General features: G+C 46.3%; 8 protein-coding genes and 3 non-coding genes across 25 annotated transcripts; 7 read left to right on the forward strand and 4 right to left on the reverse strand.

Annotated features, from left to right (window-relative positions):
• The first annotated feature begins 27,241 nt into the window (after positions 1–27,241).
• On the forward strand, positions 27,242–47,982 carry LOC108160032 (RING-box protein 2). Of its 2 annotated transcripts, none has more exons than XM_017293771.2 (2): positions 27,242–27,401; positions 47,692–47,982. In XM_017293771.2, the coding sequence occupies exons 1-2, from the start codon at positions 27,242–27,244 to the stop codon at positions 47,871–47,873; spliced, it is 342 nt and encodes a 113-aa protein (XP_017149260.1). In that variant the 3' UTR covers positions 47,874–47,982. The 2 variants fall into 2 exon arrangements, with proteins under 2 accessions (XP_017149260.1, XP_033246925.1); XM_033391034.1 differs by lacking the exon at positions 27,242–27,401 and adding an exon at positions 27,425–27,672 and having other exon boundaries at positions 47,692–47,776.
• Positions 28,496–37,023, reverse strand: LOC108160030 (facilitated trehalose transporter Tret1). Of its 2 annotated transcripts, XM_017293769.2 has the most exons (8): positions 36,937–37,023; positions 34,238–34,490; positions 32,593–33,566; positions 32,018–32,168; positions 30,699–30,824; positions 29,636–30,421; positions 29,281–29,566; positions 28,496–29,212 (listed from the first exon to the last, which is right to left on the reverse strand). In XM_017293769.2, the coding sequence occupies exons 2-8, from the start codon at positions 34,343–34,345 to the stop codon at positions 29,025–29,027; spliced, it is 2,619 nt and encodes an 872-aa protein (XP_017149258.1). In that variant the 5' UTR covers positions 34,346–34,490; positions 36,937–37,023; the 3' UTR covers positions 28,496–29,024. The 2 variants fall into 2 exon arrangements, with proteins under 2 accessions (XP_017149258.1, XP_017149259.1); XM_017293770.2 differs by lacking the exons at positions 32,018–32,168; positions 32,593–33,566; positions 34,238–34,490; positions 36,937–37,023 and adding an exon at positions 30,910–31,150.
• Trnam-cau lies at positions 41,408–41,480 on the forward strand. The gene has a single exon. It is a non-coding gene; the product is annotated as a tRNA-Met (tRNA).
• LOC108160034 lies at positions 45,218–45,810 on the reverse strand. The gene is made up of 2 exons (XM_017293775.2): positions 45,421–45,810; positions 45,218–45,364 (listed from the first exon to the last, which is right to left on the reverse strand). The coding sequence occupies exons 1-2, from the start codon at positions 45,787–45,789 to the stop codon at positions 45,218–45,220; spliced, it is 516 nt and encodes a 171-aa protein (XP_017149264.1). The 5' UTR covers positions 45,790–45,810.
• A 69-nt stretch (positions 47,983–48,051) lies between the features above and the next one.
• On the reverse strand, positions 48,052–48,124 carry Trnam-cau. Its single transcript has one exon. It is a non-coding gene; the product is annotated as a tRNA-Met (tRNA).
• A 211-nt stretch (positions 48,125–48,335) lies between these two features.
• Positions 48,336–48,408, forward strand: Trnar-ucu. Its single transcript has one exon. It is a non-coding gene; the product is annotated as a tRNA-Arg (tRNA).
• Positions 48,409–48,441: 33 nt separating this feature from the next.
• On the reverse strand, positions 48,442–48,935 carry LOC108160033 (small integral membrane protein 12-A). Its single transcript, XM_017293773.2, has 2 exons — positions 48,697–48,935; positions 48,442–48,634 (listed from the first exon to the last, which is right to left on the reverse strand). The coding sequence occupies exons 1-2, from the start codon at positions 48,824–48,826 to the stop codon at positions 48,498–48,500; spliced, it is 267 nt and encodes an 88-aa protein (XP_017149262.1). The 5' UTR covers positions 48,827–48,935; the 3' UTR covers positions 48,442–48,497.
• Positions 48,936–49,725: 790 nt separating this feature from the next.
• LOC108160093 (F-box/LRR-repeat protein 20) lies at positions 49,726–59,565 on the forward strand. 3 transcript variants are annotated; one of them, XM_033391130.1, is made up of 10 exons: positions 49,726–50,550; positions 54,668–55,683; positions 56,130–56,246; positions 56,352–56,435; positions 56,512–56,606; positions 56,669–56,846; positions 56,918–57,106; positions 57,173–57,466; positions 57,538–57,750; positions 57,812–59,565. In XM_033391130.1, exons 2-10 carry the CDS (start codon positions 55,075–55,077, stop codon positions 57,917–57,919), a joined length of 1,887 nt encoding a protein of 628 aa, XP_033247021.1. In that variant the 5' UTR covers positions 49,726–50,550; positions 54,668–55,074; the 3' UTR covers positions 57,920–59,565. The 3 variants fall into 3 exon arrangements, with proteins under 3 accessions (XP_033247021.1, XP_017149362.1, XP_017149363.1); XM_017293873.2 differs by lacking the exon at positions 54,668–55,683 and having other exon boundaries at positions 49,732–50,550; XM_017293874.2 differs by lacking the exons at positions 49,726–50,550; positions 54,668–55,683 and adding an exon at positions 52,211–52,498.
• A 770-nt stretch (positions 59,566–60,335) lies between these two features.
• On the forward strand, positions 60,336–80,087 carry LOC108159692 (protein FAM214A). 2 transcript variants are annotated; one of them, XM_017293201.2, is made up of 8 exons: positions 60,336–61,191; positions 70,521–70,558; positions 74,023–75,302; positions 75,374–75,510; positions 75,569–76,985; positions 77,051–77,923; positions 77,991–78,334; positions 78,411–80,087. In XM_017293201.2, the coding sequence occupies exons 3-8, from the start codon at positions 74,136–74,138 to the stop codon at positions 78,604–78,606; spliced, it is 4,134 nt and encodes a 1,377-aa protein (XP_017148690.1). In that variant the 5' UTR covers positions 60,336–61,191; positions 70,521–70,558; positions 74,023–74,135; the 3' UTR covers positions 78,607–80,087. The 2 variants fall into 2 exon arrangements, with proteins under 2 accessions (XP_017148690.1, XP_017148691.1); XM_017293202.2 differs by lacking the exon at positions 60,336–61,191 and adding an exon at positions 67,499–68,293.
• A 1,416-nt stretch (positions 80,088–81,503) lies between these two features.
• LOC108160566 (complex I assembly factor ACAD9, mitochondrial) lies at positions 81,504–83,697 on the forward strand. Its single transcript, XM_017294649.2, has 3 exons — positions 81,504–82,648; positions 82,721–83,045; positions 83,111–83,697. The coding sequence occupies exons 1-3, from the start codon at positions 81,552–81,554 to the stop codon at positions 83,633–83,635; spliced, it is 1,947 nt and encodes a 648-aa protein (XP_017150138.1). The 5' UTR covers positions 81,504–81,551; the 3' UTR covers positions 83,636–83,697.
• Positions 83,698–84,689: 992 nt separating this feature from the next.
• On the forward strand, positions 84,690–120,165 carry LOC108159002 (bromodomain adjacent to zinc finger domain protein 2B). Of its 10 annotated transcripts, XM_033391968.1 has the most exons (18): positions 84,690–85,242; positions 106,116–106,345; positions 106,424–106,669; positions 107,060–107,562; positions 107,623–108,335; positions 108,400–108,503; positions 108,702–109,759; positions 109,830–110,102; positions 110,223–110,579; positions 110,643–110,708; positions 110,793–110,837; positions 111,085–111,126; positions 111,191–115,627; positions 116,630–117,198; positions 117,516–117,950; positions 118,035–118,695; positions 118,773–118,894; positions 118,973–120,165. In XM_033391968.1, exons 2-18 carry the CDS (start codon positions 106,195–106,197, stop codon positions 119,127–119,129), a joined length of 9,939 nt encoding a protein of 3,312 aa, XP_033247859.1. In that variant the 5' UTR covers positions 84,690–85,242; positions 106,116–106,194; the 3' UTR covers positions 119,130–120,165. The 10 variants fall into 10 exon arrangements, with proteins under 10 accessions (XP_033247859.1, XP_017147357.1, XP_017147355.1 ...); XM_017291868.2 differs by having other exon boundaries at positions 84,690–85,247; positions 108,400–109,759; XM_017291866.2 differs by having other exon boundaries at positions 108,400–109,759.
• Positions 120,166–128,664: the final 8,499 nt, after the last annotated feature.

The following is a 128,664-nucleotide window of genomic DNA, read 5'->3' on the forward strand; positions in this document are numbered from 1 at the left end:
TAATCTGCAGTCCTTCCGTGGTAGGTGCAGCAGGTAGTGGCTGAGTTTGTCATTGCGTTCCTTGCACATGATTTTCGAGGTTCTGCAGGCGGTGGTACTCCTCCACCTACATTCGGTTTGTGATCCGGCCTGCTTTTCTAGATCGCTTTGCAGCGTTCTGAGGGAGACAGGCACGTTCTCGGTTCTCGTATTCGCCAGCCCGACGCCTTCCTTAGCTAGTACGTCCGCCGTCTCGTTCCCTTCGATGCCCTGGTGGCTGGGAATCCAGTAGATCCGCACTGACTTTGTCGTGCTTAGGGTATCTAGTGCCTCCCTGCTCGCCAAGACATTTCTGGAACTGACTGCGGACGACTGCATGGATCTTATCGCCGCTTGGCTGTCGACGAATAGGTTGACCGCATCGTGTGCTCTTTCAGTGAGAAGAGCGACTTCTGCTGCTTTCCTGATGGCAAAAACCTCTGCCTGGAATATGCTACAATGGTCCGGTAGCTTATATGACAGCCTTATCTCAGGGTCTGTACAGTATAGGCCCGCTCCTACTCCTCCGTCCAGCTTGGAGCCGACCGTATATATATTGAGGTGCTCCGTTTGGTCTCCTTCGATTTTCCAGTCTTCAGGTCCCAAGGATGCAGTTGTTTTTACGTCGAGGCATGTTTGGGGGGTCATGTAATCAGTTGATCTGTTCATTTCCCTTTCAATTGAACTATGCCCGTATTCTTGTGGCGACATATTTCCTGAAGCGATGAGGCGTTGTGCTGCCTTTCCTGCAGTCAGACGGGCGTGTATGTCTAGGGGTTCGATTCCAAGTAGGGTTTCGAGTGCTTTTGTTGGGGTTGACCTCAGCGCCCCTGTTATACAGAGCAAAGCCTGTCGCTGAGTCCTTTCCATAAGCTTATGATACGTTTTCTTTCCAGTAGCTTGCCACCACACTAAGACTCCATACAGCAGAGTTGGTCGCACCACCGAGATGTAAATCCAATGCATCAGAGCCGGAGATAGGCCCCATGTGCTGCTGAGCATCTTCTTGGATGCATAAAGCGCAATGGTGGCCTTCTTCACCCTTTCCAATACATTGGGTTTCCATGCCAGTTTACTATCCAGTACTGTGCCCAGGTATTTCACTTGTGTTTTTGGGGTTAGCCTAGTTTGATTGATCTTCGGGGGGGTCCATATCGGTACCTTGTACCTCTTGGTAAAGAGGATGAGGTCCGTCTTGTCCGCGTTGATACTGAGTCCTACTTCTTCCGCCCACTCGCGTATCTCCCTGAGTGTTCGTTGCATTAGTGAGCTGAGGGTCGATGGGCAAACACCCGTAATAAGTATGCTTATGTCGTCCGCATAAGCTGTTATTATTGGGGCCTTCCTTTCGTATCTCTTGATGAGGTCGTCGACCACCAGATTCCACAGGAGGGGCGACAGGACTCCACCCTGGGGTGTGCCTCTGTGTGCCTCTTTCACCATGGAATCGGTGCCCCACTCTGATTGCACCCGTCTGCAACCTAGGAGGTTACTTATCCACAGGTTGATTGCTGGGTGTGTATTAGTTGCTACCAGGCAATTTGTTATTGCTTCCGTAGCCACGTTGTTGAATGCTCCGGAGATGTCCACGAATACTCCCAATGCATACTTTTTATTGTGAAGGGCTTTCTCAATGGTAGCTACTACCGAATGTAGTGCGGTCTCCACCGATTTCCCTTTAGTATAGGCATGCTGGTTGGTTGACATCAGTCCCCCTACCTCATTCCTGATGTGTAAGTCCAGCAGCTTTTCTAGCGTTTTTAATATAAAGGAGGTAAGGCTTATCGGTCTATAGTCCTTGGGACTCGCATGGCTGAACTTTCCTGCCTTTGGGAGGAAGACAACTCTCGAGGTTCTCCATTGGATAGGGATATAGCCAGTACTTATACAAGCTGTGAATATTGCGGAGAGCCATGGGGTAATCGCCTCTTTGGTCACCTGCATCATGGCTGGGAATATCCCGTCAAGTCCTGGTGCTTTTGTGCCCGCAAAGGAGTCTATTGCCCAGTGGATTCGCTTGGTGGTTAACAAATCTGTTGGGGGGTGTTGTTCCTCGGTTGCTAGGTCCTGATGCTCTTTGGCATCAGCGACCTCGGTGCAACCAGGGAAATGTTCCTCCATTAGTGCTGTTAGGGCTTCGTCACTGCCCTCTGTCCACTGTCCGTCATCTAGCTTTAATTGGCTTTGTATGGTAGGCTGCTTAGAGAGCAGCTTCCGTAGCCGTGCGGTTTCTGGTACTTTCTCGATGTTGGAGCAGAAGGTCCTCCACGAGTTCCGTTGTGCTTTACGTATTTCCTTATTGTAGCTCCTGAGTAGGAGTCTGTATTCCTCATAGACGATCCCTTCGTTCGCTTGTTTGGCGATCTTAAAGAATTCCTTGAGGTTGTCCCTTTGAAGAGAGAGATCCCGGCTCCACCAGAGTGGCTTGGACCTCTTCTTCGTCCTCGAGGGTTTGCACGATGTGTGGTAGGCGTCCAGCAACGCGTTGGATAGGGTCTCTAGAGACTTCTCTATGTCCTCCGCGGATTTCAATGTGCCCGGACTCGCGAGCTTCGAAGTAACTGTCTTTTTAAACTTTTCCCAGTTTGTATTCCGGGGGTTTCTATAGACTATTACCTTCGAAGAATGTTTGAAGTCGCACTTAAACTGAATGTACTTGTGATCTGAGAAGGAGGGTCTTTCAAGGACCCTCCAGCTAGATACCGTAGTACTGTTTCCCGTTGCTAGTGTTAGGTCTAGCACGTTGGATGAAGTCGGACCCACGAAGGTGTGCTCCTCCCCGACGTTTGCTATATATAGATTAGTATAAAGTATAAAGTCTAAGAGTGACTCACCTCTATCATTGATGTCGGTGCTTCCCCACACATTGTGGTGGGCATTGGCATCCGTCCCGATGACGAGTTGATAGTTTTTGGTGCCGGCTTCTGTCACCAGGCTCCTGAGTTCGTCGGGTGGTGCGGGTCTGTCGTGAGCCATGTAGCAGGAAGCCACCAGAAGGCGCTTTTCCTCGCTTTCCAGCATCACAACCGTCAGGTCATCCGTGCTGTAATGAGACATAAGGTAAGCATGGATTCCCTTTCGTACGAGTACGACGGTTCTGTTCCTGCTTACCGATGTTGCGTAGAACAGGTTGTGATTTGAGGACTTTAGTCCGGCCACTGAATTGCCTGTCGCAATCCAGGGCTCCTGGACTAGAGCTATGTCGGCGAGCCCTTGCTCCATGGCGATGAGGAGCTCCGCCGACGCTACCTTGCTTTTATGCAAGTTTAGCTGCAGCACACTCAGCATGGGTGGCTGGCTCACTTGCATCCGACGGGTTGACTACTAACGTCAGGTCACCGTCTTCCTCGTCTTCGTCCTCAAGCGCAAGACCCTGGGCGGCCTCCACGATGGACTCGAGACCTAAGTCCTTTTCCACCTCGCCTACCTGCAGGGTATGCGCGTCCTTGTCCTCAGGGTGGCGCTTTTTGAGGCGCAGGTAGACGCTACCCATGCCCCACGCCATCTTCCCGAACTTGGGATACAGCAGATCCTCTGCCTCCTTGTTTATTTGGAGGATCACACATTGGCCCCCCTCGTTGGGTAGTGGGCTACCAATGTGTAGGATCCTCCAATCGGTCGTTGGCACGTCCGCGTTTTGCCGCTGAAGGAGCTTCAGCGCTCGGTCTCCCTGGATTGTGATGGGGAAGAGTACCTTCGCCTTAGGCTTGGACGGGATAAGCTCCCGGTCCACAACCTCCAGCTTGGCCCCCTCCCACATCGCCTCCAGTTGGCAGACCGTACGCGTCAGCCACCTTAGGGTTGGATCGTCGTTGCACTTTAGGATCTTAACCCCATTTAGCCACCCAGCACCATCGAACGTGGGCATAGGGGCCGCGGGGTCTTCTTCCATGTGTGCAAACAGTGCGTCGACGAGACGCGCGTGCACAAGCTTCCACTGTGCCGCTGACATCTTGCCGTTTTCCTCGCTCCGGTCGATGAGTGCCACGATCAAATGTCGTTTGGTCACATCGCTGACCTTCGCGTTCGATTTCGACGGCTTCTTGGCCACTTTCGGTGGAGGGGCTGCACTCTTGGGCCCGCGTTGCCGCTTGCTCGCCGGAGTGTCTTTAATGGCACTCTCAGTCGAGCGTTGCCTCTTGGTGGCCATCATCTCCTCCACCTTATTGGCATATTCGCCATTCGACGCCCTCATCTGTGGCATCTGGGCGTAATGTAGTCGGCCCTCCTCTACTCGCTGCTCGGCCCAGGCTAGCTTGACCTTCTCCTCCTGGGAGATGTCTACTTTACCTTGCAGCCGGCTTTTGATATTGAGGGCCGCTTTGTATTGTGCTTTGGCCTTCATCCCCTCCTTGGAACGCTTCGGCCCTTCCCTACGCAGGGAGCTGGTGCCTGGTTCCGGTGAGCGGAGAAGGCTCTCTTCCTCCGTCCTGCTCATAGAGAGCACGCTCTCCAGATCCGTGTCTGTGTCGACTACGGCATCTGTGCGGCTCAACTTGCAGGCTGCGGAGTGAGTTGTTTTTGTTGTTGTTGTTGTGGCAGTAGCTTTACAACTGACTTGGCCTGCTCCCGCCAAGTCTGAGGTGTGACCGCTGGCGACACGCAGAGAGGATTGCTCCTCCCCGTGCCCGCCGGTGGTAGCAGTCACGCTTCCCACCGACGTTTGGGTTGACATCCCAACCCGTGCTTTATCCTTCTTCGCCTCCATATTTGGCCCGAGGGTCCATACTGGTTAATATTTTTCGGGGGGACCACCCCCTAGCGTTTTAGGCCTGACCGCCAGGCACCTCTAGCCATGGCCCTGGTTCGGTTCCCCCGACTTTGAATCGGGAAGACGCCGGACCATAGCCTTAGCTAGACACTGCATTACCCCGGACAGAGCAAGCGACAGTGCATTACCCTTGTCCCGGGTAATGCAGTGTCCATTGCCCAGCCGGCACCCTCGTGGAGGGTTCAGCTAGAGGATTTTCGCCAGCCAAAAAAAAAGTGAAGTTAAGTTTGTGAAGAAATGTTTAATTTTAATTTTCATTGCGGCCCCCAGAGCCAAAATATTGGATGGCCCGGTAACTGCAGAGCACTGTGCTCTGCTGAGCCTATACAGCTCGGCTGAGCGCTTCTTCGATCGATATGGCCATATCAATCTTGAGATTTTACAGGAAACGGTTTGCTGCCATCTCCTATTGGCATTTTGCTCGAACAATTCGTGCGTGAGGAGCCTGCACGTAGCCAGAGGCATCGCTACCTGCTCCCTCTCCATAAGGAGAGGAATTGTAGTACCCTGCCTTGCTAGCTCGTCGGCGGCGTCGTTCCCCTCGATGTCCCTGTGGCCTGGGACCCATATAAGGAAAAGGTCTAACTGATCTGCGATCTCGTGCAGAGACCTGCGGCAGTCATTTACAGTCGCTGAGTTCGACGATATTGAGCCTAGAGCTTTAATAGCTGCTTGGCTGTCCGAGAAAACGCACACTAAGTGCGTGTCTAGAAGTAGTTTGGAGACGATGGAAATGGCCTCCTTGATGGCTACAACCTCCGCTTGGAACACACTGCAGTGGTCCGGGAGCCTGAAGCAATGACTGATGTTCAGCTCGCTGCAGTAGACTCCGCCTCCCACGCGGCCGTCTAACTTTGAGCCATCAGTGTAGAAGTGAACCGCATTTGCGGGTCCTGGTTCGCCCATCTCCCAGTCCTCCCTAAGTGGGATTGATACCTGAAAAGGCGTCGAGAGGTGATCACTAGGGACACAATAATCTGTCCTGTCTGGTAATTGCGGGTGTCTCGTCAGGATTCCCGAGTGCCCAACCGCGGACGCTTTCCACAGTCTGGCTTCTCTCATTCTGAGTGCGGAAAGTGTTGCCACTTTCTTTCCCATGAGATCTATGGGGAGGAGGTCCAGCACAGTATCCAGGGCTTCCCCTGGAGTAGTGCGTAGCCCGCCAGTTATGCATAGCTCTGCCATGCGTTGAACTCTGCTGAGTTTATTGAGGCATGTCCTTTTGTCTAAGGCTGGCCACCATACTACCGCTCCATAGAGCATGATCGGTCGTATGATGGTGGTGTAAAGCCACCGAACTATATAGGGGGTCATTCCCCATCTTAGTCCGATGGCTTTCCTGCAAGTATAGAGGGCTACTGTGGCCTTCTTTACTCTATCCTCTATGCTCAATTTCCAATCGAGCTTTCTATCGAGTATTAGACCAAGATACTTGGCGTTGTTGCTGAATCAGTGCCGGAACTTTGTACTTCCTAGTGAAGAGCACCAGTTCCGTTTTAGACGGGTTGACGCCTAGACCGCATTTGTCTGCCCATTTTGACATCTTCATGAGAGTGCTTGTCAGGCACTCACACAGCGTCTGCGGGAATTTACCCGAGAATGCTATGGCAACATCGTCCGCATACGCCACCACGCGGCAGCCACCCCCCTCTATCTCCCGCAACAGTTCGTTCACTGCCACGTTCCATAGGAGGGGCGAGAGGACTCCGCCCTGCGGGGTGCCTCTACTGACAAATCTGGTGGACGTTGACTTCTCCAGTGATGCCTCAACCGTCCTGCATTGTAGCATCTGATCGATCAGGCTCACCGTCCGGGAGTCAACCCCCAGGTCCGTCAGTGCACCCGTGATGGCGGTCGGGAGGATGTTATTAAAGGCGCCTTCTATGTCGAGGAAGGCTACCAGGGTGTACTCCTTACAGTTGAGGGACGCTTCTATGATCGATGTGATCGTGTGTAGGGCCGTTTCGGTGGATCTTCCTTTCCGATAGGCATGCTGGGAGTCTGAGAATAGACTAGGCGGAATATTTACCGTGAGATGCATCCCCAAAAGCCGTTCCATCGTGTTCAGAAGGAAGGACGATAGACTTATGGGTCTGAAATCTTTGGGGGCAGTGTGCGAGGGCTTGCCTGCCTTGGGGATGAAGACGACTTTGGTGTGAAGCCAGGTTTCCGGGATATATCCATGGGAGAAGATTCCCTCGTATATCCTTTTGAGCCAATTAGTGGCTTTTTGTCCAGCGTGAATCAGTTGGGCAGGGATGATGCCATCTGGTCCCGCGGATTTGTATGGTTTGAAGCTTTTTATTGCCCAGGAAATGTTCTCCTGGCTTAACAGGTTCATGATAACACTTGAGGCAACGGAGGGAGCCGCGATGTAGTGTGGTCTGTTTTCATCGCAGCCGGGAAAGTGGGTGTTAAGGAGAAGATTTAGCGACTCATTGCTGGACGTTGTCCATGATTGGTCGGCGTTCTTCAGGTAGCCCAGAGTGGGTGTACTCTTCGAGAGAACTTTGCGCAAGCGCGAGGCTTCCGAGTTATTCTCAATGTCGCTACAGAACTTACGCCATGAGGCGCGTTTGGCTTTCCTCAGTTCTTTATTGTAAACTGACAGACTGGCCTTGTAATCGGCACAGTTCTGCTAAGCGTTTTCAGCCTTAGCTTAATTGAAGAGTCTTCGGGAGGCTTTCCGGAGTTCCCTCAGTTTCGGATTCTACCATTCAGGTTTCTTCCGGCCTCTGCTCTTGCTAGAGGGGCAGGATTTATCGAGCGCCTCATTGCAGGCGTCGGTAAATAGTTTAACAAGATGAGTCGTGGCTTCCCTGGAGATCTCCTCCTCAGGTGGAGTCTCAGGGAGAACACGACAGAGGTGGTCTGAGTACCGAGCCCAGTTTGTCCGCCTAAGGTTCCGAAATTGAGCTGGTCTCGGTAGTGAAAAAGAGAATACGGTTTCCACGTACCTGTGGTCCGAGAAGGAGTGCTCTTCCAGGACCCTCCAGGATACGATGTTCCCGTGTAACTCATGAGAGGCAAGTGTGAGGTCCAGGACCTCCTTGCGGTTTTTAATAATGAAGGTGGGATCACTCCCCTATTTAAAAGGACCATCTGAGTGGTCAGTAAATAGTTGAAAAGGTACTCACCCCTTTCGTTGGTGTCAGTGCTTCCCCACTGGCAGTGGTGTGCATTGGCGTCGCACCCTGCGATTAGGCCGGTGTCCTTGGCCTCGCAGTCTGTGATTAGCGCCCTGAGCGCCTGTGGTCGTGACCCATGTACGTGGAGCAGATTCTCAGTGAGCACCCCTGGCCTTCGAGGCTCACTGCTGTTTGGTCTTCATTGCTGAAATTTGGGAGAAAAAATAAGTGCAAATCTCTTTTTGCAAGGATGCAGGTGCGAGTTTTACCTGCGGAGTCAGCTACTTATAGCTAATAGTCAGGAGTCCTCAGACCAGAGACCCTGTTTCCGAGGATCCAGGGCTCCTGAATGAGGACTATGTCGGCTCCACCCTTGGCTAGGTGGAGCAGGAGAGCAGCGCATGCTGCCTTACAATGGTGGAGGTTTATCTGCAGGAGTATCAGTGAAATTCCTGAGGTTCACCTCCACCATTGTCCTGTCGTGGTCGCTCTCCGAAGAGTCCAGCTCCTCCGCGACCCCGATGTGCTTGAGATCCCTAGTGAGATCGCTCACGTCTGACACGTAACCATCTAGGATGTCATACGACACCACTGATGCCACGTCTGACACCGCAGGCTTGATCTCCATACTAGGGATCTCCGGGGGCTCCAGGTCTGGCTCGACCGTCGGTTGCATGCCTTTGGAGTCGGACTTGTACGGTACTACGACTACCTTCTTGTAGCCGTAGTCCACAGCGCCCTCCGTGTCGTGGAGAAGTCTGACCGACTCCTCGTTCAGGACGAGGATGATTTGGCGCCTCTGCCCGTTGCTCTCCTCTACCTTGGCCACCTTCCAATCGGCTGTGGGAAGGTGGGGGTTGCAGACCTGCAGAATCCGGAGAATCTTATCCGGCTCTGCAGGCTTCGCCGAGACCCACGCTCTGGCCCTCGGCTTGCTGGGGATGTCCTCCCACTTCACGACCTCCAGCTGGGCTCCTGGGTAGACCTCCTTGAGCGACGCTACCGCCTTCGCGTAGAGGGCCGCCGAGCGAGCATCTTGGCAGGCGATGGCTTTCACCCTGCCTTGGTGCCACCCGGCGTCCTCACACTTGGGCGGAGGTCCTCCATTCTCCTCCAACTCCTGGAGGAAACGGTCTTGGAGCTCGTTTTCCACGAGGTGCCACTTGTCCCTAGGTATCTGCCCGTCTTTAGAGCCCCTGTCTAGGACTCCAATCAGGGTTTTTCCCCTCGCCACCTCGGCAAACGAGCGGTTGCTCAGTGTCTTCGTCCTCTTGGCCTGTTGGACTTGTGTGGCGGTGTCCTCCGCCGAGCGTTGCCGCTTGCTTGGGGCCTTGGCTGTGGCCTTGCCAGCTTTGGCTGGCTGGTAGTCGGGCAGGACTGTCTTGGCCCATCGCCGCGATTCGATTCCCTGGGCAGACGCCAGGAACACCGGGTCGTCGTTGCCCAGGATGAAGGCCGCACGTCTTTTGTCCTGGAACTTGGGCCTATCTTTCGAGGCAGAGGCGCCGCCTGCCGGGGTTGTCAAGGGGTTCCCGGTCCCAAGGGGTCCGCCAGCCGCAATATCGCTCTGCATGGTCGCCCCCCCGGTAACCGGGTCGCCCTTGGGGCCCCCCGACGTGGATTGGCCCGATTGGCTTTTCGGTCCTCTCCTCACAGCGCCTGCTGCCTCGAGACGGTGGACCGACTTAGTCTCCTTCCCCGTCTTTTTGGGCACTGGTTTCCCAGATGCGTTTGTAGAGGGATGGTCTTTTCCCTCCGGCACTTTAGGAGGAGTGCCGTGCTCCTTTGCGGTGTTTTTTGTTTTTAGATTTAAATTTGGCATATTGATCCCACGAGTAGGCGGGAAGGGGTTAGTCGCCCGGGGCATAGCCCGCGTGCCCCGGGAAGCCTTATTTAAAACTGGAGGTCGGCAGGCATCCAGAGTCCGCATATAAGCGACCGAGCACCCCCTCGGCCATGCATCCCTCGGCATATGACAGTGTCACCTTGGATTGGGGTTATTTCACTGAGAGTTTTCTTCTCTCCGCCCGACTACAATTAGCCAGCATCCTGGCAGAGACATGACCGTACCAGGACCTGTTTCCAGCCGCCCTCACGGGGAGAGTATAGTCGCACTTCCGCCGGTGTTTACAGTTACGGCGGGTGCCGGTTCGCTCGTGCCCACCTGTATCCTATGACGCGGAGCACAGTCGCCTTGGATCCAGGGCAAGCCATGAACCCGAGGCGCCTGTGCCCCGTTCCGAGTCTACAGTTGTGAGCTCCCCAGGTGGCGCCACCTATCGGTGATAATGTGAACTAACTTCGATCTCAATCCTCCTTCTCAACCATGTAAAATCCTCTCAAATCGATCCTTCACTCATTTATATTCTCTCTCCTCCCTCTTACGGTCAATGAACCTGTTTTTACGATTGGTCCCGTGTTGCGATTCAAACAACCCTCAAACAGGTAGGTCATCCCTTTGCAATGAATCTAATGTGATAGTTTAGAGGTATTTTTTAAGTGTTTCCTGAAAAACGGTTTCGATGCCCTTGAACCTTTCTACTTTCTCTATAATTTATATTCCTCCTTTGTGTACCTAACACTGTCCCATAGCAAAGTGCCTATATAATAACTACTCACAGCTAACAGCTAGTACATAAACTAGTAATCTTTCAACAACGATGGATGACCTCGAAATCATTTTTATCGATTCCCAACCGGAATCAACCATAAATCTGGACTCTCAGCCGAGCTCCGTAGACCTGTCCTTGATTTTTGGGATTAAGACCCAAACCTATCTCGAGAGCAACTTGACCTGGTTAAGTGACATTAAATGGGATGATGACGACGATGACCCAAGGAATGCAACGCCTAATAATGATAATCCATCATACATTTTCCCGGGTGATGACAACATTTTCGATTAAGTAGATAATCAGGATGATGATAAAAGATCTCAACTCCAGGAACTACTTCGGGATGAAGATGATGATGACTTAATTGCTGCGGTAAAATTAGCTGAGGCGAAATTTTAATAATACGAATACATATTTATATAATAAGAATATTTTATGTATTTTTCTAAAAATAATATATACATATGTATATAATAAATATAACACATTTAACCACTATTTATTTTAAATGTTTGCTGTTTTACTTTTGATTGGTTGAATTTCACTTCCTCTTATTACAAGAGAATCATAGGATTCGTTTGAAACAGGTTTCTTCCAAGTGAGGATTACACAAAAAGAATAAGTGGATTTCAGGTAGAATAGAGGTTGTAACCTTTCCCTCATATTATTAGATTGACCCAGTAGGAATCGTTTGAAACAGGTTTGTGAGCAGGTACTGTTTGTTTTGGATATAAAAGATTAAGAAGGTGTTTGGGGGGCCTAAAAAGATACCATTTAAAAAGGAAACCCTTAGTCCTATTTCAATAGTGAAAGTGGTTAGTTCGATACAAAAAAAAAAAAAAAAAAAAACTTAAAATGGCATCAAAAGTTAAGTGCAACATGTGTGATAAGTCCGTTGACTTTTCAGAGTTTCAATCTCATTATGAGAGATGCTCTGATTATCGTAATAATGTGGCGTGTGACCTTTGCTCTAAGCCCATCGACTTAATAGAGTTTGATAGTCATTATGAAGCATGCTTGGGACCTAGAAATGCTTTTGAGATTCTTATGAGCAAAGGATCTAATTCAAGTGATCTTCAAGGTCCTTCAACGTCAGGAGCTTCAAAACGGCCTCGATTGGATACTCCGATGGAACTAAGGATTATTGACTGTTCAATTTGCGGTGAAAGTTACCCTTCGTCTAGGGAAAGACGCCATATGATGTCGGACAAACATAAGAATGCAAGAGCAGCTCAACTAGAGGAAAATGAAAGCGTTATTTTAATTTCAACGGAGTCGCGATTTCCTTTAAAATCATATCGTGTTCACTCAAATAAAAGTGAACAGATTGATTTAAAAGAGGTTTTTCATGATTGCAAAAATGATATTATCAATTTATTGCGTCACTGCATGAGTGAGTACAGATCCATAAAATACAATTTAAAAGTATATGGATTATACGTTAAAAACACTGATGATGAAAGCTTAACAGAAACAATGAAGCATTTCATTACTCCATACAAGTAGTTATTATATAGGCACTTTGCTATGGGACAGTGTTAGGTACACAAAGGAGGAATATAAATTATAGAGAAAGTAGAAAGGTTCAAGGGCATCGAAACCGTTTTTCAGGAAACACTTAAAAAATACCTCTAAACTATCACATTAGATTCATTGCAAAGGGATGACCTACCTGTTTGAGGGTTGTTTGAATCGCAACACGGGACCAATCGTAAAAACAGGTTCATTGACAGTAAGAGGGAGGAGAGAGAATATAAATGAGTGAAGGATCGATTTGAGAGGATTTTACATGGTTGAGAAGGAGGATTGAGATCAAAGTTAGTTCACATTATCACCGATAGGTGGCGCCACCAAGTAGCAAGGATAAGGGACGCTCGCATTTTATACTGAATTACCAAATTCGCAACATGTTGCAGCAACATGTGCTTAAGCATGTGCAGCTTGGCAACATGTTGAATGTAAGTGTGCATCATATTGCTATGTTATTACGTGATCATGTTAAATAAATACTTATAAGATATTTTATTAACATTGAATTGGGAAACAATTTCTGCTATGTTATTAACTGGTCAAGTTAAATAAATACTTATAGGATATTTTATAAACATTGAATTGAGAAAACGAATGTGTGAAGTTTCTGAAATTTACATCCTATAGAAAAACATAGGTTGGAAAACTGGGTTTCTAGATGTCCGTATAGAGGGTTGAATGGTAAGAGAACACAAATTAATGGAGATATATACAGGAGCACACAAAGAATAAAATTATAATAGGAAGACATAAAAATTAATTAAAGCTACTTATAGTAAATATACGGCCGTCCCTTATCCTTACTACTTGGTGGCGCCACCTATCGGTGATAATGTGAACTAACTTCGATCTCAAACCTCCTTCTCAACCATGTAAAATCCTCTCAAATCGATACTTCGCTCATTTATATTTTCTCTCCTCCCTCTTACTGTCAATGAACCTGTTTTTACGATTGTAATTGCTAAAGATTATAACACTGACTATAACGTAAAAAAGGTTAAAGGCGTAAAAAAGTCAGTAGTGAAACGATTAACTCATACTCATTATATTGAATGCATTAAACATAAAAAAACTTATTATGGACAACAGAGAGTTATTAGAAGTAGAGGTCATAAAATTTATACTGAAATTGTAAATAAGATAAAAACTTCGGTTGTCCAGTTTGGATCATAGCCCTTTGTAAAAATACCTTTATATTTACTTATTCTAACAGGATCACCAATGGAAAACTTGTGTTTAGGAAATACCTTACAAATATTATAAGCTGTTTTCAAAATAAACTCTTCATTTTGTTTGTTTACATCTATAGGCCTCATTTTTATAGTACGGTGATATGAACTATTACAATCTTTTAGTAAGTCATGCAAGGTATAAATCCACGTATGATTACCCTGCATACTAAAGATTTTCCACATACGATTTTTTAATGTTCTATTAAAACGTTCACAAATAGATGCCTTAAGGTGTGTATATGTGTGGTAATGGTTAATGTTATTCTTGTTCATTAACTCTCCGAAGGCTACATTAAAAAACTCCTTTCCTTGATCAGACTGAATATTTTTAGGTTTATGTTTAGATATTTTTAATATTTTCTTCAATGCTGATAAAACATCTAAAGCTGTTTTAGACTTAACGGGAACTGCATATGCATACTTCGAGAACGTGTCAATTACTGTCAGCAAGTACCTATATCCTTTGTTTTCCTTATAAAAGGGTATCATTTCAACTAAATCGATTTGCCACGTGTCATTAATTCCCTTTTGTACGAATTTACGACGAATGAAATTTCTTCTAGCAGGCTTATTTATTTCATTAACAACTTGTTGCTTACTCATTTTTAATATAATTTTTATTTTCTATTGTTATGTTGGGATGATTGCTTATTTAAAAGTGTTTGCTTATACTCAAGAACATCGCGTTTTATTTGATTACACATTTTTTTGGAAATTTCAAAGCATAAACGGGTTAAATCTATTTGCACATTTCTATCATAAGTACCGTCTAAATCAGCTAGTTGAACATCAAATTTTTGTAAGGCTGCACACTTATGAATAATATTATTATAGTAGAGGTATATAATTTGTTGCTTAAGTATCGTATTCCAACATAAAAATGTGGTAAAAAAATGCCTAATCTTAAAAACGATCTACAGGACTCACTATCAAATTCAATTTTATTTCCAAACTGATTTATTATAAACACATACTGCTTATCTGATTTTCGAAATCTAAAATTGCACTTAATTGTGGACAATAATGGATGGTCTATAATTGTATCAGGCATCAAAAAATCATACTGATCAAGTTTCAATTGGATATACTCCTTGTATGTAACCAATTGCATCCATTCATCTTTATCTAAACCGACGAAATTGTTTTTGCTTTGCTGCATCCATATCATTGGAGTGAATTTTCTTGTAGTTGAAAAACCGCATTTAAGTTTTAAATTATGTACTACATAATATTCGAGACCGAAAATGACTTCGTGATCCTGCTTCTTTCTAGTGGACCTAATTCTTTTTGATTGAAGCGTGTCCATTTGGGTTGAATGCTTTTGTTAAACTAAGAACTCTTACTGAATTGGGCTGTATATAAAGGAGATAGGAATCAACGACTCATTCAGTTTATTACAAAAACTCAAACCAACATGAACACAATCTACAGGAATTCAAGCGTTATAGTTGATTTTCAATATCTCTTTGGAAATAATAAACAACTTTTTATTAAGGAATTGGCGTTTATGCAAACCGGAACAGTAACACCAAACTTTTTTTCATTTCAAACCACCATATCATCTGAATGAATTGGATAATGAAATGATTAAACAACAAAATATTAATCGTCAAACCATAAATGGTTTGGAATGGTCAGATGGTGAAATATCATATTTAAGTTTAGGTGAAATACTTTCACCACTAAATAGATTTAGCACCGTTATTGTACGTGGTGAAATTAAAAAAAAAGTTTAACAAATAATATTATTGATATCGATATAGGAAAAAGTCTCACATTTTATCCAAATTTTTTTACAAACTGTAGAATCCACAAAAAAATTCCTCTTAGATGTGCTCTAAATAATTTATTTAAGCTATTTGTTATCTTGGAAAATTCTAACTACGCTATCTATCACTTAGAAAAAAACTGCCCCAAAAAGCGCGATCAGGAGACGCGTAATTAGAATATCTAAGATGTTAGAAAACATTTATAAAATATTAATAAATAAAACAAAACCAAAAAATGTTTAAGCAATTTATACATCCTTTTACAATGCTTATTTGCGGACCTTCAGGATCTGGTAAGACAACGTTTTTAGAAAATTTAATAAACAAAAGGAATGATTTGCTGAGCATTTCAATTAATCGAATAATTTGGTGTTATGGAGAGGAGCATGCTTAGCCAAATTTTAATACCATCGAATACTATAAAGGAGTTCCCGAAACAATTGAAAATGAAAATCATGAGCCTATTCTTTTAATACTAGATGACTTAATGATGGGTGCATTTAATAAAAATGTCTGTGAGCTATTTACAAAAGGATCACACCACAGGAATTTATCCGTATAGTGGTCACACAAAATATATTTCATAAATCATCACATACTCGAGATATTTCACTAAACACAAAATACATCGTTGCGTTCAAAAATCCTAGAGATAAGCTACAATTTCAATGCTTAGCAAGACAAATTTATCCTGAAAATTCTCAAGAGCTCTTCAGAATATATAAGGAGGTGACAGATGAACCACATGGTTATTTACTTATTGATCTTACTCAGGGAATAAATGATCTCCTTAGATTTCGTACACATATTTTTAATTCTGAGTATACAGTTTGCTTTTCAGATGAAAATGGTTTACAAAAAGAATCTAAATCGACTGAAAGCGAACAAACATTTATTGTATGTGCTCAAAAGGGCAAATAATAAACTTCGAAATGCAATTATAAATAATTGTGACATTGAGTTAGTAAAAGCATTAGTGGAGATAGTGTTGAATACTCTACGAGGAAATCATAAGATATCAAAAAAGCAACTACATATATGCTCTAAAAAAGTATAAAAATGCATTACGTCTTATTTCATGTCCAAAACGGTCAATAAATTCTAAGAGAAAAGTTCTCATCCAAAAAGGAGGATTTTTACCTGTTTTAATAAGTTCATTGCTTTCGGGAATTTTTGGAAAAATATTGAACAATGCTTAAAAATAAGCATCAATTAACCAAAGTTATTTTAATGCATCCGAATGCATATCAAAAATTGGTAAATAATTCCCAGAAAATCGATTTAATAAATATAACGTTTTTGCCTATTTTAAATGATAAAAAAAACTAGTGACTTTAATAAATGGATTAAAATACGTCAAGAATTGTGTTACTATCAAAATAAAAAAATAAATAAGACAATGGATATACGAACTACGCAGATCAAACCACTTTCACCACCTCAAAGCATTGGTATACAAACACAAGACGAGTCAGTTTGGTTAGATGTAAAACCTAACACTTCTATGCTTAACAATACAAATAATGGGTCCTCAAAAAAGGAACTCTCTATCACAAATGAGTTCTCTGATTTACCTAACGACATCGAGGATGAAGATTTTCTGACCGAAAAATCTTTCAACTCAAAAGCTAATAAGCGTAAAGTTGAGGATACTTCATTTTTAGACACTCAAGCATCAAAAAAATCAGCATTGACTAAAGTGAAGCTTACTGATAAACAGCGAAAGCTAAGAGTAAAACTTAAGACGTATAAAAGTGAACCAAATCCATTTCAAGACTTGAAATACGTATGTGGACGAGAAAAGTTGATGAGGGCTGTTAGAAACAGTAAGGCCGTGCAAATTGGAAAAAACAAAATTAATTGGTTTTCCTATAATTAATAAACTGCAAAGAACGTAGAACTAAAAATGGTAAATGTAACAGAGTTTTTCGTGACATTACTTAGTAATGATTCGTTAAATGTATATCATGATAATGCACACTTAGCATTTACAAACATTGTAAATATTCCTGAAAACATGAACGATGACTGGGAAGTAGGAATTACAGACTTATATCTAAATAAATGTATAAAAAGCAGGCCTGAGAATACCTCAATCGTATCTGAAGAAACAACAGAATTCGTTATTAGCTTAGTAAATGGAGAAACATTTCGATATGAAAATGAGTCAATAGAGTCTGAACAGTTTCAAAATGGGTTGATTTTTGTTTACACTGACATTATCAAACCAAGATGTGTTGGAAATAAAAGACCTCGATGTCTTCGAGTATTACATTATAATGGAAAAGAGCAACTTATACAATTCAACAATATTGAATATTATCCCATTGAAATATGGTCTCCAAAAGAAATTTCGATCTTAATTACCGATTCCAAAGGGTATAAAGTACCATTTGAATCTTCAGCAATTCCAATTTTTGTTACCCTTCACTTTAAAAAACGAAAAGAAATGCTATAAATAATACTGTAAAGATGGAAATTTATTCAGAGTAGAAATAACCACCATGACGAAATCTTATCAACAATATTATTTAAATCAGTGTGGAGGAGGGTTGAATCATATAGGAAGTCTTTATGTTTCACCCAGAGTTATCCAACAAGGTAGAGGAATTGGGAATTTTTTTAGTGGTCTTTTTAATTACATAAAACCACTATTCCTTTCGGGGATAAACGCTATTAAAAACCAAGCTTCTGAGACTGGAAAGGCAGTAATAAATGAGTTTGGTCGAAAACCTTTAAGAACTATTATCCAAGAACAAAGTAAAATTGCTTTGCAAAACCTGTCAAATAAAGCCATTAATAAGTTAACCCGATTCCAGAATGGGGCAGGTAAAAAGAATAAAAAGAGAAGGTCTAGGAAAAAACTATCTCATTTATCATCTAAAGAAGGAAGCAAATATACGCAGTCGAGACCCAAAAAAAAAAATCAACAAAGAAATTAACTATAAGAGACATTTTTTCTAAATCAAAATGACCACCCATATTGAATGTATGAAAAGCGAATTGGATCTCTTTGAGCCACATCCTACACAAAGCTCTATTCTGAGAACAGAAGAAGTTTCATATAACCCCATAGCTTCGTTGGACTGTGCTTCTTCAATTGAATTCGTTTGCTTAGGAAATGGGGAAACATATCGAGACCTATGAAGTGTTTACTTAAGACTTGTTGTGCAACTAAGAAAAAGTGATAATACCAACATTGAAGGAAACGATGTTGGAGTAGTGAATAATATTTTGCATTCAATGTTTAGAAGTTCGTCCGTATATTTAAATAATATTTTGGTTTCTCAGAGTGATAATAACTATCATTATAGATCGTATTTGCAAACGATTTTAAACTATGGTAGTGATGCCAGTGAAAGTCACTTAGCCACTCAAGGTTATTATCCTAAGTATGGTAAATTATTATCTGGTAGATACGTTAACACCGATGGATCCATTATGCTCAAAAATATTTTTCAAAACAGTAATAAGGTTGAACTATTCGGAAAAGTTCATGGAGATATATTTAATCAACCAAAACTGCTTATAAATAATGTAGATTTGAGGATTACTTTTAACATTGAAAAAACAGCATTTTATTTACTGGAATCTGAAACTGAATCAAATCTTAAAATATTGAAGGCCCAACTATTCATGAACCACATAACTATTAATCCGAGCATTTTATTGGCTCATCATCATGTTTTACAAACTAAAAATGCCATTTATCCATACAGCAAAGTTCAAGTAAAATCATTTACAATATATCCAGGAAATAATACATTATCAATTGACAATGCAGTTATTGGACAGCTTCCCAATTTTTTGGCTTTTTGCATGGTAAAAAACAAATCATATTCTGGAAATCGGGCATTAAACCCCTTCCATTTTGATCATTTTAAAATTCAACGCTTTAATCTATTGGTTAATGGAGTACAAGTACCATCGCAGGCACTTGAGTTTGAGCTCAAAGCTCTAGAGGATATAATATGCTATTCAGATCAAGTGGAATAAAACATTATGATCGAGGCTTACAAATTACAAAGGAAATGTTTGATAAGAATAGTTTTATATTAGCATTTGACCTAACTGCAGACCATCACAATTCAACTGTATGCTCAAATTTAATATCACAAGGAGCCATCCGAATTGAAGGACGATTTTCGGAGCCTCTTACAGAAGCAGTTACTTGTCTGGTATACTGTGAATATGACTCAATGATTGATATTGATAAACATAGAAATATTCGTGTTCTATTGTAAAAATGAATACATTGCAAATCGATAAGTTGCTTTCCAAGCATTCAAAAATAAAAACAATTTTTAAAGGAGTTTATCCCTCTGATCAGCTGCCTCAAGTAATTTCGAAATATCCTGCTTTAATAATAGCAAACACAGATTCTTCAAGCCATTCAGGAACTCATTGGGTTGCTTTTTACTTTGAAAACAAATATTCAGCTGAATTGTTTGATTCATATGGTCAATATCCTCAAAATAAAGAATTTTTAAAAATATTAAAGAAAAATTCCATAAAGTTTACATTTAATAAACAACCACTGCAAGGCTATTTTTCAAATACATGCGGTCATTACTGTATCCTATATGGAATATTTAAAAGCAGCAAAAAAACATTAAATTGTTTTTTAAAACAATTTAAGAAAAATGATTTTAACTATAATGATAAGTTAATAATACAAATGTTTAAGAAAATTCGTTTAAAATAAAACACAATATTATTTCAGAGACATTTAAGATGTTTATTAAATTTTTGAGCTGGGATACATTCTTTTATTTAAGTTCTAGTACTTTAACATTAGGTCTATAGCTTCTGCTTTCTTATTTGGTAGGGTATGACACAGGCATGTGTCAGGTCCGTCCGTTGCATCGTCATCACTCCAGGGGCATAGCTTATAATGAAAGCCAAACTTGGAGTACTGAAGCTCCTTTTCCTCCAGATCTTCCAAAATGCTCATCAAATTTTCAAGAATTTGTACGTGCTCCTCGAAGATCATCTCCTCGAATTGCATTAAAAAAAGTTTTATTTGTTTGGCATGCATCTTGCAGCTGACTTCTTGAATCTATTACTGATAATATTTCAAAGAGCAGGACTCTTTGCTCTGTTTCCCTTATATTTTTCTTTACCCATGTATTAGAAATGATAAGTACTATATCTAGCCATCTCTTTTTTACATATGTATATTCTTAACCTTTTTGTTTATTTTTGTCTTTACATGTATAGTTGTCTCTTCTTCTCTTACATATATATATAATGGGAAATCTTTATTTACTCTTTACATATAAATTGGAAATGGGCAGTGCTATATCTATTCATCTCTTTTCCTTTATATATAAGATGTGAGATTCCATGCTCCTTCAACATCTTAAAGGGTGTTTTTGTGGAAAATGTGGTCACATAACTTTTAGGTAAAAATATCCAAAGCGGTTCGTTGTCCTTATCAGTTAAATAAAGGACTACTTTATTTCCAAATGATGTTTTTTTGATTTTATATCCATTGATCTTGTACTCAAATCCTATGCACAGGTCCTCAACCTTGGTGTATCCAACCGCCGGCTTTGTCTCGTTAAGTAATTCTAGGAAAGCCTAGGTATATATTTGATTAAGTGCTTATCATTTTCTATATAGAGATTTAAATATTCTTACATACCATTATAGTAATAGAAACTATTCAACCTACTAACGATTTTATACTAAATTATTTAAAAGATTGCATGATCTTTTTTACTCTCATTAATTCAATTTTATACAAATGTGATCTGAGCAGATTGGTAGTTGAGTGATAATAAGTAAATGGTTTTAAAGCTGTAATGGCCAGATGTCTTAAGTCTGATTGGTGGTTGAGTAATAAGGGATGAACTATGGATACACTGCTGTATATTGGTTCAAATATTATATTTACATTTTTGGTCTTATATAACAGTCAACATGAAAAAATTATAAAACAGAACAAAATGCATAGAATTTTTGTTTATATGCTGATCACTTCCTATATAAGAACTGCAAGTTACTGAGATAGGTTAGTTCACTTTTACTTCGAAATGAGGACATTTCATTGCGAGTTGTGCAAAAACATCTTTTAGTTCCCGCAATGAACTGAAAAAACACACCTTAAAAATCCACAACTTTAGTTATTCAAAATCATCATTTTATCGATGTTACTTATGTCCAGGAACTGAACTGTTTTGGTTGAGAATTGACTTCAATATGCATATTTTATTTAAGCATAACATGGAATTAAAGCGAAAAATATAAAATAAATATTCAAAAATGAAATAATCTGTGCGTTTTTAAATATAAATACCTTTACATAAATTTACCAACTAAGTATAATATGATGTAAAAATGACTCAATAAATTCATTGAAAAGCATCAGTATTCTACCTGAAATCCACTTATTCTTTTTGTGTAATCCTCACTTGGAAGAAACCTGTTTCAAACGAATCCTATGATTCTCTTGTAATAAGAGGAAGTGAAATTCAACCAATCAAAAGTAAAACAGCAAACATTTAAAATAAATAGTGGTTAAATGTGTTATATTTATTATCTACATATGTATATATTATTTTTAGAAAAATACATAAAATATTCTTATTATATAAATATGTATTCGTATTATTAAAATTTCGCCTCAGCTAATTTTACCGCAGCAATTAAGTCATCATCATCTTCATCCCGAAGTAGTTCCTGGAGTTGAGATCTTTTATCATCATCCTGATTATCTACTAAATCGAAAATGTTGTCATCATCCGGGAAAATGTATGATGGATTATCATTATTAGGCGTTGCATTCCTTGGGTCATCGTCGTCATCATCCCATTTAATGTCACTTAACCAGGTCAAGTTGCTCTCGAGATAGGTTTGGGTCTTAATCCCAAAAATTAAGGACAGGTCTACGGAGCTCGGCTGAGAGTCCAGATTTATGGTTGATTCCGGTTGGGAATCGATAAAAATGATTTCGAGGTCATCCATCGTTGTTGAAAGATTGCTAGTTTATGTAATAGCTGTTAGCTGTGAGTAGTTATTATATAGGCACTTTGCTATGGGACAGTGTTAGGTACACAAAGGAGGAATATAAATTATAGAGAAAGTAGAAAGGTTCAAGGGCATCGAAACCGCTTTTCAGGAAACACTTAAAAAATACCTCTAAACTATCACATTAGATTCATTGCAAAGGGATGACCTACCTGTTTGAGGGTTGTTTGAATCGCAACACGGGACCAATCGTAAAAACAGGTTCATTGACAGTAAGAGGGAGGAGAGAAAATATAAATGAGCGAAGGATCGATTTGAGAGGATTTTACATGGTTGAGAAGGAGGTTTGAGATCGAAGTTAGTTCACATTATCACCGATAGGTGACGCCACAAAGTAGTAAGGATAAGGGACGGCCGTATATTTACTATAAGTAGCTTTAATTAATTTTTATGTCTTCCTATTATAATTTTATTCTTTGTGTGCTCCTGTATATATCTCCATTAATTTGTGTTCTCTTACCATTCAACCCTTTATACGGACATCTAGAAACCCAGTTTTCCAACCTATGTTTTTCTATAGGATGTAAATTTCAGAAACTTCCCACATTTGTTTTCCCAATTCAATGTTTATAAAATATCCTATAAGTATTTATTTAACTTGACCAGTTAATAACAGCAGAAATTGTTTCCCAATTCAATGTTAATAAAATATCTTATAAGTATTTATTTAACATGATCACGTAATAACATAGCAATATGATGCACACTTACAGTCAACATGTTGCCAAGCTGCACATGCTTAAGCACATGTTGCTGCAACATGTTGCGAATTTGGTAATTCAGTATAAAATGCGAGCGTCCCTTATCCTTACTACTTGGTGGCGCCACCTATCGGTGATAATGTGAACTAACTTTGATCTCAATCCTCCTTCTCAACCATGTAAAATCCTCTCAAATCGATCCTTCACTCATTTATATTCTCTCTCCTCCCTCTTACTGTCAATGAACCTGTTTTTACGATTGGTCCCGTGTTGCGATTCAAACAACCCTCAAACAGGTAGGTCATCCCTTTGCAATGAATCTAATGTGATAGTTTAGAGGTATTTTTTAAGTGTTTCCTGAAAAACGGTTTCGATGCCCTTGAACCTTTCTACTTTCTCTATAATTTATATTCCTCCTTTGTGTACCTAACACTGTCCCATAGCAAAGTGCCTATATAATAACTACTGGTGCCCTGCTGGATGCGTTGAACGTACGTGCAGAAGGCGTGATCAATTAAGAAACGGTCCAATAGCTGTTGGCCATACAGGACCGAGACATAGAATCCACGTTTTTACAACTAGTTATCCCTTAAATGTTGAACCTTGCAAACAATGTATAACTATATAATCGATTTGATCTTGAGTTTTGTATTTAAATATGATTTTATTACTCGTGTACTTTGCTATTATGATTTTCAATAAAGTTTTCCCATAAATGCGTTCGTTCATAAGCTCTAATTCTAATCCAAGATCTATCATATCATATTGGTCAATTCTACTCTAAGCCAACGAGGAAAGCCTCAAATATACTCGGTTCCGAAGATTGTTTGCTCATCATATCCTTAATGGGATCTGGATGGCTTATTATTTGTTGATCTCTTTTCCCACAGCGTAGGGGAAAAGCAGTGGCGACACTGTCTGACTTGGCTTTCTTGCCTTTCCTTTCTGCTCGGACACTGTTTTTATGACAATTATATAGTTTCTGCGCCCAATTTTCAGACTCCAAGGGAAAAACTCTCTTCATGTTTCGCCCTAAGTCTCTGCTGTCTTCCGCCGTCATTTTAATGTTGTTCTTCATAAAATATTTCGCTACAAGAGAAATCTCTCTTGGGCTTATCATCTCCTGCTTGCGTTGCTTTATCAGCAAGCGCTCGCCTGCACTGCCGCTCTGCAGCAGGATCCCGTATACATTGACGACTGTTGTCACCGACGATGCGGCAGACACCGAGGACGCGTCGGATAAATGGCCGGAAAATTCTCCACTGTCCGTAGATAAGTCAAAGTCATCAGTGTCGCTTCTGAAGTAGTAGAAATAAAGTTGTGTGGGCTGCGCGTAGTCGTGATCCCGTAGGTGATCCGGTCGGTGCGTCAGTGTCCGATTCCGCGTCGGTTTCCGTTTTTTTCCGCTTTGCTCCATTAAATTCTAACTAGACACTTTTAATTTAAATTCCGTCCGTCCGTGGTCACCATTTTTTTCTGCATTTTTCCGCGGCGACGCCAAAACATAACGGATCTTTTGCCTAGGGCTGCAGAATCGTTGGCAGAATCGATTCAATTGTATCGAAAGAATATTTTTATAAAATATATATATATTATATATAATATTAATAATAATCAATTAATTGATTAATATAATTTATAATACTATAGTACGTTCTTATGGGGTACGTTATAGTAGATAATACTCTCCATAGTACGTTCTCGTCTGTTTTTAAAACAGTCGATAGGTGCGTGTCGTGTCGTGACTTGACTAGGGCTGCAAAACCAAATTAAATTTCAACTTTCAACTGTCCGATTGTGTGGTTGCGCTGGTAACACACTTTTAATTTATTTTTCTTGGTAGGATTATATTCCAATAACCGCACAATATTTTTTCTTAGCTGCATTCAGCTGTCAAGATTTTTCCTCGGTTTTTTCTTGATACGTGGACTGCCCAAACATAGCACGTCTGCCTTCGCCAACAGTTTTTCTTTCAAGAGACTGAGGCTAGATCTGAACAGTCTGAGACCCCCAGTACAGCGTTTAAATCGACAGTCCTCCATTTTCGAATGGACGCCGTAATTATTTTACAAGGTTCAACCTAAAAACAAAAAAAAAACCTCTCCTTCGTTTACCTTTTGACTTGAATTGCGGCGGCATTTGAGTAACATACAACGGAGAACAATATCCCTTTTTGGTACTTTTCTAACTGTTCCCTTTTGTGCATCCCAGTATTTATAACTATTTATATACGTTACTATTTCAAAACCACTTCACAGCACAGCAGCAGACGGCCACGGTGAAGCGCAATATTGAACAGCAGCCGCTGGCCAAGTGGCCGCTGCCAATTGCCATTTGGTACCCCCCGACAAGCTCAACATCATCAGCAACAAGTGTGTATTTAATGCAGTTCTTTGCTAGGAGCAAGGATATTTATCTTGGTTTCTTTTCCTTATTTTAGCATTCGGAGACAATGGCTATGTAGTCACTCTCGAGCACTGCTACCACAAGCAGCAACGACCGCTGGGTATACCAGATGCAGTGTCCAGGCCTCCTGCTGCGGCATCGCCAACAAGGAAATGCAGTACCAACAACCAGTTAGCGCAGACTCCTGTGCCGGCAAAGCGTGGGAGGAGGAAGCTAACATCTAACGTTGCTGTTGCTGCTGCTCCACCCCCCCCCCCCACCACCACTTCTGCCCAATATTCTATCTTTTAAAACATTCCAAAAAGTGCCATTTGTGGATGACCAGTTAAGAAAATGTATTGTATTAACTATTTAAAGCGGCAGGAAATGTTGGAGGGAAAAATTAACTTCGTGTCTCACTTGACATATTTCAAGAAGGAACCTTTTTTCATCATGATAAATGAGTATCATATCTCTCATATGGTAAGTGTTCGACTCAACCGTCTCCACTTCCTGATCCAGCTGCTTCGGCAAATTATAATTAATAACTATATATTTACAGACATTTCTTCCGATACCGAAGTGGAAAGTGCTGGCGATAGCTGCAAGCAACGTGTCAGCTACGGCATTCAAATATTTGTACATTCGCGTGGTAAGTTATTATCCTTATACATAACAACATTATATTTTCGAATACTTCAACAGGTTCCAGTCACAGACCAGTCGCACCTAGGCTCGCGAAAAATATGGTCGGATCTTGATGATGTTCTAAGCAAGATTATCAAAACAGGTTAAGAGAACAACCTGCTGGCGGTGGTGACTGACCATTGCCAGGCCAATCTAGACAATTTCCCATTTTCCCCATTTTATGGGATAAAAAACATATGGTTAATAACATGGCGATGAATCTCATAACAGACAATATGTTGAACTATTTATATGGCCAAACGTATACCCACACGAATTGGGAATTAAAATTAAGAAATGTTCCAGAGTTGGATAACTCGATGGACGATGTTTTACGCTTAAGTTACCAGAACGAAGTGCTCATGTTCAGCAAAATGCTGCAACGCTATTTTAGCAATTCCAAGGATCCTTTGAAAGCCCATAAAATAAGTAGCGACAGACTGGAGTCCTTGGGCACAGCCCTTGGGCCAAACATGTTTGAAATAATGGTGTATGCTGCGAATCTGCACCCACAAGAGGAGCTTCGGCGGTGCCCTCTATACTACTTGGCCCGTGTGGTGGGGATAATAATTTTACTGACCACTCCCAAACCATGAATGATTTAAGCGACGAAATGGACAGCAGCGTGGACAAGGAGTGCACAGAGGAAAGGTAATACGAAAGACCGGATACAAAGGTGGAGGAATCATACCAGTCTTTGGTCGGCAAAGGTAAGTACTCGCTGAAATAGCAACTTTGGTTGAAAGTGAACAGTACTAGTACTAAAAACTACAATAATTCATTATATTTATTAACATGGTCATTTAATACATGGCAAAGCGCAGACTTAAGTGCAAGTCGTGAATATCAATTTAACGTCGCAGTGACAGAGATGTTTTAGAAAAAATAGATTGCATTTAAATCCTTTTCGCTCATTAACTTTCAAACAATTTCTATTTGGCGCGCACCACTTGTATCCAGTCGATAGTATCGATAACCGAACTTGAACTGGTTGACAGACCATTTTCGCTAAAACCTCTTTTTACGTAAAAGGCAATAAAAGCAAGTGTTTGAAATAAACCAGCCAAGTAGAAAATTGATTTATTAATCGTATAAAATTATGTGGGCATGGCTAAATGTTCAATATAGCTGAGAATATTCCACGGAAAATCAAAAACGAGGAATATGTAAAATAGAACTTGAATTTGTCAGTATATTTACGGTATATTTTTTAAATGAGACGGTATACTTAGGTATATTTCTGAGGTTCAGACGGGTCTATTTTATCGACTTTATCGATGTCTCCTTGCAATAATTGTTTGTTTTGTTTGTAATTTTCAATTAATACGATTCAATTAATTTTCAATTTCAACGAGGTGATTGACTCGCCAAACATGGCCGACGACCCAGAGAGCTCAATGGACCGACCCACGGATGACAGCGACACCAACAAACCGGAGAATATGTTCACCCTGAAAAAATGGAACGCGGTGGCTATGTGGAGCTGGGATGTGGAGTGCGACATTTGCGCGATTTGTCGTGTGCAAGTAATGGGTAAGTACAAGTAATGAATATGTACACAGCTCACCACATCTCGAAAAGTCAAGGCGATCAGTGAATACAGCAGATTCGGTTGAAACCAAAGAGCCAATGAAACAAAGGGAAAGGAATGACTGATGGAATGAGTAACAAGATTCCACTTGAAGCTATTGCCAAGGGAAATGATTGGTATCAAGATGTGTACATGTGTCCATCTTGGATAACCTTCTATGATCCTATTCATTCTATCATTTCCAACTGGCTCGAGCTGTTGCTTGGAGTGGAGGTCAGTGGTATCCCTGTACAGGCTTCATAGTTCCACCCATCTTAAACTCCACTCTGTATTGAATTGTAACTTGCCCTCAAGCTTGACTCCACTCCGGGTGTGGGTAGATGCTGCAATAGATATTAAATTGTATACTAAATCGTTAGGGATTGTAGAGCAACTCCATTGTGCGTGACTGCCCCCATTACCAGTTCAATCCAGGCAAATTAAACAACAGATTACACAGGCAATCAGAGATTCGAATTGAGGCAACAAATTCTAGATCTGTCTAGAATCAGTCAGGCATCGGGCGAATGCACCGCTTTCAGTCCCTGTACTAATGGGAATCCGATAAGGAACGAACCCCGAATCGAACCGAGGCCCATGTAATGCTCTGCCTTATCTGCATCACTATCACTCCGTTGCAGCGTCAGCAGCCAAATGTCTCTACAAATATTAAATGCAATTGTCAATTATACAATACGAAATGCTGTTTCCAGTGCCACTGGACGGGGCGGACGTAAATGCGTTTCTATTTTTGCAGTTCATGTGCATCTGGAATGGCCATCCGTTTGGCTGTATTTAGCCTAGACTCTGGCGGGGCATATTTCCAATGAAACTCACGTATTTTGAGGCGCTGACATTGTTCCAACTGTAAACTGCACCCTGAAGGTCGTATGGTAGTTTGTGCATTTGGCTTCGGTTTCCACTTGACCCAGAGAGGGGCGTGACTGACTGGCTAGGGAAATTCCAGCAGCAGCAGCAGCAACATCAGGAGAAAATGCACTTCAATTTGGTTTGATTGTATTTTAAATTAGTTTTTAAATATAGATACGCTTAGGACTTAGGTACAGTATACAATTATATATTCGATATTTGTATATATATATATATAGCCAATTGGTGTATTTTGTAAGGGAGATTGTGTCGGGGGGGTTTTGTGTGTCCTTAGATTTAGATCTACGTGTTTATGTCATTTTTTACACCGATAAATTAAAGCTGATCGATCTGTGGTTGGTCTGGGAGCAATCATCCTCGCCAGATATCTATCAACAAAAAAACTAGTGGCTAAAATCATCATAATTTACATACATAATAAAACTATGCACTTAATGGCTATAAATAATAGTAACAATTATGTGTGTAGAAAGGAAATTCTTTTGCTAAGCATTACACGATAGCTAGGACTAACAATATCAGGCCCCAAATCCTTCTCGTCCTCGTCTTGGTGTCGCCTGACCGGGTTCTCCTACTTCTATCCATTGCGCTGTTACACAACTTAAGCACTAAAGGCACTAGTCTAATATTTGGTTTGATCGCATTCAGATCCTTGATTATGGCCATGGACTGTGTGGACTCTCGACTCCACATGATTACATGTTGAAGGCCAACGGCTTCATGTTCGCCACCGACGACATGCGGCGCACGCGGCCCATCATCTTGCGCTCGATATCCTCCAGCGTCTTGCCCTGCGTCTCGGGCACGTACAATATTACAAAGAACAGGCCAATGAAGCAGATGGATCCAAACAGCCAGAAGGCTCCATGGGCGCCCATGAAATCTAAAGAGGAACAAGGAACATTCATTAGCAACCTCTTCTTTTGGGACTCTCTCTTTTTGGCTACTCACCAATCATATCCTGGAACGTCTTGGTCACCACGAAAGTGCAGGACCAGTTGAAGGCGGTGGCCACAGAGGCAGCTGAGCCACGAATCTTCGACGGCAGAATTTCGCCCATCATCAGCCAGGGAATGGGGCCGAAGCCCAGCGAGAAGCCCAGAATGTAGATGACGAAACAGCTCAGCGGCAGCCAACCCAGCTGGCTCACGTCTTGTCCATGCGACTTGCAGTAGAAGAAGCCGCCCAGCACAAACAGGGTGATGGTCATGGCTATGTTGGACACGTACAGCAGGATCTGCCAGAAAACGGGAAGCGTCAGTAAAGAGGGACAATAATCTCGAGGCTTTGGCCATTCGGAACTCACCTTGCGTCCGGCGCGATCAATCAGGAGGGTGGCTATGAAGGTGGCCATGAAATTGACGATACCCACAATGATGGTGCAGAGATTGCCGTCGATGGTCGAGCCGGCATCCTTGAAAATGGACACAGTGTAGAAGATGACGGCATTGATACCGCTCAGCTGCTGGAAGAACATCAGACCCAGGGAGATGGACAACGGCTTCAGGTTGTTGCGCTTCAGCAGCTCCATCATCTTGTTCTGGGTGGCCTGGCGATCGGCGTCGGCCTGCGACCGCATCAGTCCCTTCAGCTCCGGCTCCACATCAGCCTCTTTGCCGCGCAGCCATGAGAGTGCCTTGCGGGCCTTCTCCTCCCGACCACGGCTCACAAACCAGCGCGGCGTCTCCGGGATGAGGAACATCAGGATGAGAAACGGCACTGGCAATGCCGCCCCCAGGAAGGCCAGCATTGACCAGTCCATGTACGTTCCGGCTACAAAGCACAACAGTATGCCAATATTACCAAAGGCCGTCGGCAGCAGTCCGAGAGTGCCGCGCACCTCCGGCTGGACCGTCTCGCCCAGATAAACGGGCAGCGACAGCGAGGCGATGCCCACACAGAATCCAGCCAGGAAGCGTCCTGCCAGCACCATGGCCACATTCACGGCACAGGCAATCAGCAGCGAGGACACAATGAAGGGTATGGCCGTGGCCAGGATGGTGTTGCGCCTGCCCAAATACTCGATGAAGGGTCCGCCAGCAATGCCGCCGGCTAGACCAGCCAAGGGCATGATGCCGCCCACCCAAGAGGCCTGCAAGTTGAGAAGAAAATTCGATTGAAGGAAATTTAATGGGAATTCAATTGGGAACATAGTATTCTGGGAAAATGTGGAAGATTTTGCAGCAGATAAAGCAGAAAGGATCGAAAGGAGATTCTTGCTGAACCAAATCCAATGGCAACACCATTTTTAAAACGAGGCCAAAGCCATCATCTTGCTTGTGCTGTTTTCACTTGAAGAAATTCCACATTTCTGATACCCCCACAGAGATTCGATTGCTGGATTTTTCTGCTTGCTACTTGCTACTTACCGCTTGCGGAGTGACCTCAAACGAAGTTATATTTCTGTTGGTCATTGACACCAAGGCCGGGGAGGTGTAGGCGCTGACAAAGCCCACCACGAGAGAGCCCAGAGACACGCTCATAGCAGCCAAGACCTGTAAAACAACAAGGAATATAATATTTAATTAAAAGTCAAACACTTTCAAAGATCTATAGAGATCAAGGACAATGGAAATCCACCTGAGAGAAGGTGCAAATGGCCTTGGGCTCCTCCACGGGCACGGCGAAGGACACATGGGTGTCCGCACGCATCAAGATCTTCATGATCAGTGCTTTGTATTTAGCGGATTTATGGATAGATCTGTTTCGATCCGAATGCAAACAAGGTTGCGGCTGGGGGCTGCCTTTCACTTTAAGCCTTGCACTCCTGAATGCTTTCAGCACGTTTGCCGTTCGCCCGACGAAACTCAACTGAAACTTGTCATTTTGCAGTTGCAGTTTTTGGAGAATCGAACCGTTTGGCGATCTATTTGTTAGGCTTAGGCACGTACATACATAAGCGCGGGCAGGCACACATGAACGACGAAAACATATATGTAAAGACGGTTATGTAGATGCAGTTTTGCGGCTTATCACTTATTGACTGCACTGCTGCTGCACAGCAGCGTACTCAATCGATTATGCGCGATGCCTTTAGTGGCAGCGCGGCATCTTATCACGCTATTTACGTGTGAGAGAGACACTCGGATTGATAAGCATCCCCAAAGCGGGCACGAAGAAGCTGCTGTTGTTTCTGCTTGAGTCTGGGCCTGGGCTTGGAAATCGCGGGAGTCCGGCAGCGGCAGCGAGCGAACGCGTGGCAAACGTCTCTGGCGAGGACGAAGCAAAGTGCAACTGCCGGACCCACACACAGGAGAGGCCCTTAGCCCCTAAGGGAGCATTGCATTCGACTCGTATCCAATACGATCCATCAGATACAAGTATTTTTAGTCTGGCCATAACTAAATACGTTAATTTCAATTAAAGTGAACGGCAGTGCGAGTGCCAGCGCCAGCGAATTATAATTCAAGGCGTGCGAAAATAGCTCTCGACACGCATGCCCCGCTCTGACCCACAATCTGGGGCTGCGGCTGCTTCTTGGGCTTTAAATTGGCTCAAAGAATGCTTTATGATGGCATTAATGCCCATTCATAATCCATAACTATATCCAGCCCGTGGCGGCGCCAACAAGCTTAACGAGCTGACAATAGCCGCACGGTGTGTCCTCGGGGGATAGGGATAGGTCTCATGGATGGACTGAGACCAGTAATAGCCATTGCACACTCTGACTCTGTAGTGTTCGACCTACCTGTGTCCATATATAGATGGGATTCGTGGTGGGCCTGTAGACCTCCAGCTTGGGTTTTCCATCTTCGGTTATCTGGCGCACAAAGGGCACTGCATGACGGATGTTCTCGCCCCGCTTGTTCCCCATTTCATCCATCTCGTACAGGCGACGGCTGAAATTGCGTTTCAATGTTGGATTAGAAGGTGACTAACCGTCATTATACTATCAAAATACTATTCGTCTTCCACTTAAGCGGACAGACACTTCAATTAGCCTGAACATAAACGTGCTACGCATTAAGTTTCGGGCAACGTCTTGGGGTTCATCTGAGGTTCCCTGCTTATTTCTGTATATTTTTAACAATTTTTAACTGTATTCTTCAGTAAACCATTCACTTTTCATTCCACTTTAGACTATCGATTTTCCATATTGCCTTGCTATATCTATTATATATCATTGTTCTGTGTGTGGGTTCCCCTAATGCCTACCCTGGCGTCTAACACACGTTTTCGAATTACCCGCTCGACAGCTGGCAGAACAGAACTGATAGATCCCCTAGCGACAGATCCAGATAATGCCTTGACCCCGGGACTCACCTTTTGCGGGAATCTGTGCTGATGGAGCGCTGCTGCTGGAAGTGCTGTCGCGACGTATGGAAGTCCTCGTCGCTTCCGCTCTCCAAATCCTTGAGGTCGATAATGAGCGGCTTGGTGATGTCCTTGGGCCGGTGGATGAGGCGCTTGTGCTCGGGGTCGTCGCCCTCCTCGTCGCTGTCGGTGCTGGAGCCCTGTAATACTTTGTCTAGCTTGAAGGTGACACGCGGATCGAGGCTCTGGTGCTTGCGGCCCTGGAACTCGCGGCGCGTCTTGTGGAACTCCTCCTCCGAGGACGACTCCTTGAGTAGGTCCTGCAGGAAGCGAGTTCCCTTCACGTCCAGCGACACGTGCTTCTTGGCCTGGAACTGGCGCCGATTGTCGTTGGCCAAAATGTGCTTCAGGTCCTTCAATATGCCCTTGTGGTCCACGCTGGTGGCCTTCTGTTGCTGGAACCCGATCCGCTTGTCCTCAAAGCTGTCCTCGTCGCTGCTCTCCGCCTGTGCGGGTGGCTTGCTGCTGGCGTTGTTCTTCTCGAAGGACACGCGGGAGCCCTTCAGCGATTGCTTGCTCTTCTGCAGATCCTCCACGGGCACGGGCACGCTGCGCTGCTGTCGGTCGCGATGTTCGCGTATCTCCTGTGACGTGGGTGGTGGGGGTAGTGGTGTCAGCTCCAAGCTTCCGCTGGCCCGCAGTGGTGTGCGCTGCTGCTGTTGCTGAAAGGGCTGTGTGGGTGGCTCGTTGATGTCGTCGTCCTCGAGCAGTGGCCGAAACGACAGAGGTGGTTCGTCCTCGAGCAGGCGCAGCTGCTGGCGCTGCTGCTGCTGCTGTTGCTGTTGCTGTGGTCGGGGCTGTGGATGCCTCTGGGGCGCCGCTTGGGGGAAGAGAAACGGATCCTCCGGTAGTATTGTGTCCAAACTGGTGGCCGTATTCGATGTGGACAGATTGCTCTCCACACGATGATAGCCCTGGTCGTCCTGCAGAATATTTAAGCGTTCGAATTAAATTAATCTCTGTTCGCAGCAGACAATCGCGAATTAATGAATATCGCCATCGGCTTGGCAGCAATTATAACGAACCCACCACACCCAATCCCCCATCCAATCAAATCCGCTTCAATCCGAAACATTTTCAAGATCGTCCACAAAATATATTTGCGATTATGCTCATCTTAAAAGCCGAACCACAAAGGTTCATCTTGGGGTTCAGTTCAGCCATCTAGCATTGGACGTACGATCGGTCCTTATCGGTCATGTGTCTATGCCATGTTGTTCTTTTTCAGTTGTGAAACGGGTGTCCCATGGCTGTACTCCCATACCATATAGTACTTTTTGTTAAATTCTAATGACAATGAATTGTATGGATCCGTTATTCACGGATCTCTAAGAGCCCGCGATTAAGTTCTTGAAGTTCTGAAGAATTTAAATGGAAAATTTTGGAAAATAGGTATATGAATATGTACCAAATCCAATGATTCGTCATCTTTTATACCGATTGGGGTTGTACAGTATTCCATTACAATTCTGGTGCTTAAACAGCCCCCTTAATGTTCCAACGGATGTAACAACCGATTTTTGTGTGTGCGTTTCGCCTTGACCCCCCATTTGGGTCACATCAACATTGATCTCATGCGTAGAATAGTACTTACACCTGCTCTGGTTAGTTTCTCCTTGAGTTTGCCCATGGCGCTGCTCAGGGGCTGGTGACCGCCACCGCCACCGCCGCCGCCGGCGCCTCGGTTGTCGCGTCCGCTCATCTTATCAGCTGTATGATTGAACTTGAACTAGTCGCTCGTCCTTCTGGGGGGAGTCTTAGTATTGTGACTTAGTTTTGCTTTCCCTTTTTCCTTTTTGCTTTAGTAAACAGTGTCTTCTTCTGGATGGTAATCCTCTTTGTCTTTGCTGTAAAACAATAAAAATAGCGAAAGAATGCACAAATTAGAATACAGTACTTGTAGATATGTAGATAGATAGATAGGTAGATAGGTAGATGTGATTATTAGCTACTAGTACTTGTACTTTTACTGTCTGGAATTACCCTGATGTCTGGAGCTCTTATCAAAGGAAATTTATGCATGTGTTTGCTCTTTGATAGCGCATTCACGCCCCTTGGGCTCCAAGTACACACCCACTTTCCACTTTCAACGGGAAATCGAGTGTCCTTGGCACAGTGGATCGGAACAGTGAAATATTTCCCCGACGCGAAAATACGTATTTGTTGATATTTTGTTGTACTCTTTTCCTTTTTGGCACCCACTGTAAGCGTTTTGTCTTTCACTGAATTTATTTATGATCTTTATTCTTGGCATGCGGCTACTCGTAGATGTGTACGAAACTGTATATGTATGTATTTTAAAAAACTTTCCACCCGCTAATTAATGAACGCGCACCGCGCGCAAAAAAAAAAGAAGCGAAATATTTTCATTTGTTTGGTTTTTGTCAAGCATTTTCTTGGCGTTAGTTTTTCTTTTTTCCGCTTTTCCCTCTTTTCCTGCGTCATGTGACTGCTGGCAGCGACTCTGTGTGGGCGTCATGACGTCGTCTCTGGACGCTCCGCCGCTCAATCATAACCCTGCCCTCTCACTACCTCCTCCTTCGCCGCCTTTGCGGAATGTGGGCAGTGGTTTTTGACTGTTTTCTCTGTTTTTTTTTTTTTCAGAATTCTGCGCGAATATCAACCGGCAAATGACATAACGATTAGCAATCTAATGGGGCACGGGGGCGTGGTGAACAAAGTTTGATAAGCAAAGTTCAATTGCAATGATTGCCATTTATAATAGTAGTGTGTCGTGTGTTCGCCGACTGAAACGCAATTACAAATAATAATTTGCAGATCCGAAAATTCCCATTAACCTTGAAACTATATCAGGTCTATATTTGGGGCTGTGTGGAGTGGGGTGTGTATGGGTGAATCATGACGGATATCTAGTTTTCGGGGGCCTAGCTATCTAGAGCTAACCGATTGATCTTTTCCAACACGAGCCCCCCAATCATTGACTTACACGCTCGCACACGCACACACACACGCTCGAGCAAAGCGTGCTGTGACACTCTCTTAAACCGCGCTCAAAGCTAATCTCTCTTTGACTGGCTGGCTCGCGCTCTCTTACAAATCGACTCACGTGCCGAATGAACCCGGTTCTCTTTGGGCCACACACACACACACACACACACACAGGTGTGACTGACTGCTCTCATTTGTCAACAGTGCAACGTTGCGATTTTTCTGTTGTTGTTGTTGTTGCTGTGTCATGATCTCTTGGCATTTTATTTTTAAAAAACGTTTTCGTGCTGACAAAAATACTCGGTAGTACGCAAACTTTTTGCTTGAGCAGCGCTGAAATTAACAAAAGACTGCCGACAATTTCCATATTTAGTTGCAGATTATAATTAATTTCGAGTAAATTAGACATCGCCCACACTCAGACTCTGGGCGTGTGCGACTTAAGGATGACTTTTCGCATTGGACTTTGTTTTCACTTTTTGCGCGCTTCCGAAATATTTCGCATATCGCATTTGTTATTGTATTTATTTCATCTTGTTTTTCGCAAGGAATTTCTAGCGCCCCACTGGGGCGTGCACACACACACACACATGTCGAAATTGTGGTCTAAATTTAAGAATATTCGCGGTCGCCGCCGCACTCTCCCTCTGGCCCCGCATCGCTCAACAGTTTTCTCGACATTTCTTCTCAGCAAATTTGCAGTTTTACCCTTGGCACATCATTTGGGTGGTTTTCGCGTCGTCTTACAGCATTTTCCGTTTTTCATTTTCTTTCTTTAGTTTTTTGTTTTTTTTTTTTTTTTGCACAGAGCCATCACACATTACGTAAAGTGGTATTGCAGGCAAAAATTCGGGACTGCAAAGACAAGTGTACAAGTGTCGTCCAGTTCAGTCCAGTCCATCCGACGCAGGTCCAGTAAAAGTGTATAATTGTTCGAACGGTTTATGGGAACCTTTTCCCCTCTCTTTTTGGCATTTGACGTAGTGTGCAAAAAATGCGCATAAATTTCCAATAAAATAAACATTTTTCTTGACGCCAGACAGACCAGAGACTTGCTGCTTCGCTCTGTTGTAGTTTTATTTTATTTTTCGCTTTTTTTCTGCATAAATTTCTTGAGAACCGCGCCAAGTAAAAACGTGATAAGGTTACGGACCGACCGGAACTGGTTGGGCAGAAATACATAACTAACTAACAAGAGTTTACACTTTTCGGTACATCGGTAATTAAATTTTTATTTTTAAAATTTTAATCGAAATTCAGTCTTCAGTTGTTTGTAAAATTGATAGTTTTCACTGTTTATATCTTTGAGCGAATTGCTCGGGAGACGAGAGCGCCCATTATTACCTTTTGAACAAACTACTAAATGTATCCACTAGTGTGGCACTGAAGTACGAGATTCGAATGCGCAACGCTTATATAGCGCACACCGATTCCGCAGAAGCAGAAGCAGCAGCAACAACAACAACTCGTTTGAGCTTTTGTGCACACTGTGTTGTTCCCCAACGGTAAAACAGGCCGCCAGAGAGTCTCTCTCTCTCTCTCTCTCTTTGCACGTGTGTGAGTGAGCGAGCGTTTGAGTGAGAGAATGAGCGGTGAACAGTCAGCAGACTGCAGAGAGTGAGCCGCGGAACGAAGGTCGAAAAGAAGGCATGAATGAATGGGGGTCGCCCGTGTTTTGACTTTGGCTCTGCCTCTCTGTCCCCCGTCTCTACGCTTGTGGGAGTCGGACGGACGCCTCCTATTTGGAGGTGTATAACTGTTGTTGTGTCTTGGAAGCTGGGTGGGCGATTAGGCGTTCGGCGTAGTAGTTTTAGGATAAAAGAGAGAGCGCCAACGGCGACCCAGTGGCACCATCAAAAACATGTACATATACCCTACAAGGAAGCGAGGTCTCTAGGCTATCACACAGACCAGGGGGTTTTCTGGTAGTGAAGGGCTTGGAAGGATGAGATCGGTGCAGTTCCAGTGGCTTTCCAATGGCTAAAACTTTCCCATTTTAGGTTGGAAATCAAAGATAGGATAAATCCCAGTTCGCTGTGATGAAATTCCGTTTAGTTTATATTTTTATTGATTTGTTTTGGCCGCTGTTCAGTTATGGTTATGCATGGTCCACTGGATGCTGTGGCGGATGTGTTTGTGTGAGTGGCTATCAATTGATTTTTATTTACACCCATATTTTCAATTGAATATTATTGAGTTGACTTTGAGGCTCGCGCAAATTTGTGGAAGCCTTGAGGAGCATTTCACTCTTGTCCCTTTGCTGATTTTCGGGGGCCTGACGCAATGGTGATGGATGATGAAAAAATACAAGACGAATAATTTCTACAGAACTCACGCCATGGCTGCTGTTTAATTGCCTTATTTATTTCGCTGCAAAAGCCAAACGCGCCTCCAAAAGCGGGGGCTCGTCTTTCCCTATTTCACAACGTGGCATAAACATGAAGCCCAATGAGACCGCCACCAATTCCAAGTATCAGTGTGTTTATTTGTAGAAACAGATATGAATACTAAAAGCAGACAGAGGCCACTCAGATCTAAACATTCGGACAGGGATATACAAAAGTTTCCATGACTGATGAAATTTTACCAAAGATTCAAATAAAACTCTCGACCTCTGAGCTTGGCTTTACCCTCGAAAGAAGGGGTTAGGCCCCCCCACGGGTCTGTGCCCCTGTCTCTAGAGTGGAGCGAACAATTATCGCCAAGTTTTTAATCACGATTCTGCAAAACATGCGTTCAGTATTTGCCCTCGACTCGGCGGAGATTTGATCGAATCTGCGTTTGCCATGACTCAAGGTTCCCCTCCGCTCAGCCAGAAGTCGAGCAAACGTTAGCACAAAGCCTCTGCAATTCGTTGGATTTAGTTTTGGTTTTCAATTCGAAACTTGATTGACAGGGGACGGAGCAAAAGAGAGAGAAAGATAGAGAGAGAGAGGGGGTTGCAAAAAAGCTTGTGAAACGTGAATTTGAAGTAAGTGCAATGAACTCTCTTGAAACAATGCAGGAACTACTGGAGGACGAAAAAGTGCAGAACTTAAGGAAGGGGGTTTAGTGGTGCCCTTTCAGAGATTATTGAAAATGTGATTCAAGGCAAACCGCTACCATATCTCCGACTAGATAGCAATATCAGTTCTGTTCCATACATGACGTAAGGAGCATAGAGCTTTCTCGTAATTACTGTACTTGTACTGTACCCTGCCTCTTAGATCGCTGCCAAAGCAGTCGCTCACTCGAACACTTCCTCTTTGGCTATTTTTAGAGCGTAGCACAGCCAAAAACAGAAGAGTAGAAACCGCACTCGCCACCAACAAAACAGAAACAACATCTAAATGGCAAAGAGACGAGCCCCCATCGGCTGCACGTACCCAGAAGAGAGTCGGTGTTCGGTGGCCGCTTTGGTCGCTTGACAACAGCGATAGAGGGGGGGAAGAGCTCTCTCGAGCATGACGCTCGCATTGCAGCCAGCTAGTGAAAGATGCACTTTTGCAAAATGGAAGCATTCCCCAAGACAGCTCTTAAAACTTGCCAATGCATCCAGCCTATGGACAGAGCAGAGTCAAAGCCGAGGCCTGCGCAGGCGCACGTATGGACTTGTGGCTATAATTGGCTGATGCAAGTGCGCATTTATTGCGTCAGAAAATATCTCTTTTTCGCTCCATGCTGCTCATGGACCAGAATACAGACATAAATATTGTCTTGCGTGTGCGTAAAAATTTTCCATACGCTAATTAAAGAACTCCCTGCCCGGCAATCCTTTCGAATTGCGACCAAATTGAAATAAATTACGAAAATCCATTAAAAGGTTATTTATCTAATTGGTGTTGGAGTCACATCAATACGCCAAACGACGCGAATATATTCTCCCTCTTCGCTCGCTCTCATCACAGAGAGGAAAGTTTCACGCACACTGTGACGCGGCGGCTCTCGTGATCTGCTTTACGCTCTCATGCTCCCCGGCTCTCTTTTTGTGCCAAAATGCTAAAATTAGCATTCAGACGAAGAATAAGAACAGATATCAAAAGAAAATAGCATATAAATTAAATACGAAAAATAAAATTAAGCATGTGATGCCGTGGGCTGCCGCCTCTTACCCGCCCCGCTTTTCTCTCTGTCTCTCTTAGTGTCTCATCACGCGCCCACAGCAGAGTACCTACATATATGTATGTGTAGATTTGCCTTTGGCATGTACATATGTATGTATGTACAGCTATGCATATGTAGTACTGGTGACGTTGTTGCTTTTGGCAAGACCCAGACGAGCCTCCGAACTAATACAGAGAAAATTGCACACGAGAACAAATAAACGCAAGTTTCCACTGTATACGCCATAAATAAAATAATATTTATTACCCAACACACTCACCTAAATCCACTATCAGTGGAAATTCCACCTCCGAAGAACTTTTACAATATCATTTGCCGATTAGAGATTCATGACGAACATTGTGATTTGCAGAATTCCTGTGCTCTAATCGATGCACGTCTGTACTTTAAACTTTCCAGTCATTGACCAAATCTGAACTGATCGCTGCCCCCAGCCGAAAGCTCAGAGCGAGAAAGCTTATTGGGCAGAGCAACATTGTTTTCACTTTGCATGAGGGTATGATGACTCAAAACAGACGTTTGCAATGCAAACGTTTATACATAAGAGCGATCGGTTGAGAGCCACACATACATATGTACTTTCATATGCTTCTTGAGGTAATATGGCAATTATAATAACGATCGATCTGCAAAAGTGTATCAAAACCTTCGGCCTTTTTCTCTTTTGTACTAACTAATCATTAGAATTTGACTTTTGCTTTCTATTTATATATATTGCTGTTGCTTTTGTTGCTGCTCTTGAGTTGGCTGATTTTTCAATGGGAAGTGCTTACCTAGTACAACAGCAAACACGTGTGCACATGAGACCTGTTCTCAGAGAGAGAGACAGAGAGGTAGAGTGAGAGAGTGTGCGTGTACGATTGTCTGCCTATATTCGTGTGTATTGTACAGGTAACAGCAATTATGGCTAAATGGCAAACCAGTGCCCTTCATTCAAGGTTAAGCCGACTCCCCGCCGTCGATCAGCGAAAATTTGCAAAGTTTCTGACGTTAAAACAAGCTTAAACTCTACGTAGTTCGCCGACTAACATTGACTAATTAGTCATACCCACTAGACCCACACAAGCATACATCCAGTCTGCGAATAGCTATAGAAATATCCGAACACGGTCTCCATCAGGTTTCGGTAGCTTTAATTGATTACGAGCAAGACAAGATATGTATTTTTAAACGGCCTCATGAATATGCACATTCCTGAAATGGTAAAAAAAGAATTCGATAGATGGGGGGGGACCATGTATTAGGTCAGATTTGGTCAGAGTTGTATAACCGTCTGGAAGTCTGTATATTAATTAACATGCTGCTGTGAAAGCACCACGAGGCTCGTAAAATACCTTTCCATCCAAAGAAATTCCATATAAAAACAAAGATTATCCATTCTGATCCTTTAGTCTAGTATTCAAATCAATTTGTAAAAAACAATCGTTTGTGACAATATTCCACAACGCAATCCCAATTAAACACAAAACATTTCGACGCAACCTTTTATTTTACAATTAATGCACAAATATTGAAAGAATATGCGAGAAATAATATTATTCCACAACCTTGATTTACGTGCAAAAATGTTCGGCGAAGGGCGAGTAATTTCGATATCATATCATTGTTCTGGGCAACAACAAAAAGTCCATGCGAAATGCAGTCCCAGTACTCCAGCCATACGCCACGTGGCCTAGTGTCATGTAGGCACTTGGCCGACGTCAAGAACATGGCCTCGGTGGCGCAGTTGGCAGCGCGTAAGTCTCATAATCTTAAGGTCGTGAGTTCGAGCCTCACCCGGGGCATGTAACTTTTTTGCTCCTTTTCTTCTTTTTTTTTCTCTTCTTTGTTACTAGGCTCTGACTTTTTAGTATTTAAACGAGTTTAGTAGTGCCAGTAAATCTTTCTTATGTGTTTAAAACCCTAAAAGAGCAACAAAAACGCAAACAGGTAATGCCATAAATTCTAAAATGAAATTACACTATCGTGCGGACAGGGATTACGAGTATTACGATTACAAAAGGCTGGCAGGCAGGCAGCAGTTAGAGCTGCAGTTAACTGGGCTATTACACGGCCATTACGAGTGACATTACCTCCCAGATGCCAAATGGGCAGCCGCCTTCACGCTTCCAGCTAGCAACGAGACAAAGCAAACAAACCCAGCCAACAGGCGGTGCGATGATCAGGGCAAGTGCAAGTGCATCAAGAGGCGTGGATCAAAAATTCTGGCCCATGTCACGCGCTCCCTGGGGAGCACAGCCGGAAAGTAGTTCCAACCAGATGGGATTTGCTATAATAAAACGTATATAATAGTAGTCGTACAATGTATTGCCATAGGTCGGACTTTAATTTGCAATTTAACGTTGGAATGTCTTCAGTTTCGAGTGAGAAACATGAAATTTCAAGCAGTTATTAGCTGAATATTAGCTGGGCCTTTCTCCTTCTGAAGTGCACCTGTATGCCACCATTTTGGCGCTCCACTGCTTATGTAAAGCGTGCCAAAAGAAAAAAATTTATCCAAGGTCAACGAGATCGGGTAGGAATCGCTGCAGAAAGCGAAACAACTTTCGCTACCCACGACAAACGACAATGCACTCGAATGTGGTCCCCCCCTGGAGGTGGAGGCGCCTGTTGGTGGATCCTATATTTAGGACAAATGGAAAATTTTATGGAAATGTACCAGGCCAGACCACTGACACGCACACACAGAATTCCGAGGGGACGGAGTCCAAAACATTCAAGAAACGACTCAAAAGCAGAATACAACAAAAAAATCAACCAATCACAAAATTTTCCGTTCACTTTGTGGGGCGCCGCAACGGCCACATGATTCACTCTCTTCGCCTCTCTTCTGGGTCCTATCGATGACGCCATACTATTGCACATACTTCAAGTTTGCACAGTACAAATTCCACCGTCTGTGTCTCTCTTCTTCGTTCGCTGATCTTCGCGAATGGTCTGGGTGAAGGGTATGAAGGGTATGCAGGGTTCTACCACTACCAGTAGCCACAAAATGCATCGGTGTATGAGGCGTTCGTTATCTGCGCAATTTTACAGCGAACGTTGCAGAAATGTTCCCGAGATCGAGATCGAGATCTCCACGTGATGCGACAGATGCGGCCAAGTTGGTCACTGGGTTAGCTGCACTTGGACAACCTTGAAAATATTGAGAGATCTTTGATGAGAAAAAAAAGGTAGACGGGTTGCCATTCCGATCAATGCTCAAATATGTTTAAATCTTTGAAACATTCCCGCTAATACTCATAAAGAGTAAGTGCTTTTGATCATTATAAAATATCTGATCACTCACTTCTAGGATGATCGAATCACATTGGGGATTATCTACACATGTTAACTACTTGTATTGTAATACTTAGACTTCCATTGTATTACCCCATCATCTACAGCTCGTTAATTTGTTCCCAGTCCTTTCTCCCGACTTCCCGCCATTGTGGAGCGTGACTTTAACAGTTGCCTACTAACATTCACACCTCAATCTTGGTCACATGTGCGACTTTCCACAGAAATACGGTGTCAACTAAAAAATCTCCCGCACTTTTAAAATTTCCACGAGCAGAGTACATTTCCATGCAGCCGCCGATGCAGGCACCCCCACCTTAAAGAAATGCACCTTGGGCTCACAGACACCATCACAGAGATCGATTCGGTCTCTTTCTCTGCCTACGGCTGAGGATGCATGCATTTAAGAGAGCGCCCGCTTGGCGCAGCAGCGCCAAAGAGCGAGCAGCGCAGCTGGTTTTAGGGGGCACGTTCGTTTCGCTGTTTGTTGGCCGCCTGATGGCGGCTGCTGGGGCGACAAGCCCCCGTGCGTGACGTCACGTAAGCGAGACGGTTACAGCCACACAGCCCCACAGCCGAACACGATAAAACGAGTTGTGTGCTGGAGAGAGGGGATCGACGGTGGGGGCAGCAGCAGATAAGTAACCAGAACGAATCGTGCAACGTGATACTTGAAACGAGGCACTGCCCGCCCGTCAGGCCAAAGAGAAGACCAAGAAAACATGTGACGCGAGGGGCGATAGATAAGACACAGATACAAATTATCGACTCGATATTGCCATTGGGGTGTCATCGACCACCCCCCTGCCGCACGCCGTGCGCCGATTGGGGCGCGAGAAATCTGGTCACATGTGCGAGATCTGGCGAGAACTTGCGAGGCTAAATTTAGTTCCCGATCCCAGACAGACATCCGTTGCAACCGCTAACCTTGAACTTACACTTGCATTCCACAGACACAGACGGCCCTGAGAGGCACGGCATTTGCATACCCAGCGCCAGACTTCATTAGATCCGAATCACTTATCCACAGATATATCCACAGACGGCGTCCGGTCTGGTCAGGTGCAGCAAACTGGAATTTAAACGTACTAAGGAATGAATAACCACAAACTGTCGGAATGTATCGGCCGAATATACCAATAACCGTCGAACAGGTTAACCAGACAGACGACAGCTGTGGTCGGGTATATGGATTACTTGGACTGCGAATTTCCTGGTAATACCATCAAGAATCAAAGGAAAACATCCTATCCCTCTTCTATTTCGTAAAATCTTTGTACTCCAAAGTCTCAGACTCTTTGAGAAGGTATTTTTCAGTTATTTGATTGTGTAATAATGCCTTACACCTGAGAGTCCCTTGAGCAGGGGTTGGGTGGTAAGGGGGCTAGGGGTTGGGGTTGGGGTTGGGGTTCGGCGTCATTGTCACGTTTCGTTTGTCTGCGCTTCGTGTGATCTGACAGTAAACATTTTCTAATTAACCCGTGTTGGGGCTCAACTGTCGTCTGGCTGTCGTTTTGCATATACGTAGTATAGTATGTATCTTCCTTATAGTATAAATACCAATTCCCATGACACACCCCCTGGAGGCAGGCCCTACTACTACGATCTGAACGATCGCAATTGGAAAAGAGTCGAATGAATAAATCAATTCCGAAGATTTCCAACGACGCAGTAGAGGTTCTTGTCCCTGCCTGTACTGTGGGCGTTTCCCACGAATTTATATGATTCATTTTTAATATATATTTATGTACGTGAATATATAAACTGTGAAATTAAGGATAGTTTTTTTTCTTAGAAATATTTACACCACTTTGCCCGTTCTTTGGACCCAACTTTGTTCCACTGTTCCTGGAACAGGCGAGCCCTCTAAAAATATTCCATCGTAGATCCATCTAGACGATCGTAATTATTATTTATTGCCTTGATTGACTTGCACATTGCCACACATTTATAACTAAATAGGGAACACAACAAAACGATGAGCAAACTTTGGGTACACACTGTATGTAAATTGAAAATAGCGTTGATATTTGATTGAACGATCGTACCATTTATTCGTATTTATGTACGAGTATAGTAGTGTAATGTGTAAAATGTTTGCCCTAGATTATTTTCGAGAAATTTCCTCTTGCGTAACTCATATTTCTTCTGACGGAAGCAAAGACAGGTACGAGTACCGGTTCAAGTTTAATAGACACTGGAAAACATATGTTTATTAGGATCTGGGTTGAAGATCTGTCTTTCAGTCAATCTTCTCGAAAAACACTTGTGTCAATGTGCGTGGTATGCCGTATGCGTAGAAGGTGAAATCCAAGCGATAGACACCGGCAGGAAATGGCAAATTTATTTTCGTGGGATCCAGGCCAAACTTATCCACAGTCATGTGGTTCTAAAGGGAAAGATATATGAGCATTGACTTTGAGCGGACCCCAGAATAGAACCCACCTCCGTCCAGGGACAGGAGTGGTTGAAGTTGCTGTGCTTGCGGACTGTGTCGAAGATGAAGCGCTCGAAGGAGAGCTCGCGGCTGGTGGCGGCCATCAGCTTGCAGAAGTCGAAGAGCACGTTGTACATGAAGGGGCGGTAGCCGTCGCGCCGCTGGAAGCACTGCAGTCGCGTGGTCAGGTTGCGCACAGGCGGCTGCAGCAGGCTGACCTTCAGCGAGAGCTCCACATGGTTGCGCCGCACCACCTTCAGGCGACAGTACTCGTATCTGGTGAAGCCCGCCGTTGTGGGCAGGTCCTGGCACTTGACGTTGGTGAACTTCAGCAGGCGGGTGGCCTGCAAGAAGGGCCTTGAGTGGCTGGATCCCATCTGGCGTTGATCTTACCCACACTCGCTGCTTGGAGCAGGACCGCCAGCAATATTATCAGGCTTTGGCGCATTTTCACAGAATGATCTGGAATTTGTACGACTTGCGGTCAGAGTGAAAAGGCCTGATGGAACATTATAAACCAATTTTGACTATTAAATATCAATCTAAATATAATTAACAATTTGGATACCCTGACAGAGGGTACTCGTGATTATTGCAGAAGCCTCTAAAGGCCCCAAAAAAATATTCAAAGAGTTCTTGATCGAAAGATTAACCATAATCTTTATTCCTTTTAACAAATAGCCTAATTGCTGTGAAAAGCGTATCTAGAGCCTCGGATAAGTGTGAATCGGAGTTTCAATTTGAATCATGTGAAAAACCGAAATGAACGACGCAATTAGCCGCTTTTGAACCTTTTACTGTAACCCCATTCAAAGGTCCATCCCATCAAAATTACCGCCCACATAAGCGAATTTATTGAAAGAACGCATTTAAGCCTCGATTAGAGCCACAGCAACAACACCCTGCTTCTCCTCCTCCCCCACCCAAACGGCTATTGACTTCATTGCAGTGCAAAAAAAAAAACAAAAAAAAAAAAGAAAAGCGAAATTCTTGGAAATATGTTAACAATTTCCTGTTGTCGTTCGGTTTTCAATTACAACTAACAAAAGAAATACAGAATTAAGCAAAAACATGAATCAGGGAAATCGAATGGTAATTTTTCACACCACATAACATAATTCTTTGACTCATCGAAGTAATCACATTTCCCTTGTACTTAATCCGCGGTTTGCACGGTGTACAAGGGGTGTATTGGCATGGGCGGGCATCACATTAAAAACTGATTTACTTCTCATATGTATATTGAATATCATTACCATTAAAGTGCCCAAAGGGGATTCCCCTTTTTTTGGTTATTAACAAATCCGAGTAGCGGGTGTCTGATAGTCGACTCCTCCACTGGACAGAGCATTATATTTGTGGGTTTCTTTCTGCCCCAGTCAGCAGCATACAGCGATGCACCGGCAGCCACAGCGGCGTATACTTGATGCCTCACGTCATGTCCAACGACGACGACGCATTTAGCTCGTTTTTCGAATGATTTGTATGTAAAGTTTCTGCCAACGCGCTCATATTTCGAAATGTGAACACCAACACCTGCAGGTCTCTCAAGCGGCTCAGGTGATGCCCGATCCACACACACACACACAAAACACACACACAAACGCAATGATTGAACCATTTTTGCATTGACTTGGCGAAATTTCGCAGCGGTTCTGAGAAACCGTTTTTGGGCAGCACTGAAAACCGATGCGTTCCCAAATTTGGGCCGCTGAGTCAGTGACCTCTCCCACGAAAACCCACCGAAAACGGGGAAAGGCTCGATGGCCTCCCCATGGGTTGGATGAATTATGATTTTCGTTGCACTTTTTGTTGAATGAAAGTACTTGGCAGTTTCTGGTGTGAATATTTTCTGAATGAAGTGCGATTCAGGCGATTCACCGTGCATATCAAATGACTGCCATTTGAGGTAATTGTCGATATTAACATGAATTTTGATAAGCCTCAGACTATTGCTTTTACATAAGAAAGTAATAGAAGGAGAGGAATATTAACCTGGGGGGATTTTAGGGTTCTTAGCACCCTATAAATAGTTCTGATAGATACTGCAAATAGAAAGGGCTTGTGGATAATTTTGCATCATAATGTGATGGAGGGAAGCCTGCGTCATAGGCATCGGCTAATTGTCGCTCAATGTCGCTGGTGTCGCATTTGACGCGGCTCGGACATTGCCAAGTGCCAAGTGCACTTCAAGACCAGTCCACACCCGTAAGCGGGGACTCTTCATTGTCGTCAATTGCTAACGTATGCCTGCTCTCTCTTTCTCTGATCTCTTCCAGACTCGTGCCTGCGCTGCCAGGCGGACAATAAGCGAGATGTGATGGGACGCCAAGACTGTGTGGTGGTGTGGGGCGAATGCAACCACTCCTTCCACCACTGCTGCATGTCGCTGTGGGTCAAGCAGAACAACCGGTGTCCGCTCTGCCAGCAGGAGTGGTCCATTCAGCGCATGGGAAAGTAAACCACATTGATATTCCCCTCGATCCATTAGCTCTTAATTAAGTTAACCTAAAAGTCGGCTACTGTCTACTAAATATTCTAAAAATAAAATGAAAATGTAAAAGAAGAAATCAAACCTATACTTTATTCCATATTGAATAAAAAAAGGAAAATAAAAACAAGGGCAAAAAAAAGTTACATGCCCCGGGTGAGGCTCGAACTCACGACCTTAAGATTATGAGACTTACGCGCTGCCAACTGCGCCACCGAGGCGATGGGTTCATTTCGGTCTAAGGAACATTTCAACACAGTCAAACGTTCTACTCTCAGAATGAAAACATTCAGCATGAACTCCAAATGTATGGTAATTAATTATTGGATATATAATCAAGCAATTAAAGATGGTTTGAGGTATTTTATCGGGATTCCAGCTGTCGAAACTCCACTGGGTTCGAGTGAGTCATTGGCACAGCGTCCACCACCTGTCCCTTTGGCGCAGAGGATAGCGCGTTGGACTTCTAATCCAAAGGTCGCGGGTTCGATCCCCGCAAGGGATGTCCGTCAGTGACAAATTTTTTTTTAGTTACAGATTGATTTTAAATATTTTTTTAATTTTATCTAATATCTACAGAGTATAACTTTTAATTCAGGCCTTTGGTTGCAGGGAAGGGGAAAGATTCCGCTCCAGGACAGAACCGCTCAGCCGGAGGTTCTCCAGTTTGTCGGCGTTCGTTGTGAGGCTCTCTTCGGACAAGCGCTTGGAGCGAACTTCCTGAATGGAGGCTGCAAGGTAATCAAAATACGTTGTAGACCAACTAGAAAGTTCTTTCAGCACGTTCACTTACGACTGTATGGGGTATATTTGTCAGACAGCAGGCTCTCCAGATTATAGCCGATAAAGCCCACCACGCCGGCAATGGGCAGAGTTATGTAAACGGCATTGCGCCTGAGGACAGCCATTACAAGCGGCCACATTGTACTTCTCTTATTGTAAGAATATAGATGATTTTTTATTATATTATTTTTCTTAATTTAGATTCAGAATTTTGCAATTTGACAAGCGGCCATATCAACAGTGGATATCGATAAAATCGAACTTAACCCACTAAACCCTCTCTTATTTAAGCAGATGTGCAACTTGAGTTAAGCCGCGGCAATAGTACTGATTGTCAGTTCTTCTCGTAGCACAACAAGGTGCATTCACTGCATTCATTATCGCCATCAAAAAACAACATATGTATTTTATGAGCTTATTGTTTGCTCAAATCTTTTTATACACACGGGTATATTTATAAAATATTGTTGTCTTAACGGGCTTTGAACGCACCTTGTCGTGCTAACACACCGATGTAAAAATAATGTAGAAATGTCATGTCTCCTCATCAGGTGCCTCCCTGACAATTGCATGCCTGTGTAGTTGCCATGTAAGAAAACTAAGAAAGATTTCCGTTATTCAGACAGACATCTTCATTTTCAAAGGTTTATTTAAGAACAAATGGGTTTTTGAACTTTCGCTCTCAAATCGCTCTCTCCAATGTATTGCATTTAAATCCTTATCGCTCATTTTCAAACAATTTATATTTGGCGCGCACCACTCGGCTCTTTGTGCTCTCTTTGAATGGGGTATGAATCGGTAGAAACAATTTTAAATACTTTTAAATTATATACCTTAATTGCTGTACTTGGATGTAGTGATGCACTTCATCCCCGCTGTACTTGGCTTTTCTTCTTCATTCTTCATTCAAATTTCGACAGAAATTTAAATTTGCTTATCGATTTCAGCGAATAAAATTACAGCGACAGATACTTAGCTCGATAGTATCAGGAAAACCATCGATAGTAGCGGCTAGCATAACATCGATAGTGCCCTCGATTTTTTGACACCTCTACTTCATCGCCAACAAACAAAAAACAATCTTTCTCGGGCCGCAAACAATGTAAACAACAGAAAAAATAGTAATTAATTAATTAATTAGCATAACGCAAGGAACAAACCAAGCAGCAAAATATAAAGTCAACTTAATCAATCAGTGGCCCGACATTGGGAAAGTCAATTGGAGTGCAGTTTTAGTTCTGAGTGCAGTGCATATTGCAGTTTATTAAAGCGATGAAAAAACTGGCAATTACATAAAAACTAACATTTCGAAAGGCAGTAAAAAACGCAGCAACAAGTGCAGGCCAGTGGCGGCTCACAGGAGAAGAGAAGCGAAAAAAAAAATGCTTGAAAGAGAAAAACTTATTTACGCATCAAGCAGTGGATTGGCGAATCGAAGTTGCAGGTTGCAATAATGTCAATGGCGAAAAACTGCAGCGAATGCAGTTGCAATGTAAAGAATGCAAAGACAGCAGCAGGAGTTAAACAATTGCTACGCAAAAGAACAAAGAACTACCTAAGGCAACAACAGTAATCACAACAAGAAGAGGAAGAAAAACAACAATATCAGCGACGCATAATTTCCTGCTCACAAACACACACGCACATAAGCACGCAAGCACACAAAGAGCCAAAAGCTGTGTCTGTGTGTGCTCGTGTGGGAGAGGCACAGCAGAGAGGAGGAGAGCCGGCCAACAAAGAATATCGTTTCGGCGGAGGGGAACGAACGAGAGCGGGACAGAGAGTGAGCTGCTGCATTTCTTGATTTTTACAAATCGCAAGGCATAAAATGACCAATTCTGGACGCAATCCTCATCGATTCGATGTAAGTAAACCACTTGAAAGTACTCTGCTGCTGTACTGTACCCCTACCCCCTTTGCACTTTTCTTCAATATAACCAATGGGAGCTGTGAATCAGGTTTAGTTATGTATTTACTTGGTATATAAATATGTATATAAACCCCCTCAAAAACAACTGCAATTAATGCTCTGCGGCCTGCAACGTGGGAGTGCAAGAATGGATTTGCTTGGGTGTGTGTGGTATGTGGTATGTGGCTTAGGGTATTGCGCAGGGGTCTTCCTCCAGCTTAAGGCTCCGCACCTCACTACTCCGACTGGCTTCCCCTTTGTGTATTTACTCTCTTCTCCCCTCTCCACCCAAATGTTTGTCAGTCAACAGATTCCTGTTTCCCCCCTCTTTCCCTTACTAGATGTAGTTTCTTTGTTTCCTGGGCTCGCTTTGATCCTCATCCTCATCAACAGCACCAGCAGGAGTCATCGCCTTTGTTGGCGGTCGACAAAGACAAGGAAAGGAGTTTACAAAAAATGTAAAAGTGTAAGTGTCTAATGTCAACCCCCCAGCCCGGTGGCTCCAGGCAAAAGTGCAATAAACTCACTGAAAAACTCACCACCTCTCAGATAATGACCAGCGACGGGACTTCTTTCATTCGAAGAAACTCTGCTCCAAGCCAATTGCAATATGTACTACAGTTAAGATAAGCAAACAGGGCAGGGGGAGAGTTTCTGCGTCGCCGAAATGGTTAGAATAGCGTTAATTGACAGAAAGCGGGAGAGAGAGGAGGGCGGTGGTTTGGTGGCCACAACACAGTTGGTGGGGTAGTCAACTGGTTCAAATTGCGTTCTCATATGGTTTAATCGATGGAATGGAGCACTTATTCATTTGGAGCTTTAAGCGATTCGCAATGCCCAATGGGCACTTATCTAGGCCTTGCCCCGAGGCGGAAAACCAATAACAAACGAAAGTAAACAGATTGCTCGTCAAGATAAACAGCTGACGGGCGCATGTTGCTGCAGCGGTCTGGCAGCACTGCAACAGCTTAAGCAGATTTGCAAGCGCAAGAGAGTAACAGTAATAACAGAGAGAGGGGGAGAGAGCAAGCCAATTCATTGAATTTACAGTTTATTTTGAGAGATACCCTTTAGTCAGATTTTAATGAAGTTCTTGGTTTTAAAATTTGTAGTGATGGCATAGTTCTCCCTCCCCCTTTCCACCCCACTTAAAAGTTCAAAGTATTTTGAAGAGACACACACACACACACACACACAATTAATGTGTGGACATTTGTTGTACTGCTGTCGCCGCAGCTCAAATGGTTTCTCAAAGGGCATACAAAAATGTTCATGCTGTAGATTGAACTCTGCCTGCCTTCCCTCTCTCTCCACACACACACACACACGCGCGCGCAAACAGACTCGCTCTTATTGAGACTTTGTGTTATTTTTTTTGCACCTCTTTTTGCTTTCATTTCTTTTATTGGCGTGGGTCCATTGCACCGCCCCAAAAGACGCCCCCGCACGCCCTTCGTGCACGCAGCAGCTGACGAGGCTGCTCGCTCTCTTTGTGGGGGTCTGACCTCTGTTTGGCGTGCATTTGTCGGAGAGAACCGAGCCGTCGCGTTCAGCTGTTCCTCTGCACTTTGCTCGCTCAATCTCGATGTCATTCAGTTTCACTCCCCATTCGGCGCTCTGTTTTCATCGATGTTGGCTCGCTTTCGCTGTGGTTGCCCGTCATTCACGCCTTAGCCGTAGTGTGTCTCGCGCGTCTCTGCATTTACCCTGGTTCTGTTTTCCGTTGGTGTTGGTTCAGTCATTTTTCCAGGCCGCAGCAACAGACACGAAACGAAACCGAAAACTGCTGGAAAAACTATTGAAAATCCATTCTTGCACAAAACATACCCCCGCCTGGGTCTGGGGCGTTCGATGCAATTAAAGGCGATAATAGCTCGGCGGAAGCAGAACGTATAAACAAATGGTATATTGTTGTAAATTTTTTGTATGTTTTTGTGTACTTTAAAAGTGTCTTCGTGTGTGTGGGCTAGTGAGTGAGTGAGAAAAGTCTGTGTGTGTGTGTGTGTATATTGCTGCTGTTGCAAATACCGTTTTAAGTTCTTTTTGCTGCACTTCGTTTGCTGTTTTTTTTTTGCTGTTTCGCCTGTTTTTGGTGTGTCATCAGCTGTTTTCTTTGGTTTTTCTTAAGCCCGTTTAAGCGTGCCATTGTTGGGCCTGGCGATAAGGTTTTGGAGAGCATGTGTGTGTGTGTGTGCTGTGTGCTGTGTGCTATATTTATCTGAAGCATCGGCTACAATAGCAACAAACATTAAATGCAACCCATTTTGGAGGGGCTGACCCAGTTTTCTGCTCTTCTCGCTGACCTTGTTGCTGCAGTAGCATTCTATATACATAAGCATATGCACATAATATGTACATATATTGCAGTAAATAGAACAGAGCACAAAGCTTGGCCATCGCCATCGATGGCGGCCCCAACAGTTAAACTTTTGGTGGTGTCTGTCCAACTGACTTTGGCCATGGCTTATATAAAATGCAGCCAGCAACAGCAGCAGCAGAAGCAGAGAACTGGCTGTCATGTGGCCCTATTTGTCTGCCTGTGGGTGTGTTGTTACCTTTTTTTTTCGAGGTCACTGAGCAAGTAAAATGCCTGAACAGGAATTTTTAATTTGCTTACCGTTTTTCAAATTCAAAGCCTTTGACACGCATCTAAATCCACCTTTTCCTTTTCCTCACTCCCTCTCCCTTTCTCTACGTTTGTCAGCTGTTTTTTTATAAAGCTTTCGCATGGGAGCTTCGGTATGTGTTTTTGTGCGTTTGTGTGTGTTGTAGCTCACATTACGTATTCGCCATGTGTTGCATGATCAAATAAATAATAAAGCATGCAAAATACAACAATCAACTGAAATGCCTTGCACTTGTCGCTTCTATCACTCAAAGCGAATTGAATTTGAGCTACGATGGTCCCTCCGAAAAGAGAACTTGCATAAGTTGGAAATTTCCAGAAACTATAACCATGTACATCACATTTGAGCGAATTCTCAGCATCCAAGACACCTCTATAGCTATTGGGATTGCCGTTCCTGAGCGACCACTGTACTTGCGTGGGCTCCATGCGGTTGGTATGCGCTTAACATATCGCTTGTGTTCCATGAATCTCAATTGTTCCTTCACGTAATTGCTCTGATTGCATTCGCGGGGACGGACACTTCAGAAGTGCTTTCTTCGCACACACACACACATACACACGCCGCACATGTTATTAATGGTTTCGCTTGTTTTGATAAACTAATTGTATTCGTGTGCCTGCCTTTTTTAATATGATAGCAAAATGTGTCAACTCAACTTCCATTTAGGTTCAAGATCCCCCCCAGCAATCAATAATTCATTGGACCTTCGGTCAATCGCTTTATTCGATGCTCATACATATGCATGCTCAACCACAATCGTATAAATAGCAATTTAATAACAATATATGTATATTTACACTGTTTTTTTTTTCTTCTGTAATTATTGTAAATGTCTGTAACAAAGAAAAGAAAACTAGGAACTTGCTTTGTACGTATTTGGATGCCCCTAAGAGGAGTGACCTTCAGAGGATGTAAAACCGTTGAAAGTCTCTGGTGGATAGATCCCTATTGGGTTAAAAAGATAGATACATCTCCCTTGAGAGGATTGTGTGCTGAACAACTAAGGGTATTTTATAGTCTTATAGTCTATATATGTATGATGTACATGATACACGTATGTACATACATCAGGCCTAGTTTGTTTTTTTCCACAATTCTTGTTCGCGATTCACTCAAAAATTCGTCGCACGTTCGATTCGATTGCCTTTTTCAATTGGCTTTGATGATTTTTCATTTAAGTTGAGTGCCAGTGAGTGGCCGATTCAGGAAGGGGGCGTGCCGGGGCCAGCAGTCTTCGCTTCCGCCCCTCTTCGGAGTCTCTGAGTTGGGCGCGCATTTCAATTAGAGCGGAGCGCAAGTGAGTCGCCACTCGACCCTCGAGCGGCCGTCGTTGACAACCTTGGGAGGCGAACCTTTAAAGCCCAGTCTCTTAATAATTTTGTTGTTGTTCTCTTTCTCACGTGCACACACAATCGACAATCGAAAAAAATAAATAAAAACAGTTCCCGGTGCAACGACGAGATTAAGGGAAGCGACGACGCTGATGCGAATATTTAAAAATAAATAAACGAAGATTACCGAAATAAGCTGCGAGAGAGAGAGGAGTGGAAGATCCATACGCGTCAGCAGGGGAGGCAGGGAGAGCGGATGAAAGAGAGCGCGGGAGCAACGAATCGAAGACGCAATTTGTGAATATTTTAATCGTGCATTCACACGAAGACGCCGAGGCTACCGACGAAGACTTCAGACGCACACACGAAGGCGAGGCAGCAAAGAGAGACAGAGTGGGAGAGAGGGCCGCCTGCCAAAGAGTTGATTGAAAGAGCATCGCAGCGCAGCGGCAGAGGACAGACGCAGAAAGAAGCGTAATTTTCTGATAAGAGCAGGCAAAACAAAGGAGACTCCCACAATGTTTGCGCCCAACGGCAGCAGCAGTATCAGCGGCAGTGCCAGCGCCAGCTTCAGCAGCAGCAGCAGCAGCAGTAGCAGCACTGGAACAGGCGCCACCTCCACCAACACCAACAGCACCAGTGTCAGTGGGAGTGGGTCCGCAGAGCGGGCCGAAGCGAACAACAACCACAATAACAATTTGAGCTTACAACTGAACGGTAACGGTAACGGCAACGGTAACGACAGCAACAATCACAGTAGCGGCTGCAGCAGCAGCAGCGTCATTACCAACGGCAACAACAGCAACAACACACACACAAATCTCATCAGCGGCTTCTGCAGCAGCATCTGGCGCTCAGCCACTTTCGGGAGTGCCACACCTGTGGTGGTCACTGCAGCACCTGCCTCTGCCTGTGTCTCTGTTTCTGCCTCAGGCTCGGGCTTGGGCTCTGCCTCTACCTCTGGCTCTGCCATGAGCGACTGTTCCTCGTCCAGCCTGTCGGTTTCCCCCGATGCCGCCTGCCTGGCTGATGATGATCAGCGGCAGCAGCAGCTGCCGCTCCAGCATTGTGAGGCCATCAGCACAGACAGTTATCCTGGCCAGGATTCGGACGCCGCTCAGCAGATAGTAAGAACCCCAAAACAAAAAAAAACAAAAAAAAAAACAAATTGATTTTCGTTTCCATCTGCGATGACATTTCCTTCAGCGGTCGTTATATCATTCTTGGTCAAGCATTTGTACATAGCCACCCCTCCTCCCACCCCACCCCCTTCTCTCAGTCTCTCTCTCTCTCTGTCTTACTCTTTCGCTCTCGCTCTACTCCCATGATTCCTCCATCAATTAATTTGTTTTCCTCGAGAATTATATTTTATCTATTAATTTTTATTTCGATTTCTTTTGTTTTTGGGACCCATTCAATCAAAGAAAAATTCGCCTCAGTTCTTGTCAATTGATTTTGTTGGGCCCCAGCAAAGCCATCACATCTCCAATTAGAACGATACAAAACATGCATACATACATACATATGTACATATTATATATAGTAGATCTGACATGTGCCATACATATTGCAGCAAACATTCCTAGGCGCCACCGAACTGGACGATGAGCTAATCAAACAACTGCCAAAGGAGGTACTGCTGCGGGTCTTCTCCTATCTGGATGTGGTCTCGCTATGCCGCTGTGCACAGGTCTGTAAAAGGGAGCCTCCCCCCCCCCTGAACCTTCCCTCGCCACCTGTGCTAATGAATATTTGAATATCCCTATCGCCCCTCCTCCCCTCCACCTAACTGCAGGTGTGCAAATACTGGAATGTGCTCGCCCTGGACGGTTCCAGTTGGCAGAAAATCAATTTATTTGATTTTCAACGTGATATCGAGGTGAGTACAGGGCTTACAACTACTTTATTTGCTACATATCAAATCTATATCTTTTTCATTGACTTTTCTATTTTAGGGGCCGGTAATTGAGAATATTTCGCAACGATGTCGCGGTTTTCTCAAGTCCCTGTCGCTGCGTGGCTGTCAATCGTTGGGAGATCAGTCTGTAAGGTGAGTCCATGCCCAAAGTCCCCCCTTTACAGACCTACTCACTATATATACGTACGGTGTAGAACTCTAGCGAATCACTGCCACAACATCGAACATCTGGATCTGTCCGAGTGCAAGAAGATAACGGATATATCAACACAGTCCATCAGCAGATATTGCACCAAACTAACGGCCATCAATTTGGACTCCTGCCCCAATATAACAGATAATAGCCTCAAATATCTATCCGATGGCTGCCCGGTAAGCCTTTTCTTACCAATCCGAATGGTAAACCTTACTAATGCGAGATCTACATGTGTATTGCATTGCAGAACCTAATGGAGATCAATGTGTCGTGGTGTCATCTGATTTCTGAGAATGGCGTGGAGGCGCTTGCCCGCGGCTGCGTTAAGCTGCGCAAATTCAGCAGCAAAGGTTGTAAACAGATCAACGACAATGCCATAATGTGCCTGGCCAAATACTGTCCCGATATAATGGTGCTAAATGTACACAGCTGTGAGGTAGGACTCCCAGGAGTAGTTCGTTACCCTTTGCCCATACTATAAGTTTCCTCTGTTACTCCTTAGACCATAAGCGATTCATCTATACGCCAATTGGCCGCCAAGTGTCCCAAACTGCAAAAACTGTGCGTGTCCAAGTGTGCGGATTTAACTGATCTCTCGCTGATGGCCCTGTCGCAGCACAATCACCTGCTGAACACGCTGGAGGTGTCCGGGTGTCGCAACTTCACGGACATTGGGTTTCAGGCCCTGGGACGCAACTGCAAGTATCTGGAGCGCATGGATCTGGAGGAGTGCAATCAAATCACGGACCTAACGCTCGCCCATCTTGCCACGGGCTGTCCCGGCCTAGAGAAATTGGTAGGATGGCCCCAATCCTTTGCTTGCTTCCAATTTGTACAATATATGCTCGAAATTTTGTAATTCTGTAGACCCTGTCGCACTGCGAACTGATCACGGACGATGGCATACGACACCTGACCACTGGCAGCTGTGCCGCCGAGATATTGTCCGTTCTGGAGCTGGACAACTGTCCGCTGATAACGGACCGAACGCTGGAGCATTTGGTTTCGTGCCACAATCTACAGCGCATCGAACTATTTGACTGTCAGCTCATTACACGCACCGCCATACGCAAGCTGAAGGTGAGAGCAGAGAGGAGCGAAAATTACTATATAACGAGTGCGCCTCTTGTGTATTTTTCAGAACCATTTACCAAATATCAAGGTGCATGCATACTTTGCTCCGGGCACACCGCCGGCGGTGACCAGCGGACAACGGCCGCGCTACTGTCGCTGCTGTGAGATTCTCTGAGATACGGCCATCGGCTTTGCCAGGAAGATAATGCGCAAGGCAGCCACAGACTGATGTTGGCCTGTTTGCATCGTTATGTTCGCCATGGTGTTCAGCCTGACCCTCATCTCGATGATCTGCATGTTTTTGCTGGGACTGCTCGATGGCGTTAAGAACACGTAACCGGAAACGTAACCGTAACCGGAACCGGAACCACAACCATAACCAGCAGCACCGGCTAGCTCCGAACGAAGCGGAAACGAAACGAAAAGTAGCTTTAGATTTTAGTTTTTTTTTTTGCGAGTTTCCAAAACTTGCTCCAGCATCAAAAATTGTGATTATTTTATTTAATGTTATCTGTATGTTAACCTAGACCTTCATTTGTGTAATATGTGAGCGGGTATTAGTATTTTGTTTCATATCAAGCTCTGTGAAACCTTTTCTGTTTGTGCATCTTATACATAGATATATGTATATGTACATAGTGGTATACACACACACACACGCACTCGATATGTGACCGCTTCTGTCGCACTCACTGGACTGCTCGTCCCGCTGAATGTTCTGTGTCTAGCCTGTAACTGCGATTAATTACGAATTAGTTGTAACAACTCTCAGTCACGCCCACAAAACTCATACATACCTGTATTAAACGTTGCTAAAAGAAAGAGAAAAAAAACATACACGAATCCATCGGAATGTGCGTGTCACTTGGATTTTAGACAACTCTGAAACATGTCGATAGAACCAGAAAGCGTTCAACCCACACACGAAATACACACAATGCACCTACCCCATACAACCCATACTCCCCCCACACACACACACACACACACACACACACCTGAGGAATCCCTTAAGCTTCAACTGAATCCTTGGACGAATATTTATTTAATATTAATATTAATTTTAAACTCAAGTCTAGTGCCAGCTAAACTCCGTACAGCAATTAGCGTTATCCATGTATATTTATGTATATTACACAACGAACAAACTACTCAACTCACACGAGGGGCGGGGGGAACTATCTATATTCATGCAAAACAAAACTATAATTAATCTCATTTACACACAAAAAACAAACAAAAAACGACAGCAACTGAATGGATCATCGTTTCTAAAACAAAACACAAACCAAACCAATCAAATCATGCAAAACCCCCCACACACACGATAAATAATTAAATAAATCAATATCCATACACACAAATACTATATATTGATGCATACATATATTTTGTAAATGTATTAGCCATGCAAAAATCTATAAACGGGGCTGGAGTGCAAAAGCGAAGAGAAAGAACGTTATCCCAAGGGGGCAAAGTACATACATAGTTCACCATTTGAGATCTCTCTCTCTATAAACTTATATTTCCGATTTCGACACCCCAACTAAATGGTTTCCTTAACGCAACAGAACCTATACATAACATATATCAACTAAACCCCCTTCAAATGAATGGAGAGAAGTGGATGCTCGTGAAGTGGACAACCAAATTGAAAGCGCTGGCGTGACAATAAACGGACAGGCCACAACAGAAGCTTAGGCCCCAATCTACACTCCCCTCCTCTCAACGCACACATACCATACCATATATTTTACTAGAAGAAAAAGCTAAAAAAAAAAAAAAACATCAAAATCATATTTACACAAAGAAAAAAAAAAAGAGAACAACAAATAAAACAAAGATTAATGGCTATATTGGAGGCGTGTGCTGCGTATTTTAACGAGTCTTTTCTCAGTGTCTCTTGTAGTGTGTTTTCAACTATTGTATTGTATGTTTTAAAAAATTAAACACCACTGATATGTCTTAGTTAGAGTTAGTGATTGGAAAAAGCCATAGAAATGGGAAAAATTCAAGCATAACGGTAAAGTGCAACAAATTAGTTCCGTACCAAGAAAACAAAAAATATAATATATATATATTTAAACAGACACTAATAAATGTTTTGGTTTAACGAAATTTACATTCATATATACATATGCATATATGCTTTACATAAATAATATTTTAAATGCAAACTAATTGCAAGTGTTTTATTTGCATCAAATTGGTATAAGTAACACAAATAATTTAAAACTTGGCGCCTTTGCAACAGCGATGTCACAACACAAGCCCTTGGGATTTTCTGGCGCTTTTTATGTAACTTGACGTAACATTTCATGTCGTTTTTTGTCAAATTGAAATACATGCGAATCCTAAAAGTATTTAATCTTGAAGAAAATTGATTCATCAATCATATAAAATTATGTGGGCTAAGCTGAGAGGTCTATCTAGCTAGTAACATCCCTCGGAATATCAGATCGAGGAATATGTATAATGGAACTTTAATTGGTCAGTATATTTACGGTATATTTTTAAAATGAGACGGTATATTTTGGTATATTTCTGAGGGTCGGACGGTAAAGCTTAACGATAAATCCGCGGTCACACTGGGTCTGAGCTATCAGATAAATAATAAACAATTAATTAATCATAATCGCGGTGACGTGGGTGTGTGTGAGCGTAACTATGCCTATTTCGGCATCGAATTCGCATCAAGGCGTAGTTGTTGGCTTAGATGCAGCGGTCTTGGCAGACTGCACCTGTGATGGAATTTCTTGCACCAACGTTTTCAGCTGTGTGGCTGCTGCAGTGAGTGGCAATGGCGTACACGAAAACGATCAGTTTTAGCGAATAAATAAATAAAGACAACTACTAGAGGAGCGTTGCGTGCGGGTGAGACGGGGACGAGGAGCGAAACGCGCAAGATCCGTTTTCTTCGTGATTTTTTCAGTTTGTTCACGGAAAGGAGTGAAAAGAAACGAAGTGGAAGTGTTAAGAGAGAGCAAAAGTGTGTGCAATGCAAAGAAAGGCTGATGATGTGTTATATAAAATATTAATACGAAATGAAGGCCAAGAAGGTGTTTAAAATGCAGCGAAAAAATCAATGTATGCAGTTTTAGACGGACGGACGGACGGAAGGCACAGCACCAGCGCCAGCACCAGTACCAGCACATGAAACAAGGAAGAGAGGAAGCAGCAACAAAGCACAGCACAGCTGAGCAGAGGCTTCGTGTGTGTGCGTGCCTGTGTGCTTATATTCGTGTGGGCTGTGTGTGGGAGGCAGCAACAGCAGCAGCGCCGCACCAAAGCAGCAAATCAAATCAATATCTGCAACCAAAATAAACTGCAATCATGTCTAAATAAGGCAACAAATTATAATAAGCAACAACTTCAACACCAGCATTTTACAACAAAGTGTGGAAATTGTGCATTCTGCCTTTGCCCGATCTTCTTGTTTAAAAAAAGGTAAGTCGGCCATTTTGATTGGACATTCCTTTTGCTCGAGTGAAATATTCATAATGGATCCCATCCCGCGAATTGTGTTTAATTGCTTTGAACTTTATGCGGGGACAGAGGTCCGTCCGTCCGTCCGGAAGACATGTCCGAGTTGTTTTATGGGGGGAATTTTGTTAGAAATTCTCTTTGAAGATTGCTCGAAACTTGTTTCGCTCTCTCCAGTAAGTAGGGGCCTTGAGTAAACAAAGCATGCACAGTGATACATGGCCTTATATACTCGATGTACATGTATGTGTGTTCTTGGCAACGTTCTTCAATGATTCTTCTCTTTATATGGTCAAACCGAACTGCAAAAGTAAATGATTTCAATTCACGTTTCACTGCGTTCATTTCAATTTGTATTTGCAGCGCGCCTCAGAGCCACAGACAGACACACACAGATTTCTCCCCAATCAGCTGATGTGCTTGTGTGTGTGCTGCAGACAAAGAAACTGCTAAAGCCAAAAGAGACAGAGAGGGGGGGCGCAGCAATGTTCGCGTTGGCTTGGCTCTGCTGTATCCTTGCTTTCATTTCCATTTCCTTTTTGCGCAGCCCCCAAAAGAACAAAGGAAATCGTATTAAAACAGTTGACAGTTTGTCCCCGCAAGTGTGCGTGTGTCTGTGTGTGTGTTCGCTCATCCATATTGATTTAATATTCGCATTGATTTGTTTATATAAGCAATTAGAAGAATAGAAGAAATCACAATAAATAAATAAATACAATGCGAACCTCTAAAGCATTCCAAATATCTTTTCAGTGTAGACTTTACAGTTTTCTGCCCTCTCTCTCTCTCTCTCTGTCCATGTAACGCAGGCAGCCATGTTAGATCTTTGGATCAACGGAACACTGCTGAAAGGAGGAGACCAGAAAGAAGAGAGAGCATGTTTAACATTTGCTTACTCTCTTGCGGAAATTATCCTGTTGTCGCGCTGTTAAATCACTTTTGTTAGACCCATTCAGAGGGGGTATTATGCATTTTTCCAGAGAAGAAGCTTTGCCTAATTTGACAGCAGCGGCCACAATAATAGTTGAGCACAGCTGCTGTCGCTTATTCTATCCTATGAACGTGCTAGGGGACTAGCTTTCAATTTAACGAATGCCCGCATCTGCCGCATTCTGTATCAATCAGCTAGGTTCCCATCATCATATCCCCCGCCAATTGTCATGTAGAACACGTAGCAGACAGCACTGCATGCGGTACAGCACACATCTGTGTGTACTTTCAACCTTGTTTTACTATGTACATATGTACCTTAAAGTAAATGCAAACATAATAAAATACACATAAGGTTTTCCCTAGTGGGAGGCCACTGCCCCCCCCCTCTCCATGCGATGGCCTCCTTTTACCTTTTTTATGGTTTTCCATTCAGTTAATGAAGCCATAAGTATTGTCAACCGTTCAGCACTTCTCAAACAGTTCTTCGGCTTAATTATCTGCGATAACGAGAAACCGAACCGAAGCGAACCGACCCGAACCGCAAGGGAGCCTTATCTTCGGAGTCACCGAAACGCATAGTGTCGGTTATGCGGGGAGAGTCGGGTCTCGAGATAAGCAAACAATCAAAAGCAAGAAAGCCTATCAGAAGCTGCGCCCCTTGTGGTGACTATTCCAGATTCGGGTTTCAGTTCCGAGTGCAGTGCCTGACGACAATTCAGGGTCATAAATTACTTGGGGGCTGATAAAGAATCAGGAACTCCTATGTACTTTTTGTTTCGTTAACAGAGTGTCAATGATCGTATCCTGGGGCTCTTTGCGGGGGGGAATGTGTGGCGGACAGCCAGCCACTTGACGCATTCCATCAGCGGACTTTGCTACGCCTTATATTTTCAAATTTCACTCTCGCAAAACGTGATGACGGTGGGAGGAGATACGGGGGTGGGGGTGTTAGTGAGAGTGGGAGAGAGTGGCAACGCTCAGTGACCCCATCGACGCTGCTGCCGTTGACGTTTCCCGTTCTCCTTCCCGTTGTTGTTGTTGTTGTTGTTGTTGTTGCTGCTTCTGTTCTTATGGTACTCCTCCACCTCCGCGTCGCTCTCCTTATTGCGTTTTACTTTACGTTATTTTGTTGCTGGGTTGAATGACTTTGAACAACGTGTGCGAGCAAGAAGAAAACAACAAAATGAAGAGCGTAACTGTGAGAGTGCTAGAGAGAGAGAGAGTGAGAGAGAGTCGTCGAGCCAATGAACCCACCAAAAAAATATTCGCAGCTGATTTTCGGTGAGAAGAGTTAGCAAAATGTCGATGGTTACAGGAGAGGAGGCGCCATGGGATAGCGGAAGGAGATGTAGATGTCTCGCCTGGTGCTCCCCCCCCCCCCCTCACTCCGTACCCCTCCACCACCCCTTGACTGCTGTTTTTCTTTTTGTTTAGAATTTTATTTTGATCCGAGGGTTGTTTACCCTGTAGAAGGATATCATATCCTTGGCAGGGTGGGGTGGGGAGGGGGGACTGGTATGTACTGTGTGTTTTGGTTTTGATGGAATTTGCGTTTCTTTTATCGCTTCAATCAGGCAACAAATTAAAATATGTATACACACATTTCTCTAACTCGTTAACAAAGCAAAGCTCTTTGTTTAGATTTGTTTCTGTTAATATTTTTTCTTCTTCTTTTGTTGTTTTTTTTTTTCGTGTTCAGCATTTACAAAAATAAACATCATGTAGTCATCGCATGGTCTTTAAGGTGGGGTAGGGGGGGGGGGAGCCTGGGCATCGTCTACATAGAGAAAGAGAGACAGAGAGAGCTTTTGATCAGAGCAAGACGAGAGGGTGGGGGGGGAGGGCAGGCAGTATTACGTATGTAGTTCCCGTTTTGGCAAAGTTCTCTTATAATTCGTTGGGGATTATTTCGATCTCCAACAAAATGTGGAGCAGGCCCCAGTGTGTGGGTGCCAGTGGCTCTCAAAATAGGCAGAAAATGTACATCTATGCTTATCGGTGGGTGTGCGTGTGTGTGTGCACATGACAACTCTAAAACTCAATTAACTTTAATTATTTACCATGCACCAGGCCCCATTCAAAATGTCCGCCTGCTATCTAACGGAGATTATCAATATGCATAGTCACACATAGTCGTCGCTCCGTCGGGCAGCACAATACATATATTATTCAGCTCACCCCTATCCCCTATCCCCCATCGCCTATCCCCTATGCCCTACCCACTTGAACATCCACTGCCTCACTTCACTCAAAACATGGCGGCCGCCATTCACAGCTGTTGGCTCTCTCTCTCAACCTTAAACTTAGTGTGCGACAAGCTCATTACCGTTACACCTCCTTAAGAGCACCGCGCACCTGACGACGAGTCAATCACAGTCACGTGTAAGCGAAAAGAACAGCTGTACGGAAATAGAAACGATAGCAAGCTTTGGATTAACCCTACATATATGTAAAATATCTTCTTCAGGGGTAAAGCAACGCATTTCCTACAGCGGTGGTTACGTATTCCATTCCTCCCTGTGTAAGTGACGTCTCGTCTGCGTCGTGTCTATACTATTTGCTCACAATCAATTCAAAGCGGGATCCGGCAGTCCCAGACACTTTTCCGCAACTGCGTTCTACACAATTTCACATTTATGGCAACGTGCTGAACAGGCAGAGAGCACTACATATACATATGTGTGTGTGTATGTATGGGTGTGTGTGTGTAACAAAAGAAATGCTTTATAATTTATAAGTTATGGTAAATAAACACACATGTTCGCAGCCAAACAGGCACTTGAAGAAAGATAATATTGTTAGTTTTACGCAACTCTTTCAGAAAGTTTTTCGAACAAAAAATAAAAAACAGCTGATCTCTGTTGCTTATGTGTGCGTGTTTTTAGGAGCTTTTGTTCCTATGGCAGAGCACAAGGATATCTCATCTTTCTATACTTTGTTCAAAATTCGATCAATCAATCGCCGCCACTGTGTATACATAGCTACAAATTATGTGATGCCCCTCGGACGTTTCTTAAATTCCACTTAATTAAAGCCCAGCGAAGCCAAGAGCCAAAGCAAGCAGTCAATCAGCGAAGCTTTTAGCCCAAAGGGGGAGCGAAGCAGGGCCAAAGGGGGTTAAGAAAACCAGAAACGGAAAAATTTCCAAGCTTGAGGCCAAACGTCTGACCCCCCCAAAGGGCTTCCATGCGATTGGACTGACCGGAGAGCAGTGCAGCGCCCTCTGCCGTTGGGAAATCACATGAGCATGACTTAGCTTCATAAAAACCGAAACTACCTGTATTCGGACGAGGGTTTCCTTCGAAGCAAACACGTTTTATTTGTACTTGGAGTGTTAGGAACGATAAAAAAGAGAGACGCTCGGTTCGGTAAGAAAGTCGGTAAATATTTGTGCTATCGCCGGGACCTATTCTCGGGTCTGAGAATGGAAAGAAGAACGACCTGAGATGCATTAGGACTAGTCCCTAGATAAGGATCCGAAATGAGGCCCTGGGAAATGAATGGATTGGGAGATTGATAGATGGCAAACTACACTTCAGTCACTAATCTGTCCACGACGTCAAGACACCCCTCCAATCGATTCCCCCTTAGCTTCGCATTTGTAAAAATTCACCCCCCGCACACTTTGCCAGGCCAGTGGAGAGTTGAGAGTGAGAGGGGTCAACAGCAGATTCTTGTTTTCCTGTTTGGCCAAGAGCAAGAGCAAGAGACCCAGACACAGACCCAAACCCAGACGGTCTTGGCATTTCTTTGTCTGCAGCGCGGACAAGTCTTTGTTGTCGCCAGAGACGCCTCGTCGTCGGCCGTGTATCCTTCGGCTTGGGTTACTCAAGTTCGTTCCGCAGACAAGTGAGGAGAGTCCATATGCACCCGTAGGTGGTTGTGGATGTGTCTGCGTCTGGGTCTTGGTCTGTCTTTGTCCGCGATTGTGTGTGCGCATTGATTTGGTCTTGAGAAAAGAGAAAAAGAGAGCAATAGGAACGAGATATTCAACAATATTCGTCTAAGATACAAAGAAACCACTTTGAGCAGATTTATTCTTATCATCAACACATACTCCCACATGCAGAGAGACCTGTGACGACGTATCAAGTACAAATCATATCAGCATATCACTGTTCCGAGTGTGTGTGTGTGTGTGGGTGCTGCTGATAAGATGTCGCATCGTTTGGTTTGCAAGGTCCAGAGAGAATAGCACACACATATAGAGGGAGAGCGAGAGAGAGAGAGGCAGAGAGACAAAGAGAACAGCAGCTTAAGCAAACATCAACTGAAACTGTAAATGCTGTTGCTGTTGTCTGGGTCGCGACGTCTTTTGGGGTCTGTCTGGCCAACTGCTGACTGTCTTTGGGTTTTGGATTATACTTACACACACACACACACACATTCACGCATACAGTACATACATATGTATTAAGTGCAGCGAGGGCGCATGCGTTTTTTGTGGTTTTTATTTTTTTCTGCGTTTTTGTTGTTTACTTCTCTCCAAGAACTCCGCTCCGTGCGTCTGCCAGCCCCCAACAAGTACCTCAAGCAGCAAAAACAAAAACGCCAAGCAGATTCTTTTATATGCCAGCTATTTTTGGTATATAAAGCAAAAAGCAAAAAGCCACAAAAGCAACAGCAACATGAATGTAGCAGAGGCAGTGGCAGCAGCAGAAGCTGAGGAGCAACCATCATCATCATCTTTCAAACATATGGAAACGGGTTCGTTTCGCTGTATTGCTGTGTGTATACTTTTCTGTATCTGTGATTGGCTTTTGTTATTGAATCGCTATCACTTGGAGATGTCTGCCCCTCTATTTACGATCTACACGTACATATACATGTGTATATAATATATGTATACATAGTACATATTACCTATTTACTTCACTTATCACTCAAATGTCGCCATGCATGTCGCTCACTCTTGCTATGTCTATGTGTATATGCGTTCTCCCTCTCTCCCTCCAGGGCCTTGGAAATTCCATATGATTTTTGTATACATTCTTTGTGTTATTTTTCCCTGCGCAGTGCAACATGTTGGCGCACACCACTGTGACGCTGGCAACATGTTGGTTGCCAGATGTTGGAGGAGGGCCCATGCCAAAAAATAAATAAAACAAAACAAAAGAAAAGAAAAAAAAAACTAGCCAAATGTACGACGTAGTTTTCCCTACACATAGCCACACGTACAGTACATACATGTACATATGTGCTGCGTATATAGGGGGAAACATATAATGTACACACCGAGCACATAACACACAGACACACACGTACGCAGACAGAAGCAAAACAAAGCCAGCCGTGGCGTCGCGAGCGTGTGGCTCGACTCAGCTGTTTTAGAAAGTTGCCGTCAGCAGCGGAGCACTGTCGTCGTCCGCTCATTCAACTTGCGAACCCCAAAGCGACCACACGCGGCCCACTCTGCAGTCACGCGAGAGAGCAAAAGCAGCCAGCGAGAGAGAGGCAGGCAAATCTTGGGGTTTTTTTTTTTCTATTTTGTTCGTGGAGAGCCAAAAAGTGCAGCCAGAGACCAAAAATAATATTGAAATCTAAGCAAACAAGTTTCATTTCGTTAACAGTCTGTTGGTATTTGTTACCTGCTGCTGCCATTGCTGGACTCTTGTGTTTCGCATTCGTTTGTATTCCGTTTCGTGCTAGTGAGCAAAATCAAAATCAGTGTGGTGTGGGAACAAAACAGAACCTGAAACAGATACATATACAATACGATTGTTCTGCGAGTGTGTGTCGTGTCGGTGCGTGCAGTGTACTCTTCGAAAACGCGACTTCAATTCGATTTCACATTGAAAACGCTAGGCAAAACCGTTGAGAATTCAAATGCAGCTACGTGAACACCCAATATGTCGACGCTGTCAACGTTGTTGCTGTTGTCAGCCGCTTAGAACTAAGAGCAAACAGACGCAACATCAGCAGCAGAAGAAGCCGCAGCAGCAGCAGCAGCAGCATCAGCCAAGGCAGCAGCGAGTGAATAGTTAAATATGAACAGTTGAAAGGAAATGGGATTTGGAATTCGGTTACAAAGAAAAACGAAGCCAAATCAAATCAATCAAGAAAATCCACAAAAAGTTTAAAAAGTTTTGGATAAACGTGAACATTTTGGAAGTGGAAAAGTGTTTAGCAAAAGGTTGGTACCTAGAATATATGTACAAAAGTCCCCCCTATATACTCCCTGTGTGTGGGTGAGAGTAACTGCTGTGACGTTCCCCGCTCAGCTGTGCAGTTGCGCATGTGTTGGTGACGTAATGCTCAAATAAAAACATCGCAATAGTCAAAGCTCTGCCCGTGTCCACCCACACATATACATATACAGTATAATAATTGAAGATCGCTCATGCATTAGTGTGTGTGGGTGAAACACTTTGGGAGACTATTCGACGCCCCCTTCAGCGTTATTGTAGCTGTCGTTGTGGTTGTTGTTGTTGTTGTATAACACATAAATTACTGAAAAGGCAATTGGAATATCGCTCCCTCTCCCTCTCCTGCTACCTCACTATCGCTGACTGCTCCGTTCCACTCCCTCAAACGCCCCGAGTGTTTCTTTTGTATGCGTGTCCGTGTGTGGTGTGTGTGTCAAGTCGGGAAAACTACTTTTTTTTTTTTTGTTAATATAATTGACACACATTTTCTAATTGTGGCGTCAGTTGTTGGTTGTTGCATTCGCTGTGTGTCAACATTCGTGTGCCCCATGCAGACAGAACGAGAGGCACTTATTAACTATTGAGAGGAGAGCAGAACTGAGTAGCTGAGCAGCTGATTACGATGGAGAATCGTGCTCGGAGATTTAGCTAAATCATTTACACCTGGTATTTTCCATGCAACACACAATCGTGGCGTGCTGTCGCTGTCGCTGGGCTGGGTGCGCCCCCAGATCAGATCATACGGATTTATGGACAATTGCGCAACATTTAAAACCACCCACGTGTAAGATCTTACAACGAAAGAGAGAGAGAGAGAGGACAGCACACACATGTGTTGCGGATTCGATATAAAAGAAAGCGCCGTAAGGAATGGCACGATGATGAAAAAGCTTCCCTTTTTAAGGTCAATTTAATGTGATTGATGCACATACATATGTAGAATATGTTGGCCAAAGAACCCGATTAACGTATACTTTCACTATCCATCTGTCTTATATAAGAGAAAGCTGTATGAAAACGAACCTTAAGAGAAAAATAAAAATGAAGCAACAGTTGTTTTTTGGTCAAGAGATTGGGAAGTTATCTGCTCTATCTTTCCCCACGTCTCGTACGTTTTAATATGGCAATTTGTAGAAATTTTTGTGAGCAGATGAAAGAACTAAATAAGTAAAAATTAAACTTAACGCATTCCTCACACACACATACACACACACACACATCCAATTATAATCGCGGGCAGTCCAACAGTCTCGATGTAATTTTATACGTGCGCAGTTGGAAATGTAAATGAAGTGAGCGGCCAGAACGGAGAGCGGAGCAGAACATAGTGAGGAGTGGAGTGGCGGAGGGCGGGGGGCGCTGGGGCTGGGTGAGTGGAGCACAGAACGAAGTTGTCGCCCTCTGGAAGTGGAGGTGGGGAGTAGAGAGCGGGAGAGCGAGCAATGGAACTTCTTGCGGTCATTTGCTTTTGCCTGCTGCTGTGACGGAGAAGAACGAATGTGCGTGCCCGTCCGTTCATTCTGTGCTCTCGATTTGCAAGACGGGTATAACGTTTTGGCTAAAAATAAAACGTGCCATCGGTGTCTTCGACTTACTCTCACTCACACTCACTCGCAGTTCTTTGGCAAGTCCTGTCCTGTGCGTCCTCCTCCTCTAGCTGGTGGTTACTTCAACTCTCCCACTCTCTCTCACACACACACACACGCAGTGTGAGCGAGACGGTCTCACGTGCTCACGTTACAGAGCTCTCACACACCACACACTCTCACACGTGGGGGAAGAAGAGCGCCGAGCAGAGCCATAACTGGACTGCGTTTGTTTACAATTTTTGTTTTTGCTGCGCACATGTGAGCAGAGCCAGAGTATATTAATAGTAAGGTGCAAAGCAGCCGTTGACAAACTTGATTCAGTGTGTGCTTGTCCCACCTTCTATTGCGATACCTTGAGCAATTTTGTGTGTGTTTGTGCTTGCGAGTGAATGATTGAGCGAGAGCTGGCTCGACTGCCGTTTAACTTTATTTGTTGTGTAAGAAACAGGGTGTCTCTGTCTCTATCAGTATCCCCCTCTGTGTAATGGGTTTAATTACGCTTCAGCTTACAGTATAACAATGTTGCTCAATTATTTAATTTTCGCTGCTATTTGTTGTAATTAATCTTGGAGTATTTCATTTTTTAATAGTTTTTCTTTCTTCCTTGCACTCTCTCTCGTTGCAGCAAACAGCAAAAATAATGGAATTTTAGCGTTTTGAAAGGTGAGTTGTACTGCAAAACCTTGAAATATTACAACTTTCAACTTTTTTGTTTAAATGCCTCTTATCTCATGGCCCTCTCTCACTTGTCCGTGTCCAAAGAGTCGATAAAATCCCCTACAATATCATGCATGTGCCTGTTCCATGTGTGTATCTGCTACACAACAAAGCGAGACAGATAGAGAGAGAGAGAGAGTGAGAGAGATATTGATGGAGGGGGAGGTAGGCAGGCTGTGTGACCATGTAACCTATCAAAGGTGCAGCCCCCTCAAACAACGACACAAACGCTCGCTCAGCTGTGAAGCCATGGGAGGGTTGAGCACACACACACAAACACAAACACGGGCGCATACAGACAGATAGAATAATGGGTATTTGTAAGGTCGACTCCGAGGTTAATCAGCGACACGAAGAGTCTCGATACACTTCTAACGATCATCCCAACAGCCAGCTGGAGTGGTGTGTTGTCATATTGTAAAACGAACCCGAAGAAGGCCACGACTCCACTCCACCGCTTCCGCCTTAGATGACACATTTAATGGGGCGATGGGAGGGAAGATGGAGAGACAAAAAGAAAGAGGGAATTAATGACTGCAATGAATGAAGCTTTTGTCATGACGCATCTTTCTGGATGACTAAGGGAAAACGAATTTGATGATAATTGCCATAAATGTTCGTTCGCGAATTCGTTCTGCAGCAGTCACGTGTGCAATATTCATATCCAACCTTTGGGACCATTTCATAAGACACACAACAAAGAAAAATGAAAAAAGGGGAAGCAAAAAGCAAACGAAAGGCGCACACAGGCGGACACGACACGGAGGGACAGAGGACGGAACTTGTTTTCAAAAGTTGCAACATATTTTTTGTTTCCACTCGCTTTAGTTGTTGTTGTTGCCGTTTTCTTTGAACGGGTTTTCCTGTGGCTGTCGTACAGCGCCCTCTAGCGCCAGTTTGGTGGTATGGTGCCTGCTGCCGCCTGCCTTTCACTTGGCGCTGGCTTGAGGCGCACGGGGGGAGGGGTCGCCTTCGCCCCGTTTCCATTTTCCGCCAGCAAATATAAAATGCAATGCTGTAATGTGCGTCAAAAAAAATACAGTCATAGGCAAGCATGAGACACTGACTGGGACAGAGAGAGAGAGACAGGAAAATGAGCAATAAATAAATAAATTAACCAAGACCAATGCAAAACGCAAACCGTATTGCAAAATCAAAAAGCATGCCAAGGACGGTGGCCAAGCCAAATGAAATTAGTTCAACAATGCGCTCTCTCCCCCCCGTAACCAGATTCCCTGCCTCCCTGCCTTCCTCCCTCCTCCCCACGCCACCTGTCGGACGGAGGCAGCGTGTGGCTGGCGCGATCGGCTTGCCAAGAAGTGCATCCAATCAGCGCGGATCGGAGGTGGAACCCTGTGACAATGTTTTTTTGATTTTGATATGCCCTTGTTGATGATATTGAGAAGAGAAGAAGTATTGCCCATATTGTCGCATATAATCAACAGTTCCTCGATTGCAAAATAATCATCTGCAAGCGAAAGTTGAAGATTTCGTGGCTAATGACATTTTGAGTACCGTCGGGGGACTGCTTGCCAAAACCGAAACCGTTACCCCGAAAATCACAGCCACTCAGCAAAATGTTTCATAGCGTCGTCGTCTCGTCGCCCTGCCACCAATAAATACTTCACACGTTCCAATCCAATCCGTTCCCTTCCGTTTCGTTACGCTCGTTTTGTGATAGTGTAGCGGATTTCCACTGCGTCATAGGCAACGCGCGCTGAGCGAAATTTTCGAAAAATGATTTTCCCGTTTTCGCTGTAACTTTCGGGCGGAGTGATGAAATATAAATGATAATGGACAGATGAAATCGAATAATCGAATACATAAACACTAACAATATTAGTATAATATATGTATATGTGGAAATAAAAGCGTGGCAGACTGTAATCTAATCAAATATTATTAAACTCTGTCCGCATTGTACCGTCGTTCCGTTCGTCGTTCCGTTCGCTTGCCCCCATTTTCATACAAGTTTTCTTTCGTCTGTGTGCGCGCGCGTGTGTTTGAGTGTGAATGTTGTCTATTGTGGGCCAAGTGTATTTGTATGTATGTATCTATGGATGTGCCATAAACAAAACTTGACACACACACACACACATACGCGTATGTACATACAAATTCACACGCTCACATTCATGGAGCTGAGCAAACATTGCCAACTGATTGCAAACCAATACAAAAATCAGATGTTTTCTATCACACACACACACACACAAACTTAGCATATAGAGAGCATTAAGCGACAGCGCGCTGCCACTCTCCTCTCTCGGAGGCGCTCTCTTTCGCGTGCCAGTTATATATTGTGCATGCAGGTCAAGAAGAAACGCAAAAACAAAAGCAAAAGTAAAGACAAACATGTTTACCTAACCACCAGAGAGCGAGCACGCGCTCTCGCAACATGCTGCCAGAGCGCACAAATACATGTTGAGCGCGCGGAACGCGTTGCTGCAACAGCTGTTTTTTGTATACAAACTTTTTTTGTTGTTGTTTTGCATTTTTTTGTGCATGTATGTGCATGTTGTCGCTGCTGTTGCTAAGCGCGGTTTAAGCAGAACAGAATTGCGTCAGAGTAGACGAGAGAACGGAACGCGAACTAGTCGACGCTTTGGTACTCTTACATGAGATTTTACTCGCCTTGAGTGGGACGACAGCCTTGGGCTGCTTAAAAGTTGCACTACCTTCACATAGAATAGAGTATATTTGCAGCGACCTTCAACGTACCATACAGGCACAATTTTGGTGCTGCTGCAAAGCTTGGCTTGGCTCGGCACTGACGTCACAGCGTTAGCAACATGCTGGCCTTAGCTTTTGAGTGGGAAGAAGAGTGCGCTGCGCGTGCCAAAAGGAGGGATGGCGATGGGGTAGGGTAGATGGTGGGAGAGGGGGGTAGAGAGAATTGTGCTTTGCCAAATGCACGACATGTTGCACACACAACTGGGCTTCATTCTGGTTAAGTAACGAGACCTGGTTTTTCAATTATATTCTTTTTAGGCCAAATCGGGGCCGTGTCAGTGTGTCGTGTCGGCAGTGGCAGTAACAGACATCGAAGGCTAGCCTCTGGTTCTGGCCATTGTTTGGGTCGTGTGCGTTACTTCCGCATCTTAAGGATAAAAAGTAAACCATGTCAGCCTTATGTAATACATAAGAAAAAAAAAACGGCGGAGGGGGAGGGGGAGGGGGAGGAGACCTTCAAAACATAATTCAGTTTGATTTTTCCCCATCAATGGCCTTTTCCGCCCCCGCCCCCCCCGCCATGTTGTGACCTCAATCGCATTGTGACATTTGACATTCAGAGTGGGTTGGAGGCCACAGAGGGGGAGTGAGTGAAGGCCTCCTGGTATATCCTGTGGGCAGGTATTTTATTGTCCTCATCTCAGGTTCCGAATAAAAGTCAATGATTTTTCTTTCAGTGTACTTCCGGTGCAAGAACAACTCAAGCAGTAGCAGCAGCCGAGGCTGAAGCTGCGGCAGAGGCAGCAGTAGGAGCAGTGCAGCAAGGACATCAAGAAGGACACACCCGACCATGATACCCACCAGCGTCACCAATTCCCCGCCGCCCGCCAGCCTGGCCCAGAACGGAGCTGTTGCTTCCTCCCTGGTCTCGGCGGCAGGCACTGCTACCGCAGGTGGCGTCGGGGGAGGAGCGTCTCCATCACCATCTGCAGCAGCAGCAGCAGCAGCAGCAGCAGCAGCAGCGACAGCGGCACAGAACAACTACAGCTCCATTGTGTTGGGACTGGCGTCGCTGATCCTCGAGGGCAGACCCATTGCGGATGACGAGTACCAGCCGCTGGCGGTAGCAGGTGGAGGCGGAGGCATTGTAGTGGGGGGAGGTGCAGCACCAGTCAGTGGGGGTCGACTTTCGCCGCGACCCTCCACTTCCCGGGCGGCCATTAATATAACAACGAATCCCTATGCAGGCGCCAGCACTCCACGCTCTCCCCATGGCAACGGGGCTGGTGGCGGAGGTGGAGCAGGAGGGGGAGGGGGAGCTGGGACACCGACCAGCACTACGACGACTCACCAACGTTGGACGCAGAAGCTCTGCCAGCTGCGACAGATATCGCCCGCAGCGCAGAGCATGAGTGCCGAGCCAGAGCTGGTGTCCCTGGCCATCAATGATCTCAACACTGGGGATCATGGAGACTACGAAATAGTCCGTCGAGTGATGCTGAATCGAGCTGGAGGATTTGGCATGGGAATGGGGATGGGCATGGGCATGGGCAATGTAGGAGTAGGTGGAGGTGGAGGAGGAGGAGGAGGAGGAGCTGGTACAAACAATTCCAGTGCCGCCAGCTCCCCCGGCTCCAACTCCTCGGACAACATATTGCACTCGCTGCAGTCACTGGCCACCACCTGCCTTAGAGGCGGCCCAGCCATGCCCATAGCCCAGCCCTCGCCATCAGAGACGCGTAACCTGAGTCTGACCTTTGGTTGGACAGCATCAGGATCAGTGGGAGCCGGAGCCGGAGCAGGAGCAGGCGCAGGCAATAGCAACAACACGATCAATACCAACACTGCCAGTGCCACTGCCAGCAGCGGAGCAAGCAGCTCTGCCACCACAACCACCACCAGGCCCAAGCACGGGCCACACTGTGATCAGTTCCTCAGGAAGATGGGTCTGGCCAAGGGCGAGGCCACAGCCGAATCTGAGGAGCACATCTGTGATATGTCCTACCTAAATATGACCGTAAGTAGTCGGAGAATCCCCTCTACTCCTCGAGACTTTCCACTGATACTCCTCCTGCCTCTCGCTTTCAGTGTAATCGTTGGCGTGCGCACTGCATGAAGATGGAGGCCATTCTGGCCCGCCGTGATCCCGTTTGCATTGAGGTATACCTGGGTCCAGTCAGCCACAAGCTGCTGCTGGAGCAGTGGATCATCAGCGGCAAGGAGAAGTAAGTAGATCATCCATCTGTCCAGCCCCCACTAATCTCTCTCCGTCTCGTCCGATAGAGTGCCGCCTCCCACGATGACCCTGCCCTCGCTGTGCAGTGCCATACGCAGCCAGCTGTACTTCTCCCAGATCGTGGCCTGGTGCGACCTGCTGCGCAAGTGCGATCCCTCTGTCTACGACAGCGGACGCGTTGTATTTGCCAGCCACAGCGCAGGGGAGCTGGCTGGCAGTGGGTGTGGTTCGCATGGGTCGCGTCGGCCACGTCTCAACATCTTCTACAGAATCAGGCAGCATAATCCCGCGATGTCGACCAATGGCTGTGGCAGCCAGTACCTGGAAGAGAGCGGCTTCAGTGCCAAGGCTTTAGTGCACAATTTTCCCAACGTGAACATCTCGGAGAGCTTCAGCGTGTCCGTGTGCGTGAAGAGTCTGCCCCGGATCAATGGTGGCCTGCCGCACATAGAGCCCCCGCCCCTGCCCCTGCCCCTGCCGTTGCCGACACTACCAACGCGATCTTTGCGTCCGCCGACGCAGCCAGCCAGCACTCCCACAGGTGGCGGGGGCTTTCATGCGGCTTCACCCACGGGCCTGGGGGCACGCACCACTGCGATGAGCAGTTCGACAACGCCAACGACAACACCTGCAACACCAGCAACACCAACAACGCCAACGACGACGACGCTGACATCCAGCTCCAACTGTGATAATAATGGCAAGCAGCTGGTGGTGCCGTCAGGCGATGAACTCGACGTTGGATCGGGAGAATTTGGGAGTGTGAGCCACAGGGAGCGCCAGCTGCAGAAGTACCGCAAGCGGATGCAGCGACGGGACAAGAAACGAGACCAGAAATCATCGACCGAGCGCCTGCAGGTGGAAGAGCCCATGGAGGAGGGTGAGGAGACGACTACACAGTCGGCTTCCCAATCCCACTCCCACTCCCAATCGCAGTCGCAGCAGCAGGTCATGGTAATGACCCTGTCGCATCCACACCCACGCCGCATAGCCATGATATCCACTGGGACCCAGACCTCCCTGAGCAGCTGCCAGCTGTGCGGGAGCGAGAAGACGCTGCTCTGCTTGAACTGCACAGCCGGGGAGGGGGAGAGGGATGAGAACGATGACGATACGACGGCCTCGGAGATTGAGGACACGTCCAGCTGCAGCCTGAGCAGCGGTGATCTCATTGTGGGCACGCCACGGAACAAGGCCGAGCTCCTCCTTCAGGCCATACAGCGCACCCCAAAGAACCGAATCCGAAAGCCCCACCAGGCGGCACAACATGATCTCAATGGAGGGCAGAACAATAACCAGCCCAAGGCGGTGCCTGCCAGCGGATGTCAGGTGTGCAAGCGACAGAAGACGCAGCACAACTTTGCCAACGGCCGGGGCCATGCAAATGGAGGCCGCAGCAATGGCTACACCCGAATGGAACAGGAGCCAGAGCCAGAGGCAGAGGCAGAACGAGAGGCGGCACAGGTAAGCCCAAGCTAGTTTTGCTTAGAGATTGATTCCAGTGATTGATTCCAATGCCAATCCCACAGGTGGCGTGCACCAAACTGTCGCCGAACATCGAGCGCTGCTCCCTGCTCAATCCTCAGTCCACAGATCGCTGCAAGACCCCACCGCCAGGCGTGGCCGACCACATTGTGGTGCAGTTCAAGACGCCCATTAGTCATCTGCCCCTCACGCCGCAGTCGGGCGCCCCGTCGCTGGGACGTCCGTCGCCGAAGCCCAGCCAGCTGCGTCTCAACTGCAGCGGATTGGCGGCGGATAGCGAGACACCGCCCCCGACATCCTCGCCACTGATGCGCAAGCCCCTGCCCAAGGTGAATCTGACGACCATCTTCTGCAGCTCGGCTCCGATAGCCATTGGATCCGGGAGTAGAGGAGGTGGCGGAGGTGGCCAGAGCAGTCCAGCATTCTCTTTCGATTTGGCGGCCCTGAGCCACGCCCACTCACAGCTAATCACCCCGGAAGCGGGAAATCTGACCGTGCAGAAGTCCTACTCGGCCCCCACGCTCCCCAATGCATCGCTGTCGGTGTCGCCGCGGTTTGCCAAGCAGGCGGCGGCCTTCTACAAGCGACGCTCCCGCCACCTGAGCGATCGCTCGGACCGCAGCTCCCTGGGATCCGACGAGCAACTGTCCGACGAGGATCTGGAGTCGGGCATGTGCAGCCCAGCGGGATCACCGCTCAAGAGCCTGGCGCGACTGGCCACGCAGTTTGCGGGCCGTCCGCTGCTAGGCAACCTGGAGGAGTCGCTGCTGCAAAAGCGTCTGATGCCCAAGATCGAGGTGATGGGATTCAAGCTGCAGCTGGGGGCCTCCGGCGGCTTCTGTCCCACCCAGTTGACCATCCCGGCTGTCTCCTACTTTTACGAGCTGCATGGCGAGACCCTGAGCACCCCCTACCTGGTGAGTAATCCACGTGGAAGTGCATCTGGAAGCTGGATCTCAACAATCTGAACTATCCCCTTTTCAGTGCGAGATTCGCTTGCCACGCAAGGGTTACTCTGTACCCAGGACGGGCACGGTGCAGGCCACGCTCTTGAATCCGATGGGAACGGTAGTGAGGATGTTTGTGATACCATATGATATGCGGGATATGCCGCCCCTGCATCGGACCTTCATCCGTCAGCGGATACTGGCCGAGGAGTGCCCGCCCGCGTGCAATGGCCAGCAGCAGCCGCAGGAGGAAGTGCACCAGCAGCAGCCACCGATTCCCCGCAGTCCCACAGGCAGCACCACGAGCACCACCACCAGCAAATTGGGACACTTCATAACAGCTGAGCAGATGAAGCGCCTGCGCTACTCCATACACCTGAGGTAGGATTGGATAAGTGACAAGTTCTCCGGATATATCTGATTCTCTAAACACAACCTCTTTTGCCCTCGAAAACAGGTTCCAGACATCCCGCTCGGGACGCCTCTCGCTGCACACGGACATCCGTTTATTGATCTCACGGCGCACCGACTGCGACACGGCCGCTGCCCACGCCAAGGGCGTGCTGGAGGCACCCAATGAGCTCGTCACCGACACCCTGACGCCCACAGAGCCGCGCTACAGTGCGCGGCAGGAAAGCGCCGGCAAGATTTAGTAGTTGCTAAAGGCCTTGGGCGGCACCTACCAGCTCATACGCCGCCTTTGCCTGCAGCTCCACGCCCAGCTCTGGCACCGCTTCCAGCAATATCCAAAATATCAATTGTAGTAGTCCCTTGGAAAGCAGACGGACGGACGGAAAGAAGGAAGGAAGAAAGGGGGGGAGAGAACAGGAATCGAAAGAAATTCCTATGTGAAACACCAATCGCTTTATTAGTTATTCTTTAATCTACCTAATTTAATTTAGTTTTTTTTTTTGCAAATTTTCCCCACTTTTCCCATCGCGTGGAAAGTGCGTTTTGTTCTAGTTTAGTTTTGAATTTTTTGAAAATGTGTGGAGAAAACATTGCGTTGTAAAAATGTTGAACAAGTTGAATATTTAAAAGCAATCGAAAATCGAAAAGCACAGATAAAAGCCACTAAACTGGGTTTTGATCCTTCTAAACGGATACACACTGTGCCTCCGGCTGCAATCGGGCAGAAACGGAGACACCTAGCAATACTGGTGGAGAGAGTATGCCCTGTGCATAGAGGAATATAACATATAAATATACGAGTATATATATTTATATATCATATATATGTATGTATAATCGTCGTGTAGCGGTCATCTAATCTAAACAATTTTAAATGCAATTTATCAAGTAGAAAGCTAGAATTTTAGTGCATTGAATTGATGGATGGCATGAATGATGAGATGGGAAGATGATGTGAAAGTGGTATTGGGATGCGCTCATATCGATCGTTGTTGTTAGTGTTTAGAGTGTGTTTTTAATCAGCCTAAAAGACGACGCACTGCCCCCCTCCTCCGCTGTGCAGTGCGTCGGTCGAGTGGCAATCAAATTCTAAACATATTTTTGAGTGCAAGTTTGTTTGAGTCTGTTCCGTTCCGAGTTTTGTGTCTATTAAGCGTGCCTGTGATACGATATGAGCCGCATGAGCGCGGGGTATATTTCTAATAGGGGTTTTCTTTAGTTAAATACAATTGACAAATTACCATATGGTAGTTTTTGGGTTGTTTGCAGTTGTGTCTCCTTTAATTAGTTTTCACTGTTTTTTTTTGGTTTTCAAATATGCAACAAGTGCTTATGGATGCACCCACTGTATACTTCAATAAAAAAAAAAACTATATATAATGTGGTACGGATATGTGTTGAAAGTCTTGACGACAGTTCTTATTCTATTTTCCATTGATACCTGACTATAACTACAACTATAATTGATGTATACTTACTTACAGCTATTAACAAAACAAGCAATTGCAATCTATGTAGGTGGTATGAGCAATTAAACTATATACGATTACTAACAAGCGAAACAATAAAAAGCAATCAAAGTCAATGCGAATGCGGATTGGATTCGTTGGTTGGATATCGAAATCATAGTTTGCTTCATTTTTTTTAAGTAGAGAGCTTAATGTGCGCTGTCAATAGCAATTATATGTGTAACAATAACACCAATATACAATGATTCAATAAAGGGATTTGTGTTTTTAATTCAAACTAATTAATAATTGGATTTCTTCGAAATATTTGAATTCAAATTCAAATGCAAGTCAAGTCCAGTGAGCAGAGTTTTATAGCAAGCAGCTTCAGTGCAGTTGTAATTTCACCAACACCAGTGGGCCAGTGTTGGGTAAACATCGTGTAATTAAGTTCGTTCCTTCGAACCAGTTTTTAAACTGTTTATAGCTAAAGCAGGAAAAAAGTGAATGCTTTTGAGCCTTGTTTTAGACACAATCAACAAAAGGGAGTACCTCAAATTAACTAGTCAACTACACAATTGATTCAGTAATCGGAAAAAATTATGTGGGCATGGCTAAATGTTCTATATAGCTAATAATATTCGACGGAACATCGAATGTTCCAATTTCCAATCCTTGACGGAGAACGATTAACCTATTATAGGCCAAGGGGTATTTCAATTTTCCACCGAAAATAATGAAATTTTTTTAAGTTCAGACGTAAGATGTCATGAATCTACAAGCAGAATTTACACCAAGTAGTTGAACTATTTAAATAGAAGGGGCTTAAGTGGGCTAAGTTCGGTTAGTTCATCATACGAGACGCTATATTGTTGTTGAGGCTATTTCAAGTCGTGCTTCCGTGCATCATTTATTCCATTGGATTGCAACTAAATACTTGACGCGCATTCACATTCAAAAAATTTCTATTTGGCGCTCAACTTTGGTGGGACTTTTTTGGTATTTTCTCTGATGGGATTTTCCCTCGCCACAATGTCCCTTTTCAGTTCAACAATGTCCAACAATGTGACTTACGTTTTCTTAAGTCTTATGTTGCTGGCAACATTAAAACAGTTTGGAAAAAAGTTTCTTAATATAATATTAACGAAACAGGGTATACTTGTTCAAAAACTCCGGTTGACGTGACATTTCATACTCACTTGCTGACCTCTTTTGTTTAAGCCTTGCTGTAGTCAAAATACAATAAAAAGGAGTACTTAAAAATAGCCAATATTGTAGAGAATTGATTCCTCAATGGCCTAAAATTATATGGGCAAAGCTAAAGATTTTAGTTAGTCAGCATTATTCAACGGAATATACAAATTGAGCAATAGGAACGATTTTTCTCTTACGTCTTATTACGCTATTACGTTTTATTTTGTTTGACCTTTTTCGCTAAAACGTTTTTTCAGGCAAAATCCAAGCAAAAGCAAGTATTAAGAATGAGCCAGTTAAGTAGAAAATTGATTCATCAATCGGATAAAATTATGTGGGCAGGGCTAAGGGTTATATTTAGCTAGTAATATTCCACGGAATATCAAAAACAAGGAATATGTACAATACCGCTGGAATCCGTCAGTATATTTACGGTATATTTTCAAAATGAGTCGGATTATTTTGGTATATTCCTGACGGTCGGACGGTATCTTTTATCTATAAACTCGCTAATAATACTAAATAATATTACCTAATTCTCCAGAATGATACGTTCCCAACTGTTTTCTGGGGCCGCGCGATTGCTGAGATACGACAGAACAAGGACACTACTGATACGCGGCAAGGGCAGCAAGGCCACCACACACAGCCTCGATGCACAGCGGCAGGATGGAGGACAGGCGGCGGCGGCCGGTGGCAGCGAAAAACCGGGCGGCGTGCAAGAGGCAGCGGATCAGCAGAAACAACAACAGCTGCCCGCACGTGCACCGCTGGTGAAGAACTTCTTCATTGGGGCCGTGGACAAGGAGCTGCTGGCCTATCCGGAGGTCATAGCCCGCGAGGACATGTCCCAGCTGCAGAACGCGCTGCTGCCCCTCAAGAACTATTTCAGTGAACGCAAGGAGCAGGAGCCAGAGCAGACGTCGGGGGACAATCTCAAGCAGCTCGGACTCTATGGTCTGAATGTGCCCACCGACTACGATGGCAGAGGCTATGGCTGGAGTGCCAGCTTGATGGCCAGCGAGCCGGACTCGGCGGAAACCAGCATAGGCCTGGGATTGCAGGCTCATCGGGTGGTTGTGGACCTGTTGCGCGAGGTGGGCACCCAACAGCAGCAGCAGCGTTATCTGCCGGCTCTGGGCAGTGGACAGCTGATTGCCACCGAGGCCATCTATGAGTATGCCCCGCCCGAGGACGACTACTTCCGCACACAGGCCAAATTGACGCCCGAGTCCAACTCGTGGCTGCTCAACGGAGAGAAGGCCTATGTGGTGTGTGCTCCCGGCGAACGGCAACTGTTCCTGGTGCTGGCCCAGACACAGCAGCCCAACGTTCCCGGATCCTTGGGCCGTGGTACTACCATCTTCCTGGTGGATTCCCAGCAGCCCGGCGTTCGGCTGGGCGAGCAGCATCCAACCATTGGCTGTCGCGGGACCGAGATGCGGCGTGTTCATTTCGACAACGTACAGATAAGCGAGGATCAAGTGGTGGGACTGCCACATGACGGCAATCGACACTCGGAGAAACTGGTGCGTGCTTCCCGACTGCGCAGCAGCCTCGTAGGTCTCTCCCTGGCCAAGCGGCTGCTCAACGAGCTGACCCAATACAGCGTGGACACCACCCAGTGTGGGGTGCATATCAAGTGAGTGGGCAGCAGCCCAGCCGGATGGGAATTCATCTTCAACTTACTCTTACTAATGTTTCACCTCTGCAGAGACCTGGAGTTGACCCGCGTCCACCTGTCCAGGGCCATGTGCTCGGTGTATGCCATGGAGAGCATGCTTTACCTAACCGCCGGACTGCTGGACGAGTTCCAGGGCCAGGACGTGACGCTGGAGAGTGCCATAACCAAGTACTACACCCTGAAGCAGCTGTACGCGATTGCCTCCGACAATCTGGGCATCGTTGGGCCCAAGAGCCTCCACAGCGGTCAACCCACAGAGCTGGGACTGAGGGATGCCGCCCAGCTGTACACTCAGGGGGAATCCATCGATACGTTGAGCATTTTTATTGCCCTCACAGGACTGCAGTATGCCGGGGTAGGATCTCGAATGGATTGTAGTCTCACATCAAAGAATTACCACTGTTCTTTTGTTTCTCTTAGCAAGCGATGAATTCGGGCGTGCGCAAGTCCAGGAATCCGCTCTTCCATCCTGGCCACATCTTTGGCAAGTTCCTGGAGACCACCAGCGTTGAGAACCCGAAGACCAAAATGCAATTATCGGAGCATGTGCATCCCTCGCTGGACGCGGCGGCCCAATGCATTGAGCAGTCGGTGGCCCGCCTCCAGATGGCCGTCGAGCTGATGTTCACCCGCCACGGCAATGCGGTGGTGGAGCGCCAGAGCGAAATGCAACGCCTGGCCGAGATCTCAACGACCATCTACGCGATGTGGGCCAGTGTGGCGCGTGCCTCGCGCTCCTACTGCATCGGCCTGCCGCTGGCCGACCACGAACTGCTCACGGCCACCGCCGTCTGCTCCCAGGGCCGGGATGTGGTCAAGACCCTCTGCACAGAGATCTTTGGCGGCAATTTCGTGAACAACGACAACAACCTGGTGCGGCTCTCCAATCAGCTGACCAAGAGCAAAGGCTACTTTGCCGTGCATCCGTTGACGTTTAATTTCTAGGTTGTTGATGAATAGTTAATATCATAAATTCTATATAAAGTAAACGATAGAACCAACTCCCAGTGCAGTGTATGATTAGACGGAAGGGAATTCCCGTAGAATGCTTTACCGATGATCGCATATTTCGGGTCACAAAAGAGCGAAAGAGAAAGGAGACTCGACGAAATGTGCGACTCGAGAAACGGAAATTCCTCTCCCCCCAAACGCAATTAAAACCCCGCCTCCATCGCACCAGATACACCGGGCCCCCAGAGGACTGATTAGAGTAGAGAATTTGAATTCGTTTAACTGGCAGAACGACTTAAAGTGTGTGTGTTTCAAATTTTGCTGGGACCAAAAAACGTTGCCCGACATATACTGGCATATTTCATCAATCCATTTTTAAAGGTATGTTAAATAACATACGAAATAGAAACTTCCATACGGTGGATTATTTAACTTTCGCTCTCTCTAACCGGACTGCATCATTTATTCCACTGGATTGCATTCAAATCTTTCTCACTCATTCACTTTCAAACAATTTCTCTTTGGTGCGCACCCATCGTAACCAGTCGATAGTATCGATGGCCGAACTGCTTTCTTTGAATCGGTCCCATCAGTACCGTTTACTTTTTTTTTCGCTTAAACCTTATTTTAGACATAAACCATTAAAAAAGATTCTCTAAATTAGCGAATCTTTTGCATTCATTAATTGGATAAAATTAGGTTTTCAAAGCTGGAACTCCTATTTAGCTAGTAATATAAAACCGAATATCAAAGTCGAGCAATATGATTTCGGACCATCGAGAGATAACGATTAACCCATTGTCGACCAGTAGGTATTAAAACACACCACGAAAGTGATGAAACTTTAATAATTTTAGCACAGTTCAGAAGAAAGATATCGTGGGTTTCTTGTAATTAGAAATTAATGATAGAATGGATCTACAAAAATACTTTAAAAAAATTATTATTTTCCGCAGTTCAACTCAAGTTGTTCACCTGTTTAAATAGAGGGGGTTTACGTGGGCTAAGTTCGTTTTTCATGGTGCATATTTGAATGAACGGCCTTGCCGCCATCACATTTTTCTGTCGAACCGCTCGGACGTGTGTGGAGGATAAATTTGGCAAAAACAATTATGCGGGGATCTACCGCTTAGCATCGACCCGTGGTCGCGCGATTTATTAGTTTTTTTTTGAGAATTATATTAAATCAAAAGCAGAAAAAAACGTTGGAAATTGCGCGTGTGCGGGTGGTGGAAGAACAGTGACATTTTGTGGCGACCGTGTGAAAATCGCCAAGAAAGAGGCAAAATAAAGAGCAAAAAAGAAAAAGAAAACCGCCCGCGGCGAAAATTGTTTCCCGTCGCTGAGCGTTTGCGTCTGTGTGTGTATGTGACTGTTTTGTGCGTGCATGTGTGTGCAAAACGTGAAAAAATTGCAATATAATATTTGCACAAAAGTTAAAATCAAACCAAATATAAAGAGAAGCTCCAGAAATTACAAAAAAAAAAATAAGAGTATATGTGGGCGATAAATGATTGGGCGGCGGCAGGCAAAAGTCAATCAACGATAAGCGTCGCGTCGCTGAGGAGGAGGAGACGGAGAAGCGCTTAAACTGGACACAGGTAAGGTACGTTTTTTTTTTTACCAGGGAATCGAATTTGAGCTCACATTGTGGATCGAATTGCGTGTGTGTGTGTTTGTGTGTGAGTGAGCCGGCAAAAGATACGAATCATAAAGGGACAGTGGCGTAGCCTGGTTTTTGATGGGGTGAGAAGCCCACAAAACAGAATAAACTTACGATTAAAGTTGCGGAAGGGGTGTAACGATTTTTGTAACAGGATTCCATATCTTCCCCTATTATTAGACATCCCCCCACACCTGACAGCAGTTACTTCATAGCAGAAAAAAATGCCACCGTCCGTGGCCTACAGTTGATACCCTACAAAATAGTTATCTTTCAGGACCCATTTTCCGGCAGCTTCTTTCTACGACACATATCGATGGCTGACAAAATTCGCTGCACATCAATATACCTTCGGCAAGGATATAACAATAAAATGAGTAGCATAAGAAGTAAAAGAAGCAGCAGGAGGCAGGCAGTCGCAGCAGCAGCAGCAGCGTCGCAGAGTTCAGCAGAGGGTTCTGCTGGCTGCTCTGCTTCTTGTAGTTGTATTTCTTTTTACGGGCTTTGACTTCGACGGCGGCGGCGGCGGTTGACAGTGGCACACGACACAGGCAAACACACAAATACAAATACAAATGCAGCGGCGGCAGAGCCAAGCAAGGCAAAGACACTGGAGAGAGGAGTCAGTCCCAAACTTCGGGTTTTCTTCTTTTTTTTATTTTGCTCTTGCCCTGTCCGCATATATGTGCCTTGTGTGTGTGTGCCTCGCTCGTACAAATACAATTCATCAGCAGAAGAGCTCCTCAGTCAGCGGGAGCAGAGGCAGAGGGCAAAGGCAGCGACGTCGCGTTCTGCGCGCTTTTATTTGAGATTTGCGCACGAATGGCTTTTGCCCATTTGAAGGGGGGAGCTGGGGAGGGAGTTGTGTGTATAAATTGTGTTTGTTGTTGGATGGAGTGGGGGGAAGGGAAGCAGAAGGTGGGGTGGCTAGTTTTATACTAGAGTCGTGGACCCACACACACCCGTGCACGTACACGTACATAGGGCCCGCACAAAAGAAAAAAGAAGCAGAAAAAGGAAGGCAAGTGGATTGGGTTTTTGGATTTTGTTTTATACGCTTGGCCCTCTCCCCCGCGGTTTCTTTTCAACGTTTCTTTTGCACCTCCTCTACTTCGCTGTAAAGTGACGAAGCATATTTTTATCCCTTGCCCCCACCACTATCCCTTCTCATTGCGTTTGTTTTTTCTCAAATGTTAATTGCTGCTTTTGAACTTTCAGTTGTTAATCAATTGCTTTTGAGTATAAGTGCTGCGTGATTGTGTGTGTGTGGGTGTACTGCTTGGGAGCTTGAGAGCCCTTCGATTACGGATTCGGTCAAAGTCGTCGTAATCAAGGCAAATATCCGAGAGTTAACCCGAGCGTTCGTCCAGGGCTAATTAGGCTCCATTTCGTCTGGGGGTTGATTAATGATGATTGGTGGCTTTGCGGGACAGGTGGAATAATAATGGCCATCTTCTCTCTAATAACCAGTAGATATTCAATGCGCTGACGGTGGGTAAGCAGTCTGTTCCCATGGTTTTCCTCACTGTACATATGTACATATCTACAGATTATATGACAACTTATTTTGCATAGAATTAGGTAAGGTGTTTGCAAAGAGCAAGTAGTGCATTCAATAAGCAGTCAGCATCAATCTGATTTTTTGCTAAGCAGTTTCTTTTCCCATGCTTTTGATAGCAATGCACTGCTTCCGGTTTAAACAGTAAATTATCTTGTATATACATACATATGTAGCTTGCTTCTCCCTCGCAATGTTGTCGATCACCTGCAAGCAGTACATGAACTCGGTTTTTCGCTTAGTGTAAGGTAAGCAGGGTAGAGTGCAGAGCAAAGGTCGCCTGAAGTTGGGGGACGATAGTAGATGTCGCTACCGTTGCCGCAGTTGCGTTGCTGTTCTGCTGCCTGCCCACAAATCGATTTCAATTGAGCCCTTCTCTTTCTCTCTCTTATTCAATTTCCCCCCCCGCTCACTCCTCTATCAACCATGCACACATGCACTCACACTCCCCTCAACATTGAGTGTTTGTGGGCTTGTGTGAGTGGGTGGCCTGCCAATAAGCTTAACATAAATCATTATAACGGCACATCCATATGAGAGGCGAGCACATGGCTACATACATACATATACATACATACACCATGTACTCTGCTCCTCTTTCTGCTTTTTGCTTTGACTGTCTCTCTCTCTCTCTCTCTCTCTCGCGGCAGAGGCGGCAGGTCACATGTGTGTACTTTTGTTCTTGTGTATTCCGTTTGTCATTTCATATTGAATATTATATGGGAATCGCATAAAATCGATTTCTAATCGTGTAAATAAATGGCGACAAATGCTCTGTTCCCCCTTCCCAAAAAAAAAAAAAAAACAGCAAAAACCAGCAAGGTGGAGAGGACGAAGACAAGGACAGGGAAAGGGACAGGGACAGGTGGCGTTGTCTCTCAATCACACGTGTGCCTGTCTGTGCTAGTGTGTGGGCAGAAAGAGAGAGAGAAAGAGAGAGAGAGAGCGAGAGAGAGATCTCCGATTGTGTGTGTTTCAGGCCCGTTGCCAATGTTGCACCTTGAGAGTCTCCACAATCCTCAAGAGACGCGCATCGACAGACAGAGGCATGAAATGGGAAGGAGATGCCCACGAAATCAAACTGGAATCGAGACGATGCCATGCACAGGTGGCGGTGGGGGGCAGCAGCAGCAGCAGCAGCGGCAGCAGCGCTGTTTAAGTGCCAAGAGATAAGCAAGAACTTCGGAATTCGAAGCTCGAATTGCAAGAGAGTGAGTCGTACAGCAAAAAGCAAGCAGTAGCGACCACAACAGCAACAGCAGCAAAGGATATCTGACGGTGTCGCAGCTTTGAATACCCTGTGGAATCAAATTTGAATCAAAAATAAAGGTAGCAAATATATCGCTAAGCCAGATACCTGAACAATTAGGGGACTAACATGCCAATTTAAATTCTGATACGTAGATATTGTACAAAAATGTGTGCAAGATGCCTCCTTGGGGACAAAATTATCATACCCTTTGAAAGGATAGAGAAAACCCAGAAGCTTATAAACAAAAACATCGAACAGGCTTGACTGAATGTCAAATGGGTAGAAGGAAAGTGTACAGTGGGGGGGAGATTGGGGAGAGTAGCTGCCCGCAGATTGGGTTTGGGTTGGGGATAGGAGGAGGTCCGAGATACGATAGGTTGGTGCCTGTCACAGTGGTGCGCAGCTTGGGGAGAGGGGGGGCTCCAACGATTGCATTTTGTAATGCACACACACGAACGCAGACATTTTATTTGTGTTTGTCCCTTTGCCAACCTACACCCTACACCCTACACTCCTCCAATGGCACTCTTCAAACACAATTCAAACTGTAAAAAGAAAGAGAATGGTAGCCCGACTCTCTCTCTCTCTCTCTCTCTCTCTTTGGAGGGCTATAGCTGTATGGCAGGATAGCTGTAGATTGAATTTGTTGTTTTGGCCTGCAGTTTGGATATATTTTCAGTAATTGAATGAATGCCCCGTTTGTGTCGGGTGTGGGTGGGCAAAGAGAGGTGCTAGGCATACGGTTAGGGCACAACACTATCGAAATCTGCAATGGGTAAGATGAGTGAGCACCGACCCCCTCGCCGCACACCCGTATCAAATCCGATGTGGCATTGTCCACTCATTTGCCACAGACCAGACAATGTGGATTCCCGTCCCATTCCTGCAGCAAAATAATGAAATTTGAAAAGGGTATTGTAACTATTGTGACACGTTTGAGCCAATCATCGACGTATAAATTCGAAGAGTAAAATATCTTCGGTGCGTTGTAGCTTCAGCTTTTCTGGTGAAATTTTGAGGTAGAAATTCTTTCATTTGCCAGTTTTATCCCGTTTATTTGCCGGTCTTATTTCTGTGTTACGAAATATTCTTTCATTGGTTTGTTTTTAATTAAATTTTCCTTCGACTGTCGGCGATTGGCGGACAACGCCGGTCCTCCTGTTAGTCGATAAACTTTATATATGTACATATACAATATTTGCACATTTTATACATACATGGAACGGGTGGAGTATGGATTATTGGTTGTTGCACGCCCTCGACGAACGCTGCATAAATTACGACCCTTCGTTTGGGGCAATATATTGGACGTGTCCTTTGTGTTTGCTTAATCAAAGAGGTCCTTTCCGGCTTTAATAACGGAATAACTTGTGGCATTCTTAACTAGATTTTGCTTGGAAATCTATTCCTAGGCAGAAAATAATAATTGTTGGATTAATCTGAAAACAATTAACAGAAAGTGTGTGTGTGTCCTTATTGTTAATGTGCTTTTTTTAAATTGACAGATATTTCCGTTATTTCTGTTGTTTCCATCCTTCCTTCATCTCCTTTTGGCTTCTTCTGCTTCTGCTTCTTTCCGCTCCTTCGGCTTGTTGGTTCGGCTGACAAAACGAAGCCAAATGTGAGCCTTTGCCCTTGCCCCTACCCTTCGATTCCCTGTTGCTATTGTTGTTGTTGTTATTGCTGCGGCTTTTTGTTGGGTGTTTGGTCATGCGACTGCTTGCTCTTCGAGGTGGAGGTAGGGGGGGCAGTGCTCGGCTCGGTGAGTGGGCAACCCTCGTGGTGGCTGCCTCTACTTCATTATGTGAATGTGCACACCCATAAGCATGGCCATAGCATATGTGTGTGTGTGCCTGTCCTCTCTCTCTCTGTCTCTGTCTCTGTCTCTGGCTCCCTCTGTTCCTGTATGGGTGGGCAAAAGGTAGCGTCACCATCTCCGCCTCCGTCCACGTCGTCTATAGAATCCTGCTTATTGCCAGAGCGCGCAAGTGGCGGCATTTTCGTGGCACCCATTTCCAGAAGTGATGGGCGGGGAAACTATGCAGAAGCCAGAAGATTGAAGCGGGAGGCGGGAGGCGGTGGAGGCCAGGACTGTTCGTTTTTGGTCCTGCTTCTGGTCGTTAGATGGCGGCCGTTATCCCAGCAACGAATTATATGCATCCTAGATGCCACATGTGCTGTTGTTGCTGCTGCCCGATGCGCACTGTGTGCAGCAATACCGTCCTGTCCAACAAAAGCGGGGGCCCTTCGTATCAACTTCTGGGTTTCGAATAAGATATACAAATCAGTAAGTAAGCGGCATGTTTCTTTGGAGAGTAGACCCTTACGATACCCTGTGGTTATTGTGGCTCCTAATGTTGCTCTTGGGGTTCACCCTTGTTGTGTGTTGACGAGTGTAATGCAGGGTACCATCACTGTTTGCATGAAACGCGAGCTCAGTCGAGGACCAGAACTCTGCTCGGGTCGGTGTCGGTGTCGCTGCCACTGAGGCACCTCTCCGCTGCCAATGCCTGTGTGCCTTCTGCTCTTGCTTGAAGTCCTTGCCTCCTCTGCTCCATCGGCATGCAGCGAAAACTTTGCAATGTCGCTTTTGTGGTACTCCCGCTGCTGCTGCTGCTGCCCCACGTATCACCATATGTGTTTTGTGTGAGTGTGTGGGTGGGTATGTGGCGTGCATGCATGTACATATCTGCAACTGTTGTATCTGTATCTGCGCAGCGAGCATTTTCTTGACTATTGTACAAATTATACAAATGCAATGCTCTGAGACGCTGGCGATGCGACGGCAACGGCAACGGCGACGGCGACGCTGTCACCATCCTTGCCACTCACATCTCATACTGTTTGACTCTCGCATCTGTGCGATACATTAGAACTGGCTGGCAGATACAGATACAGATACACATTCTGTATCTATTTCTGTGCGGTGTACGGGAAATTGTTGTAATTTGCATGGCTTAACGCTGGATGAGCTGCCGCTGTCACTGCTGCTGGCTGCTATTGCATCTGCAAGATGCGTGGGCGTGGCTCTCCACTCATTAGATTCACTTGAGATACGTTCCTTGGAAGCCCGCACTACACCTACAACCTCCCTCATTTTCTCTCTCTCACTCTCTGTCTGCTATTGAATGGATGGGAAGGGAGAACTGTCAATAATTCATCGAATACATAAGAGTTGGCATCCGTTTTGTATTTATCTGCTAATTGAGATAGTCTTGTAGCCCCCCTCTTAATGGTGATCAAACTCCTCATAGTCATTGATTACATTAGAGAGAATCAATTACGATTTTCCTGATCTCTGGCTCCCGTAGAATGGTATGGTGTGAAAATCCTGGACTATAAATAATTTCCACAAAGTAGTCCTCCATTTAAGCAGCTTTAAGCAGAGCTAAACAGATGTATTGAATGCCAGAACGAGACAAAAATAGGCTTTAAAGCAGTGCTTGGAGTGTTGGCGAGTGTTGAGGCGCCCATTCTTAAAGCAGTTTGCTGCAGGTATTACTGGCACCTACGTAAATTTTCAAAGCAGTTCTTCGTTGTTAAATTATTTATAGCAGCGTTTTAAGCAGTTCCTGGGGGAAAGCAAATTAAAGTTTGCTCTTTTTGTCCACTTCCGTTGGCTGTCTCTCTGCTGTCGCCCCTTTTCGTTAAAAACTAAAATCCCAACTAATCATGGCGAAACGTGTGCCGCCGACTGCTCTGCTGGGATTGCTTTTGAGCCGCGTGCAGCGACGGGGACACAATCCCAATCAGCTGCCCGAAAAAAGCTCTCCGCAGTGCCAATTAAGCTGACTTTGAGGAACTTCGTGGTGTGGCCAGCATGGTATACCTCTCTCATCCGCTCTCTCTTCCTCTTCTCTCCCCTTTGGCTTGCGGCTTGCGCCACTCACTCATTTGCCGTTTTGTGTGCTCCACTGATGAAAATTAACAAAAAGCAAAAACGTCGCTCGAGCTTTTGTGCCTGTGTGTGTGTGTGTGTGTGTATGCGTGTGGTTGGTTGGCTTTGCTTTGCTTTTGGCCCCTTTGCGCTCATTTATTTTGCCGTCGGTTGCAGTCGCAGAGGGAGCAGCAGCAGCAGCAGCAGCAGCAGAAGCCGCAGGTTCCTTTTCTTTACAAAAGCAAAGGCAGTCGTCGCCGCCGCAGCCTCTGATGCGCTGATGCTGATGCTCCTCCAGTCTCATTCCACTCAATCCCTGCTTCTTTTACTCTCCAGCACACACACACACTCACACAAATGTGAGACACGCATGTACTTATAAATTTTTTCTTCCGCACATTTTTTATGCATGTGTATTCTTTGGCTGCAGCTTTGGCCAGCGAGAGAGAGAGGGAACAACAGGACAGGCAAGAGCTTGGGAGAGGTAACGAGCGGTGAAAGGGGAAGGGGAATGGATAGCAGCAGCAAAACTTGGCCTGCGTTGTCGTTGTTGTTGTTGGCAATGCCGCTGCCTGCCACCTTCTGCTCGGCACGACACGGCGCGGCTTTGGCATCCCTTGATGCCATGCCCTACCCCCACCCCTACCCCTACCACTTGCCCCTTCTCTTCGGCTCTGGCATTTCCTTTATTCCGCTCTTGCTCTCGCTGTCTTCCCCCTCCCCAGCCCACGGCCATGGCAGGCAGCCAGCCTGCCAGCCAGCGAGGCTGACGAGCAAGTTTGAATTGTAATCCTTGTCGTTGCTGTTGTTGCAGTGGCACGTTCTCCCCTCTTGCTGTTCTCCTCTCCTCCAGCCTGTTATTGCAGCAGCAGCAGCAGCAGCAACTTTCGGTCCGTCTGTCCCTCTCGTGTGTGTATGCCCCACTCCCCTCCCGCCGCACAATCCAAGCAGCCGACCAAACGAGCGACCACCAACCCGACCCGACAGCAGTCTCTGCTTTGTCTGCATCTCCTGTCCTTTTGTCTCCCGCTCCCGCGCTATGCACGTCTCCCATCCTTGCCGGTTGCCCTTTTACATTTTATTTCGCTTAAGGTCCACCAGACTCGTGCTCTTTCACTCTCTTCTCCTGCTTACTCTTAGCTTTCTACTGCTTGGTTTTAGTTGCGTTAATCAAAATATGGATATCGATTAAGCCCTAGATCAGGACCCAAGCCCACCATAAATCATTCCCCCAGGTTTTCCTAGTTATTTGCTCTGTAGGGTATCCGCCTGTGCGATGCGAGTGGCGCAGTTTTTCTTTTTAGTCGCTTTTTGGCAGAGTTTTTGTTTTTTTTTTTTTTTTTGCTTTATTGTCCGGCCACGAGCTAGGGAAGAGCGCGCTTACAATAAAAGTGCTCCCATTAGTTGCAGCTGCAGTTGGGGCATCGCTGACTGGACTGACTACGCCGTCGAACGAGGGCTGCATTGAACTGCTTGGCAATGATGGTTGTCCAGGTTGTGCAACTGTTGTTTCTGTTTGGTTTTGTTTCTAATTGTGCGCCGAATGACATTTAACACCTACACACATGCGTACATACACTTCTCTGCAAGAGCAGCAAGTCTTTCCTTCCAGCAAATTCCATTGAAACATGTCTTGCCTGCTCATGCCGTTTCCCCAGTCATTTATCATGCTCCCGCTTGCAGCGCAATTCCACTTGACATTATTCAACAATTTGCATTGCTGCTTCCGCAGTAACAAGCAACACGCATTGGCCTCTCTCTTTACTTCCGCCGCAAAAGTTTTGGCAGCAGAAGCAAGCAGCTCCGCTCCCCAGCAACACCCAGCAGAGACACCTTTTGCCAGTCCTCCTTTTCTGCTCCGGGCTGGCTCGCTCTCTCACTCACTCACACTCATGCCTAGAGCAATGCACTTGAGCATAAGCACATACACTCACGCACTCACAGACGCCGCAGCATTGCGAAATTTGCTGGCTCACTTCCTCCCACACCACACTCCACTCTACTCCGGGCATGGCATGCATTTGCTTAATTTCTCACTTGTTCCTCTTACACACACACACACACACACAAGAGTAAACGCACCCTGCAGGCAGCGGACATACTCCACAAAGCAGAGACAGAGGCAGAGACGCCGCTCATCTGATTTAGTTATTGTAGCAATTTTAATTACCAACACTTGAATGGACGTCGACGCCCGCAAAAGCAGCAGTAGCGGCAGTAGCGGCAGCAGCGCCAGAAATAAATGTAAAAGAAATTGAAACAATACCAACTCTGCTGCTCTGTGGGCTGCTCTGCTGCGCCTCTGCTGCTGCTGCTGCTGCTGCTCGTGGTCCTGGTTTTCCACTTTGGTCCCTGACAGCGACACCTTTGGCCGACTCGACTCCACCCGCTACCCCCGCGAACTGAACCCGATGCCAACCACGACGCCGACCCGCTGCGCCCACAACAAGGCACGTTCGTTAAATGCTGAATAAATTTTCCCATATAATCGTTGCCACTGCAGCCCGTCGCCCATCACCCTCCCAGATTCCCTCCCCCCTCTGCCCCAATCATTGGTTTGCTACGCCAGTTGTCTCCACCAGCTGCGCTGTCGGCGCCGCAGTCGACGTTTCGCAACTTGGCTTCGGCTGGCTTCAGGCTGGATGGTGTCGTTAGTTTAGTTCGGAAACTCGTCGGGCGCACAAGCAGAGCAAGCAGCAAGCATAGCAATCCAAGCAGTGAGTGTAAGACACTGAGCAACAGCAACAACAAGAGTCGTCGTACGGGACGGACGCCAAGAAGAAATTACGAAAAGAAAAAAAAAACATGTGCGGAGGGGGCGGGCGCCAAATAAATGATATGTGAGAGTGTGCGCGCGAGTGGGAATGAGATAGAAGAATTAGAAAAAGGAAGAAGCAAAGCATCAGCAAGCAGAGTGTTTTTTTTTTTTTTTTTTTTTTACGTGTGTGTGAGTGTTCAATATTTATGATTGCAAAAAAAAAGTAAATAAATAAGTGGAAGAAAGAGAAGAAGCAGGCGGGCGGCAAGGCAGTTGCTTCGCGGGGGTGCAGGAAGTGCGACAGATACAGATACACAAATGCCAAAGCAAGAAGCAAAACGAATACGTTTGGGCCAAGTTGCCAGCCCCGGTCCGAGAGCCACAAACGACGGCGACAGCGAAACCCAGCCAAGCAGCGCAAGCAGGCAAAAATCATGTCTGTCGCGTGTATGTGTGTGTGTTGAGTGTTTCTATAGTGTGCGTAGAGCGCGCACCGCATTTTCTTTTGTCGGTTCTGAAAAAGGATTAAAGGCACATCGACAGAGCGGCAAGACTGCAAATGTGATTCGCGATCCACACTCGATTATTTTGCAACAATATTGTGTGTATTGAAAGTGCAGTGAAAAGCAGTGCCATGCGGTGAGGTTCAAAGGAAGTGTCACACTCAATCAATAATAAAAAAAAAATGCAAGGCAAAAAAAGGGTCGCAGTGGGAGTCAACGGAAAGTCTCGCAGTCGACGTCCACGCAGCCAAACTGTAAATACGTCACAAAATGAAGGAATTTTTCGGATTATGGAATAACAATATTAAGATAGTGATGAAAAGCAAACGAAAATTTGCTCATGCTAAGAGTTCTTTCAAGTTTTGCTGAGCAAATTGCGGCTCCAATAAGATTTATAGCGTCAACTGCATTCTGGTGACTGCAGTAGCAGCAGCAGCAGCGACAGCAGCAGTCGTCGTTCAGTTTTTGTATTTTTATGTATCAATAATTACAAAGAGAGGGAGCCACAGGCAGAGCAACAACTACAATCGAATCGCTGGTTGAGAGCAATGGTTGCGTTCAGGGGAATGGAATGGTGGTTGAGTGGTGGAGTGAGGGAGCTAGGCAGAGCAGGCTGTGGAGCGATGCGATGGAAAGGGAGAGGCACAGCACAGCACAGGCAGAAGTAACGGCCAGTCAGAGCAAGCAGTAACAACAAAAACTACAACAAACACATTGGAGACATGTTTGTGCGGCGGCGCTCATTTATTTTATGTCTCGGTTTTGACGTTGTTTCTGTTTCTGCTGTTGTTGTTGTTGTTGCTGTTTCTGTTGCGCCACTTTGGAGCTGAGCTGCCTTTCTGCCTGCCTCTGCCTCTGCCTATCCTACTCCTCCTGTCCCTTTGCTCTGGCAGAATGTTTGTATGTCTCCCTCTCACTCCTAGTGTGTGTGCTTGTTGTGTGTGTACATATATATCAAATTGTGTGCATGACACGACCCGTAGCGCTGCCATCGCCGCTGTCGCAATCGCAGTCGCTAACATTTCGCTGGCTGTTACTTTGTTCTTGTTCTTCTTACAATACTCTCGCAGAGCAGGGAATTATGATTTTTATCAGATGTTAGCGACGCAGAGGTGGAAAGCGGCCTTATAGGCAATAAAAGGTACATATGTATGTATATGTTCTTGACCATCATTAACAGCGGACTGTTGCACCGTTTGTGCCTTATCTGGCTGAGAGTTTTTAGTCAATTTATCAGCAAGGGTATTTAACGCTGCGGAACACACACTTGGTACGTTTTTTTTTCTGGTTTGTTGTATGCTGCCTCTGCGATGATGATTAAGATAAAGCAGATGATGATCCACAATGTCTGTGAACTGCTTGCTGAGAACAACAAAAAAACTTTTATACGTGTGTGCTGCGTGGGCAGAGCGCGGCTGGCCAAAACGATGATATGTATGTATCTCTCTTGATTCGCCTGTCAATCGTTTCTTAACCCACTAGCGTTGAATGTATGCCTATGGGGCTTAAATTATGATGCCCAATGCCCATACGAATGCCTCGCCTTGCCGTCTCTCTCTCTCTCTCTCCTCATCTCTCTCTCTGCCAATTGTTGTAATAGTTGCATTTCCCACTGCGCTTTGGCTCTGTCATGGCCTCTGCTGTCTCTGTCACTATCTCGGTCTATGTTTCTGCCTCCGTCTGTCCCCGTCCGTCCGTCCGTCCGTCTGTCTGCCTGTCTCTTGCTCTGTCGGTTGTACTGCTCTCGGCCATTCCATTCCACTCCACTCCATCCACTCTCTCTCACTCACTCGCTTCGCCCATTCCCATTTCCACTCGTTTCTAAAATACAATTTTGTTTTTTCTCGTTTATTGTAGCGCAGCAGAGCAGCAGCCAGCTCTGTTTGCGGATTTGTGATTTCGATATTTAGTTGGATTTTTGCCGACGCCCCCTTCCCTCCCCTCACCTCCCCACCCCCTTTATCACCGCGCTCTCCCCTCAACCATTTCGCTCAACAACCGTTCCGTTCCCCCTTTTCCCCACCGTTCCGCACGGTCCGGTCCATCTGTCAAGTTGTGCGCCCGTCGGCTGGTGGCGGCTTTAGCCTCACTCCCCTCGCTCTTCCATTGTTGATTGCTATGCCGCAGCGCCCCCTCTGCCTCTTTCCCCCCTCCCCACCCCTGCTCCAATACTGCTCTACTGGCCGGCCAGTCCATTTTCGGTTTTCGGTTTGTTTCTGGGTGTACGAGTACGTACGGTGCACGGCGCGAGAGGTTCGTGTCTCTGCCGCATGTTTCTTTTCATATTATTTAATTTATTTCGTTGGTTTTTATTGTGGTCCCCGGCTTCTACTTCTCTCACCACTCACCACTCTGTGCCTGCGTCTACAATTCGTTGGGGTTTCCATGGGTTTACCTTGCCCCGCAACCCCTGCTTCATCGCAGCAGCATCGTCATCGTTATCCTCATCGTCGTCATCGTCATCCCTTCAATCCGAATTTTTCAGGAGGCATCCCATGATGAATCTGTTTTCTTGTTTAATTTTAGTCATTTGCTTTGTTCGGCCTTCCTGCCTGCTGCTGCCTCTTTCCTTTCCTTTCCTCCTTCCCACCATTCTTTGAGAGAGCACCCTCTTCTACACACACACACATATACATGCTCTCGCAGATGGATTCCCTTTGAGAAATGCATCTGCTTTGAATACATCGCCTTACTTCAACTGCACTTTTTGTGCGCGCTTGTTGCTCTCTCACTACCACACCACTCTCCTGTGCACACAAGTCAAAGTGGACAGCGCGAAACTGCTTTGCCATTTGATCCACTTGAGTGGAAAGCAGGGTGCGGGCCGGGCAATTAAAGCAGATTTCCAGTTTTCATTCAAACGATATCTTTTTAAAGGGAACGAAGTAGTTGGTGAGGGTGGTGGGCCGTGTGTGTACGCGCGTGTGTGTCGAAGTTAACGAGAAAACTGTGACATCATTAGAGCAGTAGGGGGAAATTTCCAGCAAACAGATGAAAGCCCAGACACGACTATGAGTACGAGTACGAGTATTAATTGAATTACAAACCTCCGCTCGATGTTTCCCCCAACCGTTCTGCAACCCTAAAGCTGGAAAAATAAAACTTTTGTATGGTGGAATGGTAATTTACAGTTAGGTTGAGTTCGTTTGACATGCCATCTGATTGATTGCTTTCAAACGATCAATGCTGAGGGGGGCGTGAGTAGGATTGAGAGACCAGCCTACTCCATGGCATAGCCATTGCACTGCTTGCCACTTGAATTGAAAGCGAGTCTCGCTGTTTTTTGTTGGAATTTATTGAGGCGCATCACAGACGAACCCGCACTCTTCTTACCTTGTGCTTGCTAGCATATTCCCCTGACAGAGTGGCCTCCTTCCTATTCTCTCTCTGTCCGCATTCCTTCCCTTTCCCCCTGATCCGGCCCACGCATTGGCCTGCCTGACTGTCAATTGTTTTCTTGGCCTCTTGGACGAACTGCTTACCCCCACTGCTTACTCTGCCCATACAACCCTCGCTCTCTGGGCCTGTCGCTCTCGTTCTCTCTCTTCCCCTGTCAACTGCAGCTGATTCAATTGAAAAATGCGAGCCATTCTGTGTTGGACTTTCGTTTCGTTGTTGCTTCTTTTTTATTATTTTTTTTTTTTTTTGCTGTTTATTAGCTTTCTTGCTTGAGACTTTGCTCGCAACCCCTACTCACCTCACCCTCGCCCCAACCCATCTCATCCACCCCATCTGTCCTCTCCCCCCAATTCCCTCTTCGGTGTTCGTTTGAGAAGTGCTAAATGACTGGCAGCAGCCACGTCTCTGTCGTTTTCGAAGCTGACGCTGACGTTGGCGTCGAACATTGTCGCCGAAGAGAAGCTGACCAAAATGCCGCCATTGTTTCTTTGAATGACTCATTTCTCCTCTCTCTCGGCCTGTCTCTTTCCCGCTCTCCTACCATCAAAGTCAGATTGCTGTTGTGTCTATACGGAAAATGTAAGGATAAAGTAAAAAAGAATACAATAAAAGGGGGTCCCAGGAGGCTATGATACCCTGGCAGATAAAACTACGGATTGTTGAGTTCGATTGGTTCCCAAATCATATGTGATGCTGATAGCAGAGGGTCGGAGAAACCTCTAAAAGTGTATATAATTAAAAAGAAAAAAAAACAAAAACATCAAAATTATAATTGTGCCATGCGTTCTCTTCATCTTCTTCGTCAACTGTGCTTTTCTTTTTGTCGAGCGACGAGAGAGAACGAGTGGGAGAGTAAACGTCCGACCTATAAATTTCAATAATGATTTTAAAATTCATTTCCTTTCCCATCCGAACTGAACAAACAAACGGCTTCATCTGTGTCTGTGCTGTATATCTGTGTGTGTGTGTGTGTGTGTGCGATAACCAGGCCAAAAAGCAGCCAGCAAAAACAGAAAGCGAAAAATGAAATCATAAATTCAAAAGAAATACAACAGAAATAATCATTAAATTATCCCCGAAAAGAGTGATAAATAAAAACTACAACAAAGAGAGGCAAAAATCAATTGTTAATTTATGATTAATAATGAAAATAAAATAGACAAAAAACCATTAAAGAGAGCAGCAAATAATAATGCGAAAGAAGCTTAACCAAGGAGAATATTGCTGCTTAGGTGAGTTTTCTCAAAGGAGTGCAGAGAGACGTCATCGGAGCGGATTATATGTGCCAGAGGATATGTGGAGCGAGTGGGAGAAAGATAGACGTGAAAGGAAACTCGAATGATGTCAATCGTTTTGGTATTTGCAAAACATGTAATAAGATTAAACTGTACAAAAATAAACTGTCTCCCTTATGGAGGTAAATCAACGGGGAAATTCAGTTTTTCGCATCCCAAGGAAGGTGTGAAGGGATCTATCCGCCAAGAGAATTCTACGAACTCTAGATTTTGATGAAAATACTACCCAGAGGTCGCGAAAGGATTTATGCATTAAATCCGGCTACCACATACGCAAAGGCATCCTTTCTCTCTCTCTCTCACACTCTGTTGAGCGCCACCCGCTCTCTTGCCTTTGAGCGAAACCGCTATCCTTCGCCCTCGCCGTTTTGCCTTTTGTGGGGATAATCTGATTGAAGCATTAATTAAATGGCAGCGTGTGCGTGATGGAGGGAGAGAGTGTGTAGCGTGTGTTGTGTCCCCTTCTCTCTTATTTACTGAATGTGTGTGTGTGAGCGGTAGTGAAGGAAGGGGATAAGGGGAACCGTTCCTGTTGTGCTGAACATGTTAGATTAAGGGCAGGCAAAGTTTTTAATTTTATTTGCTGTCTAATGAAATCACGGCAACGCAATTGCATTTAAAAGCTTTTTGTCCTTTGCGAAACGTACAGTTGTGCAACAGTGCAACAGTCGGAGGCAGATGACCACAAAATACTCATAACCCTCTCGAGTCTAGACATTATCTAGATGTTGCCTAATTTTGCGTATTTTGCTCTTTGTTTTGTTAATTCCCTCTAAACGTGGCACCTTTCATTAGCTGCATTTGGGGAAAGGTGGGAATTACGGTCATATACTGGTCACCTGCACATGACTGGAAATTGCATGACATTATCAACAAGGCGAGGCGTATGCAACTTCCAACAATGGTTATACCCAGAGGGAGGGGGAGGGGGCTTGGATTACGGGTTAGAGTATTGTATTCCATGCTGCCACAAAACCCACCAACACTCCACAGAGAGAAAAAGAGCGAGTCCCACAGAGAACGGATAAGCGAGAGAGGATGGGTTCAGTTCAGTTCCTCTGTATTTGTATTTGTATTTGTATTCTACTTGCTCTGCTTTGCTTTGGCACTGCCGCCGCTGCTGCTGCTGCTGCTGCACTCTCCCACTCAATTCTGCTCCTCCTTGAACTGCGCTGCCTGGAGAGATTCCAGAACCGCCGTCGACTGGGGGAGTGGGGTTGGGTTGGGTTGGTGCTTGTGGGACTGGGATATGGACAGGTTGCGCTCTGGGTTGTGCAAATGGCAAATACGTCAATGTTGTTGGTTCCTCCACCACTCCACCCCTCCAACACTCACCCGCAGGCGATGCTGCTGCATTTGTTAGTTGTGTGCTGTGCGCTCTCTCAGTCCTCAGTCCTCATCCTCATCCGCCTCCTCCCTTCGGTCGCTCCGTTATGCCTGCTTCTCCTGCCTTTGCTGCTGCTTGCGTACTCGTTCTCTCACTCTAATTTATGGGTCGTGCGCGCTCTCGTTCCACATTGAGGCTTTGCCTTTGCCTCCTGCAGGCAGCAGGCGGCAGCAGTCACATCAGCCAAGGAGGGGTGGAGAGAGGGCGGGCGAGGAAGGCAGAAACTACAGCAACACCGTTACATAAATACCAGCTACAAAAACAACTGCACTACTTGTTGTTGTTCTTGTTGCTGCATAAATTCATTTGTTTGTCGCTCCTCTTCTTCTTGCTGTTGTTGTTGTTGTTGTTGTTGCTGCTGCTGTTTTTGGTATTTACTCGCTCTGCCGCTGCTCTGTCACTGTCCCTTGCGTTGGCGTCGCTGTCGGCGCTGGCATCGGCATGGCTATCGTGTACGATAGTCCTCGTTCTTGGTGTAGTTGTTGTTGTTGTTGTCGGTGGTGGTTTGCCTTTCCTTCCCCTTTCGTTGCCATTTTCAATTTTAGTTTTGCTGTTTCTCTGCTTCGTCTGCGTCGGCTTCTCCTTCTTCCTGCTCATTCGTTAGTGGATTCGTTTTACTGCCACTCGCCGCACGTTTCCCTCTCTGCTACCGCACCACACACCCCACACTTCCCCACACTCCCACGCCACGCTGCTGTGTGTCCTTGCACGCTCGTTTCCTGTTCGGTTTGGCGCAAACTGCGCGACAATCCATGGAATGCCCTAGAGCGTGGTGACGGGGTGGCGGGTGGCGACAGACTCTGGTGTGACTCGGGAGTTACAGTGCTCCCCTCTGTCCTCGCTTGAGGGGGAGGACTTACACACGCCCCGTTTCGGTTCAGAGTTTACATTTTATGTGTGTCCCTTTTTTTTTTTGTGGATTGCGCACACCATGGCCGAGGCGAGAGACGAGCAGACCCAGCAGAGTCTCCCACTCTCACTCCATCTCTCTATCTCTCTCTCTGTTACTCTGGTTAAGGCTTTCCTTCGAGATAATGTAATACAGCAACAAGAAGGAGAAACAGGAAGAAGAATAACCTGCCATCTACAACGCACAGAGTGTTCCGATATCCCTTCTCTTTGCTTCGATTTCATTTTCGTTCATTTCCTTTACTTAGCAGTGAGTGAATGATTTACCTGCCCTGCTCTGAGGCTCGTCGTTGGCCGCAGGAATAAACAGCTCCGTTAATGCTAGGCTTCAGGAAGTTACAAGGTCTGCTTATGGTAAGGTGAGGAGATCATGGGAAGAGCTGGAAGGCCTCACTTGTACAAATACACCTCGGGTAGCCGTTGAGCATGGAAAATGCATTTACCGTTGCAGTTTGAGTAAGCATTATTGCTTCCTTGCACTGAATACCCCTCATACCTTCTGCGTGGTGTTCTGGATAATTTGTAATTTTCATGAAAATACAATCGCCTGCATACGCATTCACATTTCTTCAACTGGAAGGTGTCAAAATGCTTCATTTGACAAGTGGTTAAACGAATAATGGACGAATTCCTTTGGGTGAAAATCCAATTATAAAGGTTTTAATTCAATTACTGAGCTTTTGCGAAAACTGAGTGATTTTCTGGCCGACGGCAGACTGAAAACTTGCAATGAGAAAATAAAGTGATTGATTAAAGAACGAGCTAGCCTGCAGTACTTGTTGCTGCACTTAAAGTGCAAGTGCGGGGGGGGGCAGACGAAACAGAGAGCTGAGTGGCTGAGTGAACGGGTGAGCGAGGCGGAGGAAGAGAGAGAGAGAGAGAGAGATCGCGCCGCCAGACGGATGACGCAGACTGTAAGCACTGTAACTTGTCCGCTCTGCATGTGCTCTCTGTTCGGCTGAGTCAATAACCCCGGCCGTCGGGAAGAGAAAAACAAGAAGTAAACGAAGAAACTCTCCCAATCTCCTCTCTTGCGTGCTTGTGCCAGAAGAACATGAAGTCAACGTGAATAATGGACACAGACAGGGGCAAAAAGAGTGAACTGAAAAACGGCGGACGCGTTAAGGCCACCGCCAACAATCAAAAGCAACAGCAGCAACAACAGCCCCATGAAGCGAAACGCATGGTTGGCAACAGCAACAGCAACAACAACGAAAGAACAACGAAAGAAGGAATGAAATCATGGCCATACCTAAATCTAAATCCACAAGAATTCCAGGCAAAAGAATAAGTGCATGTGTGTGTGTGTGTCTGTGCAGTAACAGTCAAGTCAAAGATGAGAGCGCGAGCGAGAGATCAAGGAAATTGGAATCGAAACGCGGCTTTTGGGACGAAAAGGAGAATCTTCCCTCCTTCGATTGCAACAGTAGAGGCAGCAAAAGCTCCGGTTCTGAGTGCACTTGACCCAGAGAGAGAGAGGGAGAGAGATAGAAAATGTATACTGAGGTTTTTTTTCGATGAGGGAATCAATAATGAAAGTAAATAATTGGACTCATCGATACCTTTAGGGTAGCTGGGGAGGTGCACACCCACTGTCAGGCAATTGATTAGCTTATTGACCGATGTAGCACCAGAACACGAATAATCTTGAATAGAGCAAATCAAACGGAATATACCGAACAGTTGGCGGTGGCGGCGTCATTTGTTGTGTGTATAACATGAAAACGAATGACGGCAACGGCGGCAGTGGCAGCGGGGGTATGGTATCGCCAAGATATAACACAAAATCAAACACCCATACAACCAAACAGACTCGACATACACACACACAGACACAAACGCACAACGGAAAGACAGACTGCCAATTGAGTTAGAGAGAGAAGATAATCAAGAGCAAACAACAAAAGCAATAACAATGGACTTCCAACACCGCCGAGCTGAGCCGGAGGGATGGGGTGGGGAGGGGATAGGGTGAGATGTGAGCTTTGCAAAAGAGGCTGAGGTTGGGTAGGGGGGGTATGTATGACTATGACGCCAGCGACGGACAGCACACAATGAGCAGAATTTTTCACATTTGTACGCTGTCACTCACAAATATTGAAACGAATTTCGAAGCATGGAAGAGAGGGGATGGCAGTGGGGAGTGGTATCGAATCATTTGCTATGAGCAGAATACTAACACACGAACATATCTACCGCAAAAAAATATGCGCTGCTCGCACACCTTCATTCTGGGCGACTATGGGGTCTGCCTGCGTTAACGCTGCGTCGGCAGCGCTAAATGGATACCGTTTTGCGGGTGGAGACCGAGCACAGAGTCAAATCATATTCTTACCCACCCTCCCCTCCCCCTGCCTCTATGCGGTCACTGTGCGGTTGCGAGCGAGAATCAAACGAAGAAGAGCCAGCATTAAACCATTTAGCCAGTGTGCGAAATCCGACTCGACCCCCCTCTCCGCCAGCAGACTTCTGCCGGCTGCATGATAAGGGCGCACATCTGCCGCCAGTCGATGCGTGACAAAAACACCAACAAAACACAGTGCGCAATAACGAACGGTTATTAACGAACCTCCTTCCAACCACACGACAGACAGACGATACAGTGCGACAGACACAGTGGGCCCCACCTTTATTGCTCTGCCTGACTAAACGTCGCCTCATTATAATGATTAATTCAACAAAAAAAAAACCAGAGACATTTTCTTTGCAAAAAAAACAACTGTAATTATCAACCACTGTGCGGTGTCCAGCACCATTCATCTGTGTGCTGCCGCCGCGCTGCCTGGCTCTCACGGTCTCACTCTCGCTCTTGATCTCTCTCATGTTTCGTTTCCACTTGTAACGCGGCAAGCCATTCACACTCTCTGGCAGTCGAGTCGCCGCGAAAACCCACACAGAGACAGACGGGTCGCGTCGCATCGCTGTCGGCACATTTGTAAATATATTTTGTTAATTCTACATTATTTTTTATTAACGAAATGCAATGCCGAAGAATGTAAACAAAAGCTATTTAATGCCGTATCCAGTGGATTTCTGTAAAGTAAGCAAAAAAAATAAAAGTCTGCGGCAAACAGTCGTCTGTCTGTCTGTGTCCAGGAAGCAGCGCAGTCGACGCTTAGTAAAACCGTAAAATGCGAAGACAGGAGAAAGAGTGAAAATACAAACCTGTACATTCCAAAAATTTCATGAATGAAAGTGTAAAAAGTGCAACAACAAAAAAAACTCAATTAAAAAAGTGCAAAGTGCTTTAAGCTGAATTTGTTGTTCTTTTTTTCTGCTTTGTGTATGCATCGGTGCCCACAGTATTGTCACATGTGTTTGTGTGCGTGTGTGTGTGTAGGGTCTACCTTTTATTCTCTTTGATATGTAAAGTTAAACGTTTTCCGCCGCTTTTCATTTATCATTTTAATATGTGTGAAATACATACAATTTTGTGCGTAAATTTGAATTCGCCGTATAGTTTTGTTTGCGGTACGTCATCAATTCGCCGCTCTGCTGCTTGTATGCAGGTGTAGTGGTGAGCAGCCTTCTCTCTTGCGCGCTCTCTTCGCTCAACTGTTTGCTCTCTCTCGCTGCCGCATACAACTACAAAAACATGACGCGGCTTTTGCTTCCGTTGGCGTGCGTGTGTGTGTGTGTGGCGTGTAGTTTTTTTAGTTTTGTTTTGCTTTTCATGTTTCTGCCGTTTCCACTTTGTGCTCGTGGTTCGCCCAAGCGCGGCATTGCCAACACAAACTGTAGAGTAGAAAAGAAGTAGCAAACCACTGAATGATATTCTGGGTGCCGGAATGGGTGGAAATTATGATTATGAATGCCCCTTTCCAATAAATTATTTCTCTTTATAAATTATCTATTATTTTACACTATCTACAGAATTGAACCGCATGTAGCGCGTAATAACGGAGGCCAAAAACAAAAGGAACACCAATTTTAACACCATTGGATTTTGAACATGAATAAAAATGCCGGCGATGGCAGCGGCAACGACGGCAAAAACTCAAACAATCATGGCAAGGGCGGTGGTGGCTCCAACGCGGGTGGGGGCGCCGGAGCCGGCAATCCGCACGATCCCACCGGACTCCTAGATGCCGCCTCGCTATTCGGTGAGTTCCTGGTGCATCCTTTAACCGTTTACCTGGTCAAAAGCTAATCCAATGTTTCTCCTCTCTGTTCCCCCTCAGCTTATTGGGGCCGTGATCCCACTGGAGCTGCGGCGGCAGCCGCCTCCAATCCGCTGTTCAACTCACAATTCAATGCAGCCGCCGCAGCTGGCCTGGGCCTCCTTCCGCAAACGGGAGGCGGTTCTGCCAATGACCGCTACTCGATGGCCGCTGCAGCGGCGGCGGCGGCCGGCGCCCATCATCATCAGAACACCATGGCAGTGGCCGCTTCGCAGGCCGCCAGTCTGGCAGGTCTGCATCCAGCAAGTGAGTAAAATGTCGGCATGCATCCGTATTTTGGTGCTCCCCCTACGACTATCAAGGACCATTTATGACGCTTTCAAAGAGGCCGCCGCTATGCAGCTGCTCGCCAAAGTCTTTGGGCTTTTGGGATGTGTTCCTTCTCTCAATTTCTGTGGAGGCAAACAGCAAGTGCTCTCGTCCTATCGAGCGGGGCATTTGAAGAAAATCCTCCTAGAGCAAACTTTCGTCTAATACTCCGTATTTCTGCGTCCTGCACTGTGCTCTCTTCCATGGCCAGTGCGGTGGGCGGCAGGGTTAGACACATGTGCACTGCCACTATTTTGTAGCATAGATTATAGGGGATGCCTTGCTCTGAATCATCCGATTGCTGATTCCATTTACTTATCGTTGCAGGCTGGTGGTCGATGGCGCAACTGGCGGCTCAGGACTACTTTAGTCGCCTGCAGGCGTCCGGCCTCTCACCATTCCCGCATCCAGACCTGGCGGCAGCCTTCGGGCCGGCGGCAATGGGCATGGGCGCCACAGGAGCAGGCGGAAATGGTGCAGGCAGTGGCAGCGTAATGGGTGCGGGTGCTGGCAGCGGATCGGCTGTGGGTGGTGGCAATGGCGGGGGCGGAGGATCGTCCAGCTCCTCTGGCAGCAAGTCCAACAAGTCGCGCAAGGAGAAGCGGGCGGCCCAGCAGCAGCAGCAACAGCAGCAGCAGCAGCAGCAACAGCAGCAGAGCCTGGCCAACAGCCTGAATGCGGCGGCGGCAGCGGCTGCAGCAGCTGCGGCCAACAATCCGGCAGCAGCGCTCGCCAGCATGCACGGATTCGGTGTGCCGGGATCGGTGGCCGTGAGCACGGGCAGCGGATCGATCTCCACCAGCAGCGGAGGCGGCCATGGAGGATACAAGGTAAACTTGTCTTCTTTAGCCTTCTTTTGGAGCTGTAACCTGTAATCCTCCCATTTGCAGAGCACGGCCAGTGCGTACGGGAAGCCTTCGACGATGACGAGCAACAGCATGGCGAGCAATCCGAGCTCCGCGTACGATCCTGTGACCCTGCACAAAGAGCTGATGGCCATGCAGGCGGTAGCAGCCGCCGCCTCGGGATCGGGCGGAGGCTCCGGCAGCGGCTCGTCGGGCAAAAAGTCCGGCGGCGGCGGCAGTTCCTCCTCAATGCACGGCCACGGACTCTCCGGCCTCGGCATGGGCGGTGGAGGCAACGGCGGCATCATGTCCGGCAGCAAGGCATCGTCCACGAATGTCAGCTCCAGCAACGCGTCGCTGGGCGGCATGCATCCCAGCCTGGGCAGCGCCAATCCGCTAATGTCTCCCCATGGCATGGGCGGTGGATCCTCGTCGTCGGCGGGGGCATCGGGCAAGGACCGCGACAAGAACAATCCCTCGCTGAATGCCCTCAATTCGTTGTCGCAGTTCGGGGCCCTGGGCATGACGCCGCAGCAGAGCATGCAGGCGGCGATGAATGCGTTTGCGGCCAGCACGGGAGTGGTGCCCAGTGCCACAGTCACGTCGTCGTCGCAGCATCACAGTTCCTCCCAGCAGCAGCAGCAGCAACAGCAGCAGCAGCAGCAACAGGCGGGAATCAGTTCAACGGGTGGATCATCGGGGAGCAAGGGCGGAAACGGTGCAAAGGATTACATGAGCGCAGCAGCGGGAATGATGAGGTGAGTGGAAGGTGGTTCTCTGATTCTCTCCCCCTGTATCTAATCAATTCTCTTTGTGGAACAGCGGCAGTGGCAGCAGCGAGCATCCCTCGTTGCTGGGCGTACGCCTGCCACCGGACACGGAGATCATCAAGTATACGTCCTCGATTGTGGGCCCCAAAATACCTGGTACTACATCGCGGGGTCGCAAGAAGACTATTTCCGAAACAGAACAACAACAGACCACACATCAACAGAAACAACAACAACAACAACAACAACACCACCAAGCAGAACAACACCTACTCCAACAACAATTACAACAGCAACAGCAAAAAGAGCTCGACAGCACCACAAATGCACTCTCCTCTCTGCTTGCATTTCCAGGTCTCAGTCCCGCGAAGCGGGCTAGACTCGAAATGGAGTACGCGGCAATGGCAGCAGCCGCCCAACAGCACCAGCAGCAGCAGCAGCAGCACCAACAGCACCAGCAGCACCAGCACCAGCAGCAGCATCACCAGCAGCAGCAACAGCAACAGCAACAGCAGGCGGCAGCAGCTGCAGTGGCAGCAGCCGGAGGACTCCATGGAATGCTGGGAGCCGCTGGCATGCCAATGGGCAGTCTGTCCGGCCTCACGGGCATGTCCAATCCGTTGGATCAGCTGAGTGTCACCAAGTCCAGTGCCTCGACGGTGACCAGCAATGCCAACTCTTCGGCGTCCTCGATGGGGCTCCACGGTCACGGCCAGGGCTCATCGAGCGATCGGGTGGAGGTGATCAAGCTGCCGCCGACCATCACCTCGAACGGCGCCTACAATCTCTCCAGCAAGGGCAAGGAGGTGCACGATCTGACCAGCGACCATGCAACCCCCGGCTCGGGTGGCGTTAATCTTAGCCTGAAGTCGGCGTCCAGTGCGTTGCCCCCCGCCGCCACTGGGGCCGTGGGCTCCGCCTCGAATCCAATCACCATCGACGACTTTGATGCGCCGCTTAATCTGTCCATGAAGCCCTCGGACAAGAGCAGCGGCGGAGGCCCAACGGCGTCCACTTCCACCTCCAGCTCGGCGCTGGCCAACATGGCCAGTGAGTACCAGGCGGCTGCTCAGGGCGGCAACAGCCTGCAGTCTCTGAGCTCCATTACGGCCGCTCTCGGCGGCAGCAGTGGGGGCATGCCGGGTGGGTCCATTTCGGGCAGTGGCGATACGTCGCCGGCACCTCAACACGGAGGCGGTAGCTCGACAGGTGGAAACTCGTCGGGCGGCGGCGGCGGCGGAGGAGGAGGCGGTGGTTCTTCCTCGTACAAGGAGGGGCGTCCGCGCAATCTGGGACGTGGAGTGTCCAAGCCCAAGAAGAATACAGTGGCCTCCCTGCTGGCCCAGTCGCGGGCTGTGGGCCTCAAACCGATGCTGGCCACCCAACAGCTGCTCCAGCAAGGAGCGGACATTGTGAGTTCTACTCCCCAAGGACCCCCAGGGATCAGCTCTGAATATTTGCTGAACTTTCTCTAATTTGCAGGAGAAGATCCGGCTGGCATTGAGCGAGGCCAATGCGCACATGGAAACATCAACGGACTCGGAGAGCATGGCCGCCGAGAGCGGGCTGTCGGAGTCGGAGAGCGAGGATGCCAACATACACAATGTGTCGGAGCTGCGAGTGCCCCTGGACATGGGCTGGAAGCGGGACACGGTCATCCGAGGCCTGACCAAGCTGGGACAGATCCGTGGGGAGGTCACCTACTATGCCCCGGGCAGTGTGGCGCCCCTGAAGACCATTGGACAGGTTTTTGCTGTGAGTTTGTAGGGCGAACTTTTTCTCTCCTTTTGGCACACGAATCCACACCCAAGCGACCCCACACCCACCCTCCTACCCATCCTTGAGAGCAGGACTCTAACAGCTTTTCCTCGACAGATCCTGGAGCAGCAGCCATCGAATCTGACGCGCGAGAACTTTAGCTTCTCCGCACGGGCCATTGTGGGATCGTTTCTGCAGCCAGCGCCGCCGCCGTACGCCAACGATGGCGAGTACATACGGATGACCGACGAGGATGTGGCTAAACGGCTGGAGGACCTCAAGGTGTTCACACGCCAGACACTCAATGTGGAGCAGCGCATCGAGATCGCCAAGCAGCAGCAGGCGATGCGGGATGCCAAGAAGCTGCAGAAGGAGGAGCTGGCGCGCAACAAGGAGAAGGCGCGCCAGGAGAAGAACGCCAAGCTCGAGCAGCAGCGCAAGGAGAAGGAGATGAAGAACCAGCAGGCCATCGAGGTGAGCCCGGAGAAGGGTATGGTGGTGGTGTGGCATGCAATAATCCAAACTCCTTTCTTTCAGGAGCGCAAGAAGCGGCAGGATGAGCTCGATCGCCTCAAGCAGGAGGAGCTGCTCAAGAAGCAACAGGTCAGTCTCTCCCTCCCCCCTCCAGGCGTCACCCAGGCAGATTTTCCATAATTTCCATTTGTTTTTGTTTTTTTTTTGCACTAGGAGAAGGAGAAGCGTCGTCAGGAAGCCATTTTAGCCAAGGAACAGGTACAAAATGCAATTCCCTTTTCGTACATTTTGTACTCTTCTTTCCCCTCCCTCTCTCATCAACTCCTCCTCCTCCCCCTCCTCCTCGAGGTGGAGAGAGAACAAATTTTGTGCTTTGTTTTTAAACATTATTCAACCTTGAGTTCGGTTTGTTTTGGCATTAATCCCTGCTTCGGCCATCTTGCTCCTTTAAGAACTCGCAGGAAATACCTTTCCACTAACAAATCTGCTATTTTCTTCCTCGCAGGAACTGCAGAAGCAGAAGGAACTGCTGCTGGCCGCTGAAATGGTAAGAGCATCCATAGATTATCCCAAGATCAATCAATAACTGACCAATCTCTCCTGCAAAACAGGAACGCGAGCGTCGACGGCAGCACATGAATCTCATACGGATGCTGGAGGTGCGGCGCAAGTTCGAGGAGCGGGAGAAGAAGAAACATCAGCTGGTGCTGGATCGCCTCATACTGCGCGAGCGCCGCATGGCCGAGAGGAAGCGTGACGCGGAGATCCTACAGCTGATACGGCGACCCAACGAGGACTCGGAAATGCTGCAGGAGATGGCGGTGCCGGAGCTGGAGCGCATTGCCGGCAATCGATTGCCGGGCCAGGCGATGGCCGATCTTCTGATGGTCTTCGAGTTTCTGCACAACTTTGGCGAGACCCTCGGCTTCGACATGGAGTCGCTGCCGTCGCTGCAGAACCTCCACGACGCCCTGATCAGCGACAGCAATGCGGATGCCGAGGAGGAGCTGCTGTCGGTGATGACGCACCTCCTGGTGTGTGCCATTGAGGATCCCGGCGTGCCCAATCCCGGCCGTCACACAACGCTGCTGGGCCAGTCGCTGCGCAACGCGGACATAACCAACTCGAATGTGTCGGAGATTCTGCGCATCTACCTGTACGCCACGGCCACCGGAGAGGTGCGCCAGATGCACGGCATCACCGTCGACAGAGAGCGGGAGCGGCGGGTGCCCGACCACCACCAGGTGGACGCCGACACCAGCACGCACTCGGCCAAGAACCAGGAGTACTACAAGCTGCTCCACGAGAACGACACCTGGAAGCTATCGTACGCCCTCAAGGACCGCCCCTTCGTGGCCCTGAATCCGACGCGCAAGGCCCAGATGTTGGCCCACCTATGCAACGATCTGCTGATGAACAAGGCCGTGCTGCGGCAGATCGACGGCAGCCTCGAGACCTGCGCCCAGATGCGCAAGGAGAAGTACATGACGGACATGAAGGTGCGCAAGTACAAGGCCCTTCACATGCGCAAGGCCCGCATCGAGGCGTACGAGAAGGCGCAGGCGGAGCGGGAGGCGGCCATGCACGCCCTGATGGCCCAGCAGAAGCTAGACGCCGAGCGGCTGGCCCAGGCACAGGCGAAGCAGGCCGAGGCCGAGGCGGCAGCAGAGGCCATGCAGGCGGCGGCTGCTGCCGAAGGAGACGACACATCCAAGGTACCGGACATCGAAGGAGAGGGACTTCCTGTGGAGACCAACAACGGGGAGACCAACAAGGAGGGGGAGGATGGCAAGGACATTCCATCACAGCCCATGGACGTGGATGGCGTTGATTGTCCGGTCAGCAATCGGGAGGAGGCCACGCCCGCTGCACCACTCCTCGATTCCTCGCTGGTGAGCCCCGCCAAGAGCTGCATTTCTTCCGTGGATTGCATTACTCCCGGCAAGCAGATGCCGGGACAGGACTTTGCCACGCCCACACCTACGCCAACGCCAACGCCCACGCCCACCTATCAGCACAACGGTTCGAGTACGCCCACAACAAGTGGCCTAAATGCGGCAGCGGGAGTGGGAGTGGGAGTGGCAACTGTGGCTGGAGGCCTCGAAATGCAGGCCGCCCTGATGCAGGCCAAAAAGAGCGGAGCCCGCAACTCCATCAACGAGGATGGCCACAACGATGTGAGCATCATCGAGGACGACCTCTCCGACCTGGACTCGGAGATCACCAATGTGGAGGAGGACGAGGACAATCGCCTGAGTGCCGATGAGCTGCAAAAGAAGCTGGACAAAATCGTGCGCGCTTCGCTCAACTGCAAGGAGGCGCTGGAGAAGAGCACCAATCAGCTGCGTGCCGCCTGCTTTGGGCAGGATCGCTTCTGGCGACGCTACTGGAAGCTGCCCAAGGCCGGAGGCATCTTCATCGAGGCCCTGGAATCAGCCCAGAACGATATCTGTGACTACCACGAGGCCCTGGAGAATATGGACGAGAAGCAGCTGCAGAAGGAGCAGCAGCAGAGCCAGAAGCAGATCGAGGATGGATCCAGAGACCAGGAGGCAGAGCCAGAGACTGAGAAGGTGGCAGCGAAGGAGGCGGAGTCAGCGACGGGCACGGTCACGGACACGGATACGGTGTCGGTGACGGGGACAGTGCAGCCCATGGAGGTGGATGAATCGCACACAGAGATGAATCCAGCTATAGCCGTGGCCACAGCAGCACAGGATCAGGATAATCATCCAGAACGGAAGCGAGACGATCAGGACGATGGAGAGGAGGAGGAGGCGGAGGATGACGATGACGATGAGGTCACCGAAGTGAACAAAATCGAACCGGAGATTGTGGATCTGGGCGATGATGATGATGATGATGACGAAGCGGGTGCTGTGCCTCCAACGGTAGCCAAAATCGAACCGCCCCGACCCGAAATCAAGGTCAAGTCGGAGATGGAGCTAATGGGCCCGCCCACCACGATGATCTCCACCAAAACGGACTTCGAGGCGGAGATCAAGATACCCTCGATGCCTGGCCACATGATTCCAACCCTCAACAACAATAACAACAGCATTGGCAACGACAACAACTGTGATAAGTTGGAGGGAATGGGCATGGGCATGGGTATGGGCATGGGAATGGGAGCGGTGGGAGTGGGAATGGCACAGACATATGGGCAGAATCTGATCACATCTTCGACCATCAAAATGGAGGACCTGAAAAAGGAAACGTCCGACGATTGTATCATTGTGTCCACCTCCAGTGGCGACGATACGCCCAAATGGTTCTCGATTGTGCAGCGCGAGGTGCCGCTAATCAGCGAACTGCCCGCGGAGGAGGGCGGTGTGGTCGCCCAGGATCTGCAGTGGGACTATGCGAACCAGAACTGCTATGCCCAGCTGCAGCTGCAGGGCCATCCGTGGGACCTGATCAACAACGTGCAGTACTACTCGATACCGATGGAGGAGTGCAAGGTGGATCCGGGGAAGCTGGCGCAGGAGTGCATCTTCTCGCTGAGCGGCCTGGACGAGCGCCAGATGCAGGCCAAGCTGGAGGAGTACGAGGCCAAGATCAAGATCAAGTGCACAGTGCCAAAAAACGGTCTGGAGTCTCCTCATCGCCCCCTCGTGACGACCGATGATGAGGAGCAGGAGATCAAGTTGAAGCCGGATGCCGACGAAGATGGACAGATGGATTTGGATGCGGAGGCGGACGCTGAAGCGGAACCAGATGCGGATGCTGAAACGGACGCTGACGCTGAGGCAGATGGAGATGCGAATGCGGAGAAGGACAACGAGCACGCCGGCAAGGACAAGTTTTTTCGTTTGCGCACTGATGTCCCCCCGGACACGGGCGGGGGAGAAGGGGCACTTGAGGACGGAACAGATGCCCCAGAGCTAAAGCCGAAGATTGAGCTGAGGCTGGATGAGGCCCTGTCGCAGGCCTACTACCACAACATCGCCAACATGTCGCTGAGCAGCGTCCAAACGTACATCCCCATCGACATTCCCCTGCCCCTGTCCATGACGCCCGACGAGCACCGGCTCCTCGAGCAGGTGAAGCTCTCCGGCTTCCCGGACAAAGTGCACGGCGTGTACGTGCCGCAACGCCAGCGCTACGGCTGGTGGCAGCTCGACGACGAGCAGAAACTGCGCCAGCTCCTAAAGACCCTGAATCCGTCGGGGCTGCGGGAACGGGAGCTGCAGGAGAACCTGACGCGCTTCCTCACCCTGGAACAGCCGCTCGGAGTCAACTACCAGCTCCAGCCGCTGGAGGCCCACATGGTGGAGTACCTGCTGCCGGACAGGCCGCACGACTGGAACCCCAAGGTGGCCAAGCGGGTGGAACTGGCCCTGCTCGAACAGCTCGAGTCGCTGGAGGACAAGGTGGCCAGCGCCTCGATGCAGCTGAAGAACTGGCAGGTGCCCAATCGCGTCGAGGGCGAGCAGAGCCTGCCGGAGCCGGAGGAGGTCAGCGAGGAGGACTTTATCAGCATCATTCCCATGATCCGGGAGCGGATCATCGATCTGGAGGCCAACATTGAGCGGCGCTACCTGAAGCCGCCGCTCGGCTCCCAGACTGGCGATGCCCACCTGGCCGTGATTGCCCAGAACCAGCACACCTCCACCCAGACCCAGAACTCGGCCTCTGCCGCGGCCTATCTGCTTCAGATGCAGCAGCAGCAGTTGGTCCAGCAGCAGCAGCAGCAGCAACAGCAACAGCATCACCAGCACCAGCAACAACCGGGAGGAAACAGTCTCAATCCCTCATCCTTCAACGAGCGCACCATGGCCCTGGCAGCAGCCGCCGCGGCTGCCGCGCCCAACTCCAGCAACGCCTCCGGCTGTCCGGGCGAGTCTGGCAGCGTGGAGCCCGTCTCTGGCAACGTCTCGCCAGCCAGCAACTGCGACAGCGACAGGGACGAGAAGGTGGAGAACATACCCAAGGGCCTGGTGCAGTGGCGGGATGCAGTGGCCCGGTCCCACACCACGGCCCAGCTGGCCATGGCCCTCTACGTGCTGGAGTCCTGTGTGGCGTGGGACAAGAGCATTATGAAAGCGGTAAGACAGAGAAATGTACAACCACCCCATACCCTGGCACCACCACTCCCGCACCAGCCCCAACCATCTATCCATCCATCATCTTTTTGTGAACACTCCCCAGTCAGTGCTCTGCCAAAATTTTTTTTTTTTTTTTTTGTACACTCGCTAGAGTTTACTCGCTACTCGCTACTCGCTACACTCACGCTCACACATGCACATGCACATTTTAATACTAACCGTATTCACCACAGCCAAACCAACGAGTGAGAGACGACGAGAGCTCTCGTTTATTTAGTTTTGCATCGTAGAATATTTGTAAATTTCTTCTTTTTTTTTTGAGTTTTTTCTTATTCTACCTCTGCATCCCCTTGCCCTTCCGCTTCCACTTCCACAACACACCTCCTCCTATCACACCCCACGCCCCTACCGGTCCAAAGGAAGAAATTTATTGCATTGCCTGCCAAAAAATATGAAAATTAATTCAAAATTTGATTTGTTTGTTTCCTCTTCTAATTATATTTATATTTTTTTTCTTTCTTTCTTTCTTTCTTAACAACTCTCTTGCTCTCTTGCTGAATGTTTGACTTGTTTGTTGTTTGTGGTGTTCTAAATGGTGTTCTAAAACTTAAAAAAAAAAAAAACCAACAAATATACAACAAATTTAACGCTTTCATAATTACTCACACTCACACACACACACACAAACACACCCACATACACACACATACATTACAATACATTACATACATGAATGCTTTTGTTGCCCTGTTAACGTTTACCGTTTACCGCTATCCGTATTACCATTATACCTACTCCCCCTCCCCCCCCCCCCACCTGTTGACAAAAAAAAAACCGAACAAAAAATAAATTTATCCCCATCCCTGGACTGACTCGAACCACAACCACAACCCAACGAACCTTCAATCACAACCACAACCACAACCGATTCCAACTGCAACTGCAACCAATTCCATCTGCAACCGCAACGAACACAACATGTTTTTGGTTTGCGCACAAAAGTATGCAACAAGAAGCAAGTCGAGCAAGAAGAGCAGCGCCAAGAAGCAGGCAACACCCAACAAAAAGAAGCAGCAGCAGCAGAAGAATAAGAACAAGAAGAAGAAGAAGCAACCCACGCCACAGAAAACAACAAAAACGGAACCGCCACCGCCCCCGCGGACACCACCAAAGGAACAAAAGCATCAAAAACAACAGTCCCTGAGCATCAAAATCAATCTTAAGGCTCTCGCCAAGGCAGCGCAAAACGGACAATCCCCCCCAGCCCAACCGCCTTCCCTGTCGCCCTCCCCTAGCGAAGATGAAGACTCTCGCACGGACTCTGACTCGGACTTTGGGGCAAAAACGACGACCACGACCACGACCACGACCACGACAAAGACAAAAACACGCAAACGTCGACGCTCGGCCACAACCACAAACTCTAGCAAATATTCGAATTCCTTACAGAATTGCCAGTTCTGCACCTCGGGCGAGAACGAGGATAAGCTGCTCCTGTGCGATGGCTGCGACAAGGGCTACCATACGTACTGCTTCAAGCCCAAAATGGACAACATACCCGATGGCGACTGGTGAGTACTCTCTCTCTCTCTCTCTCTCAACGCCCTGCATCCCCATTTCCATCTCCATTTCCATCTCCATTCCACCACACACAACGTTGCCTCATTCTGTGCACACACAAAAATCATCCATGGATGTCCTTCTTGTCCTTTGTGTCACGTTGTTTTTTGAACGTTTATGTGACCGTTAACCGTTGAGACACTCTGTTGTTGCGTGGCACTGTTGTTCCCACACCCACTCCCACTCCCACTCCACCTCCTACTCTCTCAAGGCAAAAAGGATCCCCCGAGTAATCCTCCCCCTCTCGCTCTCGTCTGTCTCCTTCCAGGTACTGCTACGAGTGCGTGAACAAGGCCACCAATGAGCGCAAATGCATCGTGTGCGGCGGCCATCGTCCCTCGCCGGTGGGCAAGATGATCTACTGCGATCTGTGTCCGCGGGCCTACCACGCCGACTGCTACATCCCACCGCTGCTGAAGGTGCCGCGCGGCAAGTGGTACTGCCACGGCTGCATTGCACGGGCCCCGCCGCCCAAGAAGCGGAGTGGCGGCACCAGCAGCAGCAGCAGCAAGTCGCGTCGCGATCGCGATGCCAGCACAGCCGCCAAGCGGCGCAACGACAAGCCAGGACTACCAGGGCCAGTGGGTGCCACCAGCATGGAGCACTTGCCCCAAATGGGGGGAGGGGACGCGCAGCACCAGCTGCAACAGTCGCTGAATTCGTCGCACGACGAGTCCATGACATCGCTGCCGCCGCCTTTGAGGTGAGTGTTGACACAGCCACCAGTGCAGGCCCAGGCCGAGGCCCACACATATAATCCTCCCTTTTCTCCCTGTTTCTTTGGCAGTCCGGCGCATTCGGTTGCCTCGGCCACGTTCGAGGATCAGCAGCACACCAACTCAATCGACAGCAGCCGTTTCCAGGCGCATCTGGGCAACAGCAACAGCAACAACAACGGGGTCGTGCCGCTGCCCGAGGAAGTGGCTATCGCTGCGACCGGCTACCCGGTCTATCCGCCAGCCAGCGCCTTTGCCGCTGGTCTGGTGAACCCCACAGGACCCACAGCTCTGCCCATACTTCCCGTACCCCATGGACCGATGCAGTTCAGCAACGTGGCCATGTCGCCACGGGCTGTGACGCCAACCCGAACGCCTACGCCGACACCGGCGCCGACACCACCGCCACCCGGGCCACTGCATCCGCCCGTGCCCACATCGACGACACCGCTGCTCATGCAGGCCTCGCCGACGGCCCTAAACGCCATCTGCCAGTCGCCGCCGCATCAGCAGCCGATGACCATGCCCTCGCCGCGTGCCTGCACACCCACACCACCCACGGTGGGAGCGGCAGGGGGAGTGGGAGTAACGCAAATGTCACCGCCGCCCATCAATATACATGCCATACAGGAGGCCAAGGAGAAGCTTAAACAGGAGAAGAAGGAGAAGCACGCGACCAAGAAGCTCATGAAGGAGTTGGCCGTTTGCAAGACGCTCCTGGCCGAAATGGAGGTGGGTTTCCCAATTCACATTTCCCATTCCCAAGGCCTAAGGCATACCTAACACTGTATTTTTGTTCTTTCGCGCAGCTTCACGAGGATTCGTGGCCATTTCTGTTGCCCGTGAACACCAAACAGTTTCCCACTTATCGCAAAATTATCAAATCTCCCATGGACCTATCCACCATTAAGAAGAAGCTCCATGATTTGAGGTAGGGAATCGCCAGCCGCCCTACGATCACTTGCATCCAAGTATTAATTTCCCCTCGATATGTCTTTTGGTTATACAGCTACAAGGCACGCGAGGACTTTTGCGTGGATGTGCGACAGATCTTCGACAACTGTGAAATGTTCAACGAGGATGATTCGCCTGTGGGAAAGGCGGGGCACGGCATGCGCAAGTTCTTCGAGTCCCGCTGGGCAGAGATGACCGAGAAGCACTCCTGATCGTATCCGCAGCTCCAGCTTGCCACCAGCGGCAGCTCCACACCGGATCCCATAGATATAGTGATACCAGCGGCGGAAACAAACGCCGAAGCAGCACAATTTTGGCCAAGAGATTAGGACTAGAGCAGAGAAGGATGAGCAGGAGGCATACAATTGTATATAATTATAGAGGGATAGCCGATACAAGCAAACACACACACAAGAAGCATTATTATATTTATATATAGTACGATTAGATATATCTATATATATATATAGCCCACGTCCTACGCTGTTCGTTGACGAGACCTTTGCAAGAGAGCCTCGAATGTCCTCCCCAGTAGCCAGGCGAACAAGCGCGTGCCAGCAACAAAATTGTATCTAGTTGATTAAGCATCCACGAAAGCAAGGAAACAAAACAGTGAAGCAGTATAAAACATAACTATTAGCCAACATAATCGAGCAGCTCCTAAATATAGCTAAAATCGTTTAAGAAGCCATCCACAGTACAGACGCGACTCTCTGACAAAATGAACGTACAAAATGAAACTATGTCGCCCCCGAAAAAACCAAACCCCCCCCCCATTCAATCAATCGATCCATCATTCGAACAGTATTTTGTGCACTCTGTGCAGCTCTGCGTCTCGCTTTGTTTTACACAATTTTAAAACGTAATAATTTTAACTCTTAATTTAAATTGTAATTGTAACTGTAATTGTAATTGTATTTGTATTTGTATCTGTAATGTTTTATGTTTAAAGCTGACATCAACGAAGCGCTCATTTAAGTTTTAACGTGTATTACTGTATTGTACTTATAGCCACTCCGACAATTGTATTTAAACATATATACACATACCTATGTATTAGCATTAAAATTAACATTAATATTAACTAGAGAGAGCCTTAATCTGGCAGCGGAGCGGACTCAAATATACTCAAAAGGGATGGCAGTGCGTCACAGATCGAGAGTTGTAAATGAATGTGAAACGAAGGCAACATACAATTAAATTAAATTGAATGTATTAAATTATATTCTCTGTGTAAATTTTCCACAATGTAGTTGGCATTTTTAATCGCAACTTTTGGCAAATCTAAACACGCAAAATGCAAAACAAAAAGCGAAATTCAAATACAAACAAAAGTTAAATATTAATCAAATGATGTTGAATGGCGGGAACGAGAGACGGAGACCCTTAGTTGGACATATCCTAGCGGGATTTAAGCGCAACTCCAGAGACGAGAAACGAGAATTGAGATTAACGGATTAGACGTAGAATCGTAAAGGGGCAGAATGCAGATGCAAATGCAAGTTTTAGCTGTAGATAGTCTATATCCAAAAACAATATATGCACGCGCCTATAGTGTAGTCCCTAGCCGTTGTTGGGGGAGCATTATGAGAATTATAAATGTTAAGTATACATTTACTATATATGTAGTATAGTATAGTATGTACACAGAATACACACAGACAAGTTAGCAAAAATCAATCATATTTACACGAATTACAAAGACATTTTTGAATAAATCAAACTCATTTGCAGTGCAGCACAATAATTGAATGAAATTGAAAACGAAACTGTTGAACGGACGGAGAGGAGAGGTGAGGAGAGGAGAGCGAAAGGAATAAATGCAAGTACCTTTAAGTACGAGTATATCGGGAGGAACAGATAGTTTTTTGCAAACGTTTACCCGCTTAAACAATACAAATAGAACCGAATCGAAACAGAATCCATAGCAGACAGACCAGACAGAAAACCTCAACAATAACTACCTACAAGATACAAGATACAGACACAACTGCACAATTGATTAGGCAGTGCAGTGCAGTTGTGTGGATATACATACAGCCATTATAGTTTTTGTGTAAAGTTCAATATGATATGGAGAGATGGGGCAGCATTTGCAATGAGTTGCTTGTGTAAATAGGAAGCGAACGCCCCGCCCCCTAACCCCTAACCAATGCTTGTACATAAGTCTATATATGATATATACTTAAGATTAAAGTCCAATCGAACCAGAACAAGTCCTGGTCCCAGCATGTTATTGGCATTCATACAGTTGTGTCACTTCCCTAAGCGATAATTAACGGAGAAGCTAATATATTGGAGTAGCAATATCTATTTGTATTCCGATTTGTATTTATTTATGTGTTTGTGGTGATACAGATATATAGTATATATAGAAATATATTTTAAAATTATAGGTACATACAGTATATGTATCCCTATCCAATGCATATGTGAACGTACTTAATCATTAACAAATATTAAACGATAACTAAGCCTCCTACATATACACACACACTCACACACTCACACACACACACGCACACTAACAGCAACATTAAATTAAAAGAAAAACAAAAGAAAATTTACAAAATTTATATATGAAATTATGGTGGGGCATTCATTTTCGACTCTTTCGTGCACAAGGAAACAAAATATAAGTAAAGTAAACCGTATAAAAAACAAAACAACAAAAGCGTGTGTTCTTATTTCTATGGAGTCCCTGCATCGTACCGGAAAGCTATTAACTCTTTTTTTTGGGAAGATGCATCTCGTGCCAAGGTGGCAGCCAGCCAGCCTGCCTGCCTGCCTGACACGCTCCATCTCTCCAACCGATTGGATCGACAGATGAGTGAGCCTACCTGCAGTTGCAGTTGCAGCAAACCGCAAGCTTGAGCCTGGCCATTGGCCTTACCATTTACCGTTCCATTGGGCCATGCAAATGCACTGCTCCGTTGGCTGTCACAGGGCCCATAATCAAAAAGAACTGCAGGGCTGCAATCTGCATATACTTTGGCTTTTGTGCAAGCGCATCAAAAACCCACCGCAACTGTCGGATGGGAGGAGATGGAGATCTCCTGAAGTCATCCGACCATCCGCTGCAATTGAACGCTTTCTGAGTGGCTTTAACCATGGGCATTGGGTATTGGGCATTGGGCATTGGCTTTCGTTATTCCCTCAACCAAATCAAGTCTTCAAATCATTCAATTATGAATAAATAAATCTATATTTTATACGTTTCGGCTTTCGGACGAACCTTCGATCACCTTAAACTATAAATCTATATGCCATAAATCTTTCCATTTTGAACACTTTTTGAATTGCTGACAGATTGGCAAAAGGGTTTCGTGGTGCTTCCCTTTTTTACGTAGGTGCGATTTGTTTTTACTGGGAAACAGCATAAAAGTCAGAATTTCGTGTGGGAACCGAAGGTGTTAATATTTTAGAGCGTAATCCCCCGCAGCAATCAATGCCCCCAAAAAGAAGCCGACCACAAGATTATTCGACGTATAGGTATACGAGTATTTTCTCTACTGCCTGTTGCTGCAACATTCTGAGGCATTGACAGTTTGAAACTCGAAACGCTTTAAAAATCGCTGATTTATGTAATTATTCGCGGCGACAAGAATTTCGTGCGCAGCCCAGAACCAAGAACCCAGAAGAGAGACGAACAAAAAGAAGAGGGGCATGCAGCGTAGGACCACGACACAGAGATTGGGTCCGTAGCTCCAGCTCCCGCCACATTATCAAAACATCATGGAAGATGACCAAATTAACTGGGGCTTCGGCCCCAGACGACAGACTTGGACTTGGACTTGGGCCTGGACTCCAGTTCCAAACGCGATGGCGACTACTTAGCGGGGCTACCTGACAGGGCCCTCTCCCTGTCCCAGTACCTGTCTCTGGCTGCTGCTAAGGGCAATAAAATTGACTCCATCGAAATTAAGAACGAACGAACGAGCCAGCCAACCAAACGAAATTGTATTGAAAACTCTTTGTGGATCTGCAGTTGGGTCTCGGACCGCGAAGAGCCAACTAATTTAGTGCCCTGCAACGAAACGAGTTTGCTGCCGTTGCATCCACCTTCCCCCGCCTCCCCCTGCTATGTATCCAATATACAATATATATACATATGCATAAATACATATGAAAGCAGCCAGCCCCCGACTTGGGTCCGTTGCCCAAAATGGAGATTTTTACGAGGCTTGCAGCCAGTCGTGGCCCGCAGAGGAGGGGATGGTAGAGAGAGTCTTGATTGGGACATTAATTAAGACACAAATTGCTTTACCAAAAAGCGAAGCCACAGAGGAAACAATATCATCCATGCATCCATCCCATACTCATATGAAAAAACAAAAAGAATACCTCTATAATTCATGAATATTCATGCGGCGTAGGAAATTAATGACAGCTCAATGAGGCAGCTGGGAGCTCTCTAAAATGGTTCCACAGAAGATCGTTAAAAAAGAAACTTAATCAACTATTGGGAGACTAAGAAGCATGATATCAAGACCCTTAAACGGGGGGAGTATAAGCTCATCGAGGACAAACGGAAAACGACGAGAAGGAGCCGGTCCAGGCGAATAGATGTAGGAGCGGGGCAGCATTGGCCTTAGCCACTTCCACCTTTGCCGGAAGCCTGGCAACGAACTATAGATTGGGATTGGGAACCATTTTGCGTGCCAAAGGAATGGTTTATCCATGTTGCAGTTTGAGATGGCCGAAATTTCGTAATACTGATAGTTCTTTTTACGATGAGAGACTATACTTTTGGCCTTTACTTTGGGGTCCTTGTTTACCACAAAGAACTATGTCACTGTTCTCCAATACACGCACCAAATCTCTCTGCTAGTAGGCCACATTCTTGCATATAAAGCGCGAGGCTAAAACATCTTAAAACACTGTTTGAATGCCCTTTGCAAAGCATTGTTGGAAGAGTAGGGTTGACACCACCTATGAATATCCTGGAATCACTGGGATCATTGTTGACGTTCGGAGCTACTGAAGGAACCCCCTGCTCCTCATGGATTGTTGCGCCGCAGTCCATTCGTCACCTGATCCTGAGTCACATCAATCCAATCGATCTATTCCGCGTTAGCCTGGGACTGCACGATCGCTGCATAGATTGGCCCCAAGGAAGAGTGCCTCTAGATCCAGCCACATCTTCAGGTTTTACACTGCATTTATGTCCTCTATAGCATTCGAATGTAGTTATTCCGAAGTTTTCTAAAGTTGTTGTTCCGCGATATACAGATCGCTTCTGCTTTCCAATGGGCACCTAATTTTGCAATTGTTTGATTCTCAAAAACTCCGATTTGTGTTTTTGTTGCAAAATTTGTGGAGTAATATTTTCTGGAAGTTTGTGGGGCTCAAACGGATGAACGCCAATATATTTTCTATTGATTGATTTACATATGTTTTCGTTATACCCTTACTTTTGGACACCAATCCCAGCGCCCTCCCTACAATGGTCCTTCCAGCCATGTTGAAATGTTCCAGAAGGGTAGAAAGAGACAGAGCGAACAGCAGGCCCCAGAAGTTGCCTCAGTGAAGAGGAGGGATCGGATCGATGGCTACAGACGACGACGACGGCGACGATGATGCTGATGCTGATGCTGATGATGCCATCTGTGCCGGGCAGCCTGACATGGCAGTTGCTTGTCCCGCCTGGTCCTCCGCCCAACATTCTCTGTCTCCTCTCTCAGTCTCTATTATCGCTTCGTCTCGATCGTCGGACTTGGACTTGGACCTGAACCTGGCTCTGGGTCTGTGTCTGCGACTCGGACTGGGGTCTGGACAACGACATCATATTGGTGACACATGAACACGATTGTGAGCTACCAGGCAGAAGTCAGTCTATAAAGTTGGTAAACAGTTGCTGCTGCTGCTTTTAGTGCTGCTGCTGCTGCTGTTTGTTGTCTGGCTGAACAACGTGCAACATTTGCATTTTTTTAATTTGCTACAACTGCAGCCAACTGCTCCTTGCCCTGCAGCCCGGAGGCGGCAGCATGGAGTGTGATCCGAGTGCAACTCCATCTTGGTCTCCATTTCCATCTTGGCGTGCGTTGGGCTGGGTTGAGTAAGGTCCGTGCCATCTACGGCTCGGGGCGTAGTGGCTTGCCTGCTTTATCGGGAAATGAAAACATCAGGCTTCGTGGGTCCCAAAAAAGGAACCCCACCAGATGGCGGCCCACAGGGTCAAAAGACTGGAAAGGACTGGTCTGGGGTCTGGGTTCTGGGCCCCCCCAATTGCCACTCATCCGAGTTTCGGGCCATGGCAAATTGGGAATGGGTGGGGGCATGTGATAGAAACTGTGGCTTTAATGGCCCGGCTAATCATGATTTCCGTTCGCACTATTTAAGCCGCACACACAAATCATGATGATGCGGTTGGTGTCAGAGACTCTCAATCTTTCATCTCCATCTTTCAACGTCCAACGTCCATCTCCAATCTGGGCTGGGACTGGGCTGGGACTGAGGCTTCGGCTTGGGCGTTGGCGGCTTAGCTCGTTTCATGTGTAATTGTCTCTGTAATTCTAGAGAAATTGCAGCAGGCACTGGGGACTGGGAGGCCACTTGATTTATGCGTAGGGGAAAAAGGAAATGGCAATTCTCCGGCAAACGATAGAAGACAAGAAGAAGAAGAAGAAAAAATAGTTTTTAATTAAAAATATTTTATGCTCGATTTCTGACGAAGCTGCATTAGTCTCTCTCTCTCTCTCTCCCTTTCTCACTCACTCTCTGTCCCTCTCTTTGAGTCGGCCATATTGTCGGCCATTAAAACAATTCTACACATTTTCCACACCACACTCAACCAGGCAGGGCCCATCTCCATCTCCATCGCCGCCTCAGAGACCCACTCCAAGACCAATTCCAAGACCAAGACCAAGACCAAGTCCAGAGCCAGTCCCAATCCAGTTGGCCGACACCCATTAGTGCTCAACATGGAAGCTTCGGCGCTCATTCGATTTTAATTGCCACCTTTTGCTGTTGGGCCCTTTTCGTGGGATTTTTGGTTTTGGTTTTGGTTTTGGTTTTTCGTTTCTCGTTATTCGTTATTCGCCTTCTCGCATTTTGGTCATTAGCGCTGGCCGGGTCGGGTCGGGTCTGCGTGTAAAATGGCAGCTCATTGCGGTTGTCCACTCCACACTCCAAACTCTAAGCCAGAGAACTCCATACTCCAGCCATCCATCCATCCATTCCATGGTCCGTTCGCCTACAAAGTCGTCGACATATTGAGGTTGATTCGTTCGCTTTGGTTGTAACTACAGTAATCCGTGGTGTGGAGGGATCTCTCATCGCATGCCTCACATGTGCAAAGTCATCAGCAGGCGGCAGGCAATGGTTCCAGCCCTGATAATGATGATATATGGCACACACACACACACACACACCACACATCGAGGCGAATCCCAGCTAATGGAAATTATTTAAAAATGTTTCCACAGAATTTCTCAAATATTTCCCCTGATGATTGCCTTATAAGTAGTTATGACTGCTGCAACTTATTGGTCGGCCCTCCGTCTCTCCGTCTCTTCGATTATTATTTATTTGCGCAGGTGCCTCGTTTGGAGGGCAGGAAATCGTGGTAATTGCTGCAAAAATTTCGTAGTTCCTTCGTAATTAGGATTGTTTGTCGGTAATGATTTTGGTCGTTTCTGCTTTGCCACTTCTGCCTCTTGTGGCATGCCATACGTAATCAATGAATAATTGATTCAATTTGGCTGCTAAGTTATTCCCCGTACGACCAACAGTATGGCATGAAATAATTGCACAAAATTCGAAAGGATTCCTTCGGGTGGGTTGAAATAACTTTTTGAAATTCACAGGAATAAAGGAGTTCTAAAGATATTTTATCTGTGCAGCTGTTCGCTTTTAAAAAGCTTTATAATTGGGTGCAATAATGGTTGCATTTTTTAAGAGAAAATAAATCTTTAAAAAGATGTTACATAATTGCAAAAATAATCAAAATTCCCCTGAACACCCACCCCCGGCTCACTCGCTTCTGAGTATGAATAAAGGATCGGACGACGACAGGAATTTTTTATATAATAGAGGGATAAAAACCCCATACACTAAATCAGAAATAGTACTTCTAAAAGTGAAAAAGGGCTGAAATTGAATTGCTGAAAATATTCTACTTATATAAAAGTAATCAAATCAGATATATAAACCTTAAAAACTCCACCTCCATTATTTCCATAAAATGTGGACTTCCATTTGGGTTTCCCTGAGAATTCACACGCGAAAAAGTGGATCAGAAGTGGATCAATTCCTGCCTTGGATACAAATAATTTATATAAATAACTAAACTCTCGTTGAAAACAATTTTTCCACCCTCATTTCACTGAATTTTCACCAATTTCCCCCATGGGAACGATGGCGGATTTCTCTGATGGATTGTCTATGGGTTCATTCATTAACTGGCGATTTCCGGCCCCGGCACTTGACAAACGTTAAATGCCTGTGAGCCTCCCCTGGAGAACTGGAGATGCAGAAATGCCATTGTTTCGCCAACTAACTCACTGACTAACCGACTAACTAACTGGCTAACTAAGTGGCTAACTAACAAGCAGCTAAGCACAATTAAATACTCGCCAGCAAGTAGCGATAAATAAATATTTTTGTTTTCTCAGCCCCAGCCCCAGTCTCAGCCCCAGCCAGCGGGCCAGCAAAAGTGTTGAGAGCACGCAATAATTAAGCTAAAATGCGGCGCGGACGGGGCCGTGTGCGAGTGCGAGTGCCAGATACAGATACAACTTTAGCTCTTTGGCCGAATGCAATTAATTAACGCTTAGACGGAGGCCTGAACATTGAAATACAATTGCAAAATCCGCCAAACGCTCGACAATTCCCACTCGGACTCGCACTCGCACTCAATTGTTAATTGTAATTGGCTTTAATGATCCAAGACTTGGCCAAGATGGATGACGATGGGGGAGCGGGTTGTGTTTCGATTTTGATTTGCTGCATTTGAAGTGACGCTGAACGCATTTTAGCGCAATTGTTTTAATTAGCCAACGGATGGGTTGGCGGTTCCATCGGTCCATCGGGGGTACTGCCAGTCATCAGATCAGCCTTCGCTCACACGCTCCCACTCCAACTCCCACTCCCTCTCCCTCTGGATGTGTGTACATTAGATACAATAGATACAGCCGCTAATGGGGTACAACTTTATTGGTCAGCCTCAGCTGGAGTTCCAGTTGCCCCTCTCCATTCGGTTCGATTCGATTCAATTCGGTTTTTAATGATGATGGCTGTAACTCCAATTGCGTCGTGTCCATGTCCATGTCCACGTCCATATCCATGTCCATCTGTGTGCGTTTAATTAACTTAATGAACCGCAAAGAGCCGCCATGCTCACTCACACTTGACCAGTCGCCGGAGTTATGGCATCTCTATCGCTGCAGCAGTACGAGTATCTGTATCTGTATCTATTGATGTATCTGGTTGAGACAATTAAGTGCCTGCCATTTGTGCTCTCCACTGATTGGCAACAGCTTTGGCCTTGGCAATTGCCATCGACTGGCAATTTACACTCTGATTTCAATCGATTATTGTTCCTCCGCTTGCCCAAACCTCGGCATCCCCATCACCCCATATGTATGTCTGTGCTTCTTTCCCAGTGAATTGCCATCTGCGGGTTCATTAACAAATATTAGTCTCAATATTGTTTTATCATTTTCAATTTATATCTTTCGAGGAGGCAGTATTTTTGTTCAACTTTTGAGATCATTCTTGGGGGAGGACAATGCGGGCATCTGAGTT

The sequence above is a fragment of the Drosophila miranda genome, chromosome 3 (assembly GCF_003369915.1).
Source record: "Drosophila miranda strain MSH22 chromosome 3, D.miranda_PacBio2.1, whole genome shotgun sequence".
Lineage (NCBI taxonomy): Eukaryota > Metazoa > Arthropoda > Insecta > Diptera > Drosophilidae > Drosophila > Drosophila miranda.

Excerpts from the sequence above, each read along its gene's own strand:
- LOC108159692 (XM_017293201.2), top strand. The coding sequence starts at position 74,136 with ATGATACCCACCAGCGTCACCAATTCCCCGCCGCCCGCCAGCCTGGCC. Across the intron at positions 75,511-75,568 it reads ATCATCAGCGGCAAGGAGAA|AGTGCCGCCTCCCACGATGA; the intron begins GTAAGTAGATCA and ends CTCGTCCGATAG. Across the intron at positions 77,924-77,990 it reads CCCTGAGCACCCCCTACCTG|TGCGAGATTCGCTTGCCACG; the intron begins GTGAGTAATCCA and ends TCCCCTTTTCAG.
- LOC108160033 (XM_017293773.2), bottom strand. The coding sequence starts at position 48,826 with ATGTGGCCGCTTGTAATGGCTGTCCTCAGGCGCAATGCCGTTTACATA. Across the intron at positions 48,635-48,696 it reads CAAATATACCCCATACAGTC|CCTCCATTCAGGAAGTTCGC; the intron begins GTAAGTGAACGT and ends ATTACCTTGCAG.
- LOC108160032 (XM_017293771.2), top strand. The coding sequence starts at position 27,242 with ATGGCCGACGACCCAGAGAGCTCAATGGACCGACCCACGGATGACAGC. Across the intron at positions 27,402-47,691 it reads TTGTCGTGTGCAAGTAATGG|ACTCGTGCCTGCGCTGCCAG; the intron begins GTAAGTACAAGT and ends GATCTCTTCCAG.
- LOC108160093 (XM_033391130.1), top strand. The coding sequence starts at position 55,075 with ATGTTTGCGCCCAACGGCAGCAGCAGTATCAGCGGCAGTGCCAGCGCC. Across the intron at positions 55,684-56,129 it reads CGGACGCCGCTCAGCAGATA|CAAACATTCCTAGGCGCCAC; the intron begins GTAAGAACCCCA and ends TACATATTGCAG. Across the intron at positions 56,247-56,351 it reads CGCTATGCCGCTGTGCACAG|GTGTGCAAATACTGGAATGT; the intron begins GTCTGTAAAAGG and ends ACCTAACTGCAG.
- LOC108160566 (XM_017294649.2), top strand. The coding sequence starts at position 81,552 with ATGATACGTTCCCAACTGTTTTCTGGGGCCGCGCGATTGCTGAGATAC. Across the intron at positions 82,649-82,720 it reads CAGTGTGGGGTGCATATCAA|AGACCTGGAGTTGACCCGCG; the intron begins GTGAGTGGGCAG and ends TCACCTCTGCAG. Across the intron at positions 83,046-83,110 it reads CAGGACTGCAGTATGCCGGG|CAAGCGATGAATTCGGGCGT; the intron begins GTAGGATCTCGA and ends TGTTTCTCTTAG.
- LOC108160030 (XM_017293769.2), bottom strand. The coding sequence starts at position 34,345 with ATGAGCGGACGCGACAACCGAGGCGCCGGCGGCGGCGGTGGCGGTGGC. Across the intron at positions 33,567-34,237 it reads AGAAACTAACCAGAGCAGGT|GACGACCAGGGCTATCATCG; the intron begins GTAAGTACTATT and ends AATATTCTGCAG. Across the intron at positions 32,169-32,592 it reads AGCACAGATTCCCGCAAAAG|CCGTCGCCTGTACGAGATGG; the intron begins GTGAGTCCCGGG and ends ACGCAATTTCAG.
- LOC108160034 (XM_017293775.2), bottom strand. The coding sequence starts at position 45,789 with ATGGGATCCAGCCACTCAAGGCCCTTCTTGCAGGCCACCCGCCTGCTG. Across the intron at positions 45,365-45,420 it reads ACTCCTGTCCCTGGACGGAG|AACCACATGACTGTGGATAA; the intron begins GTGGGTTCTATT and ends CTTTCCCTTTAG.
- LOC108159002 (XM_017291868.2), top strand. The coding sequence starts at position 106,195 with ATGAATAAAAATGCCGGCGATGGCAGCGGCAACGACGGCAAAAACTCA. Across the intron at positions 108,336-108,399 it reads GCAGCAGCGGGAATGATGAG|CGGCAGTGGCAGCAGCGAGC; the intron begins GTGAGTGGAAGG and ends TTTGTGGAACAG. Across the intron at positions 110,103-110,222 it reads CCATTGGACAGGTTTTTGCT|ATCCTGGAGCAGCAGCCATC; the intron begins GTGAGTTTGTAG and ends TTTCCTCGACAG.